Below are 144,179 nucleotides of genomic sequence, written 5' to 3'. Positions count from 1 at the left end.
ATGAAAAGGAAGGGACTGCCTAAACGAGCTTCCTTTCATCTTTGCATTTGTATAGTAACGTTCATTTCACAAAGAACCTCTACATCCTTTATCTCATTCAGTTCTCCCACTAACCTCGTGATTGGGGCCAGGCCAGCAATGTTTCCCTCTTTTATTTATATATTTTTTTCTTTATTGACCCCTCGAGAGAGAGGAAGAGGAAGAGGAAGAGAGAGATAAAAACATTGATGAGAGAGAACACTGATTGGCTGCCTCCTGCATGGCCCCCACTGGGGATCGGGCTCACAACCTGGGCATGTGCCCTGACCGGAATCGAACTGGCGACCTCTTGGTGCATGAGTCAGTGCTCAACCACTGAGCCACATCGCCAGGCAATGTTTCCCTCTTTTCACCCATGAGAAACCCAAGGCTCCAAAAAGATTGCTGACTTTCTTAACATTACTCTCATTAGGAGGTAACCCAAAGCATAGCTAAAAAAGACAGAGCTGGAATTTCCCTGTGTCTACTGACTCCTGGGCTCAGGTCCTTCCACCTCACCATTCTGTGTCTCAAATTCTGAGATACATAAAGTTGGGCGTGTCGGTGGATAGTTTAGAAATCACAGGAAAGATCACATCTGCCCAGTGCTAAGGAGGAATTAGAATTGGTTATCTTCATAGGAGGTATGCTTAGTAAACACTGCTTTATTAAAATCTTGATGACATGTGCACTGGAAACTACACCTGTGTGCAATTTCCGTTTACTGTCAGGAGGAACGCTATGGGGGCTCTTCAGATGGGAGAGCTGGCAACAGTGACGTCTTATTGGATCATGCTCATTATTGGGGAGTGTGGTGACCTCACTCCCATGAATACGGTACAGAGCCAAACAAGACAAATTCTTGTTAAAGGAATACTGTACAAGAGGTGCTGCTTCCCTTCCCGTCCCTGCTTTGTGGCAACTGTCTTTTGGGACCACCCCATCCAAATAGCCACCTCTTAAATACAGTTACTTTTATTTTTTTATTTTTTTGTGAACACAGAATTTTGTAAAGCCAACAGAAAGGTTAGATGAACAAATGGTTACTATGGGTTGAGAATCATAGTAAAGTGTTAACATTAATTTGAGCCTACAACAAACTACAGGTGGCATTTATATATTTAATACAATATATTATGGTAAATTATTTAATTCATTCTTCCCAGAAATTTGGAATACCTTAAAAGAACTTTACCCAATAGAAAGATTTCTCCAGGAGACTAGTATTAGTGCTGCACTTTGATCCTTGATCATGGGTCTATTTTCTTTCTCCGTGGTGTGAGCCCACGTTAATTTGAAGTAGAAGGCCGTCTTATCTAAGGGCTTTAACATACATTGCATATTACCCTGCAATTCTTTGTTTCTACGTTTGCAGTTGTTTGAGAAGAAATCTTAGCTGTATTTCTAAAGTGGTTTTCTCTCCTTAGATATGCTTTACAAATTGCCCATAATTAGCGTTTAGAAATAGAAAGCAGATTTGTGGTTGCTCAGGGCTGGAAGAATGGGAGGCATTAGGGTGTAATAGTGAGTGGGTACAGGGTCAGAAATGGACTGTAGTGATGGTTGCACAACTCTGAATATTTTATAAATCACTGCATTGTACCCTTTAAATGGGTGGATTATAAGATATGCCAGTTATATTTCAATAAAACTACTACCAAATTAGTGGCTAAATATTGGGGAAAGTTACAAAAGCTATGCAGCCTAACTACTGTACGGGGTTGGCTTCTCTCAGTGATAGTTCTGTGGCCTTGTAGTTGTAAAAGAGGGGCCGGGGGAAGGACTGATTCTGGGACGTTGCCGCCACGGTAATTTCTTAGGTTTCCATTAAATTTCCTGCTGCTTTGGTTCTGAAGATCATTTCACTCTTGATAATATTTTAGAATTTTCCTCCTTTAAAGAACTTTTATTATCTTAAATTGGCTGTCTCCAGACAGAAGAGAAATAAATAATGCATCAAGTAACACAAAAGCAGATTGGTGATGTATAACATCAAACACTTACAAAGGCAGGTATCCATATGGAGACACATTTCTGTTACATACAGATAAAAATGAGATAAATGCCTCACTTCTGCTTATTACTGTCTTCTTATATCTATAATTAACGATCAACAACCAAGTGTTTAATACCCTGGATTCAACTAACTTTCCGACAGAAATAACCTGTCAGAAATGGGGAAAAAACATGTGTACAGTTGGTAGTGAATCAGAATTCTTCAATCTTGTCACAATAACAATTTCAACGGCAGAGCAGTGTACTCTGTGATACAGAATCTGGCTTTAGTTTATGTTGGTCTAGAGTTAGCACTAGAAATGATGTAAAATGAGATGTTATACTACAAACTGACACATAATTTGGTGACAGAGCAACAATATTTAATTTGGGGATATTCCTAAGACGTGGGGAAAAAACACTCACAGAATCACAGCTTTCTCCAACACGTGCATCAGGGAAAATTGCCCGTCTTTTGTCACCTGTGCCATGTGAAATCTGATTTACAGCAAAGCTTGTAATTGGCTCCGCACTTTGCTGTGCAGATGAAAATTCTGATAATATCGCCGAAAACCAAACGCAGAAATGCAACCTGTTTTTAGATTTGTTATCTTCATAAAAGAGATTTTCATTATTTTTTTTTTTTTTACTTCTTTGATTATTTTATCTTCTATTATGGATGCATTAGCCTCCAGACTCTAAAAGTCACACAAAACATAATAAAAAATAATGAAATTCAATTCGTCATAGAATATTATTAGTTATATTAATTCTTGAATCAGTGAAAACTGAGTATCTTGCAGGTAATAACCAGTAGAGAAAACAAATACAGAGACAGGCGACACAGGGTAACAGTGAACTGTAAACTGACGAGCCCTGACTTTCCCTGCTGTGTGGCTCACCTTGAGCAAGTCCCGACTCTCAGCTCCAGTCCCCCCATTTTTTAAGAAAAGGCCATTTGGACCAGAGAGCCTCTACCTATATCATATTTTTAAATTTTATTATTTTTTTATCCTCACCTGAAGACATTTTTCCATTTTTTGTTCAGATAGAGTGAGAGGGAGAGAGAGGAAGAGACAGAGAGAGAGAAACATCGATATGAAAAGGACACATCAAGTGGCTGCCACCTGCATGGCCAATTAAGGCCTGGGACAAACTGCAACCGAGGTACATGCCCTTAGCGGGAACCGAACCCGGGTCTCTCTGGACCATGGGCCGACGCTCTAACCGCTGAGCCAAACCGGCCAGGGCTATATCACATTTTTTTAAAAAGCTTCAGCAATCTATGGTTCTGTGACATGGCACTGGACAGTCCAAAGGATTAACAGAGAGAATAGAATGTATGTCCCTTCTCCCACATTTTAATTAATTAAGGCACCTTTATATTAGCATTTATCTGCTAAGAGTTTTAAGCCATTATGATTTTAAGCCAATAAAAATGAAGTGATTGAAGCCAGTTCAGGTTGTTGCAAAGAGGCCTGTCATATATATATAATAAACACTTGAACCTCACCAAAGAAATCCTGTTCCGCAAAACACTGACAATTGGACATACCACCTGAGAATGCATTAGTGAAAACCAGTTTACTTTAGTTCTTTGTGGTAGACTAAGCTATTTATACTTGAGTCTATGAGATAAAAACTTTCCACATATTATCTTAGAAGTTTTCTTTGGTATTATTTTCTTTCCTTTCTCCATTTTATGTGAACTGTTCTTTATTAGTAATAAAACCAAAGTTCTTCATAACATCTGACACATGAGGCAATTACAGTTACAACAGCAGTGTCTCCCTAACATTGATGAACTAATCGTTTATTTTTACAATTCCTTAGAACATTAAAACAAATAAATATATTCTATAATATGTAGTATGTACATACATACATACATTCTAGATACACACATATACATATATGTGTGTGAGAGTATATATATATGTGTGTGTATATATATACATATATATAGAGAGAGATACAAATGCAAAACCATATGAATATTTGAACATAAAAGTGACTTACAGCGATTGATTACTATTTCAGTTTTTCTTTAATTTTTCAATAACAGAATAAATGTAATTCCATCTGTCAGCCTACATCCAGATGAATGTTAGAATTGTTTAGTTTGTATGGGTAGCTCTCACACTTATCTTACATCCTAACTTCTTACTACTACTTACTGCCTCTGATAAAGAAAGAAATCTGAGATTTCTGAACATAGCTTGGGGATACTATTTTAGGGAAGCAAAGTTGTTCTTACTGGATTTTCATTTTTCTGTTTCTTTCCCCCCAGTAGCAGAAAGAGTGACCTCAACATATATCTACAAATTGGCTGTCTAGATTTAGAATAAAGTATTTCTCCTGAATGAAACCACAGAACCCTGGGGCGTTAGCTTCAATAACACCTCATTTAAAACAGTACCAGACAACACATGGCAATGACTTTGCAAACTGGAGCTAATTTGGGGAAGACAGGTGATAATGGCAAGATATGGAAATCCTGCTGCTCTCACAATTCTCTAAGACAGAAATAGATCTTCTTCAATGTCAGTTGGCAGCATTATTTCATACGGCTTTTACACATTTTACACATTCTTCCCTGGATGGTAGCTATGGCAATGGAGTGCTTGAGAGCTAGGAGGATATTAAGTGGCCCATTAAAACATGACGATGGACACACATTATCAGCATTAGTGAGTGATGTTCTGGAACAGCATCACCAAATCTAGCTTTGCTCTGCCACTCACTATGTGCCCTTGGGTAAGTCACATGGATCTAACTTTCACTTTTAAGATTCTTAAAATAAGGCATTTGGGTGAGTTCTAAAGTGTCTTCTGGGACCAATTTGACATATAATAATTTATAGCTTACAAAGTATTTCTACAAATCTTATACCATTTAATTCACACAACTCTTATTTATGCTATTGTAATAACTACAGTGAGGCCTTCCCCAAAAAACCTTGTAATAAATGTGTCATCCAAGTTTCTTTTAAAATTATTCAACTGCTATGGGCACTAATGTGGTTATCTTAACACATATCATTTAAGTACATAATGGTACATATTATTTAAGTACATAATGACAATATTATATGTAAGTTTTTTTTTTATCCTCACCTGAGGATATGTTTTTAGTGATTTTTAGAGAGAGAGGAAGGGAGACAGAGAAGAGACACACACAGAGGGAGAGAGACAGACAGACAGAGACACACAGACAGAGAGAGAAAGAAACATCAACTGGTTGCCTCCGTACGCACCTTGACTGGGGATCAAGCCAGCAGCCTAGGTATATGCCCTGACCAGGAATCGAACCTGCAATCTTTTGGTGCATGGGGTGACGCTCCAACTAACTGAGCCACCGGGCCAGGCCTATATGTCAATTTTTATGTTATATATTAAAGTGGGGAAGAACTAAGGGGCAGAGAAATTAGGTAGATCCCAACCATAACAAAAACTCTATCATTTATTGAAAATGTACTGTGTGGCAATGGACCATAATATGTGTTACATACAGATTATTTCCAATTCAAGTATTCTTCAAGTGTTTAGTAAAATTATCCCTGTTTTACAGATAAGAAAAATGAGACTTGAAATATTACATCTTCAAAGGTTATGCAACTAGCAAGAGGTAGAGTCATGTTCGGAACTTGGTTAAAAACGGCTCCAAGGCTAGTGTTCTTTCAAACATAGCACACTATTTCTCTCTTTTATAGTAGAAAAAAAAAAGTATGTGAAAATGCAATTATATATATAGTCCAATGTTAAATCCAACAGGTGCAGTTAAACAAGGCACCTAATGTCTTTGGTACCTCCTGGTAAATAACTTGGTGTTCTCAGCACCTGGCCTGTCACTCTCTGAGCTTGGGTTATCCTCATTCAATTCTCCTAAAGGGATGCTCAAGGCATTGTTTTAAAGTCTAAATAAGATGAACATATTCATAAAATATCTATGCTCTTTTACACTAAAAGGAAGAAATTTAATTTCCCTCCTCAGGGATCAAACTTCTTCAAGTGCACACCCTGGTAATTAACCAGAACCAACTGGTGTGTGCTACGCTGCTGAAGAACACGGAGGCCTGCACAATGATCTCTTCTCGGGGGGCTCCGAGGAATGTATCCTTCTCTTACAGAACAGCAGCATCAGAGGTAAGATGATAAAGTCCAAAAAGTGGAAAAGTGTAAATTCCTCTGGAATAAAAGAGAACAACCATTACATGAATATAACAACACAGACAGAGACAAAACAGCCCTTTTAATCTCTCTTGCATGGGTCTTTGATATTTTAAAATTGAGAAACAACTCTTACTTGTATGCTTTTTTAATGCTATCAAAATGCATAAGCTTATATTTCAATTTGCATAACTATTGAATTGTGTGTTAATCACATTTTGGTGGGATTGATGTTGGAATTATATTTCTACAGTGAATAATTTAACCTTTTTCTCACTTTCCCATGAAAGTGAAAGATGATGGCCATTGCTAGGGGTTTCCACTGGTTTGAGTTTGAGACTCTGTGATCTTTTGTTTATTTTGAAATGTAAAACAGAATAGAGAGTAGAACATTTTTACAAATTCCCTGTATACACACACACACACACACGGATGAAGGCACATTATATCAAAGTGCTCTTGGACAATCTGAAAGCTTTTATTACCCATGATTTAACTTTAATTCTAAGAAGTAAAATAGCAAAACAGAACAATGAGCCAACACCTGGTGTGGGTGAGCGATCGAGAGCAGATAGTCACAATGACGTATTTTTGTATGTTTTTGCCCTATCCCCTCCAGAAACAACTGGTTTAGGTCCCCTGATGTTGACCTTTCATTGTCCTCTCCATCATGACCCATTCTCAGCGCCCCCGAACATGGGCATTCTGTCCTGTCTCCCCTGCTTTGCCTCAGACTCCCAACCTGCTGCACGCTCTCCTGCAGTCTGGACTTCTGGCTCCACAGTTCGGAGAAGTGGCTGCCTATACCTTAGGCCATCATCCGAGTTTTTCATACACGTTTGTAATGTGAGGCTGTGAAGAGATTAAGTGGCTACTTAACTTTAGAAAGTTGAAAAAACACTGAAAAAAATGTCTTGATATGACAAATCGGGTTCTATGATATGCATCAAATCACAGTTTGGTCATTTCACAAATCAGAAAATGTAAGCATTATTTTACTATATAGCCATAGTATTTTAGTCAATTAATTAATCCAGATTATAAATTATACAGTCCTGATTGAAAAAGAAATTTATGGACTTATACAAAATATCCAGCAACAGCAAACAATCTATGATCCATGAGCACAGTGTGCTAAGGATTTACTTTGTATCCACTTGTCTAATGCCACCCAAGTAGGAAGCAGCAAAGTCTATGATTCTAACACGTATGCTATATATCACCTCCCAAAGCACAAGTACTCCCACCCAAGATAATCACTACAGACATAATTGTATTCTATCTTTTCAATCTTCTTATGGCATTGTACAGCTGTATTTAACTGGGGCTTTTTCGTTAGCTTGGTATATAATAAATGTTCATTTTCATCTTATATAAATATATAGAGATATGGTTAAAACAAAGTGGAAAATTTGATTTGGTATTTGTTTGTTTTCAACTCTATCCTTTGGATGGTTCATCCATTCTCATGGTGTTAGCCTCTTTCCTTCCGATAACTTTTCAGTTTATATCTCAGATGCTTTCCTCCTGCACCTTCACTCGACTTTACTTTTTCCCTTTTACTATACTTTAAATCTATCATTCCTGAAAACGCCTTTGTTAATTCAGCTCCTCCTCACAAACTCACTGTGGTTTAACTGCATCAGCCCGTCCTCTCTGGGGACCTGGGCACTGCCCTTGATTCGTCCCCTTCTTCACTTCACCTTATGCCAATGGGTTTTGATTTGAACTACTTCTTGTATCCATTTCTTCTTTCCTACTCTCATCAATTTACTACAACAATGTTATTTCTTATTACTTTAATTTTTAATTACAAAAGCACACATGAATTCATTGTTTTTGTTTTTTGAATTCCAAGTATATCAACAAAGGTGAAATCATTCGACTACTATCTTAATTCTAGTTCCCTTGCCCACTCCGTCAGCACCCTTATGAACTATGGTGAATTTTATGGTACACTTTCAGACTTTCAAATGTTATTTTTAACCTACAAACTTTACAATCATATAAAATAGATAAAATCATTGTGTATGAGTGAATGTATACATTACATAAATGGTATAATTGTAGATGAGTATTTCTGCAACTTGCTTTCTTCACTCAATAATATCTTTGGATCCATTCATATAGGTACATGCAAACATATCCATCTGTACACATACATATAGCCTCTCCACTGGCCCACCTCTCTCTGACTGTGTCCCTCTCTACTTACTCTCAAGCAGCAGCTAGAATGCACCTGTTAGAACATGGGTCAGACTAAGTCACTTCTCCCCTATACATCCTCCTATGTTTCTGTATGAGATAAAGGGTTTACAATGGTCTTCAATGCCCATCACTGTCTGTCTAACCTCATCATCTATTATTCTCCCTCCCTACCTCACTTTACTTAACCCACACAACTTCCTTCCTGTTCCTCGCCATGTTTGGCAAGCTTCCAATTAGGGCTCTTGGACAATAATCTTAACTCAAATATCCCCTTCCCGGTGAGACTTTCCTGGCCACCCTCTCATATACAAGTCCTCCCAACTTCCCAATTTTCCATTATACTTAGCAACATCTAGCTTAGAATTCGACTTATCTTTTTTTTTTTACTATTTGTGTCATCCCATAAAAATGTAGGCTCCAAAAAGACAGATTTCTGTCTGTTTTGTTCATAACCACAAATGCATATCTATCATAGTGCTTGACATATAAGAGCTCAACAAGTTTTTTATGTATGAAGGAATGAATGAATGAACAAATGAACACATGAAATCCTGTCAATGAGGTTATGGTATACAGTATAGACAAGATAACACTCTCTGTTGTTTTATATCTTTGTCCAGTTGAGTGTTTTCATTCCAAGTTATCCCGCAGGTAAGCATTATGCCATGGACTTTGTGAGTGGTGCTTTAGTTCAGCATCAGCCTTCTAGATATTAACATTTTAAATTTGCATATATTTCTTAAAGTAACATCTGTGCCACTGAGTCATGTAGATTTACTGAATAGTATAGTGTCAGGAAATTTGTAAAACTGTATTCAGTTCTGGCCACTAATGAGTCACTGTAAATGGTCTAAAATAGGAGTTCTTAATATTTATGATCATAAATTCCTTTGAAACTCTATTGAAAGCACTTATAATTCCAAGCAATTTCAAAACAGGAGTTAAGGTGGTTAGAAGATGTAAACACAATTTAAAACATTTTTCAAAATAATCAAGCCAGGCAGTGGAGACCGAGAGGAAATGAAGCGATGAAGGGAAGGACAGGGTTGATACACGAAAGCTGTACCTCAAGGCCCTGTCGTGTAATTGAAGATGGACTCCAGTTTTATTGCTGAGCTTATTGTTATTAAGAACATTATGGCTTTCAATACTAAATACTAATGAAGTGAGAATAAATTATCTATTTTCTGCTACTAAAAAACTTGCAGTGTTTTATTGTATCTATAATAAAAATTTTAAGTAGATTACAGTGATTTCTCCCCCCAAATAATATATAATTTTAATGCAATTTAATAAAAATCCCAAGAAGTTGTACTAGTGTCAGGATAGGAAGACAGATTAATGGAATGAAATAAAAGTCTAGAAGGAGACCCAATTATAGCAATAGCTTGTGATAAAATTGGGATATTAAATCTGTGGGTAAAGTCTAGATTATTTAATATACGGTATTAGAATAAGTAGATAGTTATTTTAAAAAACAAATGTTTTGATCTCTATCTTACACCTTAGAACAAAATTAATTTTAGTCAGGTCAAATTTTAAATGTAAAAAATAAAGTCACAAAATAATTATGAGTAATATGCACTTTTATGAAACTTGGTATAGGGCTTTTCTCAACATAACAAAGAAGATGAAAACCATAACAGAAAAGACTGATAGGTCTAATTACTTAAAAATTTGAAACTTTTATATATCAAAAATATAAAAAAGAAAAATGTCTAATATATTTATAAAATAAATACATGTACATATGGATATATAAATAAATATATATATAAGTGAACATATAGATATGTATCTTACATGTTTATATTATGTATGTATGCAAATATACAGAGAGGGGGAGAGAGAGCATAAGAGCGAGCTTACAGATGAATAAGAGCCCTGACAGGTGTGGCTCAGTGGTTGGAGCATCGTCCTATATACCGAAGGTGACAGGTTTGATTCCCAGTGAGGGCACATAGGTTGCAGGTTCAATCCTCTGTTGGGGCACATAGGAGGCAGTCAGTTGCTATGTCTCTCTCACATCGATGTCTCTCTCTTAAAAATCAATAAAATGAAAAAAATATTTTAAAACATTAATAATAAGAAAATCCTGAATAGCATAATAGAATAAAATGTCAAAAACAATTCTTCCCCAAAGAAATTCAAATGTCAATAAACACATGGAAATATTCAACTACCTCAGTAATTACATAAAGGCCACGTGAAATCTTGAGATGCCATCAGATGTAATAAAGATGGAAAAGCAATGACCGTTGTCAGTACAGGTATGGGAAACGTGCTTTTCATACTACTGTGGGCGGTGTAAACTGGTTCAAAATTTCAACTGAGTGATTTAAAGAAACTTAAATAGTCTATCAAGTCTTTCAGCATTTAATACACATAGTAATTTGTCAACTATGCAAACATATGAAATCTACAGTAATATTCATTTTCTTTTTATTTAATTAACAGGATTACTATTCGTGTAAAAAAAAAAAGGAGACAAGAAATATATATCAGAGTGTTATCAGTGGTAATTATGGGCTTCTAAGATCTCAGATGATTTAAATTTGCTTCCTCTCTGCCCAAATGTGTTGATTAGAAGTCTTACTGCAAACAGGAGGCACACGTGTATGGTCTAGTGCTAAGATGGCTGTTTCCAGAAGCACAGTGGGCTTTCCTGAGCACATTCAGTGTGTGACAGCTAAGAAGAGCGACACATGTTTAAAGAGGTGCAATGACTTTATCAGGATCAGTGAGCAAATTCTCATCAGAGCCAGTCAGTTTCTGGTGCTCAAATATTTAAGTGCCCTGAACGTCCAGCTAACGAGCCTCTGCGACACCACACGGCAGCTACTTCTCTGACTCCACATGGGACCTGAATTCTGTTTCCAAAGGACAGGGAAAGAATTAGTTAAGATTCCCTCTTCATCAAACTCATGACGTTATAGAAATTTTTTCTAAGATAATATAAATATATTGAAGTACCAGGCTGAAACATGTGCAGATCCAGTGAGTGGTGAACAATGTAATACTGCTTGAAGACATGTGGGCCTACATTTCAATGACAGATTTCAAATAGCATTGTGAAGAATAGACAAATTCAGTTTCAATGAGAAACCATTTTATGTCTCACGGCTTCTGAAGTAAAGACAATTCTGCTTTAATTAAGAAAAAGTCAACAGTAAAGAAAATGCGTTGGATTCTTGAAGCACCTTGGAAGGTCTCTTTCCCCACTGCACTACGCTGGGCCCGGCACACAGGTAGCGGGCTGCGTCAGGGGGATTTCAGAGGTTAGTGCTGGAGTCCTTACTGTGTGACATCCTGTAACCCCCTGTCTGTGCCTCAGTTATCTGAGTCATAAAATAAGGATAATAATAGCAAGTTCATATGGGCTTTCCAAGGAGTAAATAAGTTAATGAGCACATTTAATATGTGGCAACTAAGAAGAATAAACCATGTTTTTAAAGATGCTGACAAATAATCAGTATTCAATAAATAAATTATCAATAAAATGATGATGCAAGAGTCATACATTATACATAAAACATATTGAATATTTAACATTTCCCAGACATGACAAGGTTCCCAGGCATGCAGTAAACTACTCGAAGAAAAATAACATGCATAAGAACAGAACCACAGGGACAGCGCAGCATGGAATATAATAAGAATTAATTAAGTGATAACAGATAATATTTGAGCACCTGGAGTTCAGAGACAAGAGTAGTAATTAAGGTTTCTAGAGAAGGTCGAGCTAAAACAAGCCCTAGAAATAGGAAAAGGATTTAGTTTTCTAGGAAGATGGTACGAATACAAAATGTTTAAGATGTGTAGCTGAAGCAAACCACATTTTCTCATCTAATATTGTTTATTATTCTTTTTCTGACTATTCTTTCTCCTCCTCTGAGGGAATACATTTGCAATATAATTTGTTTTTTTTGTTACTAAATTAGTAGATGCTTGTGTTTTCCTTCCATAAAAAGACTTATGAAAAATTCTAAACAGATACACAAGTAGAAAACCAGTATAATGAACCCCTCCATTCTTTAATTCAGCTTCCAACTAGTTATCAATGTTCTAACATTCTTGTGCCATGTGACATATTGATTAGCATATTGCTCTAAACACTAGACTCTTTGTTATGACCAACTTTAATCGTAGGTCAAAGGCAGCTATGAAAATGCGACTTCTTTTATTATTGTGCAGGATGTCCCAAAGGAACCTTCTGGATTTTGCTCATCACTTCTTGGAATAGGGAAGGATGAAAGGATTTTGTTCAAAAAAGTCTCCCATAAATTGAATAACTTTTAAGCAAACTTTTTAAAACCTGCAAAATACTATAAATACAGAAAAATACCCAAATAAAAAATATACAGCCTCATCAGTGAATAGAAATGAATGAACCTGTATAACTACTAGCCACTTCAAGAAATAGCCCATAATCCACATACTTCCCAGTGTTGTTCTAGGTGTTATTACCCCCAGTGTAGCTACTACTTTGACCTCTCACTATAGATCAGTTGTCTGTTGTTATTATTTATTTATTTATTTATTTATTTATTTATTTATTTATTCCTCACCCCAGGGATATTTTTCTATTTATTATTAGATAGAGTGGGAGTGAGGGAGAGAGGGAGAGAGAGAGAGGGAGACAGAGAGAAATCTCAATGTGATAGAGACACATCGACTGGTTGCCTCCCGCACGACCTGACCAGAGCTGGGGATGAACTGCAACCGAGGTATGTGCCCTGGGCTGGAATCAAACCCATGACTCATTGGTCTGTGGGCCAATGTTCTAACCACTGAGCCAAACCACTCAGGAAGTTGTCTGTTTTTAATTCATGCATACATATATAGCAAAATTTATTTATTGGTGAATATTTGAGTTTTTTCTAATTTTTCAATACTGTGAATAACTTGGTTACAAACTTCTTATATCTATCTGTCTTCTGAAGCTACTCAATGTTACTGGGTACAATATTAGGCACACAGAATGAATGTTCAGTTTTGACAGATTTAGCGAAAGTGTTTTCCAAAGAGGATTCACAAATTTATGTCCCACCAGCACTGTATAAGAGTTCAACTTGTTTCAAATCCTTGCAATTGTTATTTTAAAACATGCTAGACATTGCCCTGGCCAGTTTGGCTCAGTGGTTGGAGCGTCGGCCCGCGGACCAGAGAGGCTCGGGTTCGGTTCCCACTAATGGCACGTACCTCGCTTGTAGTTTGTCCCCGGCCCTGGTTGGGGTCGTGTGGGTGGCAGCCACTCAATGTGTCTCTCTCACATCGATGTTTCTCTCTCTCTCTTCCCCCCTCCCTCCCTCCTGCTCTATCTGAAGATAAATAAATGCAAAAATGTCCTCAGGTGAGGATTAAAAAAAACATGCTAGACGTCCTCGTGGGTGTGTAGTTACATCTAATTTGGATTTAGTTCACATTTCTCCAATTCCCACTGCAGTGAAGCAATGAGAACCTGGGCTGGCCTCTTCTGTGCAGGTCCTGGTCACATTCGTTGCCCAATAATTAAAGGGGTTTCTCATTTCTTGTTTAATTGATTTGTAGGTCCTTCATCTATAATTTGGGCATGAATGCTCTGTCCGCCCTGAACTGTGGACTCTGATTTCAGTTCGCTCAGGACCCTGACAGGACTAAGAGCGCGGCTCAGCCTTAAGCTTAGTTATCAGCCAGCGCCTCGGGCGGAAAAGGGTTCCCGTCTCTGTTCCCAGGAAATCTTGGCGCCGCAGACCTTGGCAACACTCTTACTCTTAATCCACATGTTCATGTCCTTAGATGTATGAACCTGCTGCAAGCTCCCGGTCACCACATTGTGCTCAGCCTCTCAGGCCAGGGCATTTATGGAATGACAAGGATCCTGGGATGAAAAGTGGAAAAAGAAAAAAAATTCCAGGTTCACTTTATTCCCCTTTTCACTGGGTGTTAGCAGTCCTGCCCTCGGCTGAGGGGGCCGCTCCCGGCGCCTTCACACAGCTGGGTCTGTTGGGACCCTGGCCTTGTTACCACGTCTGTTTTAGTCAGAGGTAAGCTATTTTGTCATGACTCGGAGCTGTCTCTAGATGTAAAACTCAGAATCTGGGTTTTATTTCTGAAACTTAGAATTTTGTGCGTGTGAAAATATTTGGGGGAACGAAAAAAATCCATATTTAAAAAAAAAAACAGATTCTCACAAACACTATGACACGAAACATTTAAGAATTATTGCTGTGGGTAAAGTGACTTGTTAAGGCCTCACACACTGGGTCTGGGTGCCACTCCCAAAGAGGCCACTCCGACCAGAGATTATTTTGAGCTAAAGGTAACTGAAAAGAAGCAGACACAGGAAAAAACCCTGCTTTCCCTGTCTCCACCAGAAGAGCAAGATGATTGTCCATCATCAGAGACAACTGCAGACTCATCAGCCCGAAGACAGCACCAGACCAGTTCGCACAACGAGCCTTACTAATCAGCTCTTACCTCCATTCATTTCTTCACCGTTTACCACCAGGAAGAGCCGAAACCCCCTTTTCCCTGTCTTGTCACTTCTCTAAAAATGTATTGTTCTTCCCTGGCCAGTTGGGCTCAGCAGTTAGAGCATCGGCCCCAGGACGGAAGGGTTGAGGGTCGGATTCCTTGTCAAGGGCACATAGTTGGGTTGCAGGTTTGATCCCCAGCCCCAGTCAGGGTCGTGTGGGAGGTAGTCGATCTATGTGTGTGTCTCTCTCTCCCTCCCTCCCTCCCTTCCACTCCATCTAAAAAAATCAATGGGAAAATATCCTCAGGTGAGGATTAACAAACAAACAAACAAAAAATTATTGTTCTTTGTTTATATACTATATAAGCCTAAATTCTAACCACTGGGTTGAGATACTTCATCACTGAGTTCTGCTACATGCCTGTGTACTCATGCTAATAAACTGCTAGGTTTTCTCTTATGAATCTGGCTTTTGTCAGTTTATTTTGAAGGCCCAGCTACTGAACCTAACAGCCTAGAGGACTATTTTCCTTCCTTACAGTTTTTACAACTCAGATCAGATACCTGGGACATCCCACCTACCCTGGAGGCTCACCTCCATCTTGGGACAACTGACGAAGGCCAAAAAAGTAAGAATTCTTACCAAAATCATCTTCCCAGACTTTTGTCAAGAAAGGGTGGTAAAAAGTGTCTCCTTTCCAAATTTACATTAACAGGAAAAAATCTCTGTGCCAACTACTTCTTTGGATGTGTGTGACCTTACTTGTTATTGATCTGTTTCTCTCTCTGATAGTCATAATTTCCCTCGTCTCTGTCTTTTGTATCACTTGTCATAATGGGGAGAATCATAGGGTAAAACACAGGCATAAATCCTACCAGCCTGTTGTTTGAGCTGACCTCACAGACTGGAGAGTTTCCAGTCCTCACCAGACCCGTCTGTTTAAGCAAACTTTGCTGTGGGTCACCAGTTTTAAAAAAAAAGGAGTGAGATTCTTCTCCTGCCTTGCTTTGGGTCACGAGAGCTTGTCTTGGAGCCAGTGACAGCTTATTCTCCCTGGTGTTCCTGCCGGGCTGGGAGAGACACAGTCATCGACCTGAATCCACCGATGACCGTCCCTTAGGCCGGGAACACCAGACGCATCCCTACCCACTGTGCCAGCTCTCAGGGCTACTTGTCTAAACAAGGGGCCTCAGCCCATAAGGGGCCTTTGCCATCTTTTCCCTTCATTGCCTTGTCAGTATTAGGAAAATCTTATCTAATCCCATTATCACCAACCTGGTCACACAGGTTAGGGAGTCTGTGATCGAAGGTCTCTCACTTTTGTGGGGGACCCAGTGTCCTTACCGCCTGTGATAGTGAAGGTGTTGCCTTCATTCCCTGACTGTGGGAGTGGCCCTTCTGGGTCACGAGGGCGGCATGGTCTGCATGCACTCCGGGCAGCTTTTGTGTCCGTGGGAAACATTTACTGTAAATCTTGAAAATTTCCTCAGTTTTCCCACAAAAAGGCATTCCGGTTTGTACCACACTGCAATGGATGTACCTTTGGGGGTCCTACCCATCGAAGCCCATTGAAATCCTGACCATGGATTTCTGATTTGGAAAACATCTGAAAGGATTTTTTAGAGAGCTCTCATCCTAAACAAATGTCCTGTTGGTTTCTCTGGATAGATAGAGGAGATTAAATGAAGAAAAGAGGAGGGGCTGGGGTAGAGGAACAGGAGAGTTCTTTTCCTGGACCTTGATGAGATGAGCAAGTGGAGAGCAGATTGATAACAAGCTAAGAATTGCAGAAGGCACTCAGGCAGTGGTGGGACTGCCCGAAAGCCAGGGCAGAGCTTCAGCAAAGTTCCTGGACTGACCGGCCCTGACTCTGAGCCCTCAACTACTTCAGGCCGTCCTGGGCCAAGCTCTTTATGAGTGTGCTCTGTTTCCCACCACGAAGAATTCACTGCGCCGTCTACACTTCCGGAAAAGAAGAATGTCAAGAGCAATTGTCCCAGATTTCTGACAACAGGCAAACAGGCCCCTGGACTCCTTAGAAACAATGCCTAGATCATTCCTGTGTCCCTTAAATCTTACCATGACTTTAACATGTAAACATCCAAGCACACAGCTCCTGGCTAAATCAACCACCGGGAACTGCCTGAAATCAACGGAAAAAAGAGGTTTTTGGCAAAAAGCGACTACTTGGTATTTCGAAAGGGTCCTTAACCCAAATTTTAGTCCATAGTCTACACAAGATTACATTTTAGCACAAATGAAAATCTCAAAGGTCTTCTGCATAAACACTGGTGAAAAACTTTAGTCCTCATTGAACAGCTAACTTGTCCCTTCTGTCAGAAATACAATTTGTTTTTTCTTTACCTGTTGAATAAACTGCCTAGAAAAAAAATTACGTCTTATCAGAAGAACTTCCTATTTCATGTCTTTATCAGGTCTTTGATTACTTAAGAAAATCAAATCTTCTCAATATTGAAAGAGCTACGGTTGTATTGTTGTGTTTTTCTTTTCAAGTATGTTATTTACTATATTAGCATTTGAACTCTTTTATTTGTTTTTGTTAAATAGATAACAAAGTATTGTCTCATAGTGATCTATGATTTTTGACAAACTTCTAATTCTAAATTTTGACGAAATCAAATACGATACAAAGTCTCTCTGACCTGAACTGACTGAGATTTCCCTGAGAGCCCTTGAAAAACCTCAAAGGATGTGTTCTTGCATCTTGTAAAAAGGAAGATGTTAAACAGAGTAGGTTTATTTGATATATTAAATTATATGGTAAGCATTATCAAGAAGTGATGGTTAACCTTCTTTAGGTTATATTTCTACGAATTTATGTTACTAATTCAAGTATTTTAAAAAATTATGAAATTCCTAGAACTCTGTCGATGTCCCTACTATTCATCTGTTCTGACATAATGTTATTAGTCATATTGCCAGTTATTATCTTAAAACGTTGCCACAGAAATAACTGAATTTCCTTGTCACTTGCATTATAATGAACTCTTCCTGGATCTTCATTTAGGAGCACTTTACTAAGTCTTTTCTGACTCTCAGACAGTTACTGTTTTACTTTGATTCTTTTAAAGCATTTGCAATCCGTTGTAGACCAAAAGTGTTCAGCTTCGAAGAGATTTATGAAAAAAGCCAGGACCAGCATTCTGGAATACAGATTTCCGACAACATTAAAGGTCATGTCACTGGACTGGTAAGAATTTTCAGGCTCCAGTGGAGAAACGGACGGACTCATAAAACTGCTACCCCAAGTTCAAGTAGAACAAAAATCAATTACATGAAACTGAATGAACAGATAAGCATGATTATATTTTTTATGACTTTTAGTTTGAAACATTACTGACTTTTAATGTTTTGTTTTCCAGATTTAAGGAAGCCTTTTACTCTTGTTTTTTTAAGCTATGGCTTATAGCGACTAGTGGATTATACTTTTATAAACAAAAAAGAAACATTTATTTTTCTCCCTAACTGGCCTCTCCAAAACTTGAAAAATTCTTATTGAATTTTTGAGGTAATACAGCTGTTTGCATAAGCTCAATAAGAATCTGTTCTCCTTGTCTAAGACACAGTTGTAAACTTTGGTTATATTACGAAGGCTTTGACTGCAATGACATTTTTGAAAAAAAATGTACATAAAATCAGATATGACCAGACAGACTTAAAGAAATAAATTGACTTTATAGAGCCAATGCTTATAAAACGCCTTGGAAAAAAACAACAACAAACTGATCTGGTACCTGGCTTACAGGGTTCCCAGACCTACAAGTGAATCAGGAAGGTCATTTCCTGGCAGGCCTAGGAATCTTAAAATATTCTGAAGACCACTGGGAGAAATTCGCCAAATCTATAGGCATTGAAAGAAAAGTCTAATGGAATGTTCTTGGCTTGACTTCCTAGCCCTGAGAGGCTTTTAAAAGTGTAGTCTAAAATTCTTTATTAAAAGTTACAGTAAAGCAAACTTTTTTATAAAAGAACCTATATGGTCAATCACTATTCCGCTGCACTTATATAAACAATCAGGCCAAGTTCAGTGTACCTGGACTTATTTTGTAAACAAATTAACTTTACTTTAATTATCTTTTTGTTGTTGTTAATCCTCAACCAGGAATATCTTTCCACTGACTTTTTAGAGAGAGTAGAAAGGAGGGAGAGGGGGAGAGAGAGAGAGAAACATTGATGTGAGAGAGACTCATTGGTTGCCTCCTGCATGACCCTGACGGGGGTCAGGGGATCAAACCTACAGCCCAGGTCCATGCCCTTGACCAGGGAGCAAACCCGAAGCCCTTTGGTCTGAGAGCTGATGCTCTAACTGCTAAGCCAACCTGGCCAGGGCTACTTTAATTATCTTTGGCAGAAATGGTAGTGTCTAGAGGAAGAAATTCTGTTTCAGTGAAAAATTATAACCTACTCTTTTATATGTTCATTATCTTTGAGCTATTTTCATCTCTTTGTAAGTGGATCTTGTATTTTTATACATTTTGTCAGTAATGAAGGTTTCCAGTTTTTCTCTCGCCCTCCTGCCTTGACGTCACTGAGATTCAAACCTGATCACCCAGACCCTTATTACAACAATCTGAGAAAGCTGGGTGCTCCCAGGCTCTTCTCCAAAAAACAGCCACGGCGGTGACGCTGATGCGCGAACCGGCAGCAGAGATGCTCACACAACACACACGGGAAACGGGGGGCCCGGCACTGCTGGCTCGCACTCCACCACGTCAGGGTGTCTGCAGCCCAACACTGAGGCAGGACCGCTCGGTTTTCAGTTCATAGTTCACTCTAACCATTGGAGTGTTTCTCATCTCCGTTTCCACCGAGAGGCTCCTCAGTAAACACCCGAAGGTTCGCACCACCACGAGGCCTAACTTCAGTGGCTGCCCTCTCCCACGGTCCCTCCAGAGGGAGACGCTATCCAGACCGCCCTGTCCCCGGGCCTGAGGCGCTGACCCAGGGACATCCAGGGCGGTGTGCTGAGGCTGCTTCTTTTCTGCTTGTCCAATCTACGTGTGTTCCCTCCTGCACAGTTCTCTTACCTCCCAACTCCCACGGTCTCTCCCTAGCTACCAACATGATTTTTAATATATGATGCTTTTTAATGGTTTCAAATGGGGGAATGAAGGCATTTAGATTATGCCACCCCAAAATATGACACTCTGGATTATTTTGAGCTAAAGGCAATATAAAAGAAGCGCACACACACACACACACACACACACCCCTCTGTCATCCCCCTACCAGGAAGGGAAGGGTGATTATTAGTGCACTGGAGACAGCACAGAACACCCTGAGAGGAGCCTCCACAACAGACCTTACTAAAACAACCCTGCTCTCTCATTAGCTGGTCTCCGCATGTATCTTCTCACAGATCACACCCCTGAGCGCTTACACCCGCTTTTTCTTTGTCTGGTCACCCCAAGTTCTAACCATGTCTGAGTTATTCTTTACTGAGTTCCTACATGTATGTGCACACAGCACATGTTAATAGGACTCTGTTTTATCTTGTTAATCTCTCTTAATCAGTCTAATTTCCAGAGCCTCTATTGGAGAAACTAGTAGGGTAGAGAGGATATTTTTTTCCTCCCCTGTAATACCAAACACAATTTCTAAGGTACAGTGATATCAAGATTTAAAACATTTAAACATTTGGCCCAGTGGTTGAGCATCGACCCATGTACCAAGAGGTTGCTGGTTCGATTCCCGGTCAGGGCACATGCCCAGGTTGTGGGCCAAATCCCCAGTGGGGCATGCAGGAGGCGGCCAGTTGATGTTCTCTCTCATCGATGTTTCTATCTCTCGTTCCCTCTCCCTTCCTCTCTCTCTAAAAATCAATTAAAAAAAGTAAAACATTTAAACATTCACAAGGATGGTCACACTAACTGTAGAAATGCGTGGTAGTCTGAGGTGTTGATATATTAAGATGGATGTTGACAGCAGAGTAAGGTAACAGATATGATATTGGTAAATATATACTAGTGCACTGTAATTTACCCTTTCAAAAACATTCCCTCAGATATCTAACATCGCAGAAAAGGGGCAGGTATTTGATGCTTTTAACGCCCCCAAAAATGACCTTGACAAGCCAGAGTGAGAGTGGCAAGAGTAAAAGGAGAGAGGGAATACATTTCTTAAATTTCTTGACGAATGAATAAAAACATCTAATCATGAAAGTGGTAGCTCAGAGACTTTCTCTCTGAGCGTAGAGAAGACGCTCCTTTTGCAGCCACTTCGAGAAGCTTGCAGTCCTATGGGAGACGGACGTGACACAGGGACATGAAAAAGCCTGCCTCTTGCCACTTTTGGGATAGTGGGAAAAAAAGTGTAAGAACCATGATGAAGGTGGGAGACCCGACACCTGAGCCCATGCTCCTGGAGCTGCAGGGCAGGGGGGTCGCGGAAGCTCCAGGCAGCACCGAGAGCAGGGGCCTGAGGAAAGACCACAGTTGGGGTCCACTCTGTTCAACGGGGAGGTGCCGCACCGAGTCACTAGGGTGGGGTGCGGCGGCCCAGCACAGAGGGCACTCCAGCCTCCTGCTCCCTCAGTGCCCACGTGGCAGGGTGCTGACTGAGGGCCGGGGGCATCCCCGGGAAGCATGGCGACAGCTCAACATGAACACGAGACAGACTTAGCCTGTCCCTCGGCCTTGACCTAGACGTGAGAAGTGAGACGATGGAGGCATCATTCTTGACACTCGGCAGCATGTCCCATCCGTGCCCGGATGGGTCATTTGCTCGTAGACATCGGCCAGCACAGACCCGAGCACGTCAGGGGGCCGGGAAAGTGCTCGATCACCTAACCCTCCCACAGCCCAGACACCATTTTAGGAAAGAGCAAAATAAAAAGAGAGAGAAAATGTTGAAATGAAATATGTTTTCAAAAGAAAGAGTTATAGCTAAAGAAAGGAAGTGAGGGGCTCAGGCTACGTGGACTAACCTGAGCAGGCCGCTGCCCCCTCTTCAGTACGCAGAGGCGGGCGAAGGAGCTGCGTTTCTCTGGCACGTCGGAGTCGAGTGTGAGTGTATTTAGGACGGACCATAAAGCTGACTGCTCAGGACTTACCACGGCCGACGGACCCAGCACGGGCCAAGCAGGGAACCCAGGGCAGGCAACAGCACTCACTTTTCAGAACCGTTTGATTTTTTTTTTTTTTTTGCTTTGGGATGAGTTTACAGAGAATGAAATCCCCCTGTTGGCTAAAAGAAAAGGAAACTAGCCAGATTTCAAGATAATTAAGCTGGTCAACCGGCTCTAAGACATTAACAGCTGCTGCATTAATCACTAATGAGATAGTCAGTTTCTATAATCTGGGAGATGGACCAAAAAACATGGACTCGGTTTTCCTTTCGCTTTAAATCAGTTCACTGGAGGAGAACTCTCTGTCCATCTCGGCGCTGTCACCCCACTGACAGCCCGTGGAAGAGCGGGCGCACTGCCCAATCGCCGCGGCACACGCACAGAGGATGGGGCACGGCGGGTGCGAGGTTATGCCAAGCACATGTCATGCAGACCTGGGACATTTCTGGACCTCCCAACAGACAAATACATACATAGGAGGGGTTGCTACCTTCTGAAAATATTTGCAGTGTGACTCCTCAAACAGTGCAAACCCCTTCATGGATTTTTAAAAGCCTGTGTTCCTGAAATTAATGTTCTGATTTAATGGACATTATGTTGGTCGTGCAATACAGTTCTTTGTCGTTACTCTGTGATTCACGAGTCTCACTTGCTGTGATGGTGAGTGGTGCAGGAGGCTTGGCAGGGCTGGAGTCATAAACCATCAGTTCACAAGAACCAGGAGGTCTAGTGACGTCTACACGTATCTGCATAAGAAATGTATCCAGCAGGGGTATTTAGTGTGTGTCCATTGTATTCAAGGCAAGTAAATTTTTCAATGGATTAAACATCTTGGAGGAAGAATAAGGGAGTGATTATAAGTTGTTGACTAAATTAATAATAGGGCACTCAGTTGGAGAAGTGTAATTCTAATGATTATTAGCAAATAATTCTAGCATTTCTAAGGTATAATACCCTTAAGCATTTTGTATGTATTTCTACTATAGCACATAATATGTTATATTGAGATTACTTATGAATACATAAGTTTCCATAGGTAACTGTAGGCATGTTTTGGACAGAAAAAGTTTTTATAATCTTGCCCTGGCTGTGTAGTTCAGTTGGTTAGAGTGTTGTTCCGATGGTAGTGGGTTAGATCCCTGGTCAAGGAACATACAAGAATCAACCAATGAATGCATCAATAAGTGGAACAACAAATCAATGTCTATCTGTCTGTCTCTCTTCCTCACATCAATAAATTTTTAAGCCCAGCCGGTGTGGCTCAGTGGATGAGTGTTGACCCATGCAGCAAGAGGTCACTGGTTTGATTCTCTGTCAGGGCACATGCCCAGGTTGTGGGCCAAATCCCCAGTGGGGGCCATGCAGGAGGCAGCCAATTGATGTTCTCTCTCATCAATGTTTCTCTCTCTCTCTCTCCCTCTCTCCTCCTCTCTCTCTAAAAATCAATAAAGAAAAAACCATGTAAAAAAATAAATAAATTTTTAAAAATCTCATTATGATGCTGTCATCCAGTCAATACTATTGAAAACAAGTGACCCTTAACCTTAACCTAAGGAATAAAAACCTTACACATGAATCAAATTCAAATACTATTGAATGATTTTAAGAGCTTATTCGGATGAAAGTATTTGGAATAAATAGAATGTAGTAGTCCTTATATTGAGCTGAGAATGGGATGCATGATGGAGGAGAGTCCACTTTATAATAAAAGATTTAAGCAGTCATTCTGATTTCTCACTCCCAATTTTAAAATCAGATATGTAGTAACTGAAACACAGTGAGCAAAGATCAGTGTCTCTGCAGACCTTGCTCTTTTGTCCCTGGCAGCCGTGTCCCTTCCTCATCGGGCCCCATCATTGCAAGGCTAGAGGCTTCCTAGAAAGACCTCCTACTGGATCTGCATCAGAGACCTTTAGTGTATCCTGCAAATCTCTCCCCGCCCCACCCTGGAGGTTAGGAAGTAAATTTTGTATTAGTTAAAATGAAACTAGCATAATTAAAAGCAATGCAATTTGCAAAAGCTTATTAATACAATGATGTAGAGATAGGCCTAAGGAAGAGTAGTTCTCACTTCCATAGGATGGCTGGATGGGAAGGGTGCAGGAGCTCAGCTCCTTGTGAAGTCTGACCCAGTTCCTCACTGGAGCTGAAATAATGTTCTCTTCAGAGCCTCAGGCTGGGGAATAGTGCAAGACCGTGGAGGGGTAGAACTTGGCCTCTGTTCCTAACACCTGGAGAAGAAAAGGAGAACTGAGCAGTTAAATGCCCAGTTACACATGCTAGAGTCCTACGGAATCTAAGTACAAGCAGAAACAGAAAGTGATCCTTTCCTGAGCCCCTTTGCGACTTGCCCGGCTGCGGGGACAACGCAATACAACTCTGAGGGGCGATATCAAAATACCTTTATTTTATCTAGCACTGCGTTTCCCACAATTGTAAAATACAAGAATGATTAAATGTGGGAAGCACTGGCCCAATTTGCCACTTGCAACAGCTTAAGTTTAGTTTAAAAAATACTGAGCTCCATCATTTTCCATCACTATCCATCACCCATATAAAGGTTAGCAACTGGAACATAAAATATATACATTAAAAACAACAACAACAAAAAACCTAATCCCTGCCCTTCAGGAGTTGGCTTTCAAGAATGTATTATGTAAATGATAGGAACTTGCAAGACAAAGATATTAAAATCTAACCCCTGCTCTGAGAGTGGGAGACAGAGAAAAGAAAGCCATGATTATGATGAAAAGGATAAGCACCAGGACGAAGTAAGCCCAAGGTACCCCAGCATCAGGGAAGACCAGCTTCAGATTCAGCTAAATCCCTTTGTTTCCGGCAGCGCCTCCAGTGGCTAGTTATTACAGCCTGTGTAAAAAGCGTCCTATTCTTGAGGGCCTTAACCTAGAGGTTATCAACTCAGAGCGAACATTGGCCTCCCGGGAGGACATTTTGAAAACATGCCCTATGTCCAGACTGCTCAGGCTAGAGAGAAATCCAGGCATTTCTAGAAACGGAATTGTTCTGGGGATGGAGACAGAGCATCCATATTTAAAGGGGGCGGGGGGAAATCCTCAACCAAGTCTGCTGTGCAGATCAGGCTGAGAACTACTGTAACCCAAAGGGGTCATAGGGTTAAACAAATTCAGCACAGGACATGTAACATTAACAGAGAAAGGCAAAGTCCGGTGGCACACTAAATTCATTCTCTCAAGACTTATTAGTAGGCAAAGAAAGTCGGTAAGCAATGTGAAAAACTGATTTACGCCCCGCTGCTTCCTTTCTATCTGGGGGCAAGCCCTGTCAAAGACTATTTAGTGCTTGGCCCTATCGCCACCAACTTATCACCATCTGCTCCTTTTGTAGGCTCCTGCTTTCTGCAGAAGGGAACTGCTTCTCACTATATTATTAGGTTTTTTATTACACACATCCCATCCTGTGGCTTGAATATCAGAGTTTTGCAAGTAAAAAGCAGCAGATTTGCTTTCCAATTGTCCCTACAACCCTCAGTACTTGTTCATTTCCATAGCATCGCAAATTTTCAACTTCTGGGATTTTTCGGAAACATGTCGAAATGAGAAAAAGAGACTATGTTAAAGCTCATGAGTGTAAGGACCTTCCAACCCAGGCTGGTTTGTTTCCTCACCTCTATCAAGACCTGTTAGGATTTTAAGAGAGCTCTTATTAGAGCATTTGATCTTCAGCTGTTCTATTTTCTGCAGAAAACACACTTATTACAGAAGCTGAAGATATCTGTATGATTTGAAAGGTGAGTTTTTTTCTGCCCTGAAAAACCGCAAGGAAATTTTTGTTTGAATATATTGATGCAATAGGGAAAACCCTGGCCTAATTCATCATTCCTGTGGCATTTTAAAATTCAGGCCCTGGCCGATTTGGCTCAGCAGTTAGAGTGTCGGCTTGTGGACCAGAGAGGCCCCCGGCTTCAGTTCCCGCTAAGGGCACGTACCTTGGTTGCAGTTTGTCCCTGGACCCGGTTGGGGATGTGCGGGTGGCAACCAGTTGATGTGCCTCTCTCACATCGATGTTTCTCTCTTTCTCCTTCTCCCCCTCTCCCTCCTGCTCTGGCTGAAGATAAATGCAAAAATGTCCTCGGGTGAGGATAAAAATAAATAAATAAATAAATAAATAAATAAATAAATAAATAAATAAATAAAATTCAGTTTGTCATCTGAGAAGTAACTCCAATGGAGCGAATGTGGGTCTGGGGAACTCATAGCATATGCATACAGCCTATTGACACCATTGCATTAAAAGATATATATTTTATTATTGATTTTTAGAGAGAGAGAAGGAGGGGGTAGGGAGGGGAGAGAAAGAGAGATGTGAGAGTGAAACATCAATAGGCTGCCTCCCACACGACCCCCACTGGGAACTGAGTCCACAACCCAGGCATGTACCCCGACCAGGAATCGAACTGGCAACTCTTCGGTGCCCTGAATGACGTCCGACCAACTGAGCCATAATTGGCCAGGGTGACATCACGGCATTTTGATTCGTCCTTGGATAGACTTAGAACTATTTATTAACCAAGACTTCACCTCTGCAATTAGGCAATTTTCCCTCTTATTTCATGGGGCTAACCTTTGCAGGTTCTTCTAGCCAGGGAGCTGAGTTACGGAATATCTCAGCGGCCCCTTGCACAACTCAGTGTTGTGCTCTACAAGCATACAGGGACGACTGTTCACATGCCAATGTAATGCTGAGCACTGATAAAAATGAAGATAAAATAATAAAATATATTCCCTGGCATTTCTGTTGCTTAAGGTATATGTTAGACAATAATACATTTCTAAGTAGAATCATGTGGAAAATATTTTGATTGTGTCATTGTGCAGGCTTCTATACACTTGACTTCAAAGGACAATCTGAAAAGGTAACTGTCGTACAGGGCTATAGGTGTAGATTCTGTTCTTGCTGTTCACTAGGAAACACCTTGCTTGACTTCTATAACATTTTTCAGTAAGTCACTACAGGGACTCTAAGTTAATTTTGCTGATTAAGAATGCTCTGGAATGCTGCTTGATGTTTTCAAAACATTTTAGAGCTGGTAGGAAATTCATGTCAATGTTTGTAACTCCTGAAGCCATATTCCATATGAAAACTATTGCTATGTTATATGTAAATCAGAAATGTGTTTGAGCTTAAAGAGGTACAGGTGAGTCAGGAAAAGAAACATATTCAAATGAAAGGCATCATGATGTACAGATTAAGTGATCAATTAATACATATGGATTGATTAATTAAAAACAAGGCCTTATTGCCTTGGCCAGTTTGGCTCAGTGGTCAGAGCGTCAGCCCGCACATCAGAGAGTCCTAGGTTCAGTTTCCACTAAGGGCATGTACTTCAGTTGCTGTTTGTCCCGGCCCCGGTTGGGGTTGAGTGGGTGCAGCCACTCCATGTGTCTCTCTCACATAAATGTTTCTCTCTCTCTCTCTTCCTTCCTTTCTCCCTCCTGCTGTATCTGAAGATAAATGCAAAAATGTCCTTGGGTGAGGATGAAAAAACAACAATGCCTTATTGCCCTTATTGGCCAGTTGCTCAGCGGCTAGAGCACCGGCTCTTGGACTGAAGGGTGGTGAGTCAAAAGACATGTACCTACCTGGGTTGCACGTTCGATCCCTGGCCTCAGTCAGGGTTGTGGTGGAAGGCAACCAATCTATGTGTCTCTCTCACATTGATGTTTCTCTCTCTCTCTCCCTTCTCTCTCCCTACCTCCCTCCCTTCCACTCTCTCCACAAATATCAGTGGAAAAATATCCTTGGGTGAGGATTAACAACAAAACAAAACAAAACAAAACAAAACAAAACAAAACAAAACAAAACAACACTAATGCCTTATTGTTGAACAATTTTAAGCTTTAGCCTATTGTTCTGACACTTTATACAGATGCTGATCAAAATAAAAATAAAGGTGTTTGTTTGTAAATGATTGCTATTGCATGGGCAGAAACAATAATTTTCCTCCCATCTTTCCAAGTTCTTCTGGCTCGACTAATAACCAAATTATTGTGAAAGAGGTTAACAGAAAAAAATGGCCACATTTACTATGTATGTGTATATGAGGTTCCATAAGAATGTAAGACCTGAGGATGCATTGGGCAGTTGAGGCCTATGTCATTCTGAACTGAGGAGAGGGAGAAAGGGTTTGAGACAGATTTCAACTGGAAAGTACCTGTAGGCAATTCACAGATAGAAGAGAAAGAGCAAACAGGCATGTCTGGTAAACACATTCTTGCTGGGCAACCAGAAACAATAGGACGTGCAGGAGAATCTACAAACAGACTTACTTAGACCCTCTTTCCCCCGACACTTGTGAAGTGAATGTGCTAGGATTCCCTTCCTGAAGCAGGTTTTTCTATCTGAATTCCTTCAGGCAGGTAGAGGGAGGGTGGAAGGTTATTTTTCAGTCTTTTGTTTCTTAAAATAATCAATATCTCAGAAGGCATACTTTAGGGTAGCAAACTCTAGTCCCCCTCAGTATGTCATTATTAATCTACTTTCATCTTTCCATTTTATAAGTGAGTATCCTGACACCAAGAAGGAACTTTTTCAGTGTAACTGAGATACTGGTGATATCAGTTTCTGAATGTTAATCTCTTGGTTTCAATTTAACCATCTTCCCATGACACGAGTTCTTCTCGTACCAGGTCTTTATTACACATTGTGGCAGGATGAGCAGGCTACCGAAGGTGGTGGAAGGGTTATACGTTACATAAAGACAGAGGAGGAGATTTCACCGTTGTTCTTTGAAGTTACTAAGATTTCATGTTCACTGATATCAAAGAACTATCAGTTTCACAAGCTGTGTAAGTGACCAAGTTGTTGGCTGTTCAAGAGGAGAGTGCTTAATGTCCTAGGAGAGAAGGGAGAAAGGAGAGAGGAGACTGGGGCATGATGAAAGCCCCGAAGTTCATTCAGCCTGGTGCTCCTGGGGACCTGGGATAATGGAAGAGGAGAGACCGAGAGGGAGGATTTTTTTGTTATTGTTGTTCTCGTCAGCAATTTCTCTTTACAAACTGCGATAGGGAGTTTAAGGATAAATACCATTATATAGGGGAAGCTGGGTATTTTCATTTGTAGGATTTATTAAAAGTAAAGGATTATTTAGAAATACTTACATATGGTTAAAGGAACAACTATAAAACAGAGAGATATACATGTACTTCTATGTATCCTAGAAATAAAATATCTGAACTTCTTTTTAAAAAAGATTTAGGAAGCCGTGACAAGTTATAACAATGATAATAACTATGCCATTGATTCAATGTCCTTTATTCTTTGCATGTGGGGGATATAGTTATAGGTATTCTGCATGAGTGAGACAATTGAGTAAACCCACAGAATGCCTATATTAAACTTCAATTAAGTGGTGATTTGGAGAAAGGCATATTTTTATAAAAATGTATTTCTGAAGCCATTCCTATCTGTCATGATAGTCTCCAACACAAGACAGAGATATGTGAATGGAATGATAATCTGGTTAAGCAGATACAAAGCTGGTTGAGCCACTGTATAAAGAGTGTGAGATTAGTGAATCAGTTTCATCCTGGCAAGGAGACCCCTGCTGATGTGCCAAAGAGCTCTGTATTCAGCCATGTCTTGCGGAACATTATTACGAATGACTTGTATAAAAATGTAAAGGCAAACCTGTCATATCTGCAGATCTCACACAGCTAAAATCTGTAAAACAGCATCAGGGTCCTAGAGCAAAGTGACAGGCAGGAATGATTGGCTAAAATTAACAAGAGGATATCAGTGTTCTGAGAAAGTCCATATTCAGGTTTAAGCCAAGATTGCACAATCAGCACTTGACAATCTAATCCTTGATATTAAAAAAAGAACCAAGAGCCAGGCTGGTGTGGCTCAGTAGTTGAGTGTTGACCCATGCACCAAAAGGTTGCCGGTTCAATTCCCAGTCAGGGCACATGTCCTGGTTGTGAGCCCAACCCCCAGTGGGGGGCAAGCAGGAGGCGGCCAATCTATCGGTGTTCTTTCTCATCGATGTTTCTCTCTCTCTAAAATAAAAGCAAAACAAAAGACAAAGACAATAATATAATGACAACTTTTATTTTAGCTCATACTACATGCAAGTACTTTTCTATGTTTTTACCTGTACACTTAATTCTTAAAACAGGGCTAGGAGTCACTGTCATTCCCACTTCACAGATGAGAAAATCAAGGCAAAGAGAAGTCAGTTACTTTCTGTAAGGTACAGAGCTAGTAGGTAGAGAGGGGGTGTGAACAGAGCCAGGTTATCTAATTAAAGCAGCACTCTGTCATAAATCCTGCTCTTAGGTTTCAAAAAACAAATAGATAGCACAGGTTGCTAGGAGAGACACTGTTTAACAGCCCATAACTGAAACTTTTCTTTGACAGAGAGTTTTCAACATGAGGCATGTGTTACCAGAATGGTTAATGGCATCTCCAGCAGCATTTGCGGAAGAAATTTATCTAGAAGAAGGGAGATAACATTCCTGTCATCCTGCTTCAAATTCATTCCTAATCTAATTTTATGCTCTCCACATTTCCTGAATTTATATTGACACTGATAAAGGTACTTAATTCATCAGCAAAATAAAACAATAACATAAAATATAACATAATTTGAGCTCAATACACACGATTTTGAAACAACTGGAGCAATTATTCCATCAAGTTGATGAAGGCAGCAATCTAGATAAAGTGAAATTGAAGCCTGTGACTTGGTCCAGTTCTTTCTTTTTCAATAAATATTCGTGTACTATTAACACCTCATCATTTGGATCAACTCAATGAACTGGGACAATCTCCATGTTTCCCAAATGGCCAGACCTTCTTTCAATATTCACTTTATTTGATCATATCGTCCCTCCTTTGTACTTCATTTTCATTTGAATGCTACTTGTTCAGTAATGCTAAAGAAAAAGGAGCCCGGCCAGAATGGCTCAGTCGGTTGAGCATTGTCCTGGGCATGGAAAGGTTGCTGGTTCCAGCATAAGGATGAATATTTCTCTCTCACACTGATGTTTTTCTCTCTCTCTCCCTTCTTTTCTCTCTAACCGTATCTTCAGGTGAGAATAAAATAACAAGAAATTGAAACTACTCTGAGTATTCCAAATTAGTAATTTTATCAGATTTTAGTTTTGAATTTTAAATAATTTAATTCTCTGAAACCTACTTTATTTAATCCTCATGTAAGATTCTTCTTAGAGGAAGAGAGAGAGAGGGAAACATCGATGTGAGAGAGAACCATCGACTGGTTGCCTCCTGTACACACCCTAACCGGGGATCAAACCCACAAGCTAGGTATGTGCCCTAGTCAGGAATTGAACCTGAAATCTTTTTGGTGCACTGGATGATGATCCAACTAACCGAACCACCCAGCCAGGGGTCTGTAATGTACTTTTTGAAGTTACTATTTCAATGCTAAATGCCCTTATAGACAGCTTGTTTTATACAGTATTACTAAGTGCCAAGCTTATAGTTTATGAAATTATATTTGATATTTATATGCTTTCTCTAATATTCTAAGGATTGATGGAAAATTGAATTCTGTAAAAAAATATTTTTTGTAAGAAAATTTAAAAAGATTCTGAAAGTAAAATGAAATTCACGGTTCAATGCTTTTAACTAAGACAATGTACTGCATTCCATTTTGCTGTTCTTTTATTTGCTGTTGTTTTTATAAACTTGTATGGTCAATTATTTATTCAAGGAAAAAAGGAAGCTGCGTTTCTTGAATTGTACCTCCTCAGGCTGTCTACTTTCCATCTTTTTTCTTCTGGAGACGCCAGTTCTCATGATCCTTCTCTTTTTGTGAGACTATTGAAACTGATTAATTTCGAAATCCATTCCCTTATATAATGAACTTCAGAAACTATACATTAAGAGAAAAACTAAGTACAATAGTCTATTTTTAAACATGAAGACAATACTAATTACTCTCAGATAAACACACGTAATTACAGTAATTACAATTCAACAATAACTCACTGGTACTTACTATTATAAACTCATAAACGATTATTCAGTACCCTATAAAATTCAAAATCTAATTGAAAGTGCTAGTTTAGAATAATTCCCACAAGCCATCATTCTTTAATATTCTGGAATGAATGAGGTTTTGGTTGAGATATTAATTGACACTGACAAGCAATAACCACTGGAATGAAACTGCAATTATGAGTGGCAATTAATCACATTTGCTGTCATCTCTGGTGTCAAACAAAATTCAATAATATTCTAAATAGTTTTTTAAAGATTATACCTTTTATGTTTCAATCTACTTAATGGAAATCAAAAGCAGTTTCCTGGGATAATCAAGTGACACCCAAAGTGTATTTAGGTAAAATATGAATATTGTATTTTCTTAGTTTAGAAAGCTTTTCTTTTCTTCTGGATTTACTTTCAGGATAAATCTGTGTCTCTGCAGACAAGGAAAAGCTCCTCATTTCACCTCCCACCTGCCTTATCTTAGCACACCTTTTTGACTCAGAGATCACCTTTGAACACAGCAGAAATGACAAATGTGAAAGAAACTCCTGGGAGCAGGAACTTGAGTAAGCATCATTAAGGACTTGAGATAATTTTAGGGGGAACATTTAGTAGCTTCAATTGATCAATGTCTCTTTGAATCGGGGCAGGGAGGCAGCAGGATTTAATTTCCTCTCCCTCATTATTTCTAATTAAAAGGCAACTAGCGATGTTCCTTCCCTCTAACCTAAGGCATCCATACACAGGCATCCTTTGCCGACCAACTGGGTCTGTTCGAAAGGCATTGGAGGATTCCTTCTGACATCAAGGCTGTGACCTTAGGACTGAAACATATACATGTGTTTTCTGTAAACGGAGCTATGCTATCCATCAGATGATCGCATCAAGAGCAGTGTTAACAACAAAGGCTCAAATCCCAGATAAGTGAAGCACTGTGCAAAGTGGAGGTTGTGACCTCAATAGATGGTAGATGGATGTGTATCACATGTTCAAGCAGATAGACAGGCTTTTCTTAAATATTCACGAATCTCAACTCTTGTTGGGTTGGTGAGACATGACTATAAAGAGGAAGTCTTGCTTCATTTTATATGCTTACAGTTTGTGGCAAGTTTAATGTACTGGAATAGTTAATCCCTAATGAACTAAGAAAGGAAGTACTCCAAATCTGAAACATGTTTTCTGGAAGTGTCTTCCATAAGCCGAACATGTCAAAAACTAGAAAATGAAAATAAATTTATGCCTTCTAATTAAAAAGTTTAATAAAAACACTTATTTAGAAATTTTTTAAAAAATAATTTGTTTCCGCTATTGATTTTAGAGAGAGATGAAGGGAGAGGGAGAGATAGAAACATCGATGAGAGAAAATATCGACTGGCTGCCTCCTGCGTGTCCCTCACTGGGGATCAGGCCCACAACCTGGGCATGTGCCCTAACCGGGAATTGAACCGGTGACCTCTTGGTGCATGGGTCGACACTCAACCATGGAGCCACACCAGCTGGGCCTAGAAATATTTCTAAACAGCAGCATTTTTATATTTTCATGGAATGTTGAAGAAATTTACTATCAAGTAGACAGAGAAGAATATTATACTAATTGCCTATTCTTATTAATGATGTAAATGAATGACCTTCATTTACATCATTCTATTTTTCCCTTTACTTCTATTTCTACTAATTGCACTTAGGTTCATCATCATTTTTTATTACAATTTAGTTTTACTATATTGGTTGTCCAAATTCAGCATTTCTTATTTTTTATTTTTAATATTCGCTGACTTATAATAACATAATGAGATAATAATCAAGACTTAGATTCCATACTTTTTTCAAGCAGCATCAGCATAATAGGACCTTTTCTGGTTCTGAAACAACTAGGTAACATCTTTTTGTTCCTTTCTTTCAAAAGTTGGTTAAATTCTATTCTGATTTTGGATTTTTCTCTTGCTCTTCTTTGTTGTCTCCTCTTGTGTTCATAACTGTAATTTTATAAAATTTCTAATGTCTGAGTCACTGAGTGAGGAGGTCTGCTCTCGCACATGCGGGTGGGCGTACTGAAAAGAAAACCTGCTTAAATTCCGAAGTGCATCGGAGTAGCCCTGAAATTGTGATGGTTGATTAAAACTGCTAGTTACTCTTGATCTGCAAAAAGTCCAGGTTAAAAAAGCTTGTTCAGTTTGGAGCTTTGGGTCTCAATCAGAAACACCGAACACTCAAAGAGTACAATCTCCTATTTGCTCTCTCCAGGCCTATGAAATGCCCGATGCCAAAAGTGATATTTCATAAAAGGGTGTTAAGGGAAATCCTGTCCCTAGGTGGTCGGAGCTCCAGTCTTGTATCAAGTTACATGATTACAAAGGTGTACATCTGAGTGACATGAGAGTCCCCTACTATAGCATCACTGGTATATAGTTATAGTTTAATGTAAATTCACTAAGAGCAGATACAAGAAATGAAGATACAAATAATTCTTCCATTTTTTGTTGAAGTCCCTATCTGCTGTGGGTTTCTTTTTTTAAACATGTTTTTATTGATTTTAGAGAGAGAGGAAAGGAGAGGGAGAGAAAGAGAAACATCTATTGGCCACCTCCTGCATGCCCCTACTGGGGATGAGTCCACAACCCAGGCATGTTCTCTGACAGGAAATGAACCTTTGACCTGTTGGTGCGGGGCAGGGTGCTCCATCAACTGAGCCACACTGGCCAGGGCTGTCGTTGAATATCTCCTTTCCTCCATGGTGAATTTCTTTTACAATATGATACCCAGGAGAAATCTATCTCTTGAAATAGAATGCCTCTTTTTATCAGAATGAGAAACTTAACAGTTTCCAAAATAGTTTTAAAAGAAAATTTTTGCAGAGATGTTGTCTTGTATAAAAAGTGAAAAAGTCTATGCCTATAAAACTAAATTTGTTTAACAATTGAACTAAGATCCAAAAATTGAACAGGTATATTTTTTATTTTATTTATTTTTTAATTCTCACCCCAAAATATTTATTTTTCCACTGATTTTCAGATATAGTGGGAGAGAGAGGGAGAAGGAGAGAGAGAGAAAGATCAATGTGAGTCAGACACATTGATTGGTTGCCTCCTACATGACCCTGACCAGGGCTGGGGATTAAACTACAAACAAGGTATGTGCCCTTGACCAGAATGGAACCCGTGACTCTTCGGTCCACAGGCTGATACTCTAAACCCTGAGCCAAAGTGGCCAGGGCTAACAGGTTCATTTAAAACTGCATGAGACCAAAATGGCGGCGGAGTGAATGGAAGCTACACAGACCATCTCTCAGGACCAAACTGGAATTACAATGAAAATAAAGAGAAATTGTCAGGAAAAGACAACAGAAAAGCAGTTTGAAGGACCACATAACCAGGGACACTGACTCAATCCTGGAAGGCTTGCGGAGACGCGAGAAGGGGCTGGGAACCCACTGTCAGCAGCGGCCTTAGCTAGGAGCAGTGGCCCTGGCTGTGAGCGATGGTCTTAGCTGGGAGCAGCGGCCTTGGTTGTGAGCAGCACCCTTGGGTTAAACTCCCAAGCAGCTCCACAGCACAGAGCCCGGACAGAGGCTAAAATAGCAGCAGCTACTTACCTTGGGCTCTGGCAGAGGGAGGGCAGACTGGACTGGAACTGTGTGGGGTCACTTGGGATTTGGAGGGCGCTCAGAGCTTTTGCTGAGTTGCAGCCACACAGGACTGGGTCATCTTACTCCTTCCCAGGGCTCTGGGGAGAGGTGGCGGCCAAACCCTCGGAGATTCAACCCCATCCAGTGGCCATTGAAAGGCTAATTGAGGTCCATTAACAACCAGCATCTGCCCCACCCTCGGGAAATCCTCTTACTCTGAGCACCTGAGGGAGTTTTTTATTCAACTGAAAACCTGAGGGAGTTTTTTTATTCAACTGAGAGTTTTTTTTTTAACTGAGAAGCCAAGATTCTTCAGGTAACCTCTACTAAGAGCCTCCAGGCAAAAAGCTAGAGGACAACTGTACCATTCATTGGGCTAGTAACTTTAACCAGGAAAGTAAGACTTGACAGCGATTTGTAACGTGGGTCATCCCTCTATATAAACCCAAAAGAGGGAGCCACAAACAGCAGAATACTACAACACACAGGGAAAATTTGGCTGGCTCCAAAGCCCACTGTGATAGCCAAAATGGTGAAACACAGAAACAAAAGCTAAATGAAAGAACAAGAGACCTCTACCAAAGATGAGATAAATGAGGTGCAGTTAAGCAAGTTAACAGAACTAGAATTCAGAGTCATGATATTGAGGAAGCTCAACAGCCTGTGTAAGGACATGAGCACCATGAGTAAAGACACAGAAAAGTTGAAAATCAACCAGTTGGAAATTAAAAACCACCAAGAAGAAATGAAGAATGACATAGCAGAAATAAAGAACACATTGGAAGGTCTAAATAGCAGCGTGCTGTGTAAGGACATGAGCACCATGAGTAAAGACACAGAAAAGTTGAAAATCAACCAGTTGGAAATTAAAAACCACCAAGAAGAAATGAAGAATGACATAGCAGAAATAAAGAACACATTGGAAGGTCTAAATAGCAGCGTATAGGAAGCTGAGGAACGGATCAATGAATTAGAAGACAGGGTAGAAAAAATCAACCAATCAGAAAACCAAAAGGAAAAAACAATTAAAAAACAGGAAGACAGCTTAAGAGAACTGTGGGAAAACTGGAAAAGTAATAACATTCACATTATAGGGGTCCCCGAAGAAGAAGAAAATGAACAAGGGTTAGAGAATATATTTGAAGAAATAGTAACAGAAAACTTCCCTAATTTGGTGAAGGAAGAAGGCATTCAAGTTCAAGAAGCACAGACGGCCCAAAGTAAGAAGAACCGAAACAGGCCCACACCAAGACACACAGTAATTAAAAATACCAAAAATTAAAGACAAAGAGAGAATCCTAAAAGCAGCAGGAGATAAAGCAATCAGGTTACCTACAAAGGAAACCCCATAAGGCTCGCAGATGACTTCTCAACAGAAATACTACAGGCCAGAAGGGAATGACATGAAGTAATCAAGGTCATGAAAAACAAGGATCTGAATCCAAGTCTACTTTATCCAGCAAGGATATCATTCAAAATAGAAGGTCAAATAAAGAGCTTCCCAGACCAAAAAAAAAAAAAAAAAAAAAAGGCCAAGGGAATATATTAGCACCAAACCACCATGGCAAGAAATGTTAAAAGGACTGCTGTAATTAGCAGGAGAAATAGGAAGAAAAACAGAACCACACTAAACAAAAATGGCAATAAATAAGTACATATCAATAATCACCTTAAATGTAAATGGATTGAATGCTCCCATAAAAAGACACAGAGTAGCTGATTGGATAAGAAAGCATGAGTCATCTATATGTTGTTTACAAGAGACCCACCTCACAACAAAAGACTCATATAGGTTGAAAGGGAAGGGATGGAAAAAAATCTTCCAAGCAAATAGAAAGGGAAAAAAAGCTGGGGTAGCAATACTCATATATGATAAAATAGATTTCAAAATGATGACCATAACTAGAGACAAAGAAGGCCACTACATAATATTGAAAGGATCTATCCAACAGGAAGATATAACCTTGATGAACATATATGAACCCAATATAGGAGCACCAAAATATATTAAAAATCTTCTGGAGGACTTCAAAGAAGAAATCAATAACAATACGATCATAGCAGGAGACTTCAACACCCCACTGACATCACTGGACAGATCCTCTAAACAAAAAATTAGCAAGGAAACAGAGACTCTAAAGGAAGCACTAGACCAAATGGATTTAATAGATATCTACAGAGAATTACACCCCAAAACTACAGAATACACATTCTTCTCAAGTGCACATGGGACATTCTCAAAAATAGACCACATGTTAGGACACAAACCAAGTCTCTACAAGTTCAAGAAAACTGAAATCATATCAAGCATCTTCTCAGATCACAATGGCATGAAACTGGAAATCAATTGCAACAAGAACATGCAAAGACGTTTGAACACATGAAAGCTAAATAGCATGTTATTAAACAACGAATGGGTCAATGAGGAGATCAAGGAAGAAATTAAAAACTTCCTGGAATCCAATGAAAATGAACACACAACAACACAAAACCTATGGGATACAGCAAAAGCAGTTCTGAGAGGGAAGTTCATAGCACTACAGGCCTACCTCAAGAAGCAAGAAAAATCTCTAATCGACTACATAACCTCACAACTTAAAGAACTAACTAGAGAGCAAACGAAAAGAAAACCCCAGAGCAAGTAGAAGGAAGGAAATAGTAAAGATCAGAGCAGAAATAAATGACATAGAGACCAATAAATCAATTCAAAGGATCAATGAAACAAAGAGCTGGTTTTTCGAAAAGATAAACAAGATTGAGGGACCCTTAGCTAGACTCACCAAGAAACAAACAGAGAGAACCCAAATACAGAAAATTAGAAATGAAAAAGAAGTAACAACTGATACCACAGAAATACAGACGATCGTTAACAACTACTATGAAAAATTATATAGCAACAAATTCAACAATCTAACCGAAATGGAAAAATTTCTAGAAACACATAGTCTCCCAAAACTGGACCAGGAAGAGATATAAAACAAACCAATAACAACAGAAGAAATTGAAGATGTAATCAAGACTCTCCCAGCAAACAAAAGCCCAGGCCCGGAGGGCTTCACGGGGGAGTTTTACCGAGCATTCAAAAAAGAACTAACACCCATTTTCCTCAAACTATTTCAAAAAATTCAAGAAGAAGGAAGACTTCCAAACTTGTTTTATGAGGTCAGCATAATTCTAATTCCAAAACCAGAAAAAGACACTACAAAGAAAACTACAGACCAATAGCCCTGATGAACGTAGATGCCAAAATCCTGAACTAAATACTAGCAAATCAAATCCAGCAATACATCAAAAAAATTATTCACCATGACCAAGTGGGGTTCATCCCTGGGATGCAAGGCTGGTACAATATTCACAAATCAATAAATGAGATACACCACATAAACATAATGAAAGATAAAAATTATATGATCATATCAATAGACACTGAAAAAGCATTGAACAAAATCCAGCACCCATTTCTGATAAAAACGCTAAGAAGTTTGGGAATAGAGGGACCATATCTAGACATAATAAAGGCCATATATGAAAGACCTACAACCAACATCATACTGAGTGGGCAGAAACTAAAAGCACTTCCCTTAAGAACAGGAACAAGACAGGGATGCCCTCTTTAGCCACTCTTATTTAGCATATTGCTGGAAGTCTTATCCACAGCAATCAGACAGAAAGAAAAAATAAAAGGGATCCAAATTGGAAAGGAGGAAGTTAAACTGTCATTATTCGCAGATGATGTGATCCTATATGTAGAAAACCCCAAAGACTCCATCAACAATTTATTAAACTTAATAAATGAATTTGGCAAAGTAGCAGGATACAAAAGTAATGTCAAGAAATTGATGGCATTCTTATACACCAATGATGAACTCACAGAAGGAGAAATTAAGAAAACAATCCCATTTACCATTGCGGCAAAAAAATTAAGATACCTAGCAATAAACGTAACCAAAGAAGTAAAGGACCTATTCACAGAAAACTACAGGTCATTGAAAAAAGAAATAGAGGAAGATATAAAAAAGTGGAAGCACAAACCTTATTCATGGATTGGAAGAATTAACATCATTAAAATGTCCATACTACCCAAAGCAATCTATAGATTCAGTGCAATCCCTATCAAAGTACCAATTACATACTTCACAGAACTAGAACAAATACTTCAAAAGTTCATATGGAACCAAAAAAGACCTCGAATAGCCACAGCAATTTTGTAAAAGAAGAGCAAAGTAGGAGGGACCACATTACCAGATTTCAGGTTATACTACAAAGCCACTATAATCAAAACAGCCTGGTACTGGCACAAGAACAGGCAGGTAGATCAATGGAACAGAATAGAGCACCCAGAAATTGACCCAAGGCAACACGCTCAATTAATATTTGACAAAGGTGGCAAGAGGATACAGTGGAGTCAAGACAGCCTCTTTAGTAAATGGTGTTGGGAAAATTGGACAGCTATATGCAAAAATTAAACTAGACCATCAACTTACACCATACACGAGAATAAACTCAAAATGGATAAAAGACTTAAATGTGACTCATGAATCCATAAAAATCCTAGAAGAAACTGTAGGCAACAAAATTTCAGACATCATACGCAGCAGAATTTTCACTGATACATCACCTAAGGCAATAGAAACAAAGGAGAAAATGAACACATGGGACTACATCAAACTCATAGGCTTCTGCACAGCAAAAGATACAATCATCAAAATGGAAAGGCAACCCACTATATGGGAGAGCATCATTGCCAATGATACATCAGATAAGGGGTTAATTTCTAATATATATAGAATGCTCATACAACTCAACAAAATGAAGACAAAGAACGCAATTAAAAAATGGGCGGAGGAACTAAATAGACACCTCTCCAAACAGGACATACAAATGGCTAAGAGACATATGAAGAAATGATCAAAATCACTAATCATCAGAGAGAGGCAAAGTAAAACAATAGGTATCACAATGGCAGTCGGAATGGCCGCCATCAACAAATCATCAAGCAACAAGTGTTGGTGAGGGTGTGGAGAAAAGGGGACTCTAGTACACTGCTGGTGGGAATGCAGACTGGTGCAGCCACTATGGAAAACAATATGGTGTTACCTCAAAAAATAAAAATTGAACTTCTATTTGATCCAGTGATCCCACTTCTAGGAGTATACCCTAAGAAGCCTGAAACACCAATCAGAAAGAATATATGTACCCCCATGTTTGTAGCAGCACTCTTTACAATATTTAAGATCTGGAAACAGCCCAAATGTCCATCAGTAGACGAATGGATAAAAAAGCAGTGGTACATATACACAATGAAGTACTATGTAGCTGTAAGAAAGAAAGATCTCTTATCCTTTGAGACGACATGGAGGGACCTGGACAGTATCATCCTTAACGAAACAAGCCAAACAGAGAAAGACAAGTATTATATGATCTCACTTATTTGTGGAATATAATGAACATAACAGTCTGTGGAATGGGGTAGCCCCAGAGACGTGGAAGTGGGGTACAGACTGACAATCCCCAGAAGAGGGGGTGGGGGGAAAGATAAACCACAGAACTTATATGCATGTGTGCATGAACAAGGGACATGGACAACAAAGCTGGGGACAGGGCGGGAAGAGTGGGGGAAGGGTGACTCGGGGGGGGGGGAGGAGAAGCATCTGTAACAAAAACAAATAAATTAATTTAAATTAAAAGAAAAAGAAGAAGATCATAAAGGGTAAAAAAATAAAATAAAATTAATAAAACTGCATGATGTCCTCAAGACTGACTTGCTATCGTGCACTGTGAGTCTCCAAGAAGATTGAACAGCCACATTCCCCAAGCTCACTGGAAGATAGACCCTGTTTTCAGATAACTATTAAAGTCTTTCTAAATAATTAAAGAACTAAAGAAAGATCTAAAAAAACATGGTTTTGGATACTAGGATGTAATATTTTTGCACTACTTAAAAAAAACACTGCTAAGAAGCACAAAACTAAACATACCACTTAGAGTATTCAAAATACCTCTTTAGTTCATATAATTTTTTCATTACATTAAAATTATAGCACTCATTATTTATCCATTATAATATCTTGGAAGCAAATAAGGTATAAATGCATAAAGCTTTACAGTCATTTGCAGCATTATTTGAAACACTACAAAGAAACATGCATAGTGACAGATTTTTTTCAAAAATCAATTTACTCATCATTGTCACTTTACATTGTTTAAAATATAAAACTTCAAGAATGATCCCTTTGTTCAAACAATACAGAAAACTTAATACATCCTTTCAATGGCCGTGCTTTATATTAAAACCAAATAAAAATGCCATCATAATAAAAGACAACTCCTATATTTAAATGAAAGGGGTTACATTCATTTGAACACTATTTGAAGAATAATCAAGTGTTGAAAAATAATCAAGTATTAATATCTACAGTTTTGCAAATTCTACTTTTGTCTTTTAAACTTTTACAGCTTCAGGGGAAATAAGGGGAATATCTATAATACTTTCAACAATAAAGATAAAAAACACAAAGTAAAAGTGAATTAAAAATAATAAAATAAAATAAAATACACCTTCCTAATCACCAAAGCCACCATTCTGATATCACTTTAATATAGGCACACTGCCTTTAGTTAAAAAAAAAAAAGATACATTCAACCCTGGCCAGTTTGGCTCAGCAGTGTGAGTGTTAGCCTGCGGACCATATAGTCCTGTGTTCGGTTCCCGCTCACATACCAAAAAAAAAAAAGATACCTTCAGATCCTGTGCAGGAAAGGAAGGGGTACATCATTCTACTTTAAATCAGCTTCCTCACAAGTGCTTTCTCACACCTGGGTTCACATAAGTCACTAAAGAGCTTGTTAAAACATCAATTCTCTGGGCCATTTCCTAGAAGTCCTGACTCAGTAAGACTACAAGAGGCCCTAGAATTTCCATCCCTAATAAGTACCTCAGGTGATTCAGATGGTGGGCCCTGGTCCAATATTCTCAAACTGTTGTTGAAAAGCATGTTGCCAGGACAGACCAATTTTGGTTGTATTTAAACTCAATTTAGCTCCTACTCCAAGAAGCCTTAGCCACTGGCACTTCTCTGGAAAAAGACTTATGAGTCCTTCACACCTTCAGAATAGAAATGCCTACCCTTCCTCACTTCGTAAATTCTTCTAACTCTCCTCCCATCCATACCCAAGCACACTTTGTTCAGCCAGTAGAAATGTGGGGTCTAGTGCCAGCAACGGTATTACCCACTTCTATGGCCCAATTAGCAAACCCCAATTAGTAACTTCGCTAAATCGCATGAATTTCACGAAGTAGACTGTGTTCAATTGTTACAAAAATCATAATCAGTTTCGAAGTTCTGTGAATCGGGTGTAGACCTTGATTTTTCTTTTCATTTTTCTCTCCATGTGATGTTATCTAAGCCATGTTCGCAAAATGAGCTTTAAAGGCATTTTTTTCCTGATAACCTAAGACTTGCCTTTCTCCCAGTCAACACCTTGCCTCCATTTTCTGGCAGAGATCAGATGCAAAAAAGGCAAAAAATTAATGAGCATTGTGACTTTAACCAGAACTCAGTGTTATTTCTTTTGACCCTACTTAAATTCCTTATTGGCTTGGCAAGTCAACCGGGCCATGAAAAAAAAGTTTATATTCTGAAGCAGAAAATATACATTTAAAAAAAAAAAAAAAGGTGATCGGATACATTGAGGGCTCCCTCCCACCCCCATTTTTCTTGAATAAGCAAAGTAATTAAATGTAGGTGCAACCTCACAGTTAGAAAAAGATTTAGACCGAATATAAAACTACTGTGACAGTGACACCAGCAAACAGGTTTAATTCTTCCTTTCCAAGGATGTGATTTCACTACACACGCTTCTTGGTGTCCAGTCAAGCCAGTGGTGTCTGTATGCATCTGAAAAGTCCATACTGTTCATTTTGTTGGGTGGGTTAAAGAAACCAACACATGCCTTTTGTCTCCTACGCCAGCTACCAAAGAAAAACAAAAGGCATCTGTGGACTGTGGGAAAGAGCAGCGTCCGTGGGCACCTGGATCACGGGTGGCAGGACACAGAGCCCTCTGCCTCTGCAGTCTACCCTCCACAGAGAAGAAAGGACAAACGGGCTGCCTGTGTCCTGTCAGATATTGGATTGTTCTTGAAATCTAAGATACAATGCTCCTCTGTTTTATAGCAACTTTCAGAGTCAAACAATTTAGATATAAAATAATATAAAATAAACATAAAATTTCAATCAGGCAGAGTAACTTCCGTTCTGCAGCCAAGTATTTAATTACTTTCATTAAGATGTTAGGGTTTTAGTTGAGACGGTAAAAATACCCATACGTTTTTATGAGGGAAAGTGAAATTCTTGGCCACAAGGACTACTCGTTGGTCATTGTGATTCAAAAAAATATACAAAATAAGGTGTTTAAATTAAAATGTCTTTGATCAGCCCTGGCCGGCTTGGCTCAGTTTTTAGAGCATCGGTCAGCGGACCAAAAAGTCGTGGGCTCGATTCCAGTCAGGGGCACATATCTCAGTTGCAGTTCGGTCCCTGACCCTGATCGGGGTCGTGGGGGAGGCAATATGTCAAACTCACTTTACAATTAACTTTGCAGTATACTAGACGAGCAGAATATAAAAAATAAATAAAAGAGTTGCATGTGTCACATAGAAAGCTAGTTTGTATTGTTAGTAATTCTGGCAGTAGGTATATATTATTCTACATTGTTGAGTGATCTACAATGTGTAGCCAAATGGTTTATTTTAAGGGATGGGCTCTGAAATTACAAATGGGCTCTGGCCTGACCCAAGGGTACATTTCCTCTGTTCTCCAAGCCTGCCCACCTCCCTGGGCTGCCATGTAAAAGAAGCACAATATTACCTATCAAAGCCTGTACATAGTGAGGAGCAGAGCAGTTTTTCCACAAGAGAAGAATTATTTCTAAATGGCACCCTGACAAGAAAAGCATGCCTAGAATGTTTATTACTCCTAGAAGTTTCAGTGAAGGAGAAGGTCATCACTGAGTAGTGATGACAAAGGACAAGCAGTCTACTCGTTTACTATGTCTGTTTCTGCAACGCTCTGCGGACTATCTCTTCACCATCTTAGCTCCAGACTTGAATAAATCAGTAGGATTCAGAGTTTAAATATTTTGGTCAAAATAAAACCAATTTTTATTGAAATAAGGAAAAGTTGAAAAGAGTAGAATTTGTGCAAGAGTCTAAAAAGACCTCCTTATGTTACTTTCGTCTCCCCACGGTGCCCTTATGTTACATTTTTAATACCGCAGCTTGCATGCTTAACAATAATTGTTTCCCCTCGAAAAAGCCTGAACATTCCACTATTGTGCACGATAGTTAAATAAATAAGTAGAGCGTCTTCAAATTAAGAAAATTTAAGTGCTTTGTTTAGTCCTTAAAAGAGTGTTAGCGGATTCTTTTCTAATGCCTCATTTGTGCTAAGTTTTAAGAATTATGATTAAATCAGTGTTCTTTTTATCTAACCTCTGAGTGGGTGGATGTTCCATAATTATGTAGTTAAATATATCCTTGATCATGTTGCTGAGTCCTTCCATAAGGAGAGACTTTATTTTGTATATTTTTATTTCCATTATTTATCCCTCAGATTACCCATGAAAATGTGAACCTTTATTGTGTTATAATTGTAAAAACAGCAATTCACAAATAAGCAGCATTTGGCTTTGGTCCCTTGTACACTGTTCCTGGGATCCATGGAATAACCCTCGGAGATTTCGTCCTGTTGAAATAATTCATACTCGGCTGATGTCAACAGCCGGAGAATGGTATAACATTCATTCAAAGAGTGATATTTCACTCTCCTCATGGAGTCACTGTGCATGGCAGTATAATCAAAATCCATTCAGACTCAGCTTCTTCTTCAATACGCTTTTGGAGGGGTCCTTTCTCCTTTCACCTTAGTGCATTCCCCAAGGACAAAGGGTATAGCACACCATATGGTGACTAGAATCAGTCACAGCACCACGCTGCATCTTCTCTCAGATGCTAGCCCACAGCATGACATGCTCAAGTTCCTTTCTGATGAACACTGTAACTCCTCAGACAGATTTAGCAAAATCATTTGCTTTCCTTCCCCTTTCACAGTAATCCCTGTCATTGCTATTAGCCTATTTTTATGTGTGAATAAAAGCTTGTGTTTCTTTCTGGAATGCATCTTTTTTTATTACAGTGTATAAAAGTAAAATGTAAGCAAAAAAGATGAAATCATTCCAGATGCGGTAATTCAGTAACAAGCAGTCGAGCTGTACACTGGTAAAAAGAAAACGCCCATCAAAGATAGAATGTTACTTTATCCCAAAAAGTGATATAAGGAGAAACAAGAGGGACTTTACAGTTTATTCTCAGCCTAACACATTGTGTGACGTAGGGGAAAGTTACTTCTGGACTCAGAGACATAAGAATTCTCCCTTTATAAAACTGGTGAGATTTATGTAAGACATGTGCAAAATTCCCAGGGTTGGTGCCACGGCACACAATTTGAGTGCGATACATTCAGTAGCTGTCAACTCCAATGCTTCCCTCACCTCGTAATGTTTCCCCGAGATTTCCTTTACCTCGTAATGTTTCCCCGAGATTTCCCAGAGAGATCAGAAACTGTGACTTTAAAAACTGAAACTTACACGTGATAGAAATCTTTTATGCATTGCCTAGGCAGGGTTCATTGAGCTGAAATATAAGTTTATCACACAAATTTGGATTTCTAAATCACTCAGCACATTATGTCATTATTGCGTCATCTATTTTATGACAGAAGACTCAGAAGGTAGGTCCATGCCTCTTATTACCTTGCGTTTCCTTGCCCTATATCACATGTGTAATTATTTAATAAAAGTTATATGATGAGTTGCATGATCTTTTTTATGGTGACCAAATGTCAAGCCATTTAAAAAAATACTATGAAAGAACACAGTGTACTAATGGTATAATGTACCTTGGCAAGTAATTCGAAAGATAATTTTACCAGCAATGTAGTTTATGCTTTGGTAAGGAAAAACAAAGGATAGGCTTAAAGTAATCTTCAGGCATATATGCAAATATATTTTATGAAAGATTCGCGATGACTTTTATGGATTAGCAGTAAAATGAAATATGAAATGTGAATTTCTAAGATACATTTTCGTATTTCTTATACTCATTTTTATTAACACCAACTCTGTAATTGAATAGGAGGAAAAAAGAAGAAAACTAAGAGTTTTGTATATTAAGGTGGAAGACATTAGGCAGATTACATGCATAATATTGGTTCCTACAAGAGTATTGGTTTTGAAACAGTCTTTAGTGTCATCTTGGACTGTCGTCTGGCCATCTAACCATTGATTCACTACCCACTGCCTACTGCGCACGCCTTGGGAGCTGGCACCAGGCCAGGTATTTCTCTACTCTGTGATGTCTTTCTTCCCAATGACTCCTTTTCATAAACAGGGAGATATTCAAATTTTTAACTACTTGCATAGGAACTACCTACTCAGAAAACATATTTCTTTTTTTTTCTTCATTGATTTTAAAGAGAGAGGAAGGGAGAGGGAGAGATAGAAATGTCGATGAGAGAGAACATCGATTTGCCGCCTCCTGCATGCCCCCCAATGGGGATCGGGCCCACAGCCTGGGCATGTGCCCTGACTGGGAATCAAACTGGTGATCTCTTGGTGCATGGGTCTTCACTCAACCACTGGGCCACACCAGCTGGGCAGAAAAAATACTTCTTAAGTGTTTACTACATGTCAAGCATGATTCTAAATGTATATATAAATTATTGCCATTTATTTCTTAACCCCCAGGAGATAAGCACTACTCTTATGCTCATTTCATACACGAGAAAACTAAGATGTAGAGCTATCACTTGCTCAAAGTCATATCATTGGCAGGTAAAAGGGTCAGAATTAGAATCAAGGCGATGACCAGAGGTCATGCTCCTAATACACATAGATCCCATGGAGAAAAATCCATAATAAGGTGAGTCAGGAGTACAATTAAAATGCCTAATGGATGCCCGCATTTTGTGACATTTTTACCTGCACATGTTGACTAAATGTACCATATAATTATGCCTCTCATATGTGTCCTTTCACCTTCTTTTCAATCATTAGGAAAAGTGATTGCAAAATTTGTTTTCAGAATTTCTGAAAATTACATCAGCTTAAGTGTTTAGAAAAAAATACCTTGATGATTAAGAGCCTCGTTCGTATCCATAGTTATAGTTCCAAAATTATAAGTTTAAATTGTGCCTGAGAAAAATATCTGGTTCATACTACTAAGAAAAATGAACTATGGCAGAAAATCAGAGCAATTTAGGGCTAAAAAAAGATCTAAGCTCTTGTCTGGTTCAGCCTTATCATTTTACAGATAAGGATGAAGGCCCAGGAGGATCCTTGATTGTTGCCAGGTCTCAGTGTTTGGAGAAACTGGGAGTGGAACGCAGCCGTAGGATTCTGCATGTTTGCTTGGAGGTATATGAAAGAGAATAACTGACTGGTAGTCAATGGTCCCCAGTCCAAGCTTTGCCACTATATGGCTGTGCTCTCTTCAGGCTGTCATTTACATTATCTGGGTCTCAATATCCTACTGTAAAAAAAAAAAAAAAAAAAAAAAGGAGGGTTTCTTTTTTTTTTTTCTTTTTTGAAATCCTCACCTGAGAATATATTTTTTTTTAGAGAAAGAGGGGAAGGGAAAGAGGGAGAGGGCAGGAGATAGGAAGATAGAGATAGATAGATAGATAGATAGATAGATAGATAGATAGATAGATAGATTGCCTCCTGCACAAGCCCGAATGGGGGAATCAAAACTGCAACCTTTCTGATTAATGGGAAGATGCTCCAACTGAGCCACCCGGCCAAGGTTTTTTTATTTCTTAGTTTGCTTCTAATTCTTACATTATATTATCTTGAGTTTAATTATACCATGATCCATTTGGTTATGTCAGATAGACATTGTTATTATTCACTCAGGTATAAGCCTACTACCATTCTAATTCAGAATGCAAATACTGTCCTCATTTGCTCTTCTGATACAAGGGATTAAATATCTTTATAATGATGACGCAATAAATATTTGATATGTTTTAGTCATATTGAGGCAGGATAGTAAGCGGTTAGGAAAATTTCTTGGCAAGTGGAATGGGGAAATAGAAACAGATAGCTGATTCAAACTGGCCTCATCCAGCACCCTGACTCACCTGCCTCCTTCTACTTTGCACAACCACGCCCTTAAGCATTAAGCTCCCAGGACAATGAGGTTCTGATCAGTATCACATAATCTTAGGAACAAAGCCTCCCGTCTGTTGACCACAGAGACAGAGTTTTGGCCAAACTAGAGATAATATCTAGGCCTCAGCTGTGTTTCAGCTCTAGGCCCAGAAAAGCTGCAAAAGCAGATGAAGCGATGCCATGGCTGGCATCAGGACCAGATGCAAGGACTAATGACCTCCTACTCTAGCACTGACCTATCAGTAGACACCTAGACCTGACCCTATTCGCTTATTTTAATGAATCAGCATATTCAAGGACACATGTATAAAGCTGATGAATAGTCTATTAAAATCCTCCCGAGACCTCCCCTAAAATTTCTGCCTTTAGAAAACAGGTAAGAACCCATAAGACAAAGGACCCAGTGCACACTCTGTCTCTAGAACACACCTGTGCCTTCTTTCTTCAGGCACGTATCTTTGCTTTCCTTCTTCTAAGGGTCCTCACAAGACTTGCAACCAGGGGAGCAGTGAGCAGAGGCAGCATGTCCCAGGCTAACACCCTGAACCTGTCTCCAATGCCCTTCTTTTGCCTCTGCAACTTGTTTCCCGAGTCCATGCAGACCAGCTGGCTCACTTCTTCTGCTTCTGTGACTTTCTTTCTAAAAAGCTAAGGCAGCTCTCTGAGAATCCACTTTAGTCTTCTCTTTCAGTGTTCTTTCTCTCTGCATGCTAAATAAAGTTCCTCTTGTGCTAGAGTTCTTGGCTCTGAATTCTTTCTTTGCTGAACTCAAGAACTGAGCACGGACATTGCTGGTAACAATATAATCGGGGATAAAATGTTTAAGAACACAGTTAAGTACTGAAGGCCTGAGTAAGACTGCTCTTAAGGAATAAGAAATGAGAGACAAAGGTAACCAATGTAGAAACTCAAGGGCTCAAAGCACATTTAAAAAACAAATAAAAAAAATGAGATATACTGTATGACTAAAAACATAAAGGACAATCTTGCTGGGAAATGCATGTAATTTTAATAATGTTCTTTGTCATTCCAACTGGCTTTCACAAAGGAAAATATTTCGGTAGAGGCTCACTGGTGTCCTTGTAGAATGGCAAAGCTACACCAGAATGAAGGACCTAAAAACACATTCCAAACTCCACTACAACGCAATCTAAGTTTTGAAGAATTTTGTTATTACAGTTGGACTATTTGCTCTATAGTGCTCCTAGTGAGGAAAAGAGTGTTAATGGTCGTAAAAATGATAATAATAATAATAATAAATACCTATATTGTGTTTACTATGTGATGAGCAGTATTCGAATATATACATACAAACACAGATTTAATTTTATGTTGTTAATTTATTTTACTAGTTATCTGCTTTATAATAGTGCTACTGAGTAGTTTACAATATTTATAAATATATTTTATAAAACTTGTTTGTATTCTAAATAGTCTTGTTTAGTTTTATTAAAACTAATATGTATAAGGTTGTATACGTCTGGGTTTCCTAAAATTTTATATGAAAATATCTTTGTTTAAAATATTGTTCTTGCTACGTATCCTAAAATCTATAAATGTCAGAACTGAAGGGGAGATTGCTCATCATGTAATAAAGGAACCATCAGTAGTAACAAAATGAGAGCATTTTACAGCTGAGACAATGCAGGGTGGAGGATGTGAAATGACTCTCAAGATCTTCTAATTAGTTATGGGTAAAGTTAGATCCACCTCTCTTTGCTTCCAGCACTGACAATTCTCTACAACAAACAAAATCCCTGTAGCTGTGAGCTCTCAGCAGTAATTAGCAATGAAAGTAAGTTTCTAAGAACAGCCTCCTTACAGTTAAGTCTTCAAAACCACAAGGCATAACAGAATGTTCCATGTCTTTAAAATATTGGAATAAAGAGTAACATTAAATAAAATAGCAAAGTTATAATGTAAGGACCAGAGAACACTTCTCCAGTATCCCTTCCAGCCTTCTCCCACACCCTCACACAGGGTAGGCATAATACCCCTTCTCACAAATCTACTTTAGTCTGCTCTAAGTCACCCCTAATCTTGAGTGGGGCCACTGTTAACCCATATAGTGGCTTGGTGTGAATTTAGGAAAAGGTGCCCCTCTGGATGGCTGAATCAGAAAAGGCACCTCATCTGGATGATTGGCAGCTTTTCAGGAACAAGATGACTTTGTGCCAAGAGAAAGTTACCCCTCTTCCAAGAGGACACAGAGGCCCCTAGGGCAAACTCCTGTAGAGAGCCCACCAATGGTGGATATTCATGCCTTCGTGCTTTCTTGGCACTTTACATGATGATTTTGCTTTTGGATCTACTGTCTGTCTCATGAGTTCCCCAGAGAGGAGAAGGAAATATAGTGAAGAGTCCTCCAGCAGTGCTGCTTAACACTTAAATTGCCTTTTCTCTAGTCTCACATAAGTTTTCCTCCCCCTTGTTCAAAGTATCTCTACCAACGCCTTCTATCGCATCTCCTCCCAACTCAATTAAACAGTATATTTGGGCATATTTATCTTCACTGTTTTCTGTATCCCGACTCCTGTCCTGGCTAGCTATTTACCAAAACTCTTTCCTCGTCCTCCTGGGCTCACATGCAGGCCACATTTTCCAGCCTCCCTTACAGTCCGATGTGCTTTATGACTAAGATCTGGCAATTGGGCAGGTGAACAAAAACAAGTAAACTATGTATGAATCTAGCCTTCAAAACATGCAATCCTCCATGTTCTCCATCTTTTGTCAAGTGCAGAAGACCCGATAGAGGGCTGTGGGCCTTGGGGCATAGTAGAGTCATTAGATTAACAGAACCTGGGCTCCTGAACAACTGCAGAGCTGACGACTCATCCCAACCCTCACTGAACTATAACAGAAGTGAGAGAGTTTCGGGGTTAAGTCATGGACACTTGGTAATGACTTGTTACAGTAGGCCGCCAAAGCCCACTGCAAATGTACCCCTTTCCATTTGCTAAGCTCTAGAGAGGGGTCCGAGGCAGCAGTCCTTTATGTGCTACAGGAAATTCAATGCTCTCAAAGCCATTAGGCCTTTAGGACAATGATGAGTAGCTCCAGCTTAACAAAATTTGGGGGAGCATCATGTAATTTCTACCCTTCCAAGTTGATATAAAATTGACTCAGCTTTCTGGGTTTGAGACACTTTTCCTGTCACTATAAAGAACACATGGAGCTTGCTTTCTGTTCTTAGTAATGTTGCCACAGGCTACTCTTGAAAAAGAAAAGTTTCCAGAGACTACTGCACTCCGTATATGTTTGCTTCAACTCTACGACTTTCACCCAAAGGATAACAAATGTAGTTTTTTTTTTTTAATGTATGCACTATACATACATTACCTCATTATTTGAGGTTAACTTGAATATTGCATCTGCTTTTTCCCACTCCCTGAGTGGATAGTAATGCAAAGAGATGGGAAGAATGTTTGCTTTTGAGATTAGAACCACCTGTTATGATTAATTTTAAATTGGTAGTAAGATAAATAGGTTGACAACAAAGAAGAAAATACTACTATAGATAATCAAAGACTATAGTTGAAAATTGAGATCTAAAAAACAAAAATATTAAAACTATTGAGAATATAACAAATTGCAAAGGTAGGTCTGGTATAACTGTTCATCAGGTCAAAGATTAAGAGTATAGAAGGGTTTTTTGAGGTAATTTTCCCTTGGAACTATTTCTGTTGGCATAACCTAATACAAACACAAAAAGGGAAAATGAAATTATGAGCTTTTTTAAAAAAATCATCACCTGAGGATATTTTTCCATTGATTTTTAAATAAAGTGGAAAGGAGGGAGGGAGAGAGAAACATCAATGTGAGAGGGACACATCGATTGCTTGCCTCCCACACAACCCCATAAAGAGCCACAGATGGAACCTGCAACCCAAGTACATGCCCTTGACCGGGAATCAAACCCTGGACTCTATGGCCTGTGTGCTGACATTCTAACTGCTGAGCTGAACCAGTCATGATAATATTAGGAGCTTTTAATGGTAATAATATTTGAGGCTAAAACTAGGTTGGGAGATGGTGGCAAGTTTCTGGGAGGTTGTCAAGTCACACATATTCATATTCTCTGACTACATAAAATATTCACTAATTGGCACTTAGGTCAGCTGTGAGGTCCAGGAAACAGTTTGGAACCCCGTAGACCACCCGGGGCTGAGAAATGGAACCCTACTGGCTGGATGGCATCCCGGCGGGGTGAGAAGCTGGTTAGCACCATCCACAGGAAAGGAGTGGACGCAGGCCTGCTGTGAATCCCTAAGCCACGCCTGCTGCTGTCCTCAGGATGTAGCTGGGAACAGAACCTAGCAAGGGAAAGGGATAACTATTTGCTAATATGAAGACATGATCATATTAATGATTTGTTGTTGTTGTTGTTAATCCTTACCAAGGACATATTTCCATTGGCCTTTAGATAGAGAGGAAGGGAGGGAGGGAGGGAGGGAGGGAGGAAGGGAGAGAGAGAGAAAGAGTGAGTGAGAGAGAGAGAGAGAGAGAGAGAGAGAGAGAGAGAAACACTGATGTGAGAGAGACCCTGACTGGGGCCAGGAATGAACCCGAAGCCCAGGAACATGTCCCTGACCGGTATTAAACCCACGACCCTCTTGTCCACAGGCCGATGCTCCAACCGGTGAGCCAAACCATCCAGAGCCACATCAATTATTTTTTTATTTTTTTATCCTCACCTGAGGACTTTTTTCCATTTTTTTGTACAGATAGAGTGGGAGGGAGAGAGAGAGAGAGGGAAACATCAATGTGAAAGGGACACATCGAGTGGCTGCCACTCGCACGACCAACCAGGGCCGGGGACAAACTGCAACCGAGGTACGCGCCCTTAGCGGGAACCGAACCCGGGTCTCTCCAGACCACAGGTGGACGCTCCAACCGCTGAGCCAAACCGGCCAGGGCCACATCAATTATTTTAATGGCAGGAACACTACCTAAGGAACGCTACACTGAGTGGAAAGCGTAAAGTTATTTGTGCATCCGTGGGAGCAGGGTGCAGTGGACAGTCTGTGTGTGCTCTAAAGGCCAGGGCTTGTCTAGTTCTCTCTTCCAGGATGAGCATTCTAGGGAGGTTACTGTGTAGGTTATAAACCTCTTGGATTCTGTTGTTTTTTATTTTTTTATTTTAATGCCGAACAGGGACACTAATACCTTTCTCACAACTTTGTGAGCTAAACCCACATACACACACATATATATACACACACATTGCTGGTTTTAACTAGTATAAATAGCTTATATTGATAATACACACCAATAATTCACCTAACACAATTCTCTAAGTGATTCCTGAGAGGCTTATGTGTTCTCAGTATTGAGTTAGAAACTATAAGTGATTCTAAGACGTGGCTGGATCTTGGTCTTTAAAAGATTACAACTATTTGGAGAGTCAAGATACACTCAGGAAGTAATAAATATTAATATAAAATCCTATGTTATTAAGAGTGAAAGGGGGGTAGTAGATGACAAATAATACAAAAGGGCAGGTGGAATCGGAACTGGCTGAGATATATTCCTGAACTGGAGATATTAAATATTAGTTAAGAAGTTAAAGACAAATTTTAAAAAAATGAACCCACTCAAGATAAGTCCTTTCAGATTCACCTTAATCCTAGAAATTTCGTTGGATACGTTTGGCTGCGTGTGGCAGAAAATCCAAATGAGAGTAATTTGATTTCATATTTAAGACAAAATTTTCTGTCTCTGTCTGTCTCTCTCTCTCTCTCTCACACACACACACACACACACACACACACACACACACGTCTGAGCAGGCAATCCAGGGCTGGAAAGGCACCTGCTCAGTTCTTTCTGGCTTGATGCACGCACTTCAATGCCCTGACCTGACAGCTTTGGACCTGCAGCCGTATGTCTGCATTAGAGACAGCAGAAAGGAGGAAAGGGCAAAGAAGGGGCCACTTCACGTCTCTGAAGAAGACATCCTAGAAAGAGCAAACTACATTTTCATTTAATTCTCATTTTCAGAGCTTAGTCATGTGGCCAAACTGAGATTCCAGGCTTCTGTGGAGTCTAAGCATTTATTAGAGCAAAAAAGAATGTGTATTAGGTGCAGGCCCAGCTTGGGGTGGGGGTGGGGGTTATAGGTATGATGAGTCTCTGGTGGCTTGACTTCTATTTTGTTTTTCCTTTTCTACCCAGGAAACTAAAACATGCCCCTGGAAGACAATGGGCAGAGAGTAAGGAGACCTAGGCCCCACTTCCGGTTTGCTCCCTAAAGAGGTATGGTTGCTGCCTCTGTCTCTGCTCCCTTTTCTCCACTGTAAAAGGAGAGCTAGCTCCTTCACCTACCTGAAACTCTATAATTCCATCGAGAGTAAGAGCAGAGTGATGGAGCTGGACCCAGTGACTTTATAAAATGGAAAAGGTTCAAGAGTTTAACACTTAAAAGATTAGATTGTCATCGATCTAAAAGAAAGGATTATAGTCCCAGTATCATAAAGAAAGGGGACTCCTCCCTCAGTGATTTTGGTTGTGGTACATGTATCCAGCAGAAATTATTGATCTGATGCTTCATGAGCCTCTACAGGCAGAAAATTTTAGGCAGCAAAGTCTGCTGAACCCAATTTGTTTTGCCAGGCAGCTCAGGGAAATCAGGGAAAGTCGTCAGGTTGCCTGTCCTGGTTTGGCCGATCACTACCTCTGGCACTCTTACCCAATCATTTAACTTCTTTGGGTCTCAGTTTCATTAATTCACAATTTGTGTAGGTATCCCAACAAAATGATGTAGAGACCCAGAGTTCTCCTTTCCTCCTTCTTGGTGATTTTACAAAGATTTTAATGTACAGATGCATCAAGCAGGCTGGCCATGTGGGAAATACAATGACCTGTGATCGGTCTGGTGAGGCATGTGCCTGCTCCCCAGGCAGAAGATCATAGCAGTAGTAGAAGCAACCACAACAGCAGGATGGCATCCGAGGTGGAGAAATGGAATGGCTCTGAGAAGACCGAGCATGTGCTGCAGAGGTAGGACTGAGCCAACATGGCTAGGAGCTCAGGTTCCCGAGCTTGTGAGAGATCATTTCCAGCAGCCTGCGTGCCCAGCTCATGGAGGCTGAATAGCAGAATCCAGGAAGCAATTCTGAATGCTGGGGATTGGCCAGAGGCCATGGTGGGCTGAAGAAATGAGAAGGATGAGAATACATCTTGACCTTGAGGGGGCTTGGCTCAATGCAGAAACACTGGTGAAATTGACAGTTGCTTTTTGGTGCTAAGACTGCTTCATACTCCTCCAGTTTGGTATTGTTGGAAGATGCTTAATTTCACCACAGGGGAAGATGTAAGTAGAAGAAAAAGTTTAAAGTAAAACAAATTATGGAGATAAGTAATGTGAACAGTGTTCTATATTAGGCAGGAACCTAACATTGTAAATTGGTGGTAATTCGTACCTCAGATTTATATGAGAGTTGCATCAGAATTTCTTTTCAATACCTTTGTGTAGTGAAGATTAACTTTAACTCAAAGAGAGATCTGGCCTTTGCCCCTGGCTACTGGGAAGTGATCTTTAAGTCCCTGAAATGTCCCACATGATAGGAGTGTCTTTGTTTGCCTGAGGCCTTCGGATACCAGTCAGTCAACAATGTGATATATATGATGGAGGCTTAGAAATAATCATAGCAGTTTCTACCTCTGGAGGAACTAGAAACCAAAGGCATTATCCCTAAGTTCTAGGAGGGGTTGAAGACTAAAGGTCAGCCATGTGGGTAGTATGTGACTGAGCCCCAGTAATAACTCTGAGCACCAAAGGCCAAAGTGAGCTTCTTTGGTTGGAAATACCCTTTGAGTCATTGAGTCTAAATGCTGAGTCTTGAATTGAAGCTGGGAGGAGGTAAAGCCATTCAGCACTGCAGGGGGAAAGATGAGTGGAAGTTCTGTGTTTGACCCCTCCCTGGCTTTGTCATGTGTCTCTTCCATTGGCAGGTTCTAATTTCTATCCCTTTGGTATAGTTAAACTGAAACTTTACCTATAGCATATGTTGAGTTCTCTAAGTCATTCTAGTAAATCATTTAACCCGAGGGAGCTCACGGGGACTCCAAATTTGTAGCCAGCTGGTCTGAAGTTAGGGTGGCCCTGAAGACCTCTGGATTTGTGGCTAGTGTCTGATGTGACAGCAGTCTTGTGGAGGACTGTCCCCTCAGAGGGCCAACTTGGCTGTCTGGAGGCCTGTGCCCTTAACCTTGAATTTAAATAACTCTAAGAACCCATCATCTAAAATATCCTTGCTCTTCAGGGTCTGTTGCATCCTTGTGGTTGACACTGTTCATAGGCCATTCAAAATCCATTGTCCTTTTCTTGGCATTTTTAAAGCCAGCCAATGTACTTATCTGGGCCAGGTATTGGATTAAATTTGGTCAAAGTCAATCAAGACAGTTCTGTTTTCTGCTCTCCCTTTAATGTATGAGTCTCCATGTTCTGATAAGAGTGCATATAGCTTTTCTCCTGTTGCTGTTTTGTCTGCTTTACGCATGGAGGGCAACCTTCAGGCTGCAAGCCTGCAAAGGAAGGAGAGCTGGACTGAGCCTGGGACACTCACGACATTTTCCAGCAACTATAGCAGCCTTGGGCTAACTAAGGACTTCTTGCTAAGTAAGAAAAATAAACTTGCATTTGTTTGCTGCTCGTATGTATCTGGTTCTCTGTTGTTTACAGTCAAATGCAATTCTGATAGGTATTAGTCTCCACAGAAAGGAAAAAGGGTTCATGAAGCACCATGTTCAAGGGCATAGGTTGTAACTAGACTGTGCCCTACTCTCCTGACTCCCATCCCAAGGCCTTTCCCAATACTCCTTTTTTAAAATCTATGTTGTCCCTTATTTTATTAATAATAATGAGATTAAAATTCTACATGCTATTCTGTATAGTAAATGAAATAACCTTCCAGTAACAAACTTACTGAAAGTTATGTACAGCTCAATGTTCCATTAACAGACCCTCAAAACAATACTTTAAATGGAATGATCAATTTGCTTTTTTTACAACTTATTTTCTTTTTTAATACTTCTTTTTCTCTTGACTTTTACTAACTCTCACCCATCAAATTCTCAATGTATTTATATGTGGTACACGATAATGTCATATCCATTCATATTAAAATCACTTTATTTCATCCACCAAAGCATTAATACTTTTTGCTGTTGTTGTTATTAATCTTCAACTGGGGATAGTTTTTCAACTGATTTTTAGATAGAGTGGAAAGGAGGGAAAGAGAGAGAGAGAAAGATCAATGTGAGAGAGACACATGGATTGGTTGCCTCCTCCACGTGCTCTAATCAGGGCTGGAGGTCAAACCTGCAACTCAAGTATGTGCCCTTGATGGGGAATTGAACCCATGACCCTTTGGTGTGTGGGCCAATATTCTAACCACTGGGGAAACTGGCCAGGGCAAACCATTAATACTTTTAAAGAACTTTAAAAAGTTTAATAATCTGATCTCAGCTGCATGAAAGCATCTATTTAGTCCTTTTTCAAATTGTTTGATTTAAAATAAATATTATATTATTCATTGAACTTCTAAATAATTACTGAATAGAATTCCTTGACCATGTTTATTTATTTATAAAGACAAGCATCCATGTTCTAGAGGAGAAATCCCATAAATTAAAATTTATCTGTTATTGACCCAGCTGAGAGCATAATTAGTATATATTTCCTTTCAAATGTCTAAACTAAGCAACAACTAAGAAATCCATCACTTTTCAGTCTCTCTGATGCACTAATATGCATGTTTAATTTAAAAACTGCATACAGCTATGTTTGCACACCAAGAACTTTACGCTCTACATCAAAATGTTCTACTGTGGAGTATTTTTTTAAGTGCGTGGTGTAAAAATTAACAGTCAGTATGCATGAAGAGAATGTCCCTGTCAGTGCTGGAATCTACCTGACTTTATTTCCTTTCATTTTACAAGAGAAAGCCTTCATACCAAATCACACACAGATCTCCAGGCTACCATTATAGGACTAAGAGATTCCGCCTGTCCTTTGTAACCCATGCATTTCAGAACCCAGAGAGGAGAAGCAGAAATGCACGTACTGATTTCCCATCAGCATCCTGGCCACATCTTTAAGAAGAAAGTACATTTATATAAGTAGATAGTGATTACTAGAGTCACTCTAAATACTCCTCCACTCCTTGTAAGAACATTCTGCGGAATTCATATCTCATTTTGTTGGCATAAAAATAAGTACAGGCTTCTAAATCACTAAATATAGTTTTGTCCACAAAACTTGTTCCAGTACTTTATCCGTCTTCAAAGTATGGAGATTTTCAGGTGTAAAAGGTAGGACATGAACTTGCCCACGTTTTGACAGAATAAGCACACAGCCAGCCCAGCATCTGGGTTCCCGTCACGGAGGGTCGTAGTTTTGTAGGATACCTCACAGCAGAACCACTTCTTAAGCATTATTTTAAAATTTGAAACTTATCTTAAGGGGGGAAAAAAAGAATACGACTGAGTGAAATTGTTAAAAACACAAAGCAAATATAAACAAATTGGAAAACAGCAGATCCTTTTCTTTCTCTTTTATCAGAACAGGCAGAAAAATCATTTTATATGAGATAATAAGTGAAACATGTTTGCCTCACATACTAAAGGCATATAAAAAATGCAAAGAGATCCAATAAAAGCAGTAAAAAATAGTTAATTGTTTGGCTTTCTCTAAACATTGGTTTAGAAAAACTTATAAAAAAGCATTTAATATCCCTTCAAATCAACCCTCTAAGTTCACTGTCAGTATTAACATTGTCATAAAAAACAACCCTGGAACTCAAGTAGCTCTTTCTAGGACATGAGTCAGTGCACAGCAGCAGACTCAGGACCAAAAGCCTTGTGTCGTGACCCCTGAACTCAATTTCATTTCCACTAGAAGATTTGTTCTTACAGGAAAATTGGTCATATTAAGGAGATTAACCACTATGGAAATTCAAAGCACTGGTTAATTAGGAATAATGAGTTAAATAATTACAGCCGCATGTAGCCACAAGTAAAAGTTTGCTGAGCTGAGGGACATTTATGGAGGATGATACAATCATCACATAAGAATCAAACAGTCCTGAGTAACAGTCCTGCACTACTGCAGTGACTGCAGAAAAACCTTACTGTGGGGACTAAAAGGAAGTGGAGAATTGAGATGATTTCTAAATATAATCAGGCTTTTCCAGAAGTCAAAACTGAAATATCCAGATTGCTCTAGAAACACTTGAAGTGCTTAACATCTTAACCAACCTCACTGTGCATTTAAATCCTGAGTGAGACATCTTCAAGCACCTACAAGAAAGAGGTGGAACAGGACAAAGAGGATCCACACAACTTTTACAGCTTCCATTTACCAATAAAGGGTTCAGTCATTTGATATCGCCTGTGTGAGGTGGTTGCTGCAGAACTTGGATATAAGGAGGAAAGGAGAAATGAAAGAAATGCGGCTGGGCAAGAGCAGCATCTTGAATCAAAATGAGTCAGGAAAGCTAAAACTGACAGTCTGTCCTCCTGATCGTATAATCAGAGTTAACTCAGACAGAGGAATAATTTTTGTTGTTGTTGTTAATTCTCAGCTGAGGATATTTTTCCAGTGATTTTTTAGATAGAGTGGGAGGGAGGGAGGGAGAGAGAGAGAGAAAAACATCAATGTGAGAGAGACACATTGACTGGTTGTTTCCACCATGACCCTGACCGGAGCCAAAGTTCGAATCTGCAACCCAGGTACATGCCCTTGACTGGGAATCGAACCCGAGACCCTTCAGTCCTTGGGCCAATGCTCTAACCGCTAAGCCAAATTGGCTAGGGCATTTATTTATTTATTACAATGAAGGGAGGATTGAAGAGTAAGAATGCAAAAGGAGTAGCCTGTTTGGAAACTAAGGCCTCAAGCTTATTCTCTAGTTTAAAAAAATCAGCATGTATAGACTATTAAAAAATAAGAACAAGCCATTAATTATAAAAATGCTTCTGCTTGGCAAGAACAAATACTTTTAAAGTAATTTCAGAATTTCACTCAAACAAAGCTTGACTAATGTTTTTATTCTGCATTGTTTTAATGATTGATTTATATGTGCCAAGACTGAAAAATGATCATTTCAATGATTTTATATGAATGTCCATTGTTGCCATTTGGTTGGTGGCCTTGTTGAATGAGGTCACTTCATAGTCCCCATATCCCTGCTTCCTCTTTCTCAAGGTTTGATAGAGAAAATAACTGAATTCTTCAGAATTAGATTTAACTCAGAATCAGATGAAATCTAACAGTAGATTCAATGGTACCTCAGACATTTGTGAGGTGAAACACACTTACTCACCAAAGACAGCCAGTGGTGTACAGGACAAGAAAACAACCACAACAAACAGCTTAGTTTAACACCAATTCACATCTCTAAGATGTACCAGAAAGTAAGCATTTGAGTTTTGGCATCATTTGAATCAAAATGGCATTGCCATAGTTTCAATACTTCAAAGAAAACCAGTGAGCATCAGGGTTATTACCAGGAAGAGCACACACACACCAAGCAAGCAGCCTAGAGCAGCTGCCCGCAAACATCTATGTGCCTAGACTCATCAGGAGAGTTTGTTAGAATGTAGACTCTGATTCATGAGGTCTGGACCCGGGCCTGAGATCTTTGTGTCCCCAAAAAGCTTCCCGGAGAGAAGGATGCGGCTGGTCAAGAAACCATGTGAGCAGCAGGGCTCTATCACATGGTGCAGGTGCAGGTGCTTTTTGGTCCATGTGTTGAATGAACTAACCCAGGATAGAGGCAATGTGGGCAACTTCTGGCTGAAATGGCTCTCTTTCTTACTGACCTCATCCTGGGGGAATGGACCACCCAGAGGCAAAACAAGTATAGTCCGCAGGTCTGGAAACAGAAAAGATGATTAGTGTGCTACCAAACACAAGACTGGGGAAATGACCATGTCGTAATTGCTTTAGATTAATTTGTTTTAGTAGAGTACGTGTTCCTAATAAATACAATCTGACTCATATTTAATATGCTCTTTTTACTTTAAGGAATCTCATTTTTTAATAGCTGGAGAAAAAGAAATCCATTATTGGTTTGATTATTAGCCAAGGTTTGGAAAACAGAAAAGAAGTAGGCTTTCAAAAAAAGCTATTTGAATGAAAGTGAATTAAAAATTACATCTGATGATTTCCTATTTTCATTAATATTTGTGTAAACAAATGTTATTATCTGTTTCAGCCTACCTTCTTTATATCTCAAAATTCAAGCTGCAAAAATAGAATAAAGGTTATTATTGGTTAACTATGAATAGGGTTACAAGAAAAGAGAATGAGTATAACTCTGCAAGCTATCTTTCTATAACTCAATTTCCACACGTTTATATATGACCTACAGTTTATGCTGTAATGTCAAGGAATAATCAGCCCTATCCTGCCTTTTCATAAAATATATCAGCATCATAAATCATATCAGGTTGAGGCTCAAAATGCATCACTTTGTTTAAAGAGGGCAACCTGTCTTTGCAAAGAAATGCATTGTTCTGCTTTATTTGGGATAATGAATAATTTCTGTTTAACCTTTGCTTAAAGTTTATGCCTGTATCACTCTGGGAAATTATAAATATTTGCATATTTGAATTTTTTTTTGTCCTTAGAGGTCTCATTTGTCTGCTTTGTATTGAATTACAAAGATCTTTTTCATCGATATAGCTAACTCGGGTCTAGTCCAAATTTTTCTTTTTCATGTTACGGTTTTGAAACTGGAGATTTTCAGCAAAGAAGTTTTATTTAAAGAGCAGGTCGTACATTTAAAAAAGTAACTTATATTTTATCAAATGATCATCATCGTGCTTCAAAAGACTTGATGAAAACTAAAAGCTGAATGCTTCCTATGTGCTCGGCACGTAGCCATGACATGACTTTGGTGAAGCAGTGTGTGTACTGTTTTAATCTTCCCAACAACCTAGGAGGTAGGTGGTATGATTTGATTATGTAGATGAGTATACAATACCTTCAGAAAACTAAAAGCTGTCCAGGGCCACGTGGCTGAGATGTGGAGTCGGGCCTGCATTTCTTCAGAACCTCCTTGAGAACCTCAGGAGAGCTTAATTCCACAATATAAGAAAACCCAACAATGAGCTTTGCGAAGTTGGCCTTTAAGCTCATTTCACCTGAAATCTAATTAAAAGGCCTTTCAACACATTATTTTCTTAGACATTTAGTCCAAATTTTTGTTTTTAAATAGAAAAAGGAATGACTGTATTTTACTTAAGCTCTTTCTGAGAATTCTAATCTTGTTTACACTACTGAGGAAAGAACAGAGGCTGACCGGATTCCTATGAGCTTAAGGAGATTAACCTACTTTCATTATTTTTATTGGACTGCTTTAATTTGTCATTAATTTTAGCATCGTGTCGTTAACAATTAACAAAATATCAGTATATTTATCTTTTTACTAGTTTTTACGTTAACTGTAATAAACAAAGTATAATTAGATGTGTTACCTTCAGATTTTTTTTTTTACCAGTATTAAAGCACTAATTTGCAGTACAAGAAATAATTGTCACATAGATTTAGAGCTACAGTTAGGCTTGGAGACACTGCCTTGTTTCACACTCTAGCAGGAGGAGAGCTCTGTGAGAAAGCGAACGGGTTACCCACCTGAGCTCCAGAAGCAGGAATACATTGTGCATGAAAGCTAAGAAGCCCCAGGTAAGTATTGCTTTAGAAGTTCCTGCTAAAAATCTCTTTAGTTTCATATTTAGTTCAGCACATTCTATGATTTACATCATGTTATAAAATACTATTTGGGTTATACGAGAATGGACTGAAGTTATTAACTTTAAAATTTTTTTCATGTTGGGGAGCAAAGTGAACCTAGTCTAGAGAATAATCAAAAGGAGAAACATCTGTAACAAAAATAAATTATTAATTTAAAAAAAACAAAGAGAGAGAGAGAATAATCAAAACTGTCTCTGTGAACAGCGGGAGCCGATCACGGCTCCACCCAGGGTGAGCCAAGGGGAAGTGCTCACTAATGCGCCCAGTGTTAAGCAGCCAGCTCTGCTCTGGAGCAGCAACGAGTGTGCGAGTCTGAGCCTGAAGAAAGACACACTTCGTGTACTCTCAGCACTATTGCCGGTTTTATACCCTACTGTTCACAAGACTTTACAAACATATGTGTGTTTTAAAACACATATATACACTTATATACAAAACAAACATACACACACATATAAATGCATGTATATAGATAAACACACTTTATTATTTTTTATTTATTTATTTTTTTATCTTCAACCAAGGACACTTTTCCATTTTTTGTTCAGATAAAGCGGGAGGGAAATAGAGGAAGAGAGAGAGAGAGAGAAACATCGATGTGAAAGGGACACATCCAGTGGCTGCCACCCGTAGGACCCAACCAGGGCCGGGGACAAACTGCAACCGTGGTACGTGCCCTTAGTGGGAACCGAACCCGGGTGTCTCAGAACCGCAGGTCGACGCTCTAACCAGTGAGCCAAACTGGCCAGGGCTAGATAAACACACTTTAAAAACATACACAAAGCTCTGGCCGGTTTGCTCAGCAGGCACATACCTCGGTTGCAGTTTTTCCCCGGCCCTGGTTGGGTGGTACGGGTGGCAGCCACTCGGTGTGTCTCTTTCAGGTCGATGTTTCTCTCTCTCTCTTCCTCTCTCTCCCTCCCGCTCTATCTGAACAAAAAAATGGAAAAGTGTCCTCGGGTGAGGATTGAAAAAAAACAAAAACAAAAACATACACATAAGTATGTCTATGGATGCTCAGATGTGTGCGGCTTACTCAACTACACCAAGTTTTGTATTTACAGTTTGTAAAATCTTGTGTTTGCTAGTTCTCCAGCCTCTGGATAAAGTGTGGGTCTGAGCACACCTGAGTCGGCCCGATCTGGCCAGAGGCTGGCAGCGCAGCCAGCGGCAGAACAAGCACCCAGAAATTTAGAGAACAATGTTTGGAAAGAGCTTCCAAGTAGAGATCACAGATTTTGGATAAATGTGGACTTCCAACAGGAGCAGACGCAGGGAAATAGTTTAGATGGGGGCCAGAGACCCGAAAGACTTCCAGGTACCTCTGAGGGAAGCGCTGCTGCTGACGGTGGGGAGCGGCTCGGAGGCCGAAGCAGACGCTGCTCCCTGTACAGAAACAGGGCGAGGGAAACTGAAGGCATGAACTACTGTGTCTTTAGATTATGTCCTGTTCTTGATTGTATCCCTTCCTCCTATCTTCACTCTGGTTCTCTCGGAGACACACTGAGTACACAGTTACTGCAGTATTTCCCTTGTTGTCGTCTTTTTTTTTTTTTTATCCTCACCTGAGGACATTTTTCCATTTTTTGTTCAGATAGAGTGGGAGGGAGAGAGAGGGAGAGAGGGAGAAAGGGAGAGAGGAAGAGAGGGAGAGAGAAACATAGACGCAAAAGGGACACATCGAGTGGTTGCCACTCGCACGACCCAACCAGGGCCGGACCAACCGCAGCCGAGGTAGGTGCCCTTAGCGGGAACTGAACCCGTGTCTCTCTGGTCGGTGGGCCGACACTCTAACCACTGAGCCAAACCGGCCAGGGCTTTCCCTCGTTTTCTTGGTTATTACAGCAATCTTCAGTTACTGGAGTCAGGGATCTGGGACTTTTCTCAGGCTTTTAGAAACACAAGTTGGACCAGAAGTAAGCAGGTCTTGTTCACCTTCCAAAATAGGGTGTCAGAGTGTTGAGGTGAAAGGACCGCTAAAACGATCCTTTTTTTCTGCAACTTCACTGGGTTAGTTTCTAGTTGCTCCCTTCTAGGGTAGCGGCGAGAAAGCCACTGGCTGCACTGGTTCCTACAGGAGTCACCAGGGACACATCCTGTGTAAAAGGGACCAGAAATAATTTTTCATGCACATTTTTCTTTCTGTTCTCCCTCCTTTCCAAATACACCCTTTTCCCCAACACTGTAACTGCTTTCTTGAGGGCTGGGGAATAGGGAGGCAGCAAGGGAAGGGAAGGGAGCAACTGGGAGTGTTCAAATAGAGGACGGAAGACTTGATAGAACAATGATGAACGAGATTGTATGTATCTTTCTTTTTGTACATTTAACACTATGACAAATAAAGCATTTTGCCATTTGCTTTACAACAAGAAATTATATTTTTAAATAACAAATACCTCAGTTATTTGATGCCACTTAAGAATCCTTTGATTATGTTACTTTTTCTCTTGTTTCTTCTTTCTTTTTTCCTCTCTCCTTCCCTAATTTATTTCCTGTTCTTTCTCTTTCTTCTCCTTTTCCCTCCCACTCTCCCCACTCCTTCCTTCCTTCCTTCCTTCCTTCCTTCCTTCCTTCCTTCCTTCCTTCCTTCCTTCCTTCCTTCCTTCCTTCCTTCCTTTCTCCCTTCTTTCCTCTTTTCTAATCCCTCCCTCCTTCCCTTCCTCTCTTCTTTTCTTTCTAACATTTTATTCTGCATGTCTGTCATAAATTGCAATATCTAATTTTAATGCTGTTAAACTGAACAAATTTTGTTGAGTAAGACAACTTTGAAACTGAACTTTTGACCTAGTACAATACTTAAAGGCAAAATACACTTTAATAATAAAGACTCTTATTATTTTATTCCATATAGTATGAGTTGTCTAACAGAAATGTCATAAATAGTATTTTTTTAACTTGTTTTTTCTTCATTTATGTTTAGAGAGAGAGAAATGGAAGAGGGAGAGATAGAAACGTCGATAAGAGAGAACATCAATTGGCCACCTCCTGCATGCCCCCCACTGGGGGTTTGGCCCACAACCTGGGCATGTGCACTGACCGGGAATCAAACCGGTGACCCTTTGGGGCATGGGTCGACACTCAACCATAGCTACCCTGATCGGGCAACAGCATTTTTTTACTATAGAAGAAAATTATCTAATCTAATTGTTTTGAAAACACAGCCTATGCCAGCCATTTATTCCTGAAAAGTAACATAGCATAAATTCACCTTGGGGGACGATACGGAACGCCTCTTCTTCCATATCCCCATGCTTTTTGTCCTTTTGTTGTTGTTGTTGTTTGTATTTTCCCCAGAATGAACACATTCAAAGGACTGAGCCATCTCTTTTCGTAACACCTGCCCAATAAAATGTTGAAGCACTGTTGACTTTGTCAACTGACCAAGCTCGATTTTCTCTGAGATTCAGTAGCCTCACCTCTAATACATTCCTAAAATTATATTGCAGGATGCACCTCAGAGCTGGAAAGATCTGATGGTCATAATGTCCCCCTGATGGGCTGCTGTCCTGTGTAGGTGGTAGACTGGAGAACTCTGGAGCACCATTTCCAGCACATTCCTAGAGATGTGCAGAGTTCGACCTGTGCAGCCATGCTATGCCTGCGGCCTCAGAGCCAATGCATCCCTACATAAATGGAAGCCTCTTCCAATACCAACAAGACCTATAATTCTATGATTTATTGTTTTGATTCTTTATTTACTCTACTAGGATAGTCTTTTTCCTTCTCCTTCTGTTTTCTTGCTGACTTGGGGAACAGGTCCTATGATAACACAGCTTGGTTTTGTGAAAGATAGTTGTCCTTGGAGTTAGACTTGTGTTTGAATCTGGCTTTGCTAATTGCTAGCTTTGTAATCATGAGTGTGTATACCTGTCCAAGCTGAGTTTTTTTCTTTTCTAAAATGAAGGTAACCAAACCTTCTCAAGACCATTGTATGGGTTAAGTATACACAGTGTCTAATGCAGACCACCATAAATGCTTGATAGATACTAATTTCCTTCTCCCTCAAATTTGCCGGTCTAGATATGATTGCTAAAATTGTAGGAAAAGGAAGATTACTAACACTTCACAATTTTCCCCTAGGTCACCCAATTTAACTGTAGCTGTACCCTCAAAATATAAATATCTACACACATATATATTTTGTGTGTTTGTACTCATGGATTGCTTGACAGAGATACTGAAGGTCCTTAGGGTAGCTTATGAGTCAGCTTGGTTACTATCTTGGTGGTCCCTCTTTGATCCATTCCCTATGATATTTGTTGTATTTGTATCTTCTCAATTTAAAACAAGATTTTAAATTATACCATAGCTTATAAATATTTTTCCATTAAAAATACCAACCCACATAAATATTTCCAACTAATATATTTAAAATCTAAAATATATGGCAAATCCTGAACAAATTCTTTTCTATTCTCTAATTCCCCCAAATTTCAATATCATCACCTTTACTCCCCTCTAATCATCTCTTCATTTAAAAAACAGCCTTAAATATGTATATTTTATATATAAGCATAACATATAAGTATAAATATTATTTTTATTTATCCCTTATTCTAAAGAGGGAGGTAAGTAAATAAATGGGAAATGTGTGTGTGTGTGTGTGTGTGTGTGTGTGTGTGTGTGTGTGTAGATGAGAACAAAGTGAATTAAAAAAATATATGCAAGCCAGGGAACTATATTTTAGTTGATTTGAAGCAACAACAAAAAAGATGTATTTTATAAAATTAATCTAGGTTGAACTGTGTTGCCTACAAATAAAATGATTCTCCATATTTTATTTAGAAAATGTTTGGATGGGACCTACACAAAGGACATTTTCAAAGCCATTATGTCCTAGATGGCCTTGAACATTTTCTTACTATTCTGTAGTACTAATTTAATCAATTAACAAATAACGAATTGGATGGTGGAACTAGATATTCTTGTCCTGACTGCAGAAACTATCTACTGAAGAATGTAAATACTAGGGCCCATACACAAATGGAACACAAATGGCTAATAAATATGAGAAACTATATAGCTTCAGTAGTAAGCAAAGCCATACAAACTAAAATAACAATGAGATTCAATTAGCGACTTAAAATAAAATTATAATATATGAGACCAAAACATCTACTACTCTTAAAAAGACATGTTTTCAGAATCTATCCTTCTTTTTAAAATAAACTTATCCCCCCAAAATAAAAGTTTTGTGCAAAAATGTGTGATGCTGAACGGTACAAGTAACCAGAATATTCACAATAAATAAGTGGCTAAGTAAATTAACATAGCTTGATAAATTGTAAGACATTATTGTGTGATCCTTAAAATTAGGTATATATAAAAAACAAGCATGTATTATAATATTATATAAAGGCATGATACATAATTATAGGGTGTAATTGAGGCTATACTTTCATTAATGTTAAAAATATGCATAGAAGACAGGAAAAATGCAAAAATATTAATAATGAATCTATCTAGAGGGTGGCATTATGGTGTTTTACTTTCTTTTTACAAATTTATGTGTTTATTTTTTATAATAATATATATCATTATTTTAGTATGTTTATCAGAAATAAGTCATGTATGATTAAATTAAAAGTAATTGCCTTAGACTTCCTATTTTTTCATGTTATGCCTTTGTGACTGTCTTTAATGATATGGTCCCTGAAGGGTAACCCCACTCTCATTACTAGCTTCAATTGTCATACTGATGGCCGATCAATTAAATGGGTTAGTCTAGCACATTATGAAGAAAAGACAATCATAAAGAGGTCTCACCATCCCCTTAATGTTTTTTCAGGGTAACAGACACAGAAAATGGCCATCAAAGAAAAACATTACCTTTCCTTCTGCTCCGCCTCTCCCGTTCCCCTGCCATCTCCATCCCCACACCTCACCGAACAGATTTACGTCGCCTTCCTCCACGAGCCAAACAGAAGAGCTACTATTTAAAGCTATGACAATGACATGTGAGACCCTTATATTACTATTTTAAAGTTACCATCGCTCATTTGCTATGTGAACTGTGGTGTCTGTGTTTTGATAGGAGACTAAAACAGGGAGCACGTAAAGTTAAATTTCTAAAAGTTAAATGGATAAAAACAGGTTTCTTGATAAAATCCCTAAAGAACTTGAAACGGCTAAAAAACTGTTTGTGGTTCACATGTGATCCATTCAATAACATTCCAATAATATTAGTACATAGTACTGCTATGTACTGCTGTCCTCAATATGCAGGCTGATCAGCTTGAGCCTTTGCATGCAGAATTAATTTTCTATTTCCCCAGGTGATCTCCAAAGGAAATGAGCTTAAACTGTTACAATCATATCTGATTTGACTTATTGAAATATAGATGTTCAATTAAAAACATAATAGATATTGAAAAAGGTATCCCATCAAGGTTGCAAAATGCTGAAAAAGTTGTAAAAATAAGACAGACATTCATTAAAGATGGAAGGTGCTTGAGGAAGAGGGTGGTAGCTGACTGCAATGAGCTGGGAGTTCTCTTCCAGCCTTGATTCTCCCATTTTTTAGTAGCTGTTTCATGGCCTCACTTACAACTATCATCAGAGATCAAAGAAAATAGGCTATTTAGTCCAGTCCAACACAAAGGAGCATTACATTTTTATTTACAGAATTATTATAGTAGCATGTATATAATACAGTTGCATAGAGGCCATTCGTTATTTCTTTCCTTTAGGTGATGTTAGTGAGTATCTCCTGATCTAAGAACTAGGAAATTTTAGAAAACCCATGCCCTCATGAAATGTACATTCTGGTTGGGGAAAACAGACGAGAGAGAGAGAGAGAGAGAGACAGAGACAGAGACAGAGACAGAGACAGAGAGAGATAAAAGTTCATATGTCAGGTTTTATAGGTGTAATACATTCAGGTAAAAAACAGAGGGAAACATGAGTATTATTTAATTAGCAACGGGCAATAGAGAGGTAGTGCCTATTTTAAAAAGTGGTATTTGAGCACAGAATGCAAATATCTTAAGAAAGACAGTTACAAGCAGAAGAAACATCAACATCAATGTCACAGAGCCTCAGTGGTCTATCATGCTCAAGGAAGGAACGGTCAAGGAGAGACTGGTAGGAAATAAGCTCAAAGAAATAAATAGGGACTAGATCAAGAAAAGTCTCAGGGGCCATAGGAAAGAGTCTGGATATTATTTTAAATATAATCTGACTCCATTGGAGAGCTGAGAGAAACAGTGTGACGTAGTACTCCAGGGCTGATGCTGTGAATTCTTCCAAACATTAACAAAAACTAAAAGCAAGTGTCTCATTTTTGCCACTAAATATAAATACATTTTAAGAACAAATTATAAGTACATGTATGTATATACATAACAGATTTATATAGATATACATAAAATATTATAGGAATTTATGTTATGAATATAAGCCAAAGTGAGTTTATTTCAGGAATGTATTGTTGGTTTAGCATTTGAAAATTAATATATTTTATCACACTGACAGAATAAAGAAGAAAAATACAATTATCTGAATAAACATACAAACATTGACAAAATTCAAAATGTATTCCGGGTAACTCACAGAACACTATGAATGTCATGGGTACTCTGAAAGCAGTGAAAGGTTTCTACAAAAATATCTGCAGCATGCATCATATTTAATGATGAAATATTGAAATCTTTTCACCTCGTGGGGGAATGAGACAAGGAGGCTTGCTGTCACCGCTTGTATTTTAAATTTTACTTCTGTTCAAGATGTGTGTGATCCATTTGACAGCTTGACCTCTAACCTGCTTCATTTGTCTTCATTGTATCTATCACTTGTCAACAGATCTTGCATTTATTTTGACGTCTCTTTGTGGTGGGAATGTGAGCTCCATGTGGGGAGGGACTCTGGTGTTCCCTGCTCTCTCTGTGCTTACCCATGGTGGCTGCTTGATAATACATGTGGTTTAAATAAGTGAAATGTTCAAAATGTTCTTTATATTAAAATTAAAATTCACCTTGTTAGCTGTCCTTATGTTTTTCATGTAATTCATCGCTCCATTTTTTTTCTGAATATACAATTTATATAGAAAATTTTGAAGATATAGTAAAGAAGGAAAAGGAAAACCTGCCATTCAGAGATAATCACTTGCTAAAATTTGGAAGACTTACTGATTCAAAAAAAATAATCTATGCCAAAACATACTTTTGGTTTATCTAAAATCAAGTAGATTATTAATCCATTTTACTTGCTTTTATTTTATTTTTCATATACTTGTCCACATATTCATAATGAATGAATAAAAACAATTAATTTAACTATTTTCTATCATTTATTGTTTTCAGTGTCTTTTTATTAAAATAACATGACTGTAAACATCCATCAGCATTTCTATGATTATCCCACAGGGTGAATAACTTAAAAATTTCTTAATGAAATGGTATGTATATGTTTAAGGCTCTTGATTACTATTCTTCATTAATTCTAATGTTGCTATTTTAAGTTTTACTTTTCCATCTATTCTCACTCTTCTAATGATCACATTATCTCACGGCGATAAATAGGGTCTATATGCTAATGATTCCCAAATTTGTATCTACATTCCAGATTTCTCTGTGAATTCCAGATTCGTATAACTAATTGACTAATTGTCATTTCTATCTAAATTCCTAATTCCCATCTTAAACTTGGAATGTGCAAAGTTGAGCTCCTACAGTTTTAATCTATAGGGACTGCTCTATCCACTGTCTTCCCCATCACAGTTAACGACAACTCTGTCCTTCTAGGTCAGGTGAAAATCCCTGAACATCATCTTTGACTCTCTAGGAAGGCAACGGTTAGCAGCAGGCTTGCAATCTGTTTGCCCCTTAACCCATCTGGGAAAGAGAAGACCCTGATGATGTCTGTAAACATGTTAATGACAATCTTAACAAGTAAACAAATAGTATTTACTAGCGGGAGAGTCCTTACCCAAATAATAGTTTTAGTAGGATGTATGTGGCCAGTCTATAATTATTTATGTTGAACAAACTACCACACAACAACAACAACAACAAAAACTTGGAATTTATGAATTCGTAATGCATGGCTCCGTGAAAAATATTACATGTTATGTAATTAAACAGATCTAGAAAGAGGAGGTTTTGAAACGGAAACGTGAAAGCCATGTATCACATAGATTATTTAAAGCACTCATGTTATGTCTGAACCAGAGCATGTCATCATGCATGAAAAAACATTTTATAGAGATCCGCACAGACACTTTCACACCTTTCCAAGGGAAGGATGCTTGACTTGTGTTTAGTTATTACTTGTGTCCATGAATTATTAGTAAGCTTAATACGGGTAAGATCTATAATTCATCTTGAGTCTGCTTTGGCAAGCTGACCTTTAATTTTTCCTCACTCTCCACCTCTATAGTCAGCATCAGCACATCCTTCTGGATCTACCTTCAGAATGTACCTGGTAGTACCCTACTTCTCCCTAGCTCCCAGGGTGCCACCCACCATCTCTCTCCTAGATGCTTTCATCTGTTTTCTAAGGGGCATCCTTACTTCTCTCAACCTCTTTCCGTGTTCTCTACACAGCAGTCAGAGGCATACTCCTTTCAAAAATGCAAATGGGTCACACCAGGCTTTTGTTCTAAGCCTTCCAAATGCTTCCCATCTCTCTCAGAGTAAAAGCCATGTTCCTTTCAAAGAACTACAGTCCTGTGTGACGTGTAACCTCTCTCCCTGTCCCTTTTCTGAGCTGTTTCTATTGCTCTTCCCCAGACTCACTTAGCACCAGGACACTGGCCATCTTAATAAAATTCCCATTCCAATATTTCCTACTCATTTCCTGTTTTGTTTTTCCTTAGCAATCAGCACCCTTCAATATACCATATTTCCCCTTATATATCATATTTATCCTATCTCCCACTCCAATGTAAGCTTGCCGAAAGCAGGGGTTTTTGTTATTTGTTGCTTTATATCATTTGTTGTTGTTTTCAGATTCCAGAAAAGTGCTTAATTTAGAGGAAGGTACTCAGTGCACTTGGATCTAAAGTGCATTCTTGTGAAGGGGGGAGGGGTTGATGAGTTCTGAGTAGCTCTCCATCATGTCTTGTGTGTGCTCCAATTCCAAGTTGACTGAAAATCTCATGACAAATACACTGACTTTCTAGATGACTGATTCCATGCTCTTCCAAAGGGAGTCATGAGATTTTATTCCATTTCCCTTCGCCTTGGAATCCTTAATCACATTTCTTGAGCCTGACAGTGAAGCATTTTGAGTGTTGACAGTATCGAAAAGAGGAGCTTTGAAGATATTGTTCAGATTCTTATATGCTTGAGACAAGTCTATAGTTTTCAGAAAACTTTCACTGGCTCCATCACACTTAAGAAAATTACTCCCTTTTTTTTTTTGTTTCTCTCCTTGTATTTCTATTTTCAAAATTTAAATATTATTTACATTTTAATAGTTAATACAATCACATAGTTAAAATTGTAGAAAACACAAAGCTAGTCATTGAAAAACTTTTCATCCAATCATTTCCCCTTTCTACAAAGTCATTTGCATCATTAGCCCATTGCATAACCTTCCTGATATATCTTTGCACATGCATGTAGATCCTCCCATGTTCCTTTGTATTTAAATTCATACAAATGAGAGCATATTATGCATATTGATCTGTACTTGGCTTTGCTTACTTTATATACTATTTTGGAGATGTCTCTATATTGGTACATAGAGAATTATATACACATTTTTTTTTATGGCTGTATTATGTTGCATGGATATATCATAGTTTAATTAATCAGCCAGCTATCAATGGACAGTGAAGGAAGCTACTTCTTTCTGATAAGTCATTTTCGATTTTTTCCGTCATCACTAGTTTAAGAGTAAAGAGAGTATCTATATGTAGCAAATAGTACTATAATTTGCCTTCTCATGAAATACCAATCAATGAAAACAGAAAAATGTAGTACCTTAAATTTGAGATGATTTATTTTGAGATCTAGAAATTGGCTAGTGCTTATTTTCATGGTTGATATATCATTACATATAATATCTAACCTTGAACTACTAGTAATACTAGGCTATGGACTGTACGCTAGAATTATATCCATTCCAATTCAATGTTTTGCATAGTCTCAGGAAATTATTACCACTAAATAAATAATACCAGCTAAATAATTGTAGACACTCAACCTATGGGCTTGACACAAAACTAAGGAACTTCATTATAATTAAAGAATAGCTTCTAAATTCTGAGAATACTTTAACTGCTTCATGATTGGTAGCAATTAATCTGTTATGGAATTGTACCCACTGCATATTAATCCCGGAAACCAGAAAGTTCCTGTTGATGATAACAGCAGTTATTTTGCTAGGTGGTTATTGTTAAATCTTTCTTTTTCCTCAACCCAGCAACATATATTTATTGAACACAGAATTTGGGCAAAGCACCCTGACTTTAAGGATTTAAAGATGAGCTAGAAAGATGAAGTTTGAAGCATAAAAGGGATGCCTAGAATACAGGATATTATATAGCTCTGCTATGTAAATGGAACCTATGCACAAAATAAAGAGAAAGTGCACTTGAAATTTTAACACAAGGAAAGCAATCAAAATTTCATAAGTGTTACCAATAGTGGGCATACATACAGGAATATGAAACAGTACTAGAGTGCTTGTATGATTTCTAAAATTGGAATTCAGATGAAAAAGCACTCTAGATGAAGGTGTTTAGTGATGATATTATAAAGACTTGGTAGGCTTTTGAAGAAGAGAAACTGGGTGGGCATTTAAGATAGGGGGAAATTCTTGGAAATGAGATAACTTAAGGTATGTCGGAAAAAAGTAGATAAACTTTGCTGGCCAAAGCATAGAATTTGTGTAGTGGGTGATGCTGCTGGAAATACAAGTTGGAGACCACATTGACAGCTCAGAGTTCTCAGTGCTGAGCTACTGAATTTTGACATTATCATATAAAATACATTGGCTATTAGAACCCTAAAGGGTCTAACATGATAAAAGCGTAACACTAAGCTTTCCTTACATTTACTAGCTTCAGGATTCAGCAATAGCCTAGGTGGTAGCAAAGTGAAGGGAAGCCTCATGGCAACCAGATACTCTGCAGTTCTTGATTTGAGGTATGTGAATCCCTGGATTTCCCACAAATAATCACACAGGAACACCGATCAGGTCTGTTCACTGCTGTAAACATTAATGTTAATAGTTGAGTCTATCCATGAGGTTGGGTAGAAAGAAAGCTTATGAAGAGAAATTTAAGAATTTTTAGTATGGTGAGAACCTGATCGTTAAAAGTATCATGGAATAATCTATACAAATGTTATAAAGTATTAGTTAAAATTCTATACAATTACATTTGTGGTCCCACAGTCTAGTGATATCCTTGGGCCTCTCTGGTTGCTCTTATTAGGATGTTCCCCTTACTTTGACCTGTCTTTCTTCTGGAGATGCCTGAACTCTCTATTTTAAGGCATTCTGTTATATGCACTCATCTCAGCCTGTGTTTTCACTTATGTTGTTCTTTATAATTGTACCCACGGAAAGGTTGGTGAAATGTTCTGTTTAATGTATAGTATCTCTGTCACTAAAGTGTAAGCCTTTGCCACCTTGTTTATCGCCTACCGCAAAGGAGACAGTTAGTCCACATTCCTTAAATGAATGAATAAACCACCATGGTCTTTCACCTTTTGCTTCTATTGAAAGAGAAAAAGGGAATGTAGAAGTGATATAAGACAAGTTTATTTCACTAGGATGCTTAAAATTTCAAAGGAATTAACACATAAGAGTTTAGGGCAGAAATTAAACTCTAGAGTCTTACCATAAATGTCGCAAGTAATTCATTCATACACTTGTCTCAAACTCAACACTACTTTGAAGGCTAAATGCCAGGCATTTCAAGGTAAAGTCCTAGGTATTTAATTACTGCAAGAGCAGCCCAGTGGTAGCTCAACCCCACTGACATTCTTTTGCTTCTACAGAAGAGTGAATTAATATTTCTGAGAGCAGTCTTTAAGGGCAAAACAGTTTCAAAATTAAAAAAAAAAGATCTTAATGATTTTATATTTACATTACAACTAAGATACAACTATAAACTGTTTCATAATGTTTAAAACACTGGCTTGGTTTTGTAAATAAAATGTATTAGTGTTTTTTTGTCCTGGCAGGGTGACTCAGTTGGAGTATCATTCCGTACACCAAAAGGTTGTGCGTTAGATTCCTAACTGGGGCACATCTAGGTTGTGGGTTTGATCCCCAGTGAGGGCATGTACAGGAGGCAACTGATCGATGTTTTTCTCTCTTTCTCACTCTCTCTAAAAATCAAATAACATATTCTCAGGTGAGGATTAAAAAAAAGTATTCATGTTTTTTGTTTTGTTTTGTTTTGGTTTCTTACTATCTTTTAAATTTGAACATCAAGCTAAGATCAAGAAATTTTTAAGAACACAATTAAAAGCTTAAATGGGAAAAAACTGAAAAGTTGATATCTGAAAACTAGAAATAATTATTGGATAGCTTATGTATTAGTATTATTAAAACATAATGTTAATTACAATTACAAAGTAATTAATATAATGTTTTTGAATTAATAAACTTTTTTCTATTTGCTTTCATTTACCATTTAATAGATTTGTTATTACAAGGAAAAAATAAGTTAGTTCAAAATATCCACCTTAAGTTTTTTTTTTTTTTTTTTAGAGAGAGAAGAAGGGAGAGAGAGATAGAAACATCCATATGTGAGCGATACATTGATCAACTGCCTCCTTCATGCCTCCTACTGGGGATCGAACCCAAAACCTGGACATGTGCTCTAACCAGGAATTGAACCAGGACCTCTCAGTCCATGGGACGATGTTAAATTCATTAAGCCACACCGGCTGGGCATCCACACAACTTCTTATAAATTTCATTAAAAGAACAATAATTTTAAGACCACTACACTTTAATTCACTGAAATATATATAGCATAAAGTTATTTACCTCAGTGGTTCCTTGCATTTTAAAAGGATATCCTACTATTTCATTTTAGGAATTTAGCAGCAAACCAACATATAATCTAATTATTCAATATAGTTAATATTTTCACTATCCTAGATAGTATGATAAACCTACTATCAGTAAATAATTTAGGTTAAGTCAACTATTATTAAAGAGCCTATAATTACCTCATTGAGCTTAATCTCTTCCTATAAATCATTCTTCAAACATTTTTTTCTACTCTCCTCTCAGGTATGAGTTAGAATCAGGAAGTGAATTGAAAGTTCCAATAACATTAACCAAAAGATGGTCAGCCTTACTCATCTTTGGATTTATGTACTAGCAATGTAGTCAAGAATTACTGATGCTCACACACATACAAACACACACAATGTGGGTATGGACAAACACTCTAGCCTTTATCATGAACACAATTTGGGCGGGCAATTTTCCCCTGCTATGTCTGTCTAGGAACCTCATGTAACTCAGAGCCTCTTAGATACTTATAGTTACTCTAGTGATGGCTATAGTCAGACCATCCACATGTGCTCAAGAGAAAATCCCACAACTCATAAAACAAATATAGAAGAAGAAAATAGCCTGCAAATATCATACTAATAGCACACGAAGGAATTTGTTCCTGATTATTTATCATTTAAAAGTGGTGAAATAAAACTGGGCATATTGAAGCCATAACTGAGAAGTGCCAGTGAAGAATTTTCTGGCCATTATTTAACTGGCATTTTAACAATTTCTGAAGAATTATTCTCACTTTGTATTCTCTGCAAATGACAACTTAGTAAACAAACCCATCAAGCTCTCCACCTGTTACATGAAGATTGACAGAGGCTGAGAACACCTTTACAAAGCTGCATCTTCTGGCAGAGTTCTTACAGGCTTCCAGCAGGAACTCCTGAATGTTACTGTGCGGCTCTTCGACACATGGTGGATGCTTTTCTCAAAACATTCAGATGCAAGAAGGTGAAATGGTGCTTCCAAAGCAACAAAGGCATTGTGAGTGTCAAGCCATAAACTTGAAAGATAATCAAATATCTCCTTCTCTTAGAACTCCAATTCTTCCCTCTGAGCTTGTGCTCAGTGTCTTCTCTTGGACTGTCTCACTTGCATGTGCATGCATACACACACACACACACACACACGCACACACACCCCTCACCCCGGCCCACCATCCCCAAAGATTTTACTTAAACTACTCTTGTAGTAGAGCAGATAATCAAAGTTAATTTAACTATGGTCTCTCCGGGTTCCAGCCAAGCCACACATTCTCACTTGGTTTTTTCCTCCATCCAAAATGTTTTTTGCTACTCTGCTAGGGAAGGGGAAAAAAAGCACAATTTCCTTTATCCTTTAATGTAGAACTTTGAGATGCTTTCATAAAACCTTAGTTTTTTCTCTTACTCTATTTTTATAAAGCATATATCTTATATTTTTAGATATTGAAGGATTAAAAACAGGTATACTTTTATTTATAAAAATTAACAATTTTATTGTTTATGCAATTAAAATGACCAATTCAAATAAAAAGCTTTATAAAAGCTTTCATTTCTAAGTAACTACTTATAGTGTTGCCAGATTTACACTCAAATATAGCAATTCAACTCTCTTCCTCTTCACAAAATATGCTAATTTTTCTTCAGTAAAGATTAATTTTACTGCTAAATCCTTGAGTCTCATAATATCAAATATACTAGATTACTATCTGACTACTACTCTGATTGATGTTTTTCCCCCTTCTAAGAAATAAAACCCAATAGTGCTACCTTTTAAAAAATAATTTCTGGGACAATGTTTTCAAGGAAAACATGGTGATTTTTATCACAGAATATAAACTTGAGATTTTAATTTACAAATTTTTCATTTGAAACATAATGATAACTGTATCAAATAGTAAATTGTAAAAGCACTTCTTGTAAGTAGCGTAGCTAGGATTTTTCATTTGCTAACAAATGTAGCCAACTTAATTGTGGATTTGAGAAAGAGAAAGGCAGGTTAATTAAAAGCAAGGAGACTATCATCATGTTGCAATTATGAGAACTACACAGTTCCTTTAATTTAAACCAGAAGGAAAAAAATAAATGTAAAAGTGCAACCACTAAGTCAAAAAACAAAACAAAAACAACCCATAAAACTCCCCAGTTCTTACAGACTGAGCAGGCTATTTTAAATGGAGACACAATCTTCCTTTCCTATTTAAAATGTAAATACATTTGGGAGAAGTAACTCACTGATTTAAATTCATATGAAGTAAAAAGACTTACAGTGGCTCCTTTCCTGGGAGCAGGTTCTAACGGGGCAGGATGAGGGGAGTCTGGGAGGAAGAGGAAAGAAGAGAACAGGGGCAAGGGACTGACTTTAAATACGAACCTGATCTCCGTCAGAAAGCTGCTTGCAATCAATCCTGAAATTCCAAAAAAAACATCTATCACATCAGCTTCGACACACTTTCCCTCTTGGTTTCCCAGAATAACCAGCCCATTCCTTTTCTTATATTAAAATGTTGTGTGTCGCCGGGCTCGTTTGGCTCAGTGGATTGAGTGTCGTCCAATGGACTGAGAGATCCTGGTTCGGTTCCAGATCAGGTTGTGGGCTTGGTCCCCAGTGGGGAGTGTGCAGGAGGCAGCTGATCGGTGTTTCTCTCTCACACTGATATTTCTATCGCTCTCTCCCTTCCTCCATCTCTAAAAAAAAAAAAAAATTGTGGTAGGCAGTTAGACAGACATAGTTAGACAGACATGAGCAGAATAAGGAAGATGGGCCAGATACAGAAGGTCACCAGGGCAGAAAGCCCTGGGTGCCGAGCAATAGGTAAAAAGAGGTAAAACTGGAAAAACAAGGACCTTGCCTCTGGAGCTATCTTTCCTCCCCCAGCAGATGGATCTTCATGTAGTTTGGATCCTTCCCTAACCTTTCCTCCCCTGGCATGTCACTAATCATGACAGTTAGACCCCCTTAGAGGGGGAATGAACAGGGTGGGGGGAGAACAGCCCCTTAGCATTAAGCCCCCAGGACAATGAGATTCTGGCACCAGTTGTGTTTCACCTCTGGGCCCAGAAAGCAGCAAAATCAAACAAGCAACACCATAGCCGACATCAAGACCAGCTGCATTGACTAACGTCCCCCTGTTCTGGTGCCAACAATTCATTAGAGACCATAACCCTGAAAGGACACACCAGGAAAGCTGATGAATAATCTAATGGGATCCTCCCCTGAGACCTCCAGATAAATACTCTCAAGAGGAGGACCCATTGCGACTCACTCTATGGAGCACCCTGCACCTTTCCCCAACCCCTTCCCCCAGGTGGGTTTTCCTTGCCTCTCTCTCTCCTAACTTCAAGGGTCTTTTGCCTCTGGTAACTTGTTCCCTGAGCCCATACAGCCCAGATGGCTCACTTCTTCAACCTCTATGACTTACTAAATAAACTTTCTCTTATAGTTTGAGTCTTGACTCTGAATTCTTTCTTAGCCAGAACTCAAGAACCCAGGTTGCTGATCTGGATCCAGTTGAACTCCACTGGTCTAATACCTGGTGCCCTTTCGCCACCAACAGTTTTTTCATTCTTTAAATGTCCAATCTCCCACTGCTTTCAACTCATTTTTTCGGGCAGGTTCACTACATAACATAAAAAGACACTGGAGAAATGAATTCTAGGTCATAGCAGAGAGAGCAGGAACCACAGCTGACTGTACCAATATGATAAATCCCTGACTTCTGTATACCTTTTTGTTAACATTCCTGCAGAAGTGCATTGAGCCATTACTTTTTGTTATGTATTAATTCTTACAAATAAAAAAAAATATCCAATACAGGAGCTATTGAAGAGGCTATCAAATATTGGCACACTCTGCTCTGAATTCCTTAATAACCACATGTTTCTGCTGGCTTTCTGAAACCAGAACATAAACATGTCCTAAAAAAATAAAAAAAGCCTTGATGCATTTATAAATACACACTTTGGTGATGAGCTACAGAAAACTACAGTTCAGGGCAGAGAATGTCTGCCAATTGAGCAATACTGCAACATTGCTCGCCCCAAGCATGTTGGAGCCCTCCGTTCTTTAACCTGTCAATATTGTGCCTTATCATGAGACTGAAGCAGACAGGAAGAGCAAGGGGAATGAAGAAGTTGCACACATCTTTAGTTTGAAGCCTAACACACTTAATTTTAGTCTTTGAAATATGTCAACTTTTTTTAAAACAAAGACATATTTCAAAACATTATCAAAATATCTTGCCAGTTGGTGTGGCTTAGTGGTTGAGTGTCAACCCATGCACCAAGAGGTCGCTGGTTCAATCCCTGGTCAGGACACATACCCAGGTTGTGGGCCAGATACCCAGTGGGGGGCATGCAGGAGGTGGCCAATCGATGTTTTCTTGCATCAATGTTTCTATCTCCCTCTCCCTTCCTCTATCTCCAAAAATCAATAAAGAAAAAATTATTAAAACATCTTAAATGGATAGTAGAAAACTAATATACTCTTTGTCTAGGATACTACTAATTCTTGAAAAGCACAGATATTTTTTATTGTATCTGGGATAGAAAACATGACCAGTTAGGAACCTTGTAAACCTGTGCTCTCAATCAATGGAAACTGCTGTCTCTAGAATCATCCATGGCCTCTGTAACTCCAGCAACCCTTTTCTCAACCCCATGGGATTTTGTCCGTTTGCTCTTTCTGCCATCTTTGTTCCCTTTGATCTTTTTGCTGAGTTTGGCATATGGGAGCCTACTTCTCTTAGTTATGCCTGTTTTTACAGCTTTGAGAACAGACACTATCCTGTTGTTGTTGTTTTTTTACTTCTCCAATCTCCTTCATTTTCTCTAACTGACTTTAATCTACTCTTCTTTACATCTCTTTGTCCTTCAGAAATTTAATCCAAGAGAAAGATTCTTTCCAGCTGCAAAATCCTGAATTTCACTAGCTGGTGACTGGTATAATTGAGCAGCATGCCTTGAGATAGATTTCAAATTCAAAATGTGGCTGTTCTTGGAATACCCTAAGCACATGCCCACTCTTGGGCCTTTGCTCTTCCTTCTCCTTCTGCCTGTAATGCCCTTTCTTCAAAGTACTGGCTCACTCACCTTCCTAAAAATCTTTGCTGAGATCTCCCCCTTCTCAAAGAGGCTCCCTGACCGTCAGTTCTATTTAATATTGCAAACTGTTACATTTTCCACCTTGATTTCCCTCAGTCTGCTCAAATTGATGTTTCTTTAACATTTCCAAATATATATAGTACATATAATTTATTATATTTATTGGTTATTGCTCCTTATGTTTGTTTTCCCCTGGTAGAATATATGCTCTATTTTGTTCACTGATGTCCCAGTGACCTAGAACAGTGACTGGCACTTAGTAGATGATTAATCAATATTACTCTAATTGAGTTAAAAAACATCTCTATATTATCCACTAACCTTCTTTTCTTTTTACTGCCAACAGCCTAGTCCAGGTTGCCTCTCATGGTAATTAGCTAATTAGCATCCTAATTGCATTTCTTGTTCCCTCTCTCTTTAATCCATCTCCTTTACTGCTGGCTGATTGTCTTCTTCAAAACCCAAGTTCATCTCCTCATTATCCTCAGGAACCTTCACTGTAAGGCCAATTTAAAATTCTTTATTCTAGAACTTGAGGCCCTGCTCAATATGACTATGGATCCCATCCAGCCTCATTTATCCTCACTCCTTAATCAACTCTAGTCAAGCTGGTATTGACTTTTTCCATTTAAGAAAATTTGTTGACCATCTAATTCCAAGCCCTATAGAACATAAAACTAAGGTACTGTCAGTTTAGGAAACATGAGCTAGAGGAATGTAAGGTTAAACAACAGCATTTGTACAGAAGAAGAAGTTAAGCTCCCAGGAGAATGGCACTTGGCCGACTTATTCAGCTACATGTGGTCGCCATCACTGAGATGGATCTTACCTCCACCTTTCTTCTGAATAAGCAAGTCGTACCTATTTGCCAAGGTTCAAGTCCAACTTATTCTGTGGTTAATTCCCTGACTTTTTTTTTTCAGCATTAAATGACATTTAGTGTTCCACACATCTTGAGACTCAAAAAGTAATGCTAAATAGACAAGCAAAACTAAAACAATTAATAAAAATTCTCTCCTTTCCCAAGCGCTTGGTATAGAAAACACGTGGTCATACAAAACAAAGGGAAAATGAGAGAAAACAAAGGCTCTCCTGCTTTATGCTCTATGAGAGTCATAGATATTTTTAAACCGAAGATGGAAATAGACACAGTGCTTCTTTGTATCAGACAACCCCCTTTGTGAGTACGACAGTCAAAATTTTTACCCATTGAAGTAGTTTATCTCCTAGGAGAGATTCCAAATTCAAAATGACTCATTTCTATTTCTGCCTGAACACAGGTAAAGATCAAATAACACCTTCAAAACCAGGACACCTGGGCAAATGGACAGAGATGCTATAATTACAATGGCAATTCCCTGACTTTTAAAAGCCATAATTTTTTTTAATAGACATAAATAATAAGTGTTCTCTCCTTCCACAAATATTCTGATGTGCCTTTGCTCACCTGCCTTCCCCTCACCTATGATTTATAGACCACACCTGCCTTTCCATCCCAAAATGCTGAGGAGCCTCTTGTCCAGGAGGTATCCCTTCCCTCAAAACCTGTCTCCAACTTGGGAGGAGAAGCCTGCAAAGGGACCTGGTCTCTAGGGAAGAGATGCAGGGCTTACATCTTGGATTGGTGACAAAGCTGGAACCCCAAATGGTGCCATTCTTTATTTAAAAAAATTTTTTTTTTAATCCTCACCTGAGGATATTTTTACATTTATCTTCAGACAGAGTGGGAGGGAGAAGAGAGAGAGAAACATCGATGTGAAAGGGACACATCGACTGGTTGCCACCTGCACAGTCGGGGTCGGGAATGAACTGCAGCCGAGGTACGTGCCCTTGTCCGGAATCAAACCAGCAACTCTTGGGTCCGTGGGCCGACGCTCTAACCGCTGAGCCAAACCAGCCAGGGCCCAAACGGGCCTTTCTTTTACTGCCACCTTTAAGTGTTTCAAGGTCTCATTTTCTCACCACTTTCAATCTTAACGCGAAGGTTGCTGAAATGATAACGAAGCTTTTGTCTGCAGTAGTACCTCACCTCTGCCGCTAAAGCTTACTAAGTTCTTGTTCTAGAAGGTCCCCCCGAATAGTCTTCACGCTACTCTTCCCCTCCTCTGAACTTCTCCTTTATTTGCTATGTTATATACACTAAATAGTCTAGAATTTGTTATTATTTTGCCTTGTCTTTATTTGTTTATTTTTGGTTGTATACGGATCACTGCAGAACACCTTGTAGACGTAAACTATCGTATCCACAGCAGTGCTAACTCCTGCTGATCAGTAAAGCTGCCAGTTCAGCATCGGAACAATTCAGAGTTGAGGGGGCTTATTCAGATCTGCAGAAACGGAATCACTTGTCTAGTTTCTAAGGAATCGATATTTTCAAAAAGGCTTCCAAATGATTCTGATGATCGGCCAGATGTGGGTCTCACTGCTTTAGATAGTTAGCCTGGAGCTAATAGCAGCTTAATCTCAAAGCACCTTCTGACTTAAAAATTATTTACTTTTAACTAAAAAAAATTCATGACTAAAAGTTCTGATTCTAGATATTATTAATTTACCTCACCTAGGATTTAGAGTCTAGCATTTCATTTTGTGAGTACCACACAGTATCTAAGAAAACTTTAGAGTTCAAAATACCTAACATTTCACCACATATACAAAGATATTTAATGTGGAAAGAGCCATGTATAATATATTGTTGTAGGCTCTCGTTTATCTTTTGACATGACATTATGTTGTATACTTCCTAATGTCATTATTCTTCAAAGCAGTAACAATATTCCATTGGGATGGGAGTCCTGATTAATTTAATCATTTCCCCATTTTTGGACTTCTTGGGTATTTATCATTTTTCATATAATTGTAAATATCATAACTGATTCCTTTGAAATAAACAGTTCACTAAATATTGATATAATTTTATTATATTTTACCTATTTAGAAAAGGATTATTCTATTTAAAAATATGCATTTCACTCCTTTTTTTTTTTTATCCTCACCCGAGGACATTTTTCAATATTTTGTTCAGATAGAGTGGGAGGGAGAGAGAGAGAAACATCAATGTGAAAGCGACACATCGAGTGGCTGCCACCCGCACGACCCAACCAGGGCTGGGGACAAACTGCAACCGAGGTACATGCCCTTAGCGGGAACCGAACCCGGGTCTCTCCGGACCGCAGGCCGACGCTCTAAGCGCTGAGCCAAACCAGCCAGGGCACTCCTTTTTTAACTGTTCTAATCTTGGACACATTTTTTTAATAGTCTCTCCAAGTAGTTTGTTTTCTCATTCTAAGATTCGTAGAACAATTCTCTATCAACTATACCATGGTAAGGAACCACGGGTTTACTCAATCTTGTTGGCACATCCTCTTGGTTCCTATATCTGGGCCTGAGATCCCTACCAAAGTATTCTCAGGAGCACTTTCTAACATTAACCACACTGCAGGGAGGAGAAATATAAATGGTACAAATCAATGTTTTTTGTTTTTAAAAAATTTTTTTTCTTTATTGACTTTTAGAGAGATAGGAAAGGAGAGGGAGAGAGAGAAAAAAACATCAATGAGAAATAACACCAATTGGCTGCCTTCTGCATGACCTCCGCCCCCTGAACTGGGGATTTAGCCCAATATGTCTTGATGGGGAATCAAACTGGCAACGTCTTGGTGCATGGGTCGATGCTCAACCACTGAGCCACACTGGCCAGGCCAAATCAATGTTTTCTTTTTATTGATTTTTTTTTCTAAGAGAGAGTGGAAGTGAGAGAGAAAGTGACAGAAACATCCATGTGAGAGAGAAATATTGATTGGCTGCCTCCTGCACACCCCCGACTGGGTATCGAGCCCATAAACTGGGCATGCACCCTTACCAGGAATCTTACCAGTGACCTCTTGGTGCATGGGACAATGCTCAATCCACCAAGCCACATGGACTTGTCCAAATCAGTGTTTTCAAAGTGTGGCCTATAGGTCATCTGCAATAGAATAATCTGGGGTGCTTATTAAAATTGAAAGATCACAGATCCTTCAAATGACTCAGACATTTAGGTGTGGGGTCTAAGAGAATGACATTTAAAAGAGGCCTCAAGATAACTTTTATGCATACTGATGTTTGAAAAGCCAGTCTTCCATACACTAGAATTAGGAACCCAGATCTAAGGTACATGTAATGCCAACACATCTGTCATCATTCCACTTATCTATAAAATTGGTATAGATATTTAATCTGTGATCACCAATAGAAGACAATTTCTTTTCCCCTTGGCTGCATTCCTCCTCCACTGGAGTGTAGCTTTTTTACAAAGTGGAGAGCATGTCTATTTCATCTGGGTCAGGCTCCTCTGAATACTCTTCTTTACTAGGCTCTGATCTTGGGTTCTTTCCTTGGCCTGCTTAGTCCGCTTTAGCAAGAATCCTATGACTTCCATTTAGGAAAAATTATCTTCCCTTGATATCTGATCACATTCCCCATCCCCTATCTTGCTATCCTGGCTTACCCTCAACAAGGAGCCTGTTGAGTCGGCGTAACAAGGATCCCCTAGTCTCTCAGCAATTTTCCATCCACTTTACCCACTCAGTGCTCATTGGCTGTAAACGTCTACCTGTCCTGGTTTACTTAGAGTTGAGTCTAATCTTTCTCCCTTACTGTAAAACTCTATCATAGTAGTCCTTCTTGAAGGAATTCTTCTTTCCTATCTTTAACAACGGTTATAAAATTGTTTTTCCTTAATATTGTGCTATGCTTTGAAAATAGAAATATGAAAGGAATATGCTTTACATGGGAGAAAATAACTTATGAAAGCTGATCTCATAAGAAATATTTATAAAGTAATACAATCAAATCTAGACAGAAACATGGACCAAGCACGCAGAAAAATTACTATAATTTAAAAGGATTATGAAGAATGTCATCCTTTGGTTTTATCTGCATGGCTGAATTTTACTAAATTCAAAAATTAGAAACACCTAATTCGATGTGGCTTATATACTACAAACACTGTTGTTTATGCCAGAAAGCTAGCTTTAAACAACATCAAGCAAGACCTGTCTTAATATTAGGATCCATAAAATATGAACATTTTGTTTTTAGAAACAAAAATATATCTGTGCATGTTTCCATTTTAATGGTGTATTATTAGAATAGTCTTTGCCTGTTATGAAATCTTTCTATAATAGATAATAGTAATATAAACCCCAAGAAGAAAGATTCATTTGATGTCAACCCCAAAAAGAAATTTGCATGCTGAGATGGACTCCCCATGGTCAACTGAGGGCCCAGTTTTTACAAGTAATTAAGGGCCTAGTGGTCATTTGCTGACAGGAGCTTCTCACGTACGCTGTTTACTGGGAAGAACCTCAGACTGAAGACTCTGCTTCTCATACTATGCCCTGTTGATGCAATCTAAGTCAACAATACAAGGGAGTTCCTGCTTTTCTGTTTTGACCAATGGACCTAGATCTGCCCCGTCAATCAGAACTGCTCCATAATAACCAATCAGGACACAAATGCTGGCCAATGAGAACTGCACGATTGAGGCAAATCAGAAGTATACAAATTTGGATACCTCATTTACATAAAATGAACCTAACTGGGATCCTGGACAGATACTTTTGCTATAGAAGGCAGTCTTCCCTTTGTCTCCATGGAGTACAATTTGGGTTGCCACCTGGGTCTGTGTGTCCTAGATGCAGCTCTTTTTGCGCTAATAAATGCATTTGAATAAATGTCTTTATTATAGTCCAAAATTAATTTTGATTTATAGTCATTATACACATACATACATACATACACACTTAGGTATACACACACTTACCTCATTAAACTGCATTACCACAGTGGATGTTGCCAGGGAAAAGCTCATATTCTTAACGTCATTTACCAAGTAAAAACTGAAGAAATGTATAGTGGCTAAGTGTCCACAGTCCTCTGGACAGTCATAATCTCTTTTGAAATTAATTGTATTAAAAATCTAATACAATGGCTAAAAATAAAAATCCTGACAACATCAAATGCTGGTAAGGATGAGGAGCAACAGCACTCTCATTTATTGCTGATAAAGAACAGAAAGTGATACAGTCACTTTGAAATACAATTTGGACGTTTCTTACAAACATACTCTTACCACATGATCCAATAATCCCATTCCTCGGTATATACCCAAATGAGTTGAAAACTTATGTCCCACAAAAGTCTGCAAAGAAATGTTTATAGCAGCTCTTTTGATAACGGTCAAACTTGGAAGCAACAAAGATGTCCTTCAATAAGCAAATGAATAAACAAACGGTGGTACATCTATACAATGGAATATTATTCAATGATAAAAAGAAATGAGCTATCTAGCCACAAAAAACATGAAGGAAGTCTAAGAGAATATTGCTAAGTAAAAGAAGCCAGTATGAAAAGACTGTATACCGTGTGATTCTAATTATATGACATTCTTGAAAAGACAGAACTCTGGAGACCTTAAAGAGATCAGAGGTTGCCAGGGTTTCAGTGAGGGGAGGAAAGAGCAAATAAGGGATCACACAGGATTTGTTTTAGGGCAGTGAAAATATTCTATATGATATAGTAACAATGGGAATATGTCATTACACATTTTCCAAAACTTATATAATGTAGAAGACAAACAGTGAACCCTATGTAACTAACATACTTCAGTTAATGATAACGTGTCAATACTAGTTCATCAATTGTAACAAATGTAATCCACTAATACACTATGCTAATAACAAAAATCATATGTGTTTGGGGGTGGTATATGTAGAACTTTCCAATTTTCAATTAATTTTTCTGTAAACTTAAAACTGTTCTAAAAAATATGTTAATTAAAAAATAAAAAAGCAAAACCAAAGGCAGAGGCTATAAAACCAAGCCAAATGAAAACAAAACAAGACAAATCTTGGTAAAATAAGACAGCTTCTAGAATTGATCACAGGGTGTTTATGCCAGTTTTCCATGGTGACACCACTGAGTATCTGAGTTATTACCATATATTCTGAGGTGGTTACTTGGTGGTAGCTGTGACAATATTATAATGACGCACAGGAGGAATACCGGAGAATTTCCAGATCTTATTACTCTGAAACCTATGACTCTGCATTATTTCTTCTGGGTCTGAATCAGGCCCCAAATCTGTTGAACCCTTAATCATTTTTTGAATGACTACTAAGATAACTAAATCAGGACTTAGTAAGACTAGATCAAATATTAAAACGAAGTTTACGTTGTATAACATATAAGTTACAAAGCATGAACTACTACAAAACTATAACCAAATTTGGAGTGCCCTTAATACTTCTGATTTTTGCATCACAATTTTGTCCTTTTTTAAAAAAATCCTCACCGGCGAATATGTTTTTATTGACTTTTAGAGAGAGAAGAAGGGAGAGTGAGGGAGAGGGAGGCTTGAAAGAGAGAGAAGGAGAGAGAAACATCAATGTGAGAGAGACACATTGATCGGGTGCCTCCCATACCTGGCCCTACCTGGGACCGAGCCTGCAACCTTTTGGAGTACAGGACGATGCTCCAACCAACTGAGCCACCGGGCCAGAGAAGTTTTGTTAATTTTCAAAGTCTACAGAACTAAAAGTAGGAATCGGCCCTTACCTTATAATGAAATCTTCTCTACTCGACTCAGGATAGAGTGCCTGTGTCTTCACACAACCCCTCTGCTCCAGGACTGAGCAGTTCTTGAAGTGTCTCTGCTGGGTCTAAAGGGAAATAGAAAAATATAAATAAACTTCTTGGTGTACTTCAGCTAACATTAAACCCTGCTTCCAGTCATTCAGAGTCTCTTTTTGCCATGTCAAGAAATCTCCACATATTTTGCATCAGACTATCTTGTACAAAACATTCAGCATTTGAACACTTTAAAAAAATGAATTTGCTTTCCTTAAATCATTTATAATTTCCCTGTTATCCATCTTTGAGTGAATAGTGTCATGACCTGTTATAATGTCATATTAACTGTTTTCCCTGATTATTTACTTACTTTCCCTAGATCAGAATTTTATTCTTTATCTCCTAGTAATAGCAGATGCTTCTGCCAGAGAAGGTGAAAGCTGTTTGTTAGACTCATACGGTCTTGTCTGTGGCTTCACTCAGGCTGTTTTATTGCTTTACTCTAATATGAAATAAACAAACACATTTTGGTCCTTAATCTTCAATGCTTATATATATGTTGGAGATTAATATATATATATATATACCTAAAATCCTACTGGAGCCTGAAGTACTCCCATCAAGTCTAAAATAATACTGACCGAGCCAGTGAAAGAGTGTGCTCCGCCAGCATGTTCTGCAAGATAGACTTCATCACCCTGAAGTTTTAAGCATTCTTTTCTGGAACCAGCAAAGAAAATAAGCTGGCTCTGGTAGTCGATCATAAACTGCTCTAATTCTATGAATCCCTTTCCCACAGGCTTTATTTGGCAAGCCTCTTTCCACTGCCTGCAGACTGGCGACTATTCTTTGCAAACCTCCTTTGCAATTCTATCCAAATACCATCTCTACACCCCAAAGAATTATGTGTTGCTGAAATATATTTGAAAGAAGACTTTTAGTAGTGGAAATTTCTAATTTGAGAGCTCCTTCTTAACCTCTCCAACCTGTTTTGCACATTTACGCCCAGAACTGTGGGGGACAAGGGGGACTAATGGCAGATTCTTACGCTCAGGATGGCAGGAAGCCAGGGCCGTGCACCCGCTCTAAAATGTGCCCCGCGTGATAGGCTTGGCCTGGCAGACAACCTGCCCAGGGGCTCACAGTACAATAATATCAACTGGACGGTAGTTCTGAACTCTATTTCTAAGGATCTTATTCTACATATCTTTGGAATTCTTAAAGCAATTGATTGAAGATTGGGGAAGGCAGGACCAATAAAGCTTTCAAGGAGAGTCATATGATAGTTTTTTATTTTTATTAAATATGTTTTTATTGATTTTAGAGAGAGAGGGAGGGAGAGAGAGATAGAAACATGAATGCGGGAGAGATACATCCATTGGCTGCCTCCTGCACGCCCCCTACTGGGGAACAAGCCCACAACCAGGGTATGTGTCCTGACCTGGAATCAAACCAGGACTGCTCAGTCCATAGGATGATGCTCAATCCACTGAGCCACACGGGCCGGGCCACATGACAGTTTTTTAAAAATAACACAGCCCTTCCTTATTAATCTTCTTATTTTTAACATAGGTATTTTCTTGATTCCAATCAATCCTGTTAAATATCAGTGGGATAATATGGATACATCTAAAAACCTTACAATTATGTAAAATAATTTGGACACAAAAAGTACACATTTTATGGTTAAATTTATATGAAGTTCTACAAAAAAAGGAAAAAAGACTACGGTGACAATCAAAACAGTGGTTGTGACAGTCTAACTGGAAAAGCAGCATAAGGGAACTTTCTGGAAAATGTCTGTATCTTGATTGAAATAGAAGTTACATGGGTACATACACTTAAAATAACTATGGAACTGTGCCCTTAATATCTACATTTTTATTGTAAGTGAAGTATAGCGCAACAATAAAAACAACGACGACAAAAAGACACACAATGGGACACAAAGAGACTTCTCAGTTTTGGAGTCATTTTGAATGATTTTAAGAAGGAGTCTTTACCACCTTCTGAGCAGTGAAAAACAATTGTTTATTCTTTCACTCATGCACACACTTAATAAAGATTTGCCAAGCACCAAGCACAGATATACTCAGAGTTGACAGAGTGGCAGCGTGCTAGAGAAAATAATGTTAGCCAGACAGACATAGCCCCGCTATGATCTTAGATTCTACTGGGGCAAAACAGACAACTAAAATGGATGAAAACATAGAGTTACGGCTGTAGCACTGAGAGAAGGTTTATGCTCTAACTAAGGGCTTGCAGCAGAACAGAGTGAACTATTTTATGCTAAACCCCAAGATAATCTGAGCTGAAAATATTGGTGTTCACTGAGTCATTAAAAGCTGTTAGAGTGATCAGACCAAGGCAAACTGGAAACTGTTCTTCTATTAAACCAAGCCTACATATCCTCTAAATTTACTGAATTAAAACATCAACATAATTTTCATGTCAAATTTCACTGGGATGTTGAAGTTTTTCAGAATAAAATTTAGGTCTTCTACACCCTGGGAAGTTTATATATACTGCTGCCCATGAGGATAACATGGTGCTAAAGGACCCTCTTCCCCATGAACACAGCCCGGCAGAGAAGAGACAGGTGCATCTACCACTACTGGTGACTTTGCTGCCAATGAGGGATTTGCAGGCTCTCCTAACAGCAAGCATTATGCACACTCACTATAAATCCAAACTTGTGACAGCTGCAGCATTTGATATACAAAGTATAACCACAAATAGACCAGCATTCCAATATAAAATGCTTCCAGGTAAATACAACACACACACACACACACACACACACACACACACACCCCCCACACACATTTTTAAATGCAGTCCCTCTGTGGGGAATATGCTTTTTAAAGCACATGAACATTTTTCTTAGCTTAACTGGCATAAAAAAAATGTTCTTTTTTTTGGTGGGTGCGGGGGTGGGGGGGTGCTCTCTAACTCATTTGTCCAAAATTCTTGAGGGCAGCCATTTATAAGATTTAAAAAATAAAAGAATGTAAGGAAAAAGCAAAACAAAAGCATGAGCCATATTTATTTTATTTTGTGAAACTCTCTGGAAGGAAATCAGCAGGATTTTAAAAGACTGTTCTAAGAACAGTTAAGTAATTCAACATGTAGCCTTGGAATGAGAAGCTTTCTTTACAAAGGGCACAGTGGGCCAGTGAATGCTTTGTATTTAATCAAACACACACCAACAACATTACCTCTTACTGATCTCTACTGTCCTTCTCAGTCTCTGACCAGAGAAGTTGGGGTTTGGGTTCTATTCTACTGGCCAGGCAGAAAGGGGCCACTAAATCTCTAGTATCTGGCACTCCAGATTACTCTCCATACGTGCAAACCGTTCAATATGACCACAGAAAATATTGTCAGCTTGCAATCCAAACTGTAGAATGACACTGTAATTACTTTCTTACTCTGGTCAGTGATAAATTCAAAAGAAATCTTCTATTGCTGATTAGGAATTATGGTTCCTGTTTACATAGGTTTAACATATTTAATATTGAAGAAATCAATCTACCTATCTATCTTGACCATTCTTTTAAAACCCCAAGTTTTATTTTTATTCTCCAACAAATAGTAGATCCTTAGAATAGATAACACAATGGAACATTTTCCTAGCATTTTAGTGAAATTTTTCCTTCCATTTTACCAATTTTTACTCTCCCAATCTCACTTTAGTTTTGGTTTCTATTTTTTCTTTCTGCCAATGTGAGTATCAGCTATCTGTGTTCCCAGTACCTTAGTCATTCTTTGATACTTACTGGTATTTTAAGAAACACTTTAAGGAAAAATATAGTGTTGAGTTTGTGAGATTTGAAGAAACTTATAAGTACTGGCAGTTAAGACGTCTTGCTCTCAATCCATTGGCTATATAATCGTGGTGCAAAATTCTAGATGATTTCTAAAAGTTTTTACATTGTAACAGCCTTCTCCCCTACTAACTCTCAAAGATGTCACATCATGACATTCCGCCTGCAGGACTGTATCCACTGATAAAGACAAGCCTTTCTCTGTATCCTGAGAACAAATTTTAAGCATCTTCAAATGTAATAAATTTATTAAACACTAAAATCTATCTAAGAGCACTGAAACATTTTGAAAGAGGAAATAACATATTTGCAACTATTGATTTAGGATTGAATTTTTCCAAAGGTTCAATTTTACGAATTAGCTTCACCTCACATGCATACTTGAGATAAGTTCAAAAGTATATATTTAACTCCTAGTTGGGCGTGCAAGGCACAATGGACATACGAAAAATATTGCCCTTCCTCTAAAGTAACTCATAGCTTAGCCAATGAATGCAAGGAGACCATGAGCACATAAAAAGAGAATTCAATAGCATCCGTCAAGTACTCTTACAAATGTATACACCAGGCTATAAAGAAAATGTAGGCTGTAGACTAAATTTTCCAGATGAGGTGTGAAGGACTAGGATGTATTCCATACATATCTAACTAAGTATCTAACTTTGGGACATGTGTCCTTTAAACCAGTCCTTAAGATACTTATTGTCCTGATTATTAATTACAGAATTCATTAAATACCTACACACTTGGTTTTGCTCTGGTTTTCATTCAATAATCTTTTATTTAATAATTATCATGTGGCTAGCTCAGGTACAATTTTTCTCACCCATAAAACACACATACCTATAGTGTGACTGTGATATTCAGGGAAAAAAATATATGTAAAATATAGTGCGGTACTTAGTATATGGTAACTGCCCTCCCCTGGGGAGGGGGTGGGGGTTCAATTATCCCTAGAGAAGAGTTGGCTTATCATTATAACTCTCTGCCCTTGGGAAAATTTTTTATGAGTAAAAGATCTGGGATTAGTTATCACAGTTCTTTTTCCCTTAGAAATCATCCAACTCATCCAAACAGGCTCCTCGTTGTTTATATGAGGGAAGAGCTACGTATTATTCTAAGACTAAAGGCTCATATGGGGCATCTATTTGTAGCTAGAGGTCAGTTCTCAAGAGTGACAACTGAGCCGAGGAGATCTCCAAGGGTTCACAGAGATCATGGACAGGTTCTATGGCATCTGTACGTTCCTCTTAAATATACTGGAAGGACACATTGTGAGACTTTAAAATGAACTGATTATCTATAATGGAAAGAAGGCATTACCTAGCATACATAACCTTTTTGATTATGTGACTCTTTCGTGGGCTATTTTACAAAGCTGTAAAGTACAGATGGCTGATAGCAGTTAAAATGATACTAACCCAAAGACAAGTAAATTTCTTCTAGTGGAGGGAAAATTGATTTCTCCTCATTCTAACCCTAGGGGAAAAGAGCCAATTTTGCATCTATTTGTAGATTCATTTCAACATTCCTGATTCAACTCTGTATGTGTGGAATTTTGATTTCCCTACTGAACCAGTTGATAACATCTTACTGTTACCGGAAAGGGGACCCGGCACTGACGGGTCTGCCTGGGGCCGGGTCCCCTAGTGTGTAACTCTTGACTTCACGCAGGAAAAGTTTCACAACATGAGTCCAGGTGAATTTTAGAGGATGTTTATTAAAGCTGGGGACAGTGACACAAGGAAGGGCTGGGGAAGTGTGCCTCGGCAGGGCTGCTTTGGCTCACCAAGAAGTCAGAGAAAAGGCGGCCTTGGGGTCAGGTTCAGGGGTTTACCTGGGACGAACTTCCCATTGCTGCCCGGGTTGCAAGCCTCACGGGGTCCCTTAGAGTCTAGGAGACGCATGCCTGGGGAGGGGGGCGCGAAGAGGGGGTCGGGGTGTGCTCCTGGGGAGGAAAGCACACACCAGGTCCTTTTTCTTGAGGCTTTTATTTCTCTCTTGCTGGTGGGAATCTTAGGGGAGGTCTCAGGGGAAGGTGTCAACAGCACAGTCATCAGTTCTCTGGGTGTGCTCCTTCAGGGCGGTGGTCCTCACTGATTGGTCAGTGTCTGGGTCTGGAGCTGAAATATAGCTGAGGCCTAGATGTTATTTCTAGAGAGGTGACCTTCTGTATCCGGTGTAAATTGCTGTCAGTGTGTTCAGCTGTCTGTCTGTTTCCCTGTCCACTTGTCCTGGCTCACTGGCTGGTCCCATTATTAGCTTCCTCATTAATAACCAAGTTAAAGACATTTATTGATAATTTTTTTCACTTTTGTGCCACAATCTTGAGTTTGCCCTTTTAAAATTATCCTCTAATAATGTAATTATATACTTTTGCTTTGATTTCTCATAATAATTTAGTAAATAATCCAAGTGTTTTTTGCATCATCTAGAACACTATTTTATAAACCACATACTCTCATATGAACCCAGTGTTCATGCTTGTAGATATAATCATTTTGGCACCAAGAAGTATTAATAAGAACAGAGACAGAAGCACCGCTAGTGTGGCTCAGTGGCTGAGCATCAACCCACGCACCAAGAGGTTGCCGGTTCGATCCCTGGTCAGGGCACATGCCCAGGTTGTGGGCCTGAGCCCCAGTGGGGAGCATGCAGGAGGTGGTCAATCAATGTTCTTTCTCATCGATGTTTCTCTCTCTCTTCCTCTCTCTCTCAAATCAATAAAGAAAAGAACAATTTTAAGAAAATAACAGAGACAGAACAAGGCTGATGACGACAGTGCACACAGGGATTTCCACAATGGAAACATAGTGGAACTGTCACTTCACACTGTACTGCCATGAAGGACATACAAATCCGTGTACAGCAAGACAAAGCCATATTCACATGGTGAACAGATATTTTATTTCAACAAAATAGCTATCTCCTGTTACACATTCAAAACCAATACTGTGAAATTGAATTTCTCAGATTTGTAGATCTTTTTGTATTTCATTTGTAATTGTATTTCATAAGAGGTATAAGCATAAAGCATTTATACCTGGTTTTGTTTGCATATTTTTAAGTAATTTTAAGTAATTGTAATTAAAGTGAAATAATGCTGAGATTCAAGGAGATTTTTCTCCTTGTTTTTGTTTGGCCCTTGAAAGGGCTCTACATAATAAAAATTTCAAAAACACCGGCCTAAAGAATTGTCGAAAATGTATACCTCACATTTTGCGTTTGTAGAAATTTAGCATCTAAGAGAAAATACCCTGGTGTCCCGAAAGAGTTAATGTATTTAAGTCTCATGATCATCTTTAATTCATACTGACTTCCCATCATATCATGTAATGTAAGAATAAAAAGGCTCAAAATAAATGTCATTGAAAACAGCCTAGTCCTAATGAAGCTTTGAAAGTTCCTCTGTGTGGCTGCAAAATAGCATTCATCTCTTCAGAGTATGATGTATTATTAATTTGAGTTTAGTAATATTAGAATCCAATTATGAGATTATTTTATTAGCAAAGAACTGCAGAGAGGAATGGTTTCCCGCAGCATCCATCTTAAACCCAAGAAGAAAGAACACCAGCGCTGAACTGTTTAAACCCACGAAGTCATTTTCCACTCTTCTAAAAAACAAAACAAAACAAAACACCAGTTGCATCTTAGGAAATTACAGCTATTTGGTGGGAAGTGTTTTAATTATTTAAAAAAACAGCATGCTCACGGTAAAAGAATTTTTAAAACCAATTCAGGAACAGCATCTATAGCTCCATTAAACAAACAAACAAAAAAATTGTACATTACTTGTTTTAATTGGAGGACATTATATAAGTTAGAATACAAAAACATACAATGACTGATTTTAGTTTTGTTTTTCTTTTAGCTTAAGGAAATAGGCAAACATAGATATACAGCACACCTGTCATTGTGGATTTCCTTCTGTACTGGGGTATTTGGCTACCTGATAATTTTTTCTATTTCTTTTATTTCTATATTTCTACTATATTGAAGTAGCCTCAGGGTATGGCTGATTCACAGAGAACAAAGAATCACATTTTTGGCCTCTGAGCAACTAATTTGACCTTTATACCTCAACAGTGCATACAATAGTCTTTAAAAGGATGGCTTTGAATTACAAGTACCAGCAGCTTAACGGGAAAAAAATTCTGAAAGCTAGGATTTAAATATCAAGAGCCGAATTCTAGGGGACTTAGAGAAAAGGGTTTAGGTCATAGATGGTTTGGGTAAAAACAGTAAGTGATGCTATAGGAGCAGTTGTCCTAAGAAACTGAGGGGTGATAACAATAGAAATCCCTTCTGGACTACAGAAGAAGAGATAGGAAAAGGAGAACAAAAAGAGGATGGATAATCTGGGTGGCCCTACTCCCTGAACCGACTTTGGAAATGAAACTCAGAAGAGTTGGATAACAAAAGTTTCCCCAAATATTCAGTAACTCTTGTCTGGTGACTAACCTCATATCTACTCTGGAACTTGAAAAGGTCCTTGCTGGTTACCCCTCATCAAACTGTCAGCTGCAGCAGGCAGAAATGTCAGCCAGGCAGACAAAGAGAAGGCCTGAGGTAGACTCCTTTCAAACGCAAGCTCTGTTCAGCTCTCCTAAGGCGTGGAGGGAATAACAGACATTCTGAAGACCATGGCTGAGGAAGAGAAGCGCTGAGAATCCATGAGCCTACAGGGTTATTCTAGCTTGATGAGGGGATACTGTAGTTGAACCAAGTTTGCACGATAAGCAGCTCTAGCTAGAGGGGGTCAGGTGAAGGGGGCTGCTGAACGTCAGCAAATCCCAGAGTCACTAAAATCCAAACAGGGGCGTAGGGCTGCAGTAGCAGAACGCCATGGCTCCACAGAGCAAATTCCACTGTATCAATGCCTATAGGCCAGAAACCAAATGACAACCAAGACTGTGGATAACCGAGATGCAAGCACGGATCAGACAACCTGGTTCTAGCACAACACATGAGAACTCAACAGGCAGAACAAGGCGGGGTAGAAGTAAAGCAGTGGTGGAAAATCCTGAACTGAGCCCAAAGTAAATGAGCGGGAGACGCAGGCGAGTCAGTTACCTTCTGTAAGGTCGGAGGGCTCCGAGGAGTCACATGACTTCGGGGAAAGAGATAGCTGAGGAGAAATCGAAACCACCAATCAAATACCTCCCCTTTTCGTTATGCATAATCACCCCACCTTACCCCTTGACCAATCAATTACCTCCTCTCTTCGTGCTTCAGCCTCCCCTATAAAACTTTCCTGGGCGGACATAACAGTGAGACTTCCCTGGCCCGAACCCCTGGACCAGTGAACCTCACCCAGGAGTGTGCCAATAAAACTTTCTTGCCCGCTTTTGCGGCTCCATTTCTCTTTCTTCCTCAGCAAGAAACCTTACATTTGGTGCAAAAACCCGGGAGGAGCTTGAGCCCTCCTGGGCATCTCCTCTTCCTCTTTCCTGACCAAGACCAGGGGCCACCGACCTCCTACCCAGTTCGGCACACAGTGTGGTAAGTCCCCTTGGCCCTTGGCCTCCCTCAGTTCTTTCCATCTCCTGGGCTCCCTGTCTGTAATTGCGGCTGCATTAGAACCTCCTATCCGTTCCTAGTGCATGGGGCTCCGCAGAGGCCTCTCGGACGCTCCCCACTTTATCTGCCCATCCAGTGACCAGAGATTGAGTTGTGGGATGCCAATTCTCATCTTTGATCACTCCGGAACTGAGGCTGACCATGGGCAATCAAGAATCTCGACTCAACTGAGACACCTCTAGGGTGTCTCATACTAAATCTCTCAATAATAGGTCCCTCTCTAAAGAAGAAGAAACTAACCTTCTTCTCCACTGTGGCCTAGCCACAATATCCACTAGACAATCTGTCTAGATGGCCTTCTGAGGGCACTTTTGATTTTAACATTCTCATTGACTTAGATAATTTTGCCAGAGAAATGGGAGATGGTTGGAAATCCTTTACATTCAGGCCTTTTGGTACTTGCACTCCCGTCCTAACCTGTGTGCCTCCGGCTCTATGGCTCAGGTCCTCCTAGCTAAGGACATCCCTCCAAAGCCTCTGCTCCTGACCTTTCCTCATTTGCTGACCCCCCAGAACTTTCCCCGCCCCCTATCCGGCCTGACCCCACTTCCAATTCTCCTCCACCAGACCCAGGTCTGTCTTCCCCTAACCCCTCTTTGCCTCCAGCCTCTGACCCCGCTCTCCCCTCCCCTGTTAGCGCCCACACCCAATCACATCCTGTCTTACAGGAAGAAGTCAACCTTCTCTGCCCTCTCTGTGAAGTGGCAGGAACAGAAGGGGTAGTTTGGGTTCATGTTCCTTTCTCTCTTTCTGACCTATCTGACATTGAAAAATGCTTAGGGTCTTACTCTACTAACGCCAAAAAATTCAGATACCTCACTACAGACTAAGGGAGATCACTCATGGACCTGATGAAAATCTGCACTTTTTCTGAATTGTCTGACTGATGCTATGATTCTCCACACCCGGCTAGACCCTACTTCAGAGGCAGGGGCTACAGTCCTAGCTACGCACTTCATCTCCCAATCAGCTCCAGACATTAGAAAGAAACTAAAAAAGGCAGAGGAGAGCCCTCAGACCCCTAGCTGAGACCTGATAAACATGGCATTTAAAGTCTTTAATGCCCAGAAGACAAGGCTGAGGCCACACGTCAGGCCTGAATGCAGCAGAAGGTAAGCCTCCAAACCCAGGCTCTAGTAGCAGCTCTGAGGCCAGCAGCCCAGCATGGGCAGGGTACGGGGAACACCTGACCTAAGGAACGTAAGGTCTCTGGGCTGCCAAAGGGAACCCCACCAGGGGCCTGTTTCAAATGTGGCAACGAAGGCCACTAGGCTCATCAGTGCCCATACCCATGGCCACCTACAAAACTGCCCAGTCTGCAAACAGCCTGGTCACTGGCATAGCAACTGCCCCTTCCGGGCTACAGGCTCATCCTCGGCACCTCCATGCGGGGGACAAGCCAGCCAAGTGGGCCTATCGCTTGAGCTCCTTGGCCTCATGGACGACTAACCAACTCAAGGACCCCATCACCCTCACTGAGCCCAGGGTAACGCTACAGGTAGCGGGTAAGTCCATCTCATTCTTGGTGGACACGGGGCTACCTTCTCTGTTCTGCCATCTTACTCCAGGCCTCTAGTCTCTTCTCAGGTCTCGGTTATGGGAATTGATGGAAAACCCTCCTTTCCCTCTTGAACTTGGCTTCTCTCATGCATACTGGAAGGCTACCCATTCTCACATTTCTTTCTAGTCATGCCCTCTTGCCCGATACCTCTTTTGGGCCAAGATATACTCCACAGCCTTGGAGCTACCATCCAACTGACATCTCACTGGTCGGCTTTCTTCCATCACTCTCTTACCTTCCCCCCAACCTTACTTCCCAGCCACCTTACTTCCGATTCTGGCCACGCTACCGGAACCTACCCATTCCTGTCCAGAACCGATAGACACTCTCAGCAGACCCTGGGAGGGTCTGACTCACCTTTAGAAAACCTGGACCTTCTCCTTTTTGTAGATGGGAGTTCAGCACTGGGGACCGTTGGGTTGTGGCGCGTGGCCATGCGGTAGTCACTGACTCCTCTACTCCAGGGGCCCAGCGCCTTCCAGATGGCACCACTTCCCAAAAGGCTGAACTCACCCTGGCTCTTACCCGGGCACTCACTCTAGCCCGGGGGAAATCTACACCGACTCTAAATATGCCTTTCTCATCACCCATAGCCACTCTGCACTCTGGAGGGAACGGGGATTCCTCACTACCAGTGGCTCCCCATTATCAATGCTACCCTCATCTCCAAGCTCCTGACACCCTCCTGCTTCCGCGGAGGTAGCAGTAGTATATCAAACCTCACAGGATCCTGTTTCTCTAGGGAACGCTCGTGCAGACACAACAGCTCAGGGTCTCACCTCGGACACCTCTACTCCCATCATGTTTCTCTCCACCCCCATTAACCCCTCTTATACCTCCCAGGAAGAGGAGACTCTTCTACACAAAGGAGGAAGAAGAACTGAGCAGGGATGGCTATTCCTCGAAGACAAAGTTGCCCTGCGGGGGAGCAGGCTGCGGCCCTCTGCTCTGACATCCACCGCTCCCCACATATAGGGCCTAAAACCCTGTACCGGTTTCTGCAGCCACTCTTTCTCCTCCCAGGCCTCCAGCGAGCTATTGAAGAAGTACACGCGGCCTGCGCATCTATTCCGAGACCTCTCCTCAAGGGGGTCTCCAGCCCCGATTCCCTACCCACCAAATGAGAGGACTTCAGCCAGCCCAAAACTGGCCAATTGATTTCACCCATATGCCTCCCCACAAAAAACTCCGCTACCTCTTGACCTCTGTTGATACCTTTTCAGGATGTATCGAGGCCTTTCCCACCTCCTGGGAAACAGCAGACACCGTCGCCTCTATCCTCATTGACCAGGTCATCCCACGTTTTGGACTACCGACGGCCATTCAATCAGACAACGGTCCCGCCTCTTCTGCTCAAGTGGTTCAGCAGGTAGCGAACTCCCTTAACGTCACCTGGAAACTCCACATACCATATCATCCCTAATCATCTGGTCAAGTTGAAAGGGCCATGTTATCCTAAAAAAACTACCTGACTAAACTTTCTATTGAGGCCAAACTCTCCTGGCCAGTCCTTCTCCCTCTCGCTCTCACCAGGATTATAGCTACTCCACGGGGCTTTACCAGGGCTTGGCCCCTTTGAACTGCTTTACGGGTGACCGTTTCTAATTAACCACAGTTCCCCCATAAACCCCCCACCCCTGGCCACATACCTCCCTTTCCTACCGCTGCTCCGCCACCTCTTGAGGGAACTCACAGATCAGACCCTCCGGTCTCTAGGGGGCCCCGATGGCGCCCAGCCCACGGTTCCCCTCCAGCCAGGAAACAGCGTCCTCCTTCGAGAACTCCAGCCCGGCTCCTGCAACCTCGGTAGATGGGACCTCATATGGTAATATTAACCACCCTCATGGTGGCCAAACACCTGGGACAGATGCCCTGGTACCATGTTTCCTGCCTCAAACTGGCCCTGGCCCAAGACCAGTGGCAATCTGAACCCTTGGGCCCCACCTGCCTCCGGATTACCGGAACCTGGCTCCCTTGGCCCCTCCTCCTTCTCTGATCCTTATTCCGGGAATTCCCAGTAAGACTAACCAGATCCAGGCCTACGTCTGGCGTTTCTATGTACAAGAAAGCTGGACTGAAGGTGGGACAACCCACACCCACTTCCTAACCACAGCGGGCTGCCAGCCTGGGGGCTGCCAGGCAGCGGTCACCATCACAGCCCAGATGTCAAAAATGAAAAGCGCACCTGATTCCGGCAGCTTCGCCGTTTGTTTCCTTCAGGGACAGACCCGGGATCACTGCCGCTGGTGGCCCAAGACGTTTGGAGGCTGCCCCTACCGGGCCTGTGCCATAAACTACTTCGGGCCATCCAAATTTAAACTCGTCATCAAAGACCCCTGGGGCGAGAAATGGGTAAAAGGTATGGAAGGAAAAGTCTACAGATGGCACGCGGACAGCTACCCCTCAGGTACCTTAACAATCTTCCAGACCTATACCCACATCATCCCGGAACCCACAGAACAACTGAGACACATGTCCCATACCATCCCACATAATGAAGCTGCCCTAGACAGTCACCTGCAACCCATTCTCCTGGCTGGCCCTGAACTCTTGAATCACTCCGGACTGGGTAGTGTTACTGCCTGCTTCATGTGTGCTTTTCTTGGCCGTTCCCCCTCACGGCAGTTCCCCTAATCCAGGGCTTCAGTGACTCGACTCCGCCCAGCCCACCCTTTCCTGCACTAACAGAGGTGCCCCTGTGCCTGGAATTCCTCACCCAAAACTTCTCTGTCTGTTACAGAGGCTCTTCTCCCTCCTCATCTCATCTCCCTTGCAACTCCACTATTGCGGTCACTGCTTTACGTAAGGCACCACCTGGAAGATTCTTTTGGAGCAATCAAACCCTAACTAAATCTATAAACACCTCATCCCCTTTTCCCTGCATACTGGTTACCCTAGTCCCCCAACTTATGATGTATGGCCAAGTGGAATTCCTTTCCTTGCAGTCCCAACCAGCCCGCCGGGAGAAAAGAGCAGTCTTTCTCCCGGTCCAGGTGGGGCTGGCTCTCTTTAGCCTCCTCCCTTGTTGCCGCGGGCATGGGAGGTGGAGCAACAGGCCACAGCATAACAACCGCTTCCCAGCTGGAAGAAAAACTCCACAGAGCTGTAGAGGCGTCAGCAGCTTCCCTGGCCTCTCTCCAGTGCCAGATCACCGCCCTTGCTCAGTTACACTCCAAAGTCCACAGGCACTAGACCTACTAACAGCGGACAAGGGAGGGACCTGTGTTTTCCTCCAAGAACAATGCTGCTGCTATATCAATGAGACTGGTCTAGTAGAAGAAAATAGCGATGTCCTGAATCATCTGCAAGATGAGCTCCGCAGGAAGCAGACAACGAATAACCCTTTCTCAGGATGGTGGCAGTCACAAGCATTTACATGGATCGCACCCATCCTAGGCCCTCTCCTAATTATCTGCTTATTACTGATGTTTGCTCCTTTTTTCCTCAGGTTTTCACAAAGCCTCATCCGCGGGGTCTCTCGAGTAGCTGTCAACCAAATGCTACCTCACCCCTACTTGCAACTCCCTTCTGAGCTGCTGACCACCGACCTTCCCTCCCAGGACACCCCTACCCAGCAGGAAGCAGCCCGACAGAAAACGGCGCCCATAGCTAACACAAAAGGTCAGAATGCAAGGTCGGTGGGCTCCGAGGAGTCACATGACTTCGGGGAAAGAGATCGCCCGAGGAGAAATCAAAACCACCAACCTAATACACCCCCTCTTCGTTATGCAGAATCATCCCACCTTACCCCTCGACCAATCAATTACCTCCCCTCTTCGTTCCTCAACCTCCCCTATAAACTTTCCTAGGCAGACATAACAGCATGACTTCCCTGGCCCGAACCCCCGGACCAGCGAACCTCGCCGGGGAGTGTGCCAATAATACTTTCTTGCCCACGTTTGCGGCTCCGTTTCTCTTCCTTCCTCAGCGAGAAGCCTTACACCTTCAACTGGCAAGACTTGATTTTCTGTTGCCAACCAGAACAGGACCAGAGCTGACTTAGTAGGCAAATGAGAGTTGCTTTTTTACATACTTGAATCTGTGACTTGTTACATTTCCTTTTTTGTTTTAAAAACAAAAGCTTATACAGTCAACGTAAGAAATATTCAAACCCGTGAAGACTCTTTGTGAGTTTATTTGAACCAAAACTGATGACAACTGCTGAGAAGCAAAATCTCAACGACTGAGATAATGCTCCAGAGAATGGCAGTTTTGCACCGTATTTCATACATTACAATCAAGGAGAGGGCGTGAGTGAGTTACATGAAATCCACTGGTGATAGATTAGGGATGGAGGGGAAAGTAAAGAAGGGAAACCTCTGGGATTGGATGAAAAGTAAAATGAGAGACACACATCTTTTACAGAGGTGGGTACAGGATAGTTAACAGTCAACAATGAACTCAGGAACAATGTGGGGATTTGTGATCTCCACAGAGAGGTGCCTGTGTGTTGAGGGGTCCAAAAAAAGACAAATTACATTGACCTTCCAAAGATATGTAATCATAGATGCAAAAAGAAGACAGACAGGCTCAGTTAAGGTAAACAATGTCCTTTGTCAGTGAAGATGCCAGCCTAGGATATCACTACTTGCCATAAAATGCTTTTAGTTAAAAAGTTCTAATTTCAGACCACCCTTTGTGGTTACTTTAGGTCTTTCAATTTGCAAGGCTGCCACACAGGCCTTCCCTGAACTTGTCACGTTAGTATGCGGCCCGTTTTTGTCCAAAATACATACAAAATACTTGTTATCGCATGAATGCATCACAATCCACATTTGCATAATCAAAAGAAAACCCACAGGTAGGAGAAAAGGTTGCTCTGCTTCTACTGCAGGCCCAGCATTAGTGCAATGGCTGACCTGGAATACACATGGCTATGTCTGAATGCGTAATTAAAAATAAATCAATCATTGCCAATACACATTTGAATAATAATAAGTACTAACATTGTTAATCACTTAGTTGGTATTAAATGGTTGCTATACCACCTCATTTAATCCTCACGTGTTTATATAGTTAAGTAATATAAGTAATATTGTTATTCTTACTTAACAGAGTAGGTACTTGTGGTTTATAGGAGTTAAATGATCTCGCCAAGGGCCCAGAGCAGGTAAGTAGCATACCTGAGATTTAAAAGTACCCAATCCGAACCACCACAATGCTGAATCTTAATTAAAAAGTTGTTTTTGAATATTTTAAGCAATTTTGGAAAGTCCACACTGCCATTTGCTCTTATTTGTCACTTATAATTTTTATTTTAGCGCCCTCACTACACATCAGAGCATTTTTAGACCTGAGGAGGAGGACTTAATAGATCACCTGGTTCAGCCCTCTATTTAACAAATGAAGGAAGAGACTCACCCCCGACTCAAAAATCCACATGTAACTATTGACTCCCCCAAAACTTGAGTTGTCCCATGGTATCTGCAGAGGAATTGGTTCCAGAACCCCCTGTGGATAAAACAAAATCCATGGATGCTCAAGTCTCCAATGTAAAACAGCACAGATCAATGCATACATTGATTAGTGTTTCCATACTCCCAAACCCCGATCTAAAACAGTACAGGTATTTAATGAAAAAAACACACACACACACACACAATTCCATGTATAAGCGGATGGGTGCAAATCAAACCCATGTTGTTCAAAGGTCAAATGCAGGTCTTCCTTTAGGAAAAAACCCTCTTGCTTTCCTCTTTTCCCTTCAGTTTTCTTATTTCCCTCCTTACCCATTTTAATAATTGTTAAATGAGTTGAAAAGGTAGAGAGTAGTGGTGCTCAGGATTATAAAGGATTAGAAACAGATAGTCGATGAAGATTGAAGTTAAAATTGGTGAGGCAGAACCCTCTGCATAAGTATGGTACAATAAATAATATCAAAAGCGACATTTTTAAAGAGCTTGCTAACTGTATTCATTGTAAAGGAATTCTTTATGATGGCATACATACTATTCTCAGACCTCTTAGCTATTTTTTTACAAAGCAGATTTTATTATTTTGAAGATCTATTCTGTACATAGTATTCTATTTTAATGTTCTGGGCCAGCTTACACAATACCCAAAATATATGAAAATGTCAATTGTTTGAAACAATAAATAGACCTTCCAAATACCATTCACATGCTGTTAGTAATTTCTATTCCTTTATGCAACATGTGTCTTCACTGTTGACTTTACAATCAACTTACTGAAAAGGCATTGGCGAACAAAAAACTGATCAGTGGAATGTGTATAGGAGAAATATCCTTAAAATGCTGGATCATTCTCCAGCCATCCATTTTTTAAAACTATTACACCACAGTACATTGACAAATGGGTCTAACTATTTCTCTGCAGTGGTCATCAAAGAATTGGTAATGCACTCTATTATTTTGTTAGACATGCACTTCCAGTGACGTTATAATGCTCATAAAAAAATGGCCTGACAACTTACAATTGGGCTAAAGCTAACATAGTATGTTACAGACTTTGTAAAAATGTTTCTTCCGGACTCACGTCCATATTATGATCACATCTCACTGCGTCATCCTTCCTCTTTTTCTTGTCTAATCATCTCATTTCATTCTTCTTACGATCCTTAAATGGTTTCTGCAGGTAGTTTTTGTTTAAAGACACAAGCACTATTATTGTAGATGGTCAATCACTTCTTGGCCTGGAGCAACAGATGTGCAGCCAGGTGTGGTGAGGGCACGACAGGGACCACCTGGGAGTGGGTCACCGAGTGCCAAGGAGGTCATTTCACCCTGTACCTCTAGCTCTACTTGCTGACATGACTTTTTAAGTACCTTTAATTTATGTTCTTCTTTCCCCTTCTCCAACAATCTCAACTGTCAACCTCCTTCCCACGTTACAAGGTTTAAATCAGCCCAACATTCCAAAGTACACGTGCTCGTAAGTGGGAGAAACCCTAAGCATAAAAAGCATTTGCAGTGTCTTAGCTTTTGCTCCTCTTTTGAGTTGTGCATTAGGGTGCTTTGATGATTCCTAAAGCTCGAAAAATTAATGAAAACATGGACATGATCAAACAGTCTGAAAGTAATTGGCCAATCTGCTCCTTTTATCTTCTGTGGACAGAATTATTTACGGAACTACGATGCTTACTTAAGCAAGGCTTTCTGAAAATTCAGAAGAAAGTCTTTCTTCTCTTTTTTTTTTTTTGTTTTGTTTTCACATTTGGTCATCCTCATTTCTCTTTGTTCTCCTCCTTCTTTGCCTCCCCTTCTTTATCTTTCTTCTTTTTAATGATTAAATTATTCCATTTCATCAATTAGAAATAAATATGGATTGCAGATGATAAAATAACTGCTCAACTTTGCTCAAGTATTTAAGGCAGTCAAATTATCTCAGTGAAAGGTATAGCTGAATGAATTTTAAAATTCTGTTTTGAATGGGGTACCTATATTTTCAATGAGGAAGCAGACTTTAGTATAGCATGTTTTGTTAAGATACAGACACCCTAAAACAGTTGATAGAATCTTGAAACTGCCAAGAGGATTGCCCCCTTACGGGAGCCCCCAAGCTGTCAAGGGTTAGTGGATGCAGAGCACCATGTTTTGTTGATACCAGTTCTTCGTGTAAAGCTGCAGGCCCCAGAACTGAACTGAGACTTGAGGCCACAAAGTCATGGGCAAGAAAGCACATCTTCCAAACTCCAGACCATAAAAATAAGAAGTACTTATAACGACATCCACTGACATTAAAAAGTGCTCAGTACTTCTGGCTGTGCCTACTCAACATACATACCTAGAACTACTAACTTGAATTCCAAGCTCTGTCCATAACAGAAACAAGGCAATTGCATAAATACCATAATGTTCTTTCTGATCCATTTACTATCATGAGTTGTTATGGGTTAAATTGTGCCCCCCCTCACCCCAATTCATGTGTTGAAGTCCTAACTTTCAGTAGCTCAGAATGTGACTGATTTGAGAAATAGAGCTGTCCATGTAATTAGTTAAAAGGAGGAAACGGTGCAGTAGGGCGGGTCCTTAATCCAATGTGACTGGTGTCCTTGTAAAATGGGGACATTTGGACCACACTCAGGTAGAACGCCATGTGAAGATGACGGCAAAGATCAGGGTGATGTGACAGAAGCCAAGAAACAACCAAGATGGCCAGCAAACCTCCAGCAGCTGGAAGAGAACATGGGACGGAGCCTCCTTCACAGCACTGGGAAGGAACCACCCCGCCACCTCGCTCTCAGACGTCTAGTCCACAGAACTGTGATACAACACACTTCTGTTGTCTGAGTCATCCAATTTGAGGTACTTCACTATGGCAGGCCAGCAAAATAATACAGATGTTTAGTAAGAAGATATATAAAATCTGATGTGATAATTACAATGCATGGCATATATATTTATTTGTTATTCTGAGGAGATAAAATCTTCAATCATCCAGTAATTATATCTGAATTGGCAATTCAAAACTTTTAGAATCACTTTAGAATCACATTTATGTACTCCTTTTGGAGAGCAAACTACCCAACACATAATTTGCATTTTAACATCAGGGTAAAGATCACATCAAATTTTAGGAGTCTATCAAATAGTAGTAATAAGAACCTATAATGTAGCTTCAAGAACTGATTAAAGTATTGTTGATGACTATTTCAATGTGTGCCACATAATTTGTATCTGAGTTCACCTCAGGGGTCGATTCAGCTTTTATGAGGCCTGAGTCTTTATACAACTTTGGGGCTGCTAAGAAGACAAGACTACAAGTCAATGGGTCCGTGTAAGTGACAGGTCTTGAAGCTTAGTCTTGATTAACTTCACCTGAAATCCAACTCTGGCCAGAAGACAGGAACAACACAGCCCAGAGACCACACAATCAGTTTCACAGATTTGAAGTGGTACTTATATAATCACAATTTTTCTAGGCTATAACTATAACATAAATAAAAGTTGAAACACAAGGGAAAAGACAGACGATGATGCCCAAGGATATTGCAAAGTTTTAGACAGATCAATCTAGTCTAATTGTATGCTAGCACTTGTCATTGCACTGTGTAAGCAATGAACAATCAAATTGTGTTGATAAGAAATCCAATCAATTAGCCATCCAGTTTGGTAACCTAATGCAAACAGTAAATCAAAACAGCTATTGAAATATGAACCAATTGATTGATTTGAAAATTCCCATATTCTAGTGGTATATCCCATAGATACACTTCATATACTAACATCTCTATTCTGTTACATTCCCTTTCCCTCCGTACAAAAGTCAGTACTGAGCATTTCTGAGTCAGCTCAAGAACTTGCATTATTTCATGAGTTTATACCTCTGTCCATCCTGCTTTCTCTACTGGGATGTACCTCTCTCGGTTCTCCAAGTAATTGTCTACTTACTTTTCTATGTCCCATGTGGTTTAGTCCCAGGCTTTAAAATCGTGGGTTGAGGATCCACTACTTTACATTACTCTGGGATAGTTATGTTCTTGAACCCACAGTGGTGAATCATGGGCTAAGAAGAGACATACTTTTAAACGCCTCCACCTTTCTCTCATGTCTAGTTTCCTCACGTACAACAGCAACCCCCTACTCAATATTCCTTCTAAATTATCTACGAACTTCTCCCCGAGTCCTGGTTCACTCCTGTATCACCCCTCTTCCTTCTCCTGATTTGTATAATCAAAGCACTGATGAACCAAAGGCAAAACCTTTCCAGGGAAAAAAAAAGAAGAAACCCACCTGTGGCTCCAGGGCGGAGGGGAAGACTGCGAACACTATGCTTATAATATGTGCTCCTTTTCCTTTCAAAACTCCCTGTCAGAGACTCCGGGAAAACCACGCCATCGGCACACTGCCCCTCGCTCCCTGCTGATTGATCACTCGCCCCCCTTCACTGTCACCACCTCTGACCCTTTAACATGTTTACTGCACTTATGAAAATATACTGAATTTTTTAAGTCTATTTCTGCCAAAGAGTGTGAACTTTTTTTAAGAGTCATATTCTATTTACAAGCAAAGGAAGAATGAATGCCCTCTGTAAACTCCAATCTGAGATGAGAAGAGAGGTACAGAGAGGAGCTGCTGCCTCCACAGTGAGGTGGGAAAGAAGTCCATCCCAATCTGTCTTTAAACAATAATTGTGTTACTGAAAAGGGGAAAGGAGCCATGTGATTTTTCCCCCCGCTGCATATGTGAAAGCATTCAAAAGAAAGATGACTTTTTGAGATTCTGCCATCTCTAGTCCAATGTATGAGGTGACCAGAATGTCACTTTGATTCAGTGACAGCCCCTTTTCCCCAAGAGCAATAAATAGCCTCGGAGCAAAAAGAGTTAACGCCCATCAAGAGGATCTGCTTGAGGAATGGGGAGACCTGGATTGTTAAGAGCCTGGACTTGCAGCTTCCTGGCTTCAGCTCAGTCTGCTGTTCTACGCTTTGTTTTCCTAGGATGTCTTCAATGGGTACGTTGGAGAGGTGTGCCACTCTCTTCTTCCAAGTCTCTTTCTCCCCGTAGAAGCGCATTTTCTCCTCTGACCACAGAAATGCCTCGAGGAATAGCATTGGGTTCTTTGCCCTCCTGAATGTGCTCCACAGTCCGATGTAGCAGAAATTAGCAAATGGATCAACGCTTCTCCAAAAGCCTGAGGTGTCCTTCCATCTCAAAGCAGGACCAAGTGCTCTTCCCAGACTTCATCCAAAGGAGACGAGCAGCTCACTGGATGTCGGCAATGAGGCTGGTGGTGCCAGGCATGCAGTCCACTGTGAGCTGAGCTGAGGCCGCAGGGTATAGCAGCAGAAGGCCAGTGTCTCCAACACCTCTGTCCTCCGACTGTCCTCACTGGTAGTCACTGCCTACGTGGGACCAGGACAGGAACCGGACTTGGACCAGCACTGGTGCCAAGGCTTTCAGCCACTAGGGCCTGCTAAGCAGAGTGTGAGCTTCTTCAATGAGGGGCTCTGTATTCTTAGTGCCCGGCATGGTAATGAGCACATAATACCTTCTCAGGTACGCTTTACCTGGGAAAGTGAAAAACCTTTACAGGTTTTGCCCAATGTGTTCATTTTGGTCATGTTTCTTTAGAATCTACATCATGATGGGAAATGTGGTATGCTAACTTTTAGAGGGACTGGCATATAGTAGTTGCTCAATAAAGGATTATGACTATAAGAAAGAATTCACAAGATCTGAGCTTGTGAATAATTAGCCTCTGCAAATAGACTTTAAGGTCCTAAATAGAAATCACTGGAGATTTCTGAACACAGAATGTGCCCCACACAGATTCTAAATTAATTATATAATTCATCAAATTCAGGCCACATTTGCTTTGAGCAATTTTAATGTTCCACATAGAAAAATGATGCCCTCCCTGGCTGGTTTGGCTCAGCAGTTAGAGTGTCGGACTGTGGACTGGAGAGACCCGGGTTCAGTTTCCGCTAAGGGCATGAACCTTGGTTGCAGTTTGTCCCCGGCCCTGGTTGGGGTCATGTGGGTGGCAACCACTTGATGTGTCTCTCTCGCATCGATGTTTCTCTCTCTCTCTCTCTTCCTCCCTCTCTCCCTCTTACAATATCTGAAGATAAATGCAAAAATGTCCTCGGGTGAGGATGATGATTAAAAAAAAAAAAAAAAGTAAAATGACTTAACATCCTTCCACTTTTTTCATAACAAAATAGGAAGGACATTGAGACCTCTCCCACATGTACATGACAATGTATCGTAAAGCATTTCAAACAAATTGAAATACAGACATCGATGCAGGTGATCGTTATTTTTAATTTTTTTTTTTTTTTTACCACGCTTCCCTTCGCATTTGACAGCTCTCCTCCTCGGATGCTGTCAGACAAAGACTACATTTCAGTCACACACACAAAGAGTGAGGAAGAGCAAAGGAAGCAGAGAGAAACAAGCAAAGGCTTTGAAACAGGAGGAGCTTGGAAAGTTTAGAGAAGAGAAAGAATCCCTGAGTGTTTTGAGTGTTTCCCGGGCAACAGTGAGTGCTGGGTGAACAAGGGTGAATCTGTAGGACCTTTGAGATTATGGTCAGAAGTTTAACTTCATCCTACAGGGCCATGGAGAGTTACTGAAGGTTCAGCAGGGTGGGAGTCCGCAAGCTGGATCCGCTAGACCCAACGGGTAGAGCCTACAGTGAGATTAGATTTCATGGGAAATACTGAATTAGACCCATGAATTGGGAGGGTGCTGAGGTGCTTTTGAAAGGCCCAATATACTTGGGGGCTACTGCACTGGTAAAGGGATTCCTTACACTGGATATTATCCGCAGGCTTGACACTATGAAGAAAAGGCCACTCATAGCGTTATAGTGACTAATGGACCGTGTAAGGCACCCACCAAAAGTTTAAAGTACTGTGAACTTTTGCTCTTGATTCAAAGGGAGTATGTTTAGCATATCTATTAATAGGAAAGTTGATTCTTGATATATCGACTAATACTACAGTAGATAGTGGTGTTTTTATTTTTGTTTTTTTTTGTAATGTTGAATAATCCTGTAAGTAATTTGGAAAAGTTCCCTCTAGTCAGTTTCCACCTGCCACCTTGAAGCTAGTTCACTGTAGGTGTTAAGACACCCTATAGTTTTGATAGTAATCTACCCAAACTCTGTATCAGCTGGATTTTTCCCAAAGCTCATTAGTTTCTGACAGAGGCTGCCAAAATCTCAGTTTCTACATCTGCTCTCCTAGGTCTTCAACTCCAAAACCCATCTTTCAATTTCAGCGGGAGAAATTTAGGAGATAGAGTCTGGTATATTAACTTTTTTCCCCCTCTCAGCTAACTTTGAAAGGATAAACATCTATAAAGAATAATTTGTCTATAGGAATGTGTCTTTCCACGAAGTCTTAGTTCTATTTATATGGCATAAACGAACCAAATGTTGGTTTTTATTTTCAAAATGAACATATATTTAATATGTATGTGCTAATTAATTTGCAGGTTCTGTTCAGAAATTTTAGTTAGTTCCCACAGGCTCTTTTAGGAAAGAAAACTAAACAAGAACGGGTCTCTTCATTTTGTTTATCCAGTATTCTGCTTATCTATTTTTAGCAGATTCTTCTTCACTTTCCCTTCTGGATGGAATCAAAGAGCTAAAGGTACATTATAATAAATCTCTTCAATCAGCCTGCTCTTCACCTGTATGACGGGTAACAAAACATCCAGCTGCCAGAAGCCACGGCGCCTATTTTCCATGCAGACCAGTGAATCCTTAGGACAGAGGCTCTGAATGCTCCCTTACACTAGCTCCACAAAACAGGTCAAGCTGCATGGAAAAGTAGGTGCATATTTTATTTTATTTATTATTAAAACAATTTTTTTCTTTATTGATATTTAGAGGGAGAGGGAGAAAGAGATAAACATTGAGGAGAGAGAACATTGACTGACCACCTCCCGTATGCCCCCCACTGGGGATTGGGCCCACAACCTGGGCATGTGCCCTGACCAGGAATTGAACTGGCGACCTCTTGGTGCATGGGTCGATGCTCAACCAGTGAGCCACACCAGCCGGGCTTTATTATAGCTATAGCTGTTAAATAATCTGACATCATTTTGTAGCCTTTAAAATCCAAATCTTTACAACATTCCAAGAATTGCATTAGACCATAAATATATCTATATATTATTTACAATTTCAAGATAGGATGCTGAGACTAAAATCTATTTCTCAATAAAAGAAAAGGAAGAAAGAACATATTTGAACTACTGTTTCTATTTATTTATTTATTTATTTATTTATTTATTTATTTATTTATTTATTTATTGTTAATCATCACCCAAGGATGTTTTTCCCATTGAATTTTAGAAAGAGTAAAAAGAGGGAGTTGGGGGGGGCAGGGAGGGAGAGAGAGTGAGAGAGAGAGAGAGAGAAACAGTGTGAGAGAGACACATCAGTTGGTTGCCTTCCACACTCACGTCAACCAGGGCCAGGGATCAAATCTGCAACCCAAGTACATGCCCTCGACTGAGAATCAAACCCGTGACCTGTCAGTGGGCAGGCCAATGTTCTATCCACTGAGCCACACTGACAAGGGCTCTATTTAATTTTTAATTGCTAGAACTCAGAAAAATCAGTTAACCAATTTTTAGTATTTTCTGAATTGATCTAACAGCAGAAAATGATTAATGGGCCCATCATTCTGGGGGAGGATAATGCCAGTGGATTTTATGAACTTTCTTGGTATTATGAAATTAATGGCATCAGATAAACTCCCCTTAGGATAGAGGGAGATCAAGTAGATAGATATTGGGTTTAAAATTGGTGAGATGTCTTGCTGAGCCCTTGGTTCTACAACTTATGAATAGACATCAAGATTATAGTTCAGAGGAAAAGTGACCGTGATGGGAGTTTATTTCTGAAAGAGAACAAATGAATGTTCAGGACAAAATAATGATTCTAATCTTCAGAACAACGCTGTGGGAAGGCAGTCTCTTGTTTAAAATCCTAAAGATGTAATATTATATAATTTGGTACTAATTTGCATTGGTTTTGGAGATAGATAAGGCTAGTTATTTTTCATTGCTAACAGTTTTTTTTTTTACCTGCCATGAATTTTTAATGATCATACATATTAATTAAAATCATGTGTTGATATCTAAACTGTGAATGATAATTAGAAATTGCTTTCCAATACAGTTTCATTCTTCTAAAACACAATTACGGTTTGACAGTATCAAATCCCTTTATAGATAGTATCTTTAACTTTTTTATTTTACAATAATTGCAAGTGTCTGTTAGATCACATTTTATTAAATTTTTTTCTCTTTATTGGTTTTAGAAAGGAAAGGAGAGGGAGAGAGAGATAGAAACATGGATGAGAGAGAACATCGATTGGCTGCCTCCCGCACACCCCCCACTGGGGATTTGGCCCACAACCTGGGCATGTGCCCTGACCAGAAATCGAACCAGCGACCTCTTGGTGCATGGGTCGATGATCAAACACTGAGTCACACCAGCCAGGCCAGATCACATTTTAAGTACTATTTATAGTTATTTAAGATGCATTTTATTAAGTTTCAGAATGTGTTATCATGTACACATTTATTCATATGTACTGCTTTAATGCTTCAGTGTATGCATCCATGTATTACTTACTTAATTTGCACAGACTTAGTATAAATGGAAAAAAATCTATTTTAATTCTATATGTGAAATCTTAAAATTCTATTTTTAAGTTAAAGTTCAGTTTTCTTTTTGTTTGCCAAGCTATTATTTAATAAGTATATATTATATGTAATACATACATAATAGATGCTATATATAAATACATATTAAATACTTATTTAATAAATATATACTAAAACATGTTAAATATTCAAGCACTATTCTAAGTGTTTTAAAGCATCAATTTATTTAATCTCCATAATAATGCCTAAAATAGATAATGTTACCCCATTTCACAGATGAGAAAGTAAAGCATACAGATATAAGTTACCCAAAGGCATTTAACCAGCAAGTTGAAGGGCTGGGCTTTATACCTTGGTAGGCTGGCTTCAGAGTACATGATTTTAATGATGATACTATGTTTCTCAGGATACCACTAAGTAGTTCATCTTATAGATTTGGCTTCTACAATTCTCTTAGCCATAGAAGAATGTTTCAGAATATTTCAGTATTAGCAATGCCACAAAAGACCTTCTTGTATATCTCCTCAAATCCCTCTTTATCTCTTTCTTCCAAACAGGTAATGATTATTCTGACTTCTAACACCAGAGGTTAGTTTAACTAGTTTTTAACTATATATGGATCTATCACATCTATCTACCTATTATATATCTGTTTGTATTAGTGGTTGCAGCAGTCTCTCTTCATTTTTATTCCTATTTCAATGCATAAATATATATATTCCAATCTGTGAACGTACTACATTTAAAAAAAGTCCTTGCTACTACTGATGAATATTTGGGTTATTTCCAAATATATAAGATATATAACAAATAGTGTTCATATGAACTGTGTTAGTTTCCTAGTGCCCAAAACTGGATGTCTTAAAACAGAAATTATTGATCACACACTTCTGAAGGCTATCAGTAGGGCTCTGCTCCTTGGAAACCTCTAGTGGAGTCCTTCTTTGCCTCTTCCTCACTGCTGGTGGTTGTGGGCAATCTTTGGCATTCTGTGGCCTGTGGATGTAACAGGCACTCCACTTACATCTTATCCCTGTGTGCATTCCCATCATCTCCATCTGTGCATGTCTGTCTCTGTGGCCAGACTTCCCTTGTATAAGAACAGCCATTACATGGAATTGGGCCCACCCTAGTAATATCACTCTAACTTAATTATCAGTGCAAAGACCTCATTTTCAAATAAAGTCACATTCTAAAGTACTAGGGGAGTTAGGAATTCAATGCTTTTTTAAAATTTATTTGTGTTTGTTTTACATGAGATATAATTAAACTCATAACAAATTCTTGTACATGTGACATGTCATCTATCTATCTATCATCTATCTATCTATCTATCTATCTATCTATCTATCTATCTATCTATCTATCATCTATCTATCCATCTATCATGAGTGACTGTCTTTTCAAATCCACTGCAATGTTACATAGAAATGCATTTCTGTTTTTTTTAATGTTCATTTCAGGTCCGGAGAACTTGCTAAATCCACTTATTGATCTAATAATTTTTCTGTAGATTCTTTTGTGCTGTTTCCATATACTACCATGCCATCTTTTTTCTAAACCTTTGTCATTTATTTCTTTTCATTTAATTCACTGGATAGGTCCTCCAGTGCAATGTTGAATGTAAGTGACTATAATGTTATCCTTGCCTTGTTCCTGTTCTTGTGGGGTAAATACTGAGCATTTCCTCATTAGCATAGTGTCAGAAATACATTGTCAGATTGGAAAAAAATATTTCCTATTACTAGTTCAGTAGTTTTATTTAATTATGGAGAAATGTTGAGTTTTATCAAATTTCTTTTTTGTATTTATTGAGATGAACATTTCATTATTTTATTTTGCAAATATGATTAAGTTATAATGATTTAATCTTTGAATCATTTCATTGAAATAAATGCAACTGATCATTATGCATTATCCTGCTTATATATCATGGAATTTGGTTTGCTAATATTTTGGGTAAGACTTTAGCATTTATGTAATGAGATATATTCTGTTATGAACTTTTCTTGTCATGTCCTTGCCATATATTGATAAAATTTGATGAAAAAAACATTTTATAGTCTACTCTCAAAGTAATTTATATTGAAAATTATTTATTATAGACCTAAAGTCATAAAATAGTTTTCAATAACATTACAGACTTTCAGATTATAAAAATTAATCATCTATAGAATTTTATGAACATTGACATCACGCCAGAAAGCTATGCTCCTCACAGTTTCATGGCCCTGAGTCTCCCACTGAACAGTAAATGGCATCACTATCTGTTCATTTCTACCTCCTTACTATGCCTTATATATCTTCTAAGTACATATCTTCAACTAACACGTGCATATTTGTTCGGATGTTTATTAATTGTCTGTTTTCCTCCACTGGAATATAAGCTTCATGAAGTAGGGTCTGGTTTACTTCAATGCTTTACACAGTGTTTGGCACACACTAAATACTCAACACATGTCTCTTCAATGAATGAACAGAATCATCTCATACTATATACTCTAGCTTGTCTGTATGTACGTATATTGTACCAAGTTTTTTTTTTTAATGAATTTATTTATTTTTGTTACTGATGATTCTCCTCTTTCCCCCACTGATTCTCCCTCCATCTCCCTCCTTGCCCTGTGCAGCTTTGTTGCCCATGTCCATTGTTCATGCATACATGCATATAAGTTCTGTGGTTTTTCTCTCCCCCAACATCCCTTCTTCTGGGGATTGTCAGTCTGTACCCCACTTCCACGTATCTGGGACTACCCCATTCCTCAGACTGGTATGTTCATTATATTCCACAAATAAGTGAAATCATATGATACTTGTCTTACTCTGTTTGGCTTGTTTCACTTAGAATAATACTTTCCAGATCACTCCATGTCATCTCAAAGGGTAAGAGATCTTTCTTTCTTACAGCTGCATAGTACTCCATTGTGTATATGTACCACAGCTTTTTTATCCATTTGTCTACGGATGGACCCTTGGGCTGTTTCCAGATCTTAGCTATTGTAAATAGTGCTGCTATGAACATGGGGGTACGTGTATTCTTTCTGATTGGTGTTTCAGGCTTCTTAGGGTATATTCCTAGAAGTGGGATCATTGGATCAAATGGAAGTTCAATTTTTATTTTTTGAGGTAACACCATATTGTTTTACACAGTGGCTGCACCAGTCTGCATTCCCACCAGCAGTGTACTAGAGTCCCCTTTTCTCCACACCCTCACCAACACTTGTTGCTTGATGATTTGTTGATGGCGGCCATTCTAACAGGTGTGAGGTGATACTTCATTGTTGCTTTAATTTGCACCTCTTTGATGATTAGTGACGTTGAGCATTTCTTCATATGTTTCTTAGCCATTTCTGTGTCCTGTTTGGAGAGGTGTGTATTTAGTTCCTCTGCCCATTTTTTAATTGGGTTCTTTGTCTTCCTTTCGTTCAGTTGTATGAGCACTCTATATATATTGGAAATTAACCTCTTATGTGATATATCATTGGCAATTATGCTCTCTCATACCATGAATTGCCTTTCCATTTTGATGATTGTATCTTTTGCTGTGCAGAAGCTTTTGAGTTTGATGTAGTCCCATGTGTTCATTTTCTCCTTTGTTTCTATTGCCTTAGGTGATGTGTCAGTGAAAATTCTCCTGCGTATGATGTCTGACATTTTGTTGCCTACAGTTTCTTCTAGGATTTTTATGGATTCATGAGTCACATTTAAGTCTTTTATCCTTTTTGAGTTTATTCTTGTGTATGGTGTAAGTTGATGGTCTAGTTTCATTTTTTTGCATGTAACTGTCCAATTTTCCCAACACCATTTATTAAAGAGGCTGTCTTAACTCCACTGTATGCTCTTGCCTCCTTTGTCAAACATTAATTGAGCATATTGATTTGGATCCATTTCTGGGTTCTCTGTTCTGTTCCACTGGTCTATATGCCTGTTCTTGTGCCAGTACCAGGCTGTTTTTATTATAGTGGCTTTGTAGTATAACCTGAAATCTGGTAATGTGATCCGTCCTACTTTGTTCTTCTTTTTCAAGTCTGCTGTGGCTATTTGAGGTCTTTTTGGTTCCATATGAGCTTTTGAAGTATTTGTTCTAGTTCTGTGAAGTATGTCATTGGTACTTTGATGGGGATTGCATTGAATCTATAGATTGCTTTGGGTAATATGGACATTTTAGTGATGTTAATTCTTCTAATCCATGAACAAGGTATGTGCTTCTACTTGCCTATATCTTCTTCTATTTCCTTTTTCAATAACCTGTAATTTTCTACAAATAGGTCCTTTATTTCTTTGGTTAAGTTTATTCCTAGGTATCTTAATTTTTTTGCCGCAATGGTAAATGGGATGGTTATTTTAGTTTTAATGACAGTTTCACTTCCTCCTTTCCAATTTGAATCCCTTTTATTTTTTCTTCTTGATTGTTGTGGCTAAGACTTTCAGTACTATGTTAAATAAGAGTGGTGAAAGTGGACATCCTTGCCTTGTTCCTGTTCTTAAGGGAAATGCTTTTAATATTTGCTCATTGAGTATGATGTTGGCTGTAGGTCTTTCACATATAGCCTTTATTATGTCAAGGTATGATCTCTCTATTCCCAGATTGCTGAGCGTTTTTATCAGAAATGGGTGCTGGATTTTGTTGAATGCTTTTTCAGTATCTATTGATATGATCATATGATTATTATTTTTCATTTTGTTTATCTGGTGTATCACATTTATTGATTTGTACCAGCCTTGCATCCCTGGGACAAATCCCACTGGGTTATGGTGAATAATTTTTTTGATGTTCTGCTGAATTCGATTTGCAAGTATTTAGTTCAGGATTTTGGCATGTATGTTCATCAGGGATACTGGTCTGTAGTTTTCTTTCTTTTTCTGGTTTTGGAATTATAATTATGCTGACCTCATAAAATGAGTTTGGAAGTCTTCCTTCTTCTTGAATTTTTTGAAATAGTTTGAGGAGAATGGGTGTTAGTTCTTTGAATGTTTGGTAAAACTCCCCTGTGAAGCTGTCTGGGCCTGGGCTTTCGTTTGCTGGGAAAGTCTTGATTACCTCTTCAATTTCTATTGTTGTTATTGGTCTGTTCAAGTTTTCTATCTCTTCCCTGTTCAGTTTTGGGTGACTGTGTGTTTCTAGAAATTTGTCCATTTTGCTTAGATTGTTGAATTTGTTGTCATATAGTTGTTCATAGTAGTTGTTAACAATCGTTTGTATTTCCGTGATGTTGGTTGTTACTTCTCTTTCATTTCTGATTTTGTGTATTTGGGTTCTCTCTCTTTGTTTCTTGGTGAGTCTAGCTAAGGGTCCATCAATCTTGTTTATCTTTTCAAAGAACCAGCTCTTTGTTTCATTGATCCTTTGAATTGTTTTTTGGTCTCCATGTCATTTATTTCTGCTCTGATCTTTACTATTTCCTTCCTTCTACTTCTACTTGCTCTGGGGTTTTCTTTTTGTTTGCTTTCTAGTTCTTTAAGTTGTGAGGTTAGATAGTCTACTAGAAATTTTTCTTGCTTCTTGAGGTAGGGCTGTAGTGCTATGAACTTCCCTCTCAGAACTGCTTTCGCTGCATCCCATAGATTTTGTGTTAATGTGTTCATTTTCATTGGTTACCAGGAAGTTTTGAATTTCTTCCTTGATCTCCATGGTAACCCATCCATTGTTCAATAACATGCTATTTAGCCTCCATGTTTTCAAATGTCTTTGCAGGTTCTTGTTGCAATTGATTTCTAGTTGCATGCCATTATGATCTGAGAGATGCTTGATATGATTTTAATCTTCTTGAACATGTAGAGACTTAGTTGTGCCCTAACATGTGGTCTAACTTTGAGAATGTCCCATGTGCACTTGACAAGAATGTGAATTCTGCAGTTTTGGGGTGTAATTCTCTGTAGATATCTATGAAATCCATTTGATCTAGTGCTTCAATTAAAGTCTGTGTTTTCTTGTTAATTTTTTGCCTAGAAGATCTATCCAGAGATGTCAGTGGGCTATTGAAGTCTCATGCTATGATCGTATTGCTGTTGATTTCTCCTTTGAAGTCCTCTAGAAGATTTTTAATATATGTTGGTACTCCCATATTGGGTGCATATATGTTTACCAAGGTTATGTCTTCCTGTTGGATAGATCCTTTCAATATTATGTAGTGGTCTTCTTTGCCTCTAGCTATGGCCTTCATTTTGAAATCTACTTTATCAGATATGAGTATTGCTACCCCAGCTTTTTTTTTTTTTTTTGCTTTGTTTGCTTGAAAGATTTTTTTCCATCCCTTCACTTTCAACCTATATGAGTCTTTTGTTGTGAGGTGGGTCTTTTGTAAACAACATATATGTGAGTCATGCTTTCTTATCCAGTTAGCTACTGTGTCTTTTTATCGGAGCATTCAAACCATTCACATTTAATTTCTGATAAATGATATGTACTTATTTATTGCCATTTTTGTTTAGTGTGGTTCTATTTTTCTTCTACTAATTACAGCAGTCCTTCTAACATTTCTTGCAGTGCTGGTTTGGTGCTAATGTACTCCCTTAGCCTTTTTTTTTTTTTTTTGCCTGGAAAGCTCTTTACTTGACCTTCTATTTTGGATGATAGCCTTGCTGGATAGAGTAGATTGAATTCAGATCCTTGTTTTTCATGACTTTGATTACCTCATGCCACTCCCTTCTGGCCTGTAGGGCTTCTGTTGAGAAGTCAGCTGCGAGCCTTATGGGGGTTCCGTTGTAGGTAACCTGTTGCTTATCTCTTGCTGCCTTTAGGATTCTCTCTTTGTCTTTAATTTTTGGCATTTTAATTACTATGTGTCTTCATATGAGCCTTTTTGGGTTCTTCTTACTTAAGGCTCTCTGTGCTTCTTGAACTTGAATGTCTTCTTCCTTCACCAAGTTAGGAAAGTTTTCTGTCACTATTTCTTCAAATATATTCTCTAACCCTTGCCCATTTTCTTCCTCTTTGGGGACATCTATGATGCAAATGTTATTACATTTCCAGTTGTCCCACAGTTCTCTTAAGCTGTCTTCCTGTTTTTTTTTAATTGTTTTTTTTTTCCTTTTGGTTTTCTGATTGGTTGATTTTTTCTATCCTGTTTTCTAATTCAGTGATCTGCTCCTCAGCTTCCTCTACTCTGCTGGTTAGCCTTCCAAGGTGTTCTTAATTTCTGCTATGTCATTCTTCATTTCCACTTGGTGGGTTTTCAATGTTTCTATATCTTTACTCATGGTGCTGATGTCCTTACTCATGCTGTTGAGCTTCCCCAAAATCATGGCTCTGAACTCTACCTCTGATAATTTGTTTACCTGCATTTCATTGATCTCATCTTCGACAGAGTTCTCTTGTTCTTTCATTTGGTATTTGTTTCTTTGTTTCACCATTTTGGCTATCTCAGTGGGTTTTGGATCTTGCCAAATTTTCCCTGTGGGTGTTGGTATTCTGCTGTTTGTGGCTCTCTCTACGGGGTTTGGATGAGCCTGGGTGGGTCTACATTAAACACCACTGTCAAGTCTTACTTTCCTGGGTAGATTTGCAAGCCCAGGAAAGGTTCAATTATCCTCTAGCTTTTTCCTGGTGGCTAGTAGTCTTAGTTACTCAGTGCCTCTGAATGTAGCTCTGGTGTTCTGCATAAGAGGATTTCCAGAGGGTGGGATAAATGCTGGCTATTAATGAGCCTCAATTTGCATTTCTTTGCCTCACCTGGGAAAGGCTGAATCTCAGGGGGTAAGAGGGGCTGCTGCTTTTATCCACAGCTCTGGGAAGGAGCACGCTGGCCACTGTCTTTTGTGGCTGCAACTCAGCAAAAACTCTGAGTGCCCTCCAAATCCTGGGTGTCCCCACAAAGTTCTAGCCCAGACTGCCCTCCCACTGCCATAGCCCCCAGGTGAGTGGCTGTGGCTACTTTAGTGCTCTGTCCAGTTTCTCTGTGCTGTGGAGCGGGCTTGGTCTTTATTCCCCAAGACTGCTGCTGTCAATGGGCTCCCAGCCCGCCACCCTCTCACACCTCCGCAGATCCGACTAGTGTCCCTGGTTATATGGTCCTGTCCTGCTGCTTTTCTGTTGCTTTTTTCCAAGGATTTGTCTTTATTTTAGTTGTAATTCCCATTTGGTCCTGGGAGATTGTCTGTGTAGCGTCTATTCAGTCCGCCTCCATTTTCACATCCTCTAAGCCTATCTTGTGTGCAGCTGGGTTGCACAGGCCTCTCTGGTGCTTCAGCACCCCACAGGTCCCACGGGTAACTGGATGGCACAGTCCCTGCTAGGTCACAAAGGCCTCTCTAGTGTTCAGCACCCAGCAGGTCCTGTGGGTAACTGGATCACACAGTCCCTGCTGAATCGCGCAGGCCTCTCTGGTGCCCTCTCATCCTGCAGTTCCTGCGGGCAGGCAGCTGGATTGTACCAGTCTCTCTCAGGCTCAGGCTTCCCACTGCTCTTGTGAACTGCTGGACTGGACAGGCCTCTGTGGAGCCCGAGGTTCCTCCGCTCATGGATGGGGGGTGTTCCTGCTCAGCTTTTGCTGTAGTTTTTGGGGATGGGTCTCAGCTGCTGGTCTGTGCTTCTGTTGCCTGGGGATGAATGTCTGCTCCCCAGCCTCTATTGCTGGGGGTATATCTTGACTCTCATCAGGCTGCTACTCTGGGAGATGGTGCTGGACTCTAGGCTGTCTGCAGCTTCCAAGACCAGTACCTTGGGAGCTCCCCTACCGTGCACCCATCTGTGTTGACAGAATCACTGGTCTGATGGTGCCAGGTGTGCTGGTAGGCTGAAGTTGCTGGGCACTAACCACTTTCACTACCTCCTCCCACGGAAGACCCGGGATCTTCTAAAATGGTCGTACCTCCCCGCGGCACAGGGAGAAGTGCCCTGAAGGGCAGCTTACCGCAGTAGACGGCTGCTCCCGTCCATAGCACAGGAACCTTCTGCTCCGCGTCTCTGCACTGCTTGGGTTTGGTTGTGCACCTTCACTTCCACTCAGACTCTCTCACACACTCGCTCCCTCTCTCACACACTCACCCTCCCTCCGGTCCTGCCTGCCGCCATCTCTCTCCTTTCCTTTCTTCTATTGTACCAAGTTTATAAAGTGTAAGCAGAATGAATTTGCTTACTTGATTGCTTTTTTCCCAATTGTGGGGAACAAGTATTTTGACAAACAAAATACAAATGCTACACAAAATGATATTTTGAATTAAAAGCCAATTTATTAATCTCCTCATAATCTTTATCATGGGACGGCCTTCTGCTCCCCTCTCTACAAGGACTACAACCCTGCCAGTCATATGTCATCATGTCAAAATACTAGCTGACAGAACAAGGAATCACTAGTCAACAGTTTATGCTATGTTTACAAATATGTGGGAATAAGAATTCAAAGAAATAAAGCAGTCTTCTTTTGAGAATCTTTTTTTGTTGTTAATACTCATCTGAGGATATTTTGAGAGAGAGTAGAAAGGGGCAGGGGGAGGGGAAAGAGAGAGAGAAACATTGATGTGAGAGCAACACATTGATTGGTTGCCTCCTGCACTTGACGGGGAATCTCTGACTCTCTAATGGCTGAGAAAAATTGGCCAGGACTCTTTTAAGAATCTTAATTGAACATTTTTGTTCTCTACTATTTGCTCTGCTAAGTAATTTCACAACTCAACATGGTTGCTGAGGACTATTTATGAGTTATCAAAACAATGCTTGAGGGAGGTCCTACATTAAGTAATAGCCAAGAGAATATCTGGGTTTTTATACTTTCCTTTTTGGTTTTTGCAAGGAGAACAAAGAATAACTATAGATTTGTTCAGATAAAGATGCATGGCCCGGCTGGTGTGGCTCAGTGGTTGAGTGTCGACCCATGCACCAAGAGGTTGCCGGTTCCATTCCCGGCCAGGGCATATGCCCAGGTTGTGGGCCGGATCCCTAGTGGGGGTTATGCAGGAGGTGGCCAGTCAATGTTCTCTCTCATTAATGTTGCTATCTCTCTCTCCCTCTCCCTTCCTCTCTCTAAAATCAATAAAGAAAAAAAAGTTAAAAAAAAAAAAGATGCATGATATTAATAAGGCCCTGAGTAGGTCATTCAGCTTTGTCCTTTTCCTTCCTTGCTAAGCACATCCTCCTTCCTTCAACTCTGCCTTCTCATTTCCAGAGTGTGAATGTCTCCTATCTTTGTTGGTGCTGAGACTGACTAACGGAAAGTGTAGATGAGTCTGCCTCCACCCAAAAGTCTACTGCGACAGCACAGAGGTGTCGTTTTTATAGCTACATGATAGTAGCTATTATTATACAATAAGGTAAACAGCTTACTGAGACCAAGTAAATTGCTTCTTTTAGGGAAAAAAAAATCTTCAAAATCATGCTGCTTAAAATATTCATAAGTAGCATGTATATTTCTTAATATACACTGAATATATTCATATTTCATTATCAAATTTATTTATTCCTTTTTTGATATTTTACCATCTTATTTCTTTTCTTAAAAAAAAGGAAAACAAAAACTCTACTGCTCCCTGGATATATTAATGAAACTGAGCCATAAGTAATGTTTCCTTGAGAAATTCATTAAAATATTTCCATCGGACTATAAGAGATGGAGTTGCATTTACAGGAGGGTGAGGCTTTCTGAAGACAGTAAGGTGAGATGTGATTGGGAGCAAAGTGTTTTCTTGCCTTGAAGCAAAATCTGTGGCTGACTTAGAAGCAGCAGGTGATTTCTGCAGGCAATGTCACTGAGCTTTTCTTTCATAAAGGTCATTGTGAGAAATGCCCTTGGGGACAGGAAGAAATAACCTTATTGAAGGGAGGAAAAAAGAAATGCAGTCATATCTTCATTAAATACTCCACTTTCCCTTTATGTGATTATGAAGTTATTATTATTATTATTTTTTATCACTTGGCATTATTCTGTTTTACAGTCAAGCTCAAATAGTGGACAATTTTTTAGATAATTAAAAATAATGTATATTTGCTTTCTGGAATTCTTTTAAAAATACATTTCAATATATATATATCTTTGCTCTACTTATGAACAAATATTTTAAGCTATATCAAAATACACTGAAATAAGTACAGTGGACTGATGGTTTTCACTTAAAAATTTTCCTCTTTCTTAATACTTAAATATTTCCTAAATGCTAAAATCTTAGATTTATACAACAAAACTAAGAACAATTAGTGGTTACCTCCAAAATAACCATGGGAATGCCTCATCTAGAAAAACAAGGAATCTATGTTTTCTGTCTGTCCATGCTTAAGAGTCTCCCTCTCCAGAACAATTTGGATCCTTTAAAATAGTATGTTACTTATGTCAAAACATAACAAATTGAGCAGAATGAAGCAGAATGCCAATACAATTTTGAAAAATGTTCTTGTGATCGATCATGCTGTGAATAATACATGAACGGAAAGCAGGGTGTTGAGTTTATAACATTGTAACTCCCATTTATTGCCCTTGGCACCTCATATCTATCAGATCATCTATTTCCCACAATGATCCTTTGAGTCAATATTTCCATTCATATCCACGTCAGAGATTTGAAGATGGAGGTTAAGGAAAATTGGGTAACTTTAAGGTCACTCAACTAATAACAGAAAAGGTGGATAGGTGGATTTCTAATTTAAGATAATCTGACTTCGACAACCTCTGCTCACAGCCAGTATCCTGTGTTGCCTTATATTTCTTTATAGTGGGTGAATTCTAATTCTGCTAAACAGATAAGAATGGGCCACCATCAGCACTCAAAATACTGTTTTTTCCCCATAGGTATAGGGTGAATTATATACATTTTTTCCCCATAGAATGTCATGAAACTTTCAGATGGAAAAAATTTTAAAAATCTGCCACAGGACACAACTTCTCACAAGATAAAAAAAAAAAAAAGCCTATTCAAAATAGTATAAATTTTATTGTCTGAAAAGGAAACGATTACTTCATTGAGGTGAAGAACTTACATTTTTATTGTCTTTAGTTTTAATTTACTTTCTTTAATAAATAGCTAAAGCATTGCAATAAGGGTATTATATGATTATCTCCCTGATGCTTCCTTGTTGCTGTTTTCTTCCAAATCATTATTTTAAATAGAAAGAGATATTAAGACACATATACACACTGGACTCTCAGTTCCTAGTAATTAATTCCTCATACAAATCATTTAAATTAACTATGTTTTAGCCTCCCTCATTCAGTTTGACTTTCCTTAGAAATTGCATTAAAGATTAAAGATAAGTGTCTCAGACCTGAGTAAGGCAGAGCTTTCGGAAGGACGGCTCAGCCAAGGCTCAGTCTGTCACAGGTCCTGTTCAGGTCCTCTGGGTTTGCCAGGCCTTGCCAAAGACAGTGTTCTAAAACGCCAGGTCAGACCTTAAAAATTCTTCCTGTCTTCATAGTAAATTGTCCATGAATTATCCCCCAGCTCTTGTTTCTCACTTTTTTAACAAAAACAAACAAACAAAAAGTTTTTATTGATTTTAGAGAGACAGGAAGAGAGAGAGAGAAACAATGTGAGAGAGAAACATTGGTTGGCTGCCTCCTGCATGCCTCCTACTGGGGATCGGACTCGTAACGGGGGTATGTGCCCTGGTAGAGAATGGAACCAGTGACCTCTCGGTGCAGGGGATGATGCTCAACCAACTGAACCACACCAGCCAGGGCTGTTTCTTACTTTCTAAGGAGCTCAAATCAAATGTCTAGATTGCTCAGAGTTTATTCTCAGTGCTACTCATATATTTGGTTTTATACTTGCTACTTTCTTATCTTTTCCTGTGTTATCCTTAAAGAACTTCCAAAACTCTAAAGTCCATTTTCACCCAATCTTAAAAGCATTGAAATCCATCAACGTTGAAATTTTTGTTGGCAGACATTTAAAACTTAATTATATCTGTGTGTAAGGTGGTAGAGTGAATGATTATGGGAACTGATTCTAGAGTCAAACATCCTGGTACCAGTCCTTAAACTATGTGATTATGGGACATTTTTTTTCCCCCCTATAACCTAGAGTTTGTAGAGAGAAATAGATAAATAATCTATGTAAAATATTTGGAATAGTAATTAGCATTATTAAGCACTAAATGCTACTACTAATATATTATTAATATTATTAGGGGAGCTAACTGTGTAGACCCATGTACAGAACCTTACACTTCTTTGTAATCAACTTTAAAAGGCATTGCATACTACCACTTTCCTAATGCTGGTAGTGGTTATGGGGACACAAATAGAGTAAAAGGTTCTTTTCTTATGGATCTTAAAATTTAACAAGGGAAAGGAGGTAATGAGAGAACAATGGAGCTCTAGCTTTGCCACAGTGAATATAAGAATAACAAATACCAGAAAAAATAAACTAGGGCAAGTCATTAGGAAGAGAGGCCGTAAGTTGTGCTTTGAGGAAAAGGCTTATCATGTTTTCTACAAACTTCAGTGGAAAATAAACTTCATTCACAAATAATTCCACATTCACTTATTAACATGCTAAAACACTCTGAGGAAAAATGTCACAGAACAAACTGACATGGGGCCTATCCTGTGGTCACATTTCCCAGTTTGTTCCTTGAATAAGGTACTGCCTTTGATACCCTTCAGTGAATGACTAGAGAGAAAATGTAGGCAGAAAGGGTTTAATTCAGATTTATTTTTATAATATCCCACAGTCAGATAAGGATTACTATGAGAAAAGCCTACACTGAAGGAATCCTTCGTATCCTGAATATGTACCAGCAAACAGAAGTTGACTGCATTTAAATTACTATTATTCCTGTCTCCTCACTGAAGTTAATGACATAAAATTGCACCAACCTTTGGATATCATATTGTTTTCAACTATTCTTTTCCCTTCAGTACGCAAATGCAATTCAAGAGGTGTATTAAGACAAAGATGGATATGTTTGCAAATTTTTAGGGAGAAAATAATTTGATTATGGAAAAGTGGAGTGGATGAATGTTCTCTCTTAATAGAAAAGTTTTGGTAGTCCAGAAAAAGAATAATGTCTTGAAAAGGCTTATTACATATGTCATTTTCTCCAATTAATTTTGAGTCAGCAGCAAGCATGGGTAATGGCCAAACCAGTAGCTTTCAAACCTGCCAGCATAGTCCCACTGTATGTCTGATCTGAGTCTCATACCAGCTCATGAGAGCTAACTGTTAAATTTTCTGAAATGTTGGGAAACAGTGGTTTAAAATGGCCATTATTAAACATTAAATTATATAATTAAAAATAAGATGCATGATATTAAAAGTAAAGGTAATAAACACTCAAAACACATCAATTTCTAATTATTTTACTATATGCTCTTGAGGTCACATACATATGATACCTTTGTGGTTGAAACACTATATAATGGTTTGCACAGTGCATCTTGCCCTACTCCTCCAATAGCATCACACTGATTGCTTGAAACCTGCTAGGGACAAAAGGGGAGTAGAGTATTTACACCATGGAGATTGGCAAACTATAAATGAGAGCAGTTTTCCCCAAGATAGCTAGTTGTTAAAAGCATTTTATATTACAACCCAGAAGCATAGACATATTTATACATGTAGATACACATTTGAATCAAAGTTTCATATTGCTGCACTCTGTTCTATTCTATTTTCTACTCTACTATCTATATTAAATCAAGTATGCTTTAAAAATCTTGCCATGATTAAATAGAGTAAGTTCTATAATTACCTTACAGGACCTCAATCCAAGGTATGAAAAAGAAACCAATCCAAATAGATAACAATTTATTATATTTAAAATATACTCTAAGAAATGACATTTTAAAACTTTAACTGACTGAAAAATGCTTTTGAAAAAATTTCACTATCCCATAAATATGCCTTATGCACTTTGTGTGTGGTTGACTTTATTGCTTTATTTGTAATGCATTTCATACCTTTCCAATTAATAGTAGCTGTGTAGTTTGACAATCTGTCTCCAGCTCTAGATGTAGCCTCTGAATAGTCAAAAAAACAAAACAAAACAAAACAAAAACAAACAGTGGTTTTCAGGTGTTAGTGTGCAGAGAATCTCCAGGGGGGCTCGATGAAATAGACTGCTGGGGCCCTCCCTTACTGTTTTCTAATTCAGCTAGTCTAGGAAGAGGTCCAGGAAATTACATTTCTAATATTTTCTCAGGTACTATTGACACTGCTGGTTCAGGGACCCTTCTCTGAACACTGTTGTGCTAATATACTTAGGGTAACTCCAGGCTACTTGCTCAGGTGATTCATTCACGATGGACCCCTAAGTCAGGGCTATTCCACTGGCAACCAGTATTTGCTCAAGATGGGCGGATGGTAGATTTCAGACCAAAGACAGGTAAGGTAGGTTTGATGATGGCTTCTGGGAAAACGAATTCGTTTATGGGCCAAATTTTCAAAGTCACTCTCTCTGCCTTTGATCTATTTATAAATGTAAAACAACAAGTATAACAGTTATCTTGTACAGAGCCTGATGATAAAATCTACACAGAGGAGGCAGAGTCAGAAGAGAAATAAACTTGCTCCCTGAACCACCTCTGAATTTATTCAATTAATAGAGACCCCCAGAATTCTCAATATTGTTTAAGCTGGTTTGAATTGAATTTTCTCTTTCTCATAGTGAAAACTATCTTAGCTAATATATCTTTATCCTTAATGAAACAAAGTATTTAAAAATCCCTGGAAATATTTCTAAAACCATTATCCCTTTTTACAATAATCTCCAGGAACTGAGATATTGCTGGAGGGACCCTTCATAAGTGTATGCAAAACTGACATTTTGTCTTGCTGACATCAAGGAAAAGTATGCACATCTCATTCCAGCCAGGGATCTGCATTCTGCATTCCAAGGGGAAAAAAAAGAAAAAAAGGTCACCCTGAATCCCTGAATAATTAAAGTGCCTCAAATAAATGAAAACTTAAGTATTCCATTCTCTAACAAAACAACTTAACTCCTGATGGTTACAATGCTGATTTCGTGAGCTATGTCCTGACCTATGCTTTTAAGATAGATATTCATTTAAAGAGAAAAACTGTTGATTTCCCACCATGAACAGACTGATCATAAATCTGATAACATTAGAAATTTGGGGAGATTTTATTTATTTTTTCTTGATAGACCTGATGGACTTTTATTTTTATTTGATAAGGCGGTTCCACAAACTATAGCCCACAGGCCAAATAGAAATATGAATATGAAATATATAATGACCATCTATCTCCCAGTGTGTGCCTTGCCTTTTTGCTCTCTTAGTGGTATGTTTCAATGAATCAAAGATCTTAACCTTAATATGCTCTTATTTATTATTTTTCATTTCATTATTGGACTTTTTGTTTCCTATTTAAGAAATCTCTGCCTATTCCATGGTTAGGAAGATGCTTTGTATGCGTTCTTCTGAGAGTTTTGCTGTTTTTCTTATCACATATAGATCTGATATTATCTGCTGTTGATATATATGTATGGTATGAGTGAGGGGTTACATTCATTTCTCTTATATTCAACTGATGGTTTATTTAAAAGATCATCTTTTCTGCACTGGCCTCTGCCACAAATGAGGTGATCATATATGTGCTGGGTGGACACTATTTTTAAGGGATGTGACATGCTGTACTCTATGGTTCTTTAGATATTTATTAAGAGTATAGCACTTTTAGAGTAATACAGTAAAAAAAAGGACAGTTCTACAGCAAGATGATGAAAAATGGCATTTTTATTTTGTTTCCCTATTTTGAATCCCACCAAAATCAACAACAACAACAAAAAAAAACACATATAATTGCCAATGATATATCAGATAAGGGGTTAATTTCCAATACATATAGAGTGCTCATACAACTCCACAAAAGGAAGACAAAGAATCCAATTAAAAAATGGGCAGAGGAACTAAATAGACACCTCTCCAAACAGGACATACAAACGGCTAAGAAACATATGAAGAAATGCTCATCATCACTAATCATCAGAGAGAGGCAAATTAAAACAACAATGAGGTATCACCTCACACCTGTCAGAATGGCCGCCATCAACAAATCATCAAACAACAAGTGTTGGCGAGGGTGTGGAGAAAAAGGGACTCTAGTACACTGCTGGTGGGAATGCAGACTGGTGCATCCACTATGGAAAACAATATGGTGTTACCTAAAAAAATTAAAAATTGAACTTCAATTTGACCCAGTGATTCCATTTCTAGGAATATACCCTAAGAAGCCTGAAACACCAATCAGAAAGAATATATGTATCCCCATGTTTGTAGCAGCACTATTTACAATAGCTAAGATCTGGAAACAGCCCAAGTGTCCATCAGTAGACGAATGGATGAAAAAGCTGTGGTACATATACACAATGGAGTACTACGCAGCCATAAGAAAGAAAGATCTCTTATCCTTTGAGACCACATGGAGGGACCTGGAAAGTATCATCCTAAGTGAAACAAGCCAAACAGAGAAAGACAAGTATCATATGATCTCACTTATTTGTGGAATATAATGAACATAATAGTCTGAGGAATGGAGTAGTCCCAGAGACGTGGAAGTGGGGTACAGACTGACAATCCCCACAAGAGGGGGGTGGTGGGTGAGAGAAAAACCACAGAATTTATATGCATGTATGCATGAACAGTGGACATGGACAACAAACTGGGGAAAGGGCAGGGAGGGAGGGGGAGGGGGGAATCAGTGGGGGAAAAAGGAGAAACATCTGTAACAAAAATTAATTAATAAAAAACAACAACAACAAAAACATATACCCATTTTATTTACACACACATTATATATATATAAAATACTGAATTTAGGAACTTGCCTTATCCCCCAAAGAATGTTAAGTATCTTTCAGGTACATTTTTTTCTTTACAAATCTGGTGAAACTTGGATTTAAATCTGGGAAAGCACTCAAAGCCAACCTCGATCCAGTTAGAATTTTTCCTAAAAGTAAACATCCTCATTATAAAAGGTCAAATATATGAGCATGTTTTTGAGGTTCTCAATCTACAGGAATCAAAGGGCAGAGGAAAAGTATGAAATGTTCTATGCATGGAACCCCATGTATGGGTAAGTTTTGACTTGAAAATGTTTTCCTTAGGTACCCAAAGTTCTTGCAAATGCAGTCAATAAGTTGGAACAAAGGCTTGTCATTTTGAAACATGTTCTTCAAGGGGAGAGTTCCCTGACTGTTTTTGACTTGGTCTCAGGTGCGGAAATGTACAATCTGCGGGCGCCTGTATCTGCCTCTGGGTCCTTGGGTGAGTGAGGCTAGAACACCACCTGGGAAGTGGCAGCCATTCAATACATGTCTGTTAAGTTGATTGTTTTTAGCATGGTAAAGACTACCATTTATTAACCCCAATTTTCTCAGATGAAAACCTGGTATTACACTAACAACACTTCAGAATGATGTTCTGAGCAGCAAATGAGATAACAGATGGGAGTTGTGTTTATTACTATAAAATCCTATTCAAAGGGGTTATTATTTCTAACATTGCTTTCCTCTCTTAGAATATTCAGTTTTCTAGGATGACACTTAAATCAGCAGATGATATTTACATGAGGCATAAATCCAAACCATATCTCTCCTGCTGTATCAATTATATTTGAGAAATTGGTTTCTGGACTTTTAAAGAATTTTTCCTTCCATATAGCTCCAGAGATTCCTTTTCCTTTTCCTTTTCTGAAATGATGTTGATTTTAGGTCTTCCAGGGCCAGCAGGTAATGAGTGGAAGGATCCTGGGGAAGGCTGGAATGGAAGTGGCTATCTGTGATGGTTAATTTCATGCATCAACTTCACTGGGTCATGGAGTGCCCAGACATTGGGCTAACCATTACTTCTGGGTATGTCTATGAGGGTATTTCTGGATGACACTGGTATTTGAATTGGTGGACTGAGTCAATAAGACTGCCTTCCCAGATGTGGGTGGGCATCGTCCAATCCACTAAAAGCCGACAAAAACAAAAGGTGGGGGAGGGGCGAACTGGCTCTTTCAACCTGCCGGCTTGAGCTGTACCATCAGCCTTCTCCTGCCCTCTGAGTGGGACCTATGCCCCCTGCCCCGTGGTCCTCTGGTCTTTGGAATTGGACTGAATTACAGCACTAGCTTTCCAAGATCTTCATTTTGCAGACAACAGATCGTGGGACTTTTCAGCCTCTATGAGCCAATTCCTTAATACATACATATCTTTGCTGTCCTAAAATGAATCAATTTAACATGCATATATTAAATACCTGCCACTTGCCCGTCCATGTTCAGGCCTTGCTCACTCCCAAGGATCCATATGTTTTAGTTTAGTTGATTTCGATGGGCTTCAAGATAGGAGAGCAAAATAACAATGTTGTTGCTCCATCATATGCATATACTTATCGGTTCCATTCTCTTAAAAAACCTCATCAGTACACTACCCATTCTGAGCTAAACTGCTTTATGGTACAACTTCTCCAGAAGGTCAGTCCTGACATCCCAAACCAAGCTCACATTCCTCTTGCAGATTGATGGCTCTGTGTGGTTTACGCACACACACACACACACACACACACACACATGCACACACAAACAGAATAGTCCTGTTATTATTATATCTGAAAACTGTGATTCATGTGCAGTTGTGTGTTGCGAACATACAAATATAAAATAGATGTGATTATGATATTAATAAAAATTCAGTGCACAGATAAAAAAATCTTAGATAATGATGGCTACATTTCTGGTGTATATAAATAAAACTCTAACCATGCAAGATTCTAGTCTAGACTACTTTAAAAAAAATCTGTAATCTGTATGACAAACAGGTAGAAGCTGGAGCTCATTTAAAGTCAAGGTGAATTACAGCTGATATTTCCACTGATGTACCAGTCCTATCACTCTGACAGAAAGGAAAATTCAATTTGTCTGACAAAACTTCACTAAGAAACTCTGATTACTAACTACCTCTTTCCTCCTACATGTTCTGAAAATATGTTGTTCAAATTTCCATTGAGTTTATGATTGTAAAAGTTTAACCCCCGAAAAAGAATAATTCTTGGTCAATAATTTTCCCACTTAAAAATAGAAAGTCAGTTAAACACCCCATTGGCACTTGTCCCATTTTCAAGTTGAAGTGGCTTTGTACACATAATTTCAATTTTAGGTTAGCACTTTATTCTAAATGACCAAAAAAGTAGCATTGTTCTATGACTCTAAACCAAAATATCTCTACCTAATCTCATTTTAGTTTTGTAATTATTACAGCTCTTGCATTAGCTTTGTGAGCTAATTAGCAGAATAATATATTGCATTTCATATACTCATCTAATTGATACTGAACAAATAATTTAGGAAATATAAAGTCAGCGAGGCTGTCCAACAATTTAGAAATAAGGCTTACTCTCTAAGGAAGAATCTTAAAAAGCAGGAAATGCTATATATATATATATATATATATATATATATATATATATATATAAACAAATCCACCCTAAGACATAAACTGTGCAGTGAACCATGAAGGAGGCACTGGGACACCCACTTTCAATCAAGGGGATTAAGAACTTTAGGAATGTGGAAATAGATGATTAAGGTAAACATGAATAAGTAAGTAAAATGAAAGGTTTTGTGTGAAATCGTTTTAAATAATAAAGGAGAATATCAGAGGTGGGACGGTCTGCCTTAGCATAGAAAACGGGAGCCCAGAATGCCAGGACACGTGGGCTGGGGAAGAGCCTACTTGCACACCTGCCTCCCTGGCACGTGTACCCTCTGGGAAGGTGTATCCATCAGGCTTGATTGGGATAGCAACTCAGGTTATTTAACCTGTTCCCTTGTGATTCTACATTCCCCAAGTAAGCTACCAATTTCATATTGGCTCCTACGGAGACAGCTCTGCAGGAAAGAAAATGTGCTGGTCAAGGAACACTAGTATTTGGTCTACTTGCACCGTAACTGTCAATACAGATCAGTGATCCTTAATGCGGCTGCATATTAGAATCACCTGGGAAATTTGAACAAGTATGGATGTGAGAACCATTGCAGACCAATTAAATCACAAGTCCTGGGAACAGGGTCTAAACCGGGAAATTCTTTTTTTTTTTTTTAGAATCTGTTTATTTTCTGTCAACCTTATTTCCATTCTATTTAAAAGTTTGTGAAAGATGCCTGACTGGTGTGGCTCAGTGGCTGAGCATCGACCCACGCACCAAGAGGTCACTGGTTCGATTCCGGTCAGGGCACATGCCCAGGTTGTGGGCCAGATCCCCAGTGGGAGGCATACGGGTGGCGGCCAATGTTCTTTCTCTCTTATTAATGTTCTTCTCTCTCTCTCCCTCCCTTCCTCTCTCTCTAAAATCAATAAAGATAAATAAATTTAAGAAGAGCAGCTTAAGACCATTCAGTGGTTGTTCCCACCCACTCTGTCTGGAGCAGTGGGGGCTGCAGACCACTCGTCAGCAGGGAACTGCGGACCGCCAGACGGCACCGGGGCCTTCAGACCAGACCTCAGGCTGGGCAGCAGTGAACGGGAGCGGGAGCAGTCCGTTCACCTGAAACTCCTCCTGGTCACAGCTTTGCAGAGGCCTGCCCTTCCTTTCCAATCTCTTCAGGACCTTCGTAGAAGGAGAGAGCAGGCGTGGCCTCCCATGGTGTTCACGGGAGATGGCGCCAGCATGCGTAGAACTTCCCAGGCCAGCACCCACCGTGTCAGACCCACTGAGCGAGCCCCCTTGTGGTTGCAGGGGTGGCGATGCCCACAGGGCGCAGAGGAGAGTCTGTGTGACACTGAGCAGTGGTAGTCAGGTGAACAGAGACGCCTCTGTGAGAGGCTGGTGCTCAGCCCTGGGATCAGTAACCCCCAGAAGTGGCGGCTCCCAGAGGCTGCCTGGCCCTGGTTGGCGAAGGTCCCAGGAGTCAAGATGCAGCAACAGGAGTAGCTCCTGGGGCAGCAGCAAACTTCAGCACGGCTCGCTGGCCAGTGTTCCTGAAGGAAATGACACATCCGTGGGGCTTCCAATGGCAACAACGGCAGAGTTGCCAGCAGAAGTTTCTCCTAGGTTCTCTTCAGATTTATGATACAGATGGCATCATTTTTCCTCCTGCAGACGTGCTGGTCCCCTTGGAAGTCGAAGCTGATGCCACCTCGCTGGGTTCCTGCTGCAAGGAGTTGGAGGCATCCTCCTTCATCGGCGGGACATCCAGGGCTCCGCGCGTTGTAACAGTTTCCCTTTAAGTTCCATGGGAACCAGGAACAAGGCCGCATGGGCCCCTCTCAGATCAGCACGGAGAAAAGCTGCACCCTGAAATTTTGTAAGTGATTCTCACGGCACTCAGGGTTAAGAACCCGTGCCACAATTAAGATGGCAATTTGGCGTATACATCAGCCTCTTGTCTTTCTGGTTGTTGCGTGTTGTCTTTTGCTGATCAAATTCTATGTAAATTGGCAAAATTAAGATTTTGGATGTGCAAAGTTGAGGTCCAGTCTCTAGACTTTTTGCTTCTCAAACTGGTTTACTAAACTAGCATTATCTGGAAACTTTTTAGAAATTCAGAATCTTAGGTCAGTCCTAAGACCAACTGTATCAACATCTATATTTTAACAAGATATTTGGTTGATTATTTGCCCATTAAAGTTAGAGAAGCACTGTGCTTTAATGTTTCTCAAAGTACATTTCTTACACCTGTATATCTCAGTGATGCTCCAAAGGTATGTTACTGGGACTCCCCCAGGCTAGATGCAATAACCATGCAGCTAGGCAGCTTACCACTGTGACGACTTTGTCACTTGTCTCTTTCATCATCAATAAATATTTCAAATACTCCTGAGAGCCACAGATAATGTGATCATGAATTGTTTACAAACTATGAGCTATTTTACCATTAAGCATCTAGTCCAAAAATACTAGAGGAGAGGCAATGCTCTCTTTGATGAATCTATGCTGTTATTTCACTTAGAAACCAGCATAGCAATAACATGTTACTAAAAAAATAGAAAAATATTTTTGAAATATGTATTTTACATTTAAAAAATGTTGACATTGAACTATGGTTATTCATGCAGCTGATTGAGGCTCTATTTGGAGGAAAATAAGCCAAGCAGCATTCACATGGGATTGGTCAGTCCCCCAAGCATTCTGAATAATGTATGAGGCATCCAGCAAAGAGTCATTTGAATGGAAGAATATTCTGAATTACTTTCCCTTTTTAATTCACATCAAAATGGAAAACTATATTACTGCTAAATCATTCATTCATTTTTGTTTACATTCTGAAGGTTGCATGGCTGGGAGTCTCTCCCAAGAAAAGGATGAAGTGCTTTAGAAATTAAATTACCCAATGCAAGTTCATTTTTCTTTCTTCTTTGGTAAATAACAAGTCCCTACATTGTTATGCTCTTAGACCAATGGAATAAAAAGTTCTTCCATTATTCAAGGGAGGAGTTAAAGGTAGAAAATACCTAGTCCTCAATAAGAGTCCATGATCCTGACCCATGAAGTACTTCAAAAAGAAAGAGATACAATTCGAGAATGATTTGAAAATAAGCTTTACAGATACGATTCCCCAGAACACAACTGCTTGGCAATAGAATAAGTGTGTGTGGGATGCCATGCCACGAGCTTTTTTCAGGTAGCGTTCCCACCTTCATATCTTTAATTTTACTTTGTTTTAATGAATTATAAGATGCAGATATGAGGAGGGGTCATTGCCATTATTTGTTAGACATGTGTGTCTATATCTCTCTATCTCTATCTCTATCTCTATCTCTATCTCTATCTCTATCTCTATCTCTATCTCTATCTCTATCTCTATCTAAAGGATGCTTCTCTTGACCTATACTTTCTGGCAACCTCCTTTTTTTTTGAGTAGGATGACAGCATCTGACTGAATATTTTGATCTGAATTCAGGAAGCAAAAGCAAAGCGGCTGATATTCTTCCTGAGTATTTCTGCTGCTAAATGTGTTGTCTTGGCAGATTGTCAAAGTATCTCTCCAGTAATAGTTAAAGAATGTGAGCCAGAAGCCATACATTGCAAAAGATCCTTCTTCAATCATTTACAAGTAAAGTAACTTAGAGAGCTGGATATCAGAATCATAATTCTCCCAAATTATTATTTTGTAAATATTAAAAGATACCTTACCTTAAAAAAAGAGGCATCTGCTTTTTTTTATCCTCACCTGAGGACATTTTTGCATTTATCTTCAGATAGAGTGAGAGGGAGAAAGGGAAGAAGAGAGAGAGAGAGAAGCATTGATGTGAGAGAGACACATCAAGTGGTTGCCACCCATACGACCCCAACCAGGGTGGGGACAAACTGCATCCGAGGTATGTGCCCTTAGCGGGAACCGAACCTGGGACTCTCCAGTCTGTGGGCTGATGCTCTAACCACTGAGCAAACTGGCCAGGGCAAGATGCATCTGCTTTTTAATAATCACATATCTAAATCCAGTAATCTGGGTCATTAAAACCAGAAGAGCATTTGACTATACTTATTCTTTCCAAACCCAGTGAAATGTTAAAATGAAAATAAAAGTTAGAATGAATACAAAATTATAACGGTGGTTAACACTAAAGGGTGCCATCATAGCAAATCTTGAAGAATTTCTGGAAGATAATATATGTATGACATAAGATTAGTGGAAAACCATGCAAAATATAAGGACTCACAATACTATAAAAACAGAACTACCTGAAAGTAATTTACTCAGAAGACCCTGTTACCAAACACAAGACTTGAGACAGCAAAAATTAGGAGTGAGGCTGAAGGGTAGGTAATCCAGTGGGCTCATTACTAAAAAGACTGTACAAACTTGTTTAATTCTCCTGCTTTCATAATTATTGGCCATGATACCATTGTTATTGGCTATTTTTTAATACTAGGAAAGGAACAAAAGGGAGGCCAGGCATTATAAGCATGGTCATTTGGACAGCTTCACCAGGAAGCTGCAACTTCACACTCCTCAGGAAATCACTGGCCCATTACTTATAAAACACTGGGGGAAGGGGTTCAACAAAGTGGAGACAGATGTATGCTCACTGAAGTTGGGGTGACTAGGGAAGGTGCTTGTCAGTCACACCTGGAACAAAGATCATTGGCCAGAATGGGCATGGCCACTGGATTCCTGTGAAAATTTGGGAATACATAATCCCCTAAACAAAGGAGTTCACCCTCTTGTTGCTCTTGGCTCTTGGGGCTCTCTCATCCCTGCTTCTTTGCATTCACCCATGTTTCCTCCATAGCATGTGGCCCTGTGAACCCCGCATGGACTGGACTGATGGACTGTAGTGGGGAAAACAAGCTAAGCTACCCTGATGCTGCACTGGAATATGCAGACATGGAACAGAAACTCTGGGCACTGGCTCTGATTCTAGCTCTTCTGAAGCCAAAGTGCAACTTTTTCCTTGGTGGGACAAAGGGAAATAAGACCTTGGAAACTCAGAGGTTTGATTTCATGCCAATAAAAATCACTCATTCTCCCATGTGAGTCTCAGGAAATTCTTTTTCTCTGTATATTGCAAGAAGCCCACTCCCATGAGCAACAGGTGGGGACAAGGACTTCTCCCTACCGGTAACAGCTACATAGTTTGATCCAATTAAAGATGAAACAACAACCCTCTAAAGCGGTGGTTCTCAACCTGTGGGTCACGACCCCTTTGGGGGTCAAACGACCCTTTCACAGGGGTCGCCTAATACCATCGGAAAACACATATTTCCAATGGTGATTCATAACAGTAGCAAAATTACAGTTATGAAGTAGCAACAAAAATAATTTTATGGTTGAGGGGGTCACCACAACATGAGGAACTGTATTAAAGGGTCGTGACATTAGGAAGGTTGAGGACCACTGCTCTAAAGTAAATGATGTGCCACCAGGGATTCATTCTGTGGGTGACAGGACCAAAGTCAAAAGTGGAAATCATGGTCCAGGCAACCTCTGATCTCTTCATGAACCCTAAAATTCAGCTACTCATGTCATATAATACTAGTGTCCATTTGCTCAAACATGTTCCCAATCCAACCGTGACAGCAGGATCCTGCAATCAGATTGCAAAGGGAAACCAACACAACGCAAAGGGAAAATGAAAGAGAACATTATGAAAAAATAAAATAAATAAAAGCTATTGCATATGGAGGATTCATTTAACAGATCTATAACAAACAAAATGGTCATTCCAGACAAAGATAACAGAGTTCATAAAGAGAAATAAGTAATTTTTTAAAAAGACTAACATGCAAAGAAGAAGAAAATACCTGGACAAAACTACGTTAAATTAAGAACCAAATTAAATTTAAAAAATTATAAAACCTTAGAGAGACAAAAGTTATTTTCATAGGCAAAATAATTATACTTACATCAGACTTTTAACCTAAAACATGACATTTTAGAAAAAACATTGTGTAATATTTATAAGGCATGAAGAAAAACAAGTACAAATGTCTTAACTCTTGTTCCACTTAAATTAGTATTTTGAATTAATATTCATAATGTATTCAGAACCTTAAAATGTTATGATTATGGGCCTTTGCATTTTTCTTGCTGATGTATGAGAAAATGAAACAAAACAAACATGTAAAACATGAGAATACAAAAGATAAAAGATAAGCCACAAGCTCAGGAAAATGTGTATTCAACTCCAAATAATTGGTTATATTATAGCTGTGAAGTATATATACTGCCTTTATAAGATAAAGATTTAAGAAACAGAAATACTAGAAAAACATAGTATGTCATATCGGAACCAAAATTGTAAATAATTATTACAAAATCTGAAAGATTAATAGGGAGGAAGAAGGAATAGGTAAATATTTTGCTAAACATTTTTTATTTACAGGAGAAGTTACAGATATTGATTGGATGTTTTCATCAATAGCAAAATGTATCTTTAAATATATTGTTAAAAATAAATGGCAGGCCAAAATGGTGTAATTTGCCCCAACAACAGAAAAGCAGGACTTAAGTGAAATTTCAACCTCTCGCAGAAATGTGACTTTTAAACAGTCAACCTGAAATTTCCTGAGAAGCAATGGTGAGGTAATCTGTATGAGAAAACCCTTGCCTTTCCCCTACCCCCAACGGAAAATGACCTGGCCTGAAACAATCCTTTCTTTCTTTTTTTGCTAATAATTTCTTTGCCTCAAACTACCTTCCACACATAAAACCCTTGTGTTTTATACAATTCCTGGGAGTCTCTCTCTACTTGCTCAGTGGGATGCTGCCCAATTAATTAATCACTTAATAAAGCCATTTCAATGTTTAAATTTATTAGGTTAAATTTTTGTTCTTTAACAATAACCATTAAAAACTTACAGGTAATTTTTACTAGAGAAATAGAATAAGATGATAGAAATAAAACCAAAAACATATCTGTAATTCTAAATATTAAATCACACATTGGGGAAAATATACACATATGCACCCAAATCCAACAACCAAAAACAAAATAACATATAATACATAAATTTGAAAATTTTAAAAATGTAAAATTAACATATAGAAAAATATTAATAGAAAACAGAATAATGTTCATATGAAAGTTAGGATTCAAAGGTGTTAAAGTGGTCTATGATGCTATAATAACCACTAGACTTTATGCATCAAACTGTATAGCTTTCTGGTAGAGAAAGTAAACCTGTTAGTATAGATGAAAACTGACAAAATAATGATCACATTGCATTTAACACTACTCTCTCAGGTATCAGACTATGAAAGCAAACACCTATTTAGGATGCAAACGACTTGAATAACAAAATGAATACGAATTATAAATACATATAAAATGGGGCAAAATTAGGCAACTTTTCTTTTCATCACTGCCTCTGAAAATTCACTCTGTGGTTGTTAGGTCTTTCCTTGCTTTTGGATAAAATCTCAGGCACATCTCATTTTTCATTTGCTCATTTTAGATAATACAAAGTCCTTATGTGTGTTACATAGATGAAAACATGTCAAGGGGAAGGGGACACAGCTACTTCACTATTGCCCTCATCTGAAGGTACTGCCTCTTCTCTGCCAGTTCCCCAGATGGCCAATGCTCTCT

This window comes from Molossus molossus, unplaced genomic scaffold, assembly GCF_014108415.1.
Source record: "Molossus molossus isolate mMolMol1 unplaced genomic scaffold, mMolMol1.p scaffold_m16_p_11, whole genome shotgun sequence".
Classification (NCBI taxonomy): domain Eukaryota; kingdom Metazoa; phylum Chordata; class Mammalia; order Chiroptera; family Molossidae; genus Molossus; species Molossus molossus.
This window is presented reverse-complemented; position numbering follows the sequence as displayed.